General features: G+C 35.8%; 1 protein-coding gene and 1 long non-coding RNA gene across 2 annotated transcripts; both read right to left on the bottom strand.

Annotated features, from left to right (window-relative positions):
* Positions 1-62,631: 62,631 nt before the first annotated feature.
* LOC102008163 lies at positions 62,632-97,844 on the bottom strand. The gene is made up of 5 exons (XR_262458.1): positions 97,827-97,844; positions 92,398-92,573; positions 85,394-85,553; positions 65,058-65,171; positions 62,632-63,093 (listed from the first exon to the last, which is right to left on the bottom strand). It is a non-coding gene; the product is annotated as an uncharacterized LOC102008163 (long non-coding RNA).
* A 21,023-nt stretch (positions 97,845-118,867) lies between these two features.
* Sucnr1 (succinate receptor 1) lies at positions 118,868-127,270 on the bottom strand. Its single transcript, XM_005393040.2, has 3 exons — positions 127,221-127,270; positions 121,094-121,159; positions 118,868-120,141 (listed from the first exon to the last, which is right to left on the bottom strand). Exons 1-3 carry the CDS (start codon positions 127,221-127,223, stop codon positions 119,188-119,190), a joined length of 1,023 nt encoding a protein of 340 aa, XP_005393097.1. The 5' UTR covers positions 127,224-127,270; the 3' UTR covers positions 118,868-119,187.
* Between the last annotated feature and the right edge of the window lie 16,909 nt (positions 127,271-144,179).

Below are 144,179 nucleotides of genomic sequence, written 5' to 3'. Positions count from 1 at the left end.
TTGTCAAATGCTTTTTCTTCACCTATTGAGATGATCACATGAGTTTTGTATTTGGCTTTGATAATATTTGTATTACATTTATTGATTTGCATATGTTGAATCAGCCCTGTATTCCAAGGATGAATCCCACTTAGTCAAAGATACAATTTCATTCATGATATATAATCTTCTTCATGATTTGCTTTTCCTTTCATTCCTCATTGCATGTATCTCAGTTTTTTCTTTCCTTTTTTTGATAAGGTTGGTAGGGGTTTACCTATTTTATTTATGCTTTCAAAGAACCAACTCTTGGATTCATGAATTCTTTGTATTTTTTTCCTCCACTGTGTTAATTTATGCCCTGAGCTTTATAATTTCCTGTACTCTTCGATCTTTGGGTTTGACTTGCTCTTCCTTTTCTAGAAGATTGAGGTGCAGCATAAAGTTGTTTATTTGTGCTCGGTCTGTTTTTCTCAGGTGGGAATTCACTGCTATAAATTCGCCAAGGACTGTTTTCATTGCTTCCACAGGTTCCTGTAAGTTTTATCTACATTTTTGTCTGATTGTAAATAGTGTTTAATTTTTACTTTGATTTCATCTGTGACTCATTGTTTGTTCAGGATGGTGTTATTTAATTTCCATGTATTTATGGAAATTTTGTGATTTCTTTTGTCATTAATTTCCAATTTCATTGCACTATGGTCTGATAGTATGCATGAGATAATTTCAGTTCCTTTGTATTTACTTAAGCATGTTCTGTGTGCTAGCATATGGTCTGTTTTAGAGAATATCCCATGTGAAGTTGAGAAGAATATATTCTGATGCTGTTGGACGGAATACTCTGTAAAGGTCTACTAAGTCCATTTTTTCACAAGTTTGGTTAAGTTCTGTTATTTCTTCATTGGTTTTTTTATTGTTTATCTATCTCTTGTGAAAATGGTATGTTAAAGTCCCCTGTTATGATTGTATTGCTGCTTATTTCATTTTTGATATTTGCTCAAATCTGTCCTATGTAGTTGGATGCTCCTGAATTTGTGCATAGATGTTTATGATTGGCATCTTTTCCTCTTGAAGTTTTCCCCTCACAAGTATGTAATGACCTTCTTTATCTCTTTTGATTGTTCTTGGTTTGAAGTTCTCATTGTCAATAAACTGAATAGCAGCACCTGCTTTTTTTTGGATCCCTGTCACATGGAGTATTGTTTCCCATCCTTTAATTTTCAGTCGATGAATTTCCTTTTGAGTTAAATGTATTTCTTGTATACAGTGTATAGTTGGATTTTGTTTCTTTATCCACTTTACCAGTCTACTTCTTTTGGTTGGTGCATTGAGACTGTTTACATTGATGGTTGTAACTGATATGTATTGGCTTATCTTTGTAATGTTATTTTCCTGGTGTTGTATCCTCCTTTTCCCCTCTGTTTAATTGCTTGCTCTGCTTAGTGGTTCCTTTCTGTTGTTTTTGAAATTGTTATTCTCTTTCTAGTATATGTTTTAGTACTCTTTGTAAGATTGGTTGGTGCTCCTGAATTTCTTCACTTGCTCTTTATCATGGAAATATTTATTTCTCCATTAAATTTGAAGGATAGTTTTGCAGGGTACATCAATCTTGGTTGGAAGTTGTTTTCTTTCAGGACCTGAAATACTTCACTCCAAGCTCTTCTTGACTTGATGGTTTGTGTTGAGAAATCTGCCATGTTTGTGATGGGCTTTCCTTTATAGGTGGTCAGTTTCTTTTCTCTAATAGCTTTTAATAGTATGATCTTTGTTTATTTTGTGATCTTGATCACTATATGTCTGCTTGTAGATTTATTTTGGTATGGTAAACTGGCGTTCTATATGCTTCACTTCTCTGTATGTACAATTCTTTTCTCATGCCTGGGAAATTTTCTGCTATTATTGCTGCAAATACTCTTTTTATGTCATTTTTGTTGACACCTGCTCTTTCCTTGATATCTATTAATCTTACATCATTTTTTGTTACTTTGTCTTGCAGTTGTTGAATTTTATTTCCTGGTTCCTTTTTCTTTTTAAGAGATTTTTCCTTTCATGGGCATTAGTGGCAGTGCTATTTTGAAAGTCTGAAAACTTCTGAAAGTCTATCTTCAGCTTCATTCCAGCGGTTTTGCCAGCTTTTGATGGGATTTTTAATTTTCTGGATATCTGAATCTGTTTCATACATTCTAGTTCTTTTCTGTATTGTTCACTCAAGGTTTCCATGAATTTTCTATGCTCCTATATTTTTTTGTCAATGTTTTCTTTGCACATGCTATTCTTTCATTATTCTTATCATTCCTTTTTTTTTTTTTACCTGAGAAATTATTTCCGGTCTTCTATGGCCTGATGGAGTTGTTTATTTAGTGCAGTTGTTATCATTTCAGAAATTTCAGGTGTATGACTTCCAAGTTTTTCTGTGTTGATGTCTTCTGAACTTGTTCTGTGTGGTATAGAGGTATCATACTGCATTTTGTTTCTTCATTTTGTCATTTTTGAAGATCTAGAGATTCCCTGGAGCTCAGCCTCACTCCCACATTGTGTGCGAGTGGTGGGGTGATCGTCTACAGATCCTCAGTGTGGCTCCTGTGTTGGTGTGTGTTGGCAAAGTGGGGTCCCAGAAACTTTCTGGGCCACAAAACTTTCTCAGATTGAGTTGGTTCCCAGGCCAGTGGTGGAGGGGTGGTGGGGGGCATCATTGTAATTCCTAAAGCTGTCTGGGCTTCAACCTGGCTTTCAGAAGGGTGGGAGGGATGCAAGTCATGGTCACTAATGCTTCAGATGTGGCCCAGGACCCAGCCTGTTTCCCCTGCCATCAGGGGAAAGTTGAGGATGTAGTCCCTGAGGCTGCTGACTCTGTTGGGATTTCAGCTGGGCTCCCGTGGGGGTGTGGGTCATGCTGCGAATGGCCACTGAGGCACCAGAGTATTTCCAGGGCTCCACTTACCTCATACACTAGTGGGAGAGGGGTGTGGGTGGCTCTCCGGGGTTCCTGAAGATGTTTGTGGTTCAGCCCAGCTCCTGCAGGGATTTGGAGGTGCAGGGAGTGGCCACCAAGGTCCTAGAAGGTACTCAGGGCTCCATCTGCCTCACAAGCTGGTCAGAGAGGCCCAGTGGTGGCTCACCAGTGTTCCTGAAGATGTCAGGGTTTAGTCCAGTACCCACAGGCATGTTAGGGGTGCATGGAGTGGCCACCTGGGTTTCTGTGGCTCCGCTTGCCTCCCACACTGCTCAGAGAGGCACATTGGTGGCTCACTGGGGTTCCTAAAGACGTCTGGGGTTCAGCCCAAAGCCCGCAGGCTCACTAGGGGTACTTCTAAATTTCTTATAAACTCATCAGTGACTTGTCAGGGTCTGGGCTTTTCTGTGTTAGTAGGCTTTTCAATACATCTTCAATTTAATTAACTTATATTTGATTATTTATAATTGTATATCTTCTTGATTCAACTTTGGTAATTAATACCTATTTAGGAATCTGTCCATTTCTTCTGTGTTTTCAATCTTATCACAAGACAGGTTTTAGAAGTAGTTATTGATGCTTTCCTGAATTTCTGCAGGATCTGTTGTGATTTCACATTTTTCATTCCTAATTGAATGAGTTTGTATCTTTTCTTTCCTTTTTTGATAAGTTTGGATAAGGGTTTGACAATTTTATTTAATCTTTCAAAGAAGGAACTCTTCAATTCATTGATTCTTTGTATGGTTTTCTTAGTCTCCATTGCATTAATTCTTTCTCTGATCTTTATAATTTCCTCACTCATAGGAGTTTTGGGCTTGATGTGATCTTTTTCTAGAAGATTGAGGTTCCATATTAAGTTTATTTGAGCTCTCTTTGTTTTCTTAATATGCATATCTACTGTTATAACTTTCCTTTACAGAACTGCTTTCATTGTGTCTCAGAAGCCCCTGTATGTTGCATTCATATTACTATTTAATTGCAGAAACTACATAACTTCTTCTTTAATTTTATCTGTGACTCATTGTTGTTTTGGAAGGTGCTATTTAATTTCCACAAGTTTATGAAGTTTTTACAGTTTCTTTTGCCATTGATTTCCAATTTCACTGCACTATGGTCTGATAATATCCATGGGATAATTTCATTTCCTTTACATTTACTTAAGCATGTTTTATGAGCTAGTATGCTGTCTATTTTGAAGACCATACTGAGTGCAGCAGAGAAGAATATGTATTCTGATGTTGTGGGGTGGAAGTCTCTGTAGATGTCTATTAAGTCCATTTGTTAAAAAGTTTGGTTCAATTCTAATATTTCATTGTTGATTTTTCATGCAGCTGGTCTATTTGAGTCAGTAGGGCATTGAGGTCTCCCATTACAATTGTATTTGTGCTTATTTGATTTTTCATGTCTATTTAAACTTGTTTTATATGGTTATGTGCACTAGTGCTTGGTGCACATATATTTATGATTATTATCTATTTGTCTTGGAATGTTCCCTTCACAATTATGTAATGACCTTCTTTGTCTTTCTTTATCAGTCTTTTTTTTTTTTTTTTTTTTTTTGGTTTTTCTCCGGTACCAGGAACCGAACTCACGACCTTGCGCTTGCCAGGCAGGCGCTTTGCCGCTGAGCTAAATCCCCAGCCCCTCTTTATCAGTCTTGACTTGAAATTCACTTTGTCTGCAAATGGAATAGCTATCCTTGCTTTTTTTCCAGGTTCCAGTCACATGGAGTATTTTCTTCCATCTTTGACTTTTGTTCTATGAATTTCATTTTGAGTTAAGTGCATTTTTTGCATGGAACATATTGTTGCGTCTTGCTTCTTGAACCATTATGCCAGTCTGTTTCTTTTTATTGGTGAATCAAGACCATTAACATTAATGATTATAACTGATATGTTTTTACTTATCCTTGTGATATTATTTTCCTATTGTTGGCTGTCCTCCTGCTCCATTTAATTGCTTGCCTTGTCTGGTGGATTCATTCTGTTGGGTATCATGGAGTTATAGCCCTTGTTATCTCCTTCTAGAATGTCCTTCAGAACATTTTGTGGTGCTGATTGGGTGTTTATGAATTTCCTCAGGTTTTCTTTGCCGTGGAAGTATCTTATTTCTCTGCCAAGTTTGAAAGACAGATTTGTGTGGTGCTTCGATCTGGGTTGGAGGTTATTTTCTTTTAGAGCTTGAAATACTTCACTCCAAACTCTCCTTAACTAGGCTGCCTGTTGGCTCAAACTTGCCTCCCTGGCCTCCTGCTGACTTGAACGTGGCTCACTGATCCCCACTCTAGGAGCTGCTAGATGGAGCCAGCAGTTGCTCTCAGTTTCCAGCTCAGTTGATTCCCTGCCTAGATTGTTCCTAGTGCATCACCCTCTCCCACAGGAGATCTGAACCTGGAGAACTCACCAGCCACTGCATCCTGCTGCATCCACTGCTGTGTTCTACCTCTGTGTATCTCTGTGGAGGCCTCTGGGGTTGCCAGTAATCACTGTATACCCTTCCCATGCAATGAGTCTGGGCTCAGAGAGAAACTGCTACTGCTGCCTACCTCCACCGTTTTTGTTGAAGCTTCTCTCTTTACTCTCCACGTGGGCTTCAATTGTTGCTTCAGATCCTCCCTGGGTCCTAGGGACCCAGTTCTCTCCTCCTCTTTCTTATGTTCTTATATTCCAGTGCCTGGATATCAAATTTTGGAGCAGCGTTTTTTCTGCTGCTCACCACTACACTATCTTCCTGGAAGCCTTTTATTCTTGTACTGAATAAATTTAATAAAATTATTATTTTTATATTTTCCATTATATTATCTTGTAAGAATTAATAGAACAATGCAATTTTTGGTCATCTTGTATTTAAATAATTGAACTGGTAAGTGGTTAACAGTAATCACCAATTTCTCTTTGCTTGACCACACTTTGATAATCTCATGTCTTGCTAGTGCCTGCTTAACTTTCTGAAATTTCTGTCTAGCTATTGGCACCTCTCTTTCCTGATAAAGTTGTATGCAATTTCCCTTCTACTTAGACTCCTATTTCTTAGGCTCCTATTGCTGATGTCTCTTGCCATTCATGCTCTGCCTGACACTTAGAAAAAGCGTGGCACTGACTTCATTCAATTCAGGGTAAGTTTCTAATTCTCATAATATAAAAAAATCATCTCTGAAAAAAATCTGGCTTTCCTTCCTTTTTATTAGCAACATCATTAAAAGGAAAACTCTTAAAAGCAAGATGGACAATTAAACCTAATTAATACACAAAATAAAAAAAAACTAATGAAAGAGTATTGCATTAATATTATCCCTTAGTTATTGCATACTGATCAGGCCTGCAATCTCCCATAACAAAAGCTAAATAAAAGTGACAAATAGAATGATTTCAGGGCTTTAGGAGGCTAGAAATCTTCTAACAGAATTCCAGATCCTCTGAGAGCTAAAACAAAGATCTTCTCTGTGTGGCTCATATTTATTTAGTTACCAAAACATGGTGGGAAATACTGAAGAAAGGCAAGACAGAGCTATTCAAGGACCATGGAAGTCCACTCAAGGGCTTTTTCAGGTAAGATATTAGGTTAATTTAAGAGAACTATGTTATCTCCAGGAAGGTCTCCACCCAGGAATGGGATGCCTGCAGCTACAATCTTTTATCTAGTTAACTAAGTTTGGAGCCAGATGTCCTTAGCTGTGGCCTCCTTTGGGGCTTCAAGGCTTCACACACCATTACAGGCCACATTCAGGACCAGTGACTCACAGAGGATCATTTGCTGTGAGTCCACTGTCCAACTCTAGACAAGTGGTGTAGGCCTTGGACAAACTCACAAGTAAACACAAAAAACCAATTGGTTAATAGTAAATCCTGCTCAGAGCCACTTTGAGTTTTCCATCAAAAGAGTGAAATTTAATTTTTGCTCTAATATAAATTTCTTTTCAGACAAGGTATTTAAAAAGAACATAACTACCCAAGACTTTGTCTTTCTGCCACATTTTTTTCTCTAGACAATTTAAAACATATTTCTTATATGAGGGGACAAAAATGGTCAGGATAGAAATATCTCACAAAAGACATTTTTCTTTATAAGATTCATTTATTTGTCTGTCAATGTCATGAATATTTGTAGATACATTGCCCATGGTAGGAAAATAATCTTTAAGATTTCTACTTTCAACCAATATAATTCTATACTTACAGTGCACTAGGTACTGAAGTTGGTATATGAGGGGTGGGAGACAAAAGCAAAAAAGAGAGAGTTCTTACACTCTGGGTTAATATCCCACTGGAGGATATATATTGCCTGTTAATGGGGAGTGTTCAAGAAAGCTTAGATGAAAATCATTATACAGTGACAATCTAAACAAAAAATATTGCCACTTTCCAATGCTTCCTAAGTGTACATCAGGTTATAATGGCAATCAATTGTGATTATTTGTTTATGTGACATTTTTTTCATTGAAAAATTAATTTTCAGGCTTTAAAAATATCAGTGGGTGTTGCGAACTTGTTTGTAAGTTCTAACAATGCAGAGAGCTAGTTGTACAACCTTGATGGAAGAGCAGTCCTCTTCTATGGAGGAAGGTCATCCTTTTAACCAAGTACGCAGCTTTGGAGGGATGTACATGAAGGGATGAGGGAGGAAGGGAACACCCACCTAACTAACCAGATCAGTCAGACCAATCCTGGCAAGGAACTGGGTGACAAATGTTGCAGCAAGATCCCCTCACATCCAAAAGGAGGCAAAGTAAAGCACAGCACAGCACACAAAGCAAAGCAAAGCAAAGCAAATCAGTGGAATGCTGTATATTTGTTCACAGAAGTTCTTCACAATGAACAGATAAAAGTGAAACCATTTGAATTGAAAAGGAAGAGCCTTACGTCACAGTCAACCTGGCCAACTGAAAAATGATCTTTATGTGACCCTCCAGCACTACACTGGAGCAAGATGCAAAACATCATTGCTGAAGATGTTGTGATCAGAAAATGTAATTTACCAGAGGCAGCAAAGTGTTGATGAGTTCAAATGCTTATTGAGTGAATAGGTGGAATGTATAGTACTGTGATTATATGATACGCTAATGTATTCTACACGATTTTACAAAAGACGTGAGATTCAGTCTGCCATTTGGGATTAAATAGCCTTAGTTTGATGGAACAAAGGAGAGTGAGGTTGTCTTGAAAAGGTGTGAACTAAAAAGAACAGGGAATATGGGCAGAAAAGATAACTGTGCTTCAGGCTAGAGAGAGGAGAGAACCGTTTGGAAAATTGTGCATTGATACCTTGTAGATCATGAACAATGGATAATTACACATTAAACAGGAGGATATAAAATTGCCCAGAGATTGAACAACTTCCCTAAATTTAATCTCCAAATATGTGCTTTCCTATCATGACTATTTAAATGTATTTAAACTATAAAGTATATGCACAATTTACTAAGCAATCTGAGGTCATTTTACAGTACTCTGCAGTGTACATTCAGACAGTTTCCTCTGAGGAGCACTGAGCTATGGTCAAGATCTCTTCTAATTTAAAAGAGTGATCATTTTTAAGATTGAAATTGAATAATCCTTGCTGTACATGTATTTATTCCTAGTTAAAATAAAAATAAAAGTTTATGCAATCATTTTTATTTTGACAGGTTCTATTCAAATGATAAAACTTAATTTATCTTTTAAAAATAGAATTGCATTAACAATGTTCAATAGTACTTCCACTCTATTTGAGAAGCCATAACTCATCAGGAAAATGGACTTCAAGAAGCACTTAGAGAGGGATAGTACAGCAATATAAATTGTATACATGTCCGCCTGGAAAAGCAGTTATGTTTAAAATGCTTACAAATCATGGTTTATAGTAGTTGTTTTAGAACAAGAGAAGCGTATATTACTGTACATATATTTTTATGGCTTCATAAAGCTAAGAATGGCTTAAATGTATAAAGGGGTCATTATGTCAACTAAATGACTTTTCTTCCCCCAGAATAGGTTTTGAGTATCTGAGCTTGGTAAACATTGCCTAGCTTGTCCTTATCCTGAGTTTAGAGAGATAATTTTGGAAGAAATATTTTACCATTTGATCAACAATAATTAAGAGAAAAATTAAGTATACTCTTCTTCTTCTTTTGGCACCAGTAATTTGAGCTTCACATAAATGTAAAAATAAACTCTTCAGAACCTGAGCAATTCTCCAAGTAGCAGTGAGGAATTGAGCACCTGGTAATGCATTCAATCGATCTGCTATGATTTGTCTACTACTAAAAATCCTTTATAATACACTTAAAAGATATCATCTGCCAAGTTGGTAACTTAATGATTATCTGGGAAGATTCTTATTAACGTCTCTTCCAAACTACTCAGCAGGTTTATTCAAAGCTTCTGAGTGTTAATTTAGTTTCACTGAGTTTAACAAGTATTTTTGAGAACAACTACTCCACGTTGCTGTAACTGGGGAGATGACAAAGATGTGTTATGTCTTTTTATTCCCTCAGAGAGCTCCAGTGGAAACAGGGTAAAGATATAGCTAAATGGCTAGCCAGAATCTGGGCCAGAAAAAATTGTTGGGGAGAACCCAAGGGAAAATACACAGTGGCCCCCTTACTGTTGGGTGAGGCTTTCACAATTTGCCCTGCAGCCAGTGTCCAGTGGGAGGAGGACCATAACCTCTGCAGCCAGGTAGACTTCGGCTCAGATTCAAGCTGGGCAGTCATTACTTCAGTGACCTTGGAACGACTATATACTATTTTGAACTCTGGTTTCTTATCTGTGCTACACTAACGGCAATTGTCTTAAAGTTCAATTGAGAAAACTGAATTTTAGAAACTCCATAAACCATTACTACTTGGAAAAATCTACAAAAGGATATGTGACATTGTACAGAAATAAGCACACATACATATATAGTGAAAGCAAAACTGAAGAAATTTAAATATAATCTGTGAATTGCATGGATACCAACATTTTGCTTAGGATGCTACACTCTTGTTCTGTAAGATTTTACCATTGGGGAAACACGATAACTGCTACACAAATGTATGTAAATCTACATTATCTTTAAACAGAAAACAAACAAAAACAAACTCTGTTCACCATCTATTAGTTTACTAGGGATGCCCTAATAAATACCAGGAGCTAAATGGATTAAACAACAAAAAATTATTCCCTTACAGTTCCAGAAGCTAGAGATTCAAGGTTAGATAGTCGGTGGGCTCTAGTGAGTCTTCTCCTTAGTTTGCAGATGGCTTCCCTCTTCACAGATTCTCACACTGTCCTCCTTCTGTACAAGTTCATCTTTGTGTTTAAGTTTCTCTTTTTATAAAGATATCAGTCATACTAAATCAGAGGCTAAAGATTTCATTTTAACTGTACTTTTTAAAAGACTTTGTATACAAATACAATTATATTCTGAGGGACTAAGAGGTAAAACTTCAACATATGGATTTAAGGGAGACACAGTCCAGATCATGACAGAACTAAAAGCAGTTCATTCATGACACTGGATTTGACAATGATTTCTTGGAAAGGACATCAGAAATATAAGCAATGAACCAAAAAGCACAAATTGGACATTATCAAAACAAGACTTCTGTACACCGAAAAAGCAGAGTAATAAAAGTAATTCATAGATTGGGGAAAACATTTCCATATCATGAATCTCATAAATGGTTAATAGCCAGAATATATAGAATTCCTATAGTTTAACAACTGCAATCTGATTTAAGATTCGTAAAAGGACTTAAATAGACACTTGTTCAACAAAGACATACAAATTACCAACAAGCACTTGAAAAAAATTTTGACATAACTGATCACTAAAGAAAAGCAATAAAAACCACAGATACTCCTTCATACATATTAGGGCTGACTATTAACAAAAACATGATAAATGAAAAGTGAAGATCAAGATGTGCATAAATTGGAAATTTGCATCTTGTTAGTGGGAATGCAAAAGACTCCTGATACTAGGAAATTTGGAACAATGTTTCCAAAACATTATATGTACAATTATAATATGATCAAGCAACTCCACGTCTATGTAAATACATCTTAAAGTATGAAAAAGCAGTGACTCACAAAGATACATACTGACAAAATGCAGTGTAATTCACAATAGTCAAACTGTGGAAGCAATATAGATGTTTATTGATAGATGAATCAAAACATAAATATCATATATATGTACAATGGCATGTTGCTGAACCTTAGAAAGGAAAACTTGACATTTTCTACAACATGGATAAACCTTGAGGATAGTATCTGAAGTAAAATAGGTCAATCACAAAAGGATATATATTACATGATTCCACATGTATGAGAAACTTAATTTTTCAAATTCTTAGGGAAAGGGTGATGACTGTCAGGTTTTGAGAAAGAATTCAATGTGGAATTTATTAATAGGTAAAGAGTTTCAGTTCTTCTAGAGTGAAAATATTTCATTGGTGCATGTTGGGTGATAATAATATGACCATGTGAATTTATTTACTGCTTCTGAATTGTGTATTTAAACATGGTATCAAACCCAGGGCCTTGAACATGTTAACTATGCTCTATACCACTGAGCTCTATCTCCAGCCCAACATTCTTTCATTGTGTGTCTTACCTGAGAAGTACATTAGAGTCCATTTAATATTTTTTACTAGTTAAGTATAAGAACATTGTTTCTTGGTATTCGTTCTTCTCTTTTTATATGACAGCAAATTTAAACATCCAAGTATGATGAGATAATGTGTTCCCCTCTTGTTGCTTGGATACACCTCCATTAATATTCTTGAGGTAATGAAAAATGGAAGCAAGTTATTTCTCTTCACATAGTAAGAATTTCATCTAAGGGAGAATTTTGCTTCTTATTACTTCAATGTAAAATACATTTAGATCCCTTAAGAAGAGTTAATATATAACTTTTCTTTAGGAACTACTGTGCATACATATTAGACCGCATATCTTAATAGACACAAGGTCATCATTCTTTACTTTTAAATTTCTTGAAGAATCTCTTGAAGGATGCCAATATATAGTTATATCACTATATTGTTAAATTAATTTTGGATATATTGGGTAAACTGTGTTAAGCATTTACTTAGGACCAAACTTCCCAGATACCTTATGCAAAAATTTGTACTTTTTCTCCTCAAGTAGATGATGCAAAAGTGAAAATTCTCAAATTGAATTGATCGTTCTGAAATGCTTCTTTTTAAAAGCTGGATCGTCTGAGGATTGTGAAAACACCCTTTGGAACATAGTACAATTTGGAAGTGGGGTGGGTAAAGTTGAGTCATTCTGCCAATGGAGAAACCAGGAAAATCTCTGTGTTAGTATTTCCCCCAAAGAAGTGAGCAAGGGAAATGTTGACTTTTACTTTTTTAATAAAAATCTGAGTGTCCTGGGATTTTCCCTGGGAAAATTTGAACATGTTAACATGAGGAGGTGGGGAGTAGCATGCAACAAGTTCCCACTGAGCATCAAAGGCTTTGCCTTCGAGAAGGACTACAGGATGGGGAGAAAATAGAACTGCACAGGACTGTGGAATCAAGGAGAGACAAGAAGGTGTGATTAAAGTAGTCAGGGGGTGTAATCTAAAATTATTTTTTAATACTAACAATGTTTAAAATAAGTAAAGCTAAGCAAATAAGACACATGAATACTTTTTATGGAAAAGCATAAAGCTTTAATGAACAACTTTTAAAAAAAAACCTAAATTACTGTTCAAATCTTCTGTGTTCTAGTGTATAAAGCACAATATTGTAAAGATGACCATTTCCCAAAATGAACTTGAAGATCCTATGCAATTCCTGGTAAAATCACATCAGGGACAGTTTTGAAACTTAACAATGTGATTCTAAGTTGTATATGGAAGATAAAAGCTGAAAAATTGCCAAAATGCTTTTGAAGAAGAAAAATAGGAAGACTTGTTTTACCTGATGTAAATACTTGTAATGAAGTTTTGGTAATAAAAATCATAGTGTTGATGCAGGAATAGACAAATAAATCCACAGAACTTAGAAAACAATCCAAGAATAAATGGAATTTGATATATGAAGGTGATGATATAGTAGATTATTTGGGAAAAGAGGAACTATAAAATAACAACTGAAATAACTGGATTAGTCATATGGAGGTGAAAATGGCTATAACTCATGACATACAACATAAAAGTCAACTCCATGTGTATTAAGATAAAAAACTAAAAGCTTTTGGAAGACATTATGGTCTAAAGTGTTTCTGGCTTTGAATAGGACAGGATTCTTGAGAGAGGATAAAAAATTGCTAATTAGGATAAAGGATCTGGTAAATTATCATACATTGTTATATATTAATATCAAGTTTTGTTCACCAAAAGAGCCCTTAAAGAAAATAAAAAGTCAATATCGATTAGCAAAAATATTTGTAACATATTCAACAACCTCAAGAAAATTGAAATCAAGAATAAGAATGTCCAAAAAATAAAGTCTTGCATTGCTAAGAGGTAGAAAGGAAGGAATCGATATAATCTCTAAAGTATAGTGGAAGTGCATACAGACAAAGCTTTTTAAGGAAAACACTGGAAATTGTCTATTAAGCTTAACATTTTTATATTATGTGACTTAGTTGTTCTGCACGTAGTGTAATCCTAGAGGCAGTCAGATCTGTACAAGAATGCTAACAGCAGTACTTTGTGCCACAGGAAAACAACTAATTTAGGAACATTTCAAATGTTTTTGATGAAAGTATGAGCAAATTGTGATATACTATCACAGTAGAATATTACATAGCAATGAAAAATAGTGAACTACATTAAATTTAATAGTAGATAGGGACCTTAGTATGCCAAATTTGAATTTATAAAAAGCATTTTAGAAGACTGAAATGATGTACATAAAGTTCACAGTATAGTCTTAAAATGTACACATTTATGACATATATTTAACATAAAGTAAAAATTAAAAGAGCACAAGATTTTCAAGAAATAGTTTGTACAGGATGAAGGTAAGTTTTAGTAATAATGTGATACCTGGGTTAGGTATTATATGTTTCATTTTTTCCCAACAAATAAACTGAGTATTTGTGGATGATTTATGTATTGTTAATAACTAATTGAATTTTGCATATGTGATTTCTATAACAAAAATAAAAAATGTAATCAAATCTTTAATGCTGAGATGGTTCCATAGTCTTCATGGAAAACATTTTGAGAGGGGCTGGGGATTTAGCTCAGCGGCAAAGCGCCTGCCTGGCAAGTGCAAGGTCGTGAGTTCGGTTCCTGGTACCGGAGAAAAACCAAAAAAAAAAAAAAAAAAAAAAAAGAAAACATTTTGAGAACAGAAGTCTACTCACTTTCAAACAGTTCTAGTTTCCACTGCTGAGCGCATTAGCTAGTTTGCTCTCATTGCTTTGACAAAATACCCAACACTGACAATTAAGGAAGAAAAGGTTTATTTATCTCACAATTTGTGAAGATTTCCGTCCATACTTGGCTGGCTCCAAGGCAGAGTGGCACATAGCAGAGGGCAACAGTTCATGGAGGCAGAAAACAGCAAAAGTAGCAAGAGCAAGAAGGGAGGAGCAGCAGAGAGCAAGCCTCTTTCCCTTCTGTATATGGGATGCAGGCTTCCTGCCCCAGGGTGAGTGTAGCACTCACACCCATAATTCCAACATTGCACCATGGACAAATCAAATACTCTAGGAGTCTGCCCTCATGACTGCATGAGGCTTTTGGAGGGACATCCACACACAAACCATAACACTAAGAAAGACGTTTCTTTTGCTTCTACCATACAGAAAAGCAAGAGATCTTCGAGTACCCCCAGGGAAGTTGTAGTATCAGTAACCCTTAATATGTGTAAAAAATACAATAATATTTTTTCTAACTAGCACAGCAAGCCCTTCCTGATTGTCTTTTGGGGGATATGAATGTTACTAAAATATCTTTTCTTTACATTTCTTTTTTTCTTTTTCTTGTACCGGGAATCAAACTCACAACCTCACACTTGCCAGGCAGGCGCTATGCCGCTCAGCTAAATCCCTGGCCCTATACCTTCTCTTTAAGAAAGCTTATTTGTATGGCAATCATATCCTACATTGAAACCTGTCACTCACACATCTAATGTCTCCATTTTTCAGAGGAAGAAGCCCAAACTCAGGAAAGTAGGATTGCCACCTGCAATAATCATGTCACAGAAATGAAAGCTAACTAAAATAGGTCAATCTTATCTTTAGCCCTGTGGAACCTGTGAGTTCCTGAACCGGGTGAGTACTTCATTCATCTAAAACAGCAGCAGTAGCTGAAAAAGTCAACTGAATTGTGATTTTCATGAGTCATGGGTGTTCATCACGACTGCTTTCCAGCTAAACTATAGCGGCACGTCTAGCTTCAGTGGAATTCATTACAGCATTCCCTCTTCTGGCAATGTGTGTGCTTGCTTTCCTGTACAGTTAACTCTCCACTGGGAATTTTCCTTGGGTTACTGTTTTAAAAGCTACCTTCCTCAGCCAGGAAGCTGAGGGAGCTTAAACTACCTTTCATTCAGACTGGCAAGTGGAGGTTTTTTGGGGGCTACAATCACCAAGATAATTGAGGGAAACATCTCAGAAACAGAAGGATGAAGAGAATAGCTAAAGAAAAAAATTGAGAGATGATTTGTAGTCTACATTTTAGTTTCCAGTGACCTTAAAATAAAAATCAAAGGTCAATTTTGGTTTCATATTAAACTTACGATCTTTACAGTCCTAGCTCAGTGGCTAGGAGTGCCACTTAATTTAACAAAACAAAATCCCAGCACCATAGAGACTAGATGAGATGGTGCCTCAGAACATTCAGCTTGAAGAAGAAGAGAATCATTTTGCATTACTTTGCTTATTCTTTCAATTCATCCATTCATTCACTCATTCATTACCAGACACTTTCTGTTTACAAGACAACAGGTATTTATTCAAATCTATTTGAAACAAGGCCTTTTGTCCATTTTTTAAATAATAAAAATTATTCTCTTATGTTAAAAATAAATCAATGCTTTAATCTTTCAGTAAACCACTGAATATATTTTTGATAGTCAACATAAAATTGAATTTTGATCATCACACTATTTTTTTTTTTTTTTTTTTTTTTTTGGTTTTTCTCCGGTACCGGGAACCAAACTCACGACCTTGCGCTTGCCAGGAAGGCGCTTTTGCCGCTGAGCTAAATCCCCAGACCCAGATCATCACACTATTATGAGAAATAAAATTAAACATATCCTTTTCTTTAGGGCTTTAAACGTGTGCTTAAAATTATGTCTATAAATCATACTTCAGAGCATTACTAAAGAATGTTTCAGAGCATTGCTAAAGAAATGAAACCTAGAATATCTGTGTGCATTGGCAGTACTGAAATATGCTTCTAATATTTCTCACATATCCAAGATCACTTTAGACTGTGAAGTACTTTTAAGGCCATTAAACTATTCAAATTAAAATAATATGTTTTGGAGAAAGAAGGGACATAAGTAGGTCCCATTATAAATATGATTCCAATTTTATTCTCAGAGAGGATCATATCTTTATAAAGCCCCATAGGCCATGTGCAGATCACCGTGACATTTCATTGTAAGTCATATTTGTCTTCTGTTAATTAGTAGTATATTTCTTTAAAAATTTCTTGAAAACCTTATTACTAATGAGGATTACAGTCATAGTATGTGAAAATAAGTAAAATACAAAATATTTATAAAGTCAAAAATATTATATAACACTCATTTCCTTTGTAAGGTTTTTACTTCTTGTTTTAATTATTTTAAGATAATTTTAAAAATTTTTAATAAGAACTACAATAAACATTTATTGATATACTAAGCAGGACTAATGAGACAGACTCATCAGTGGATGCTGAATGTTGTGGCAAAATGTTATACAGAGAAGATCAAATATTTAAGTTAAGAAGCTTAAGAAATAGGACTTTAGCAATATATTTTGGGCTTCTCACTTTATTTTCTTTATATTTATCTTTAAGTATTACACTCAGACTTTGAATTCATAAAGAGTGCTATGTGATGAAAGAAATGAAGGAGAGCAAGTAACAAAACCAATTTCCCACAGAAACATGAAATCCCCCCAAAAGTAACTCAATACACACAGAAAATCCGTTCGTTCATTGAACACATATTGATGGACTGTTTCGTGTTCGGTGTGCTATATTCAGTGCTGCACTGGAATATAAACATGATACACTAAAAACTTCTATTTTCTCAATGTGTAATTCTTGGAGAGTTACGTAAATGCACAGATGTAAAGCTAGATTATACTGTGTTGTCACGCCTCTTAAAATTTGAATAAATATTTGGGCACCTAAAATGTTTTCTCAGCCAGTTTATAAAATTTTAACTTATGTGTTGCAGTTTGTACTTACTTATCAACTTGGGTGATTTTCTTTTAAATGTCTAGTACCCCTAGGAGGCCATCAGTTTTGAAAAGAATCATCCCTATTTTGTTGGGTTGTGTTTTCTCAGCACCTAGCAGGGTATATAGTGGATGAAAATATGAGTAAATGCCCTTTAGTGAATGATCCAATAAATTAATACTATGGAAATAATGATACTACATTGATTTCAAAAAGTACTACATAGTTTTAAAAATGGTAATAATGAGTATGTTGAAAATGTTCATGTCATTATATTTAGAGGAAAAGTCAAATATTGATGCAAAATTGCATGTAAAAAATAATCCTCAATTAGCCATTAGTAAAATTAGAGTTTTTTTTTTTTAAAGAAATAGATAAAATGTTTTGGTTGAATATAAATTAATTTCATTGTCTTTGGTCACATTCTTTTCTATATTTTCTTTTTTAAAAGAAGTTTTGGGTTTTCCATTTCAGAAAATTAGTAATAAAACAATACACTAAAGTTTGAAACAGGTCTGTTATAAATTTTTGGGGAAGTTTTAATGAGATTATAAAAGATCAAGAGAGATTACAGGTAAAGAGATGATGATTAGTATGTGAGCTCTCCCCCTTAGGAGAAATGTCTGAGTTTGGTCCTTAGCATACATAATATTAGGACTTTCAGTGTTAGGGTTTATAATCATTAAAAAAAGAGATTTTGGAAATTAACTAGTCCATTTTATTTAGTAAATTCTAACTCAAAGAAAATTAGGCTTAGTTCATAAGCCACTTAATTGTGGTATGTTTAACAGTCATTTAAATTTTTCATCAAATACATAATGAAATAATTATAAATAGTAGTAAGAAATAGTTCATATATGAAAATTACCACTTCCATTTTCTTATACCCACTGTCTTTGTTTTCTGAGAAATCTTTCAAATATACCACAAAGTTGAAAGCCTTTTAGAGCAAACATCTATACACTTTAAATTGTTTGCTATTAACTTTTGATTTATTGCATATATATGCAGTTATGCTAAAATTCACCAAACACATCTAATTTTGTAATGCACTTTAAAATAAATTGCACACTCTTCTTTAGTATTTCAGCACATGTTGTTAACCAAAGTTGAATATTTATTTACAGTATTTTCACATAAAGCTTGCATATAGTGAAATGGGCATATCTCAAGTTTTTGTTCATTGAGTTCATTTGTTCAGTTAATGACAAATGAATGCATCTGAGTAACCCATAGTTCTGTTAACATTTGAAAGGTTGCTAAAACTTCATACAGTTCCCTTCTGTCCTTTTCAAGTTAATTAATACCTCTCTTCATTCTCTGAAACAGCCACTGTTTGGATTTCTGTATACATCATATTAGTTTTCCCTGTCCTAGAATTTTATATAAGTAGAATTAAGTAGTTTGAACTCTTTTGGGGGGAGGTTTCACTCACTCAGAATAATGACTTTCAAGTTGGACCATACTTTTGCATGTGTCCACAATTTATACTTCTTTATTCCCTGAGTGTATCCCACTGTGTAATTAGACCACAGGCTGTTGATTGATTCAGTGTTCTGTACCTGGATCTGGGACATTTCTAGTTTATGGCTATTATGAATGAAGTTAGAATAGGAGGGCCTTCCTTGGAGTTGTCCAAGTGACTTACTAACACAGTGAACTTTGGTCATTTCCTTTGCCAGCAGAACACATGAGACCGAAGGAGTAATATCCAGTAATATAAAGGCAGGAATTGCGTAGAGAGGTACAGATGTTCCTGGGGAAAGACTCCTTGTGAGATAACACAGGTCAAGGAAGTTTCTGAACCCATAAATCTAAATTTTCCCAGCCACCATTTTTTTTTTTTTTTTTTTTTTTTTGTATTTTTGAGACAGAGTCTTGCTATGCAGTTCAGGCTGGCCTTGAGCTCACATTGTAGCCCAAGCTGGTCACGAACTTGCAAGGATCCTCCTGCCTCAGCCTCCCAAGCACTGGAATTACATGCGTGTACCACCAGTATGCCTGGCTTCCAGCCACCACTTATCTCTTGGGAGAACTTTGCTAGGAAAAACAAACCTAAACAAAAGAAAAAAGCAAGCAAGCAAGCAAAGAAGGACACAGAGAGCAAGATGCTGGCGAGCATTTGAAACGGCGGAGCTAAAAGTGTATGTAGGACACATTCCACTCAGCTCTGACTTCAGAGGGAATCTGCTGTCGAGTCCTGGAAAGTTTCGCACCCGTGACGGGCTTACTGGCAGGGGAACGCTCAGTATTACAGGCTTTCAGCAGGATTTTATCAACTGGCTAACATAAAGCCCGAAGAGGCGTGGCCACTTAACTGTTCGGGAACTTTGAAGCCATATTCATATCTGCTTTGAGCAAGCCAAACAGAAATTCACACAAAGATAAAAACATTCATGGCACTAAGAAGTCTATTAATAGATTAAAGGTTCACAGTTGATTCAATGACAAAGTCTCTCAAAACATATTTCTTTCTCCTGTAAACATTCAGTCATCCTGTGTAAATACGGAGAGACAATTACACCAGTAGAAAGGAAATCAGAGTTTATGACTTGCAGGCATATGAAATAGACTAAGGTGAAATAAAATCCCAGTACCATAGGAAACAGGTAGATGCTTTGTCAGAATAAATTTATTTCCCTGAATACTTTTTACAAAATTTTTTAAAAATCAAGTAATTTTCCTGTAAGTTTTTTATTTTGTTCATGGCCTAGGAATTATTTACTCCTGAGATCATGGTCCCTGATTTTCATTTCTTTCTCTTAGCTGTAATCAAGATTTTCTTTGAAAAGAAAATTTAAGTATTCCCTCAATTTCTAGAATGGAAGTGTGGCAACAGAAGTGTCTCAAGAAAGGTCTAGGCCGTAGTCACTAATTTAAGTAATGTAGGTAATTTTTGAGACTAAATTAACATTAGGGATATGCTCAGAAAACTGAGAAAGGTGGAATAAGGAGAACTGAAATGTGATAAGGCATCAAATTTAAGTACAATAACTCAACAATAGGTATGGTCATACGACAGTCAGACCCAAGGACTTGGTCAGATTTGACAAACTGAGTAAAATGAGAAAGAGAGGGGTAGACAGGTGGGGAGGGAGGGGAGCGGGGAGATTAGGAGACATCAGTCAGTAGAGATTTCCAGAATATTTCCTATTGCTTTTGTGTACTCAGGAGATTAAATGTTAAAACAGGTGCAACGTATTCATTTGCAGGGATTACTGGGTAGTTTATTAACCTGGATATTTTCTTTGCTCTTTGTACTATAAGTCAACATAGAGCTTTACAGCCTTTAAATAATTAAGCAATACTTATTTCTGAGTCACCGTCAGCACTCTGTGAATGGTACTTTGTGATTTTTTGTGAAACGCATGTGTGGAAATTTGGACCTTGCTTACTAACTATGCTCCTGATGTAGAAATATTTTTTCTCTCTTAAATGTTTCTTAATAAAAAATTCAGAATTATGTTTTTTTCCCCTCAAATGACTGCATGGATACCTTGAAAATTGTTATCTGAGTTCATCCTCAATGTTTTCCTTGTATTTTATTAAAAAGGAAAATAATGAAGTAAAAAAAGAAGGAGAAGAAAAATCAAACTCTTTTGGAACAAATGTGAGTCTTTAAATTTGTTTTGTGTTGTTTGTGAGCACAGTTCATGAAATAAGTAACTAAATATGATCAAATATGAATCTTTACAGTCCTTAAAAATTTTATTTTCCTTTTAGAATTTACATCTTTGGTTGCTGTTGTTGTGTGCTGAGGCAGTGCTAAAATGACAAAAATTTCAGGAAGAAGCATATGATTATTATTCTTTAAAATTTCAGTTTATCAGAGGTTCATTACTGGTGTACAGCAACTCTGTTGATTTTTGGGTTGTTTTGTATCCTGCTACACTGATGAATTTGGTTATTAATTCAAGAAGTCCTTTGGTGGAATTTTTTGGGTATTCTAAGTAAAGGATCATTGTGTCTTCAAAGAAGCATAAAAGATAAAATATTATTAATAAGAAACAGGGAGATAAATCTTTTGCAAAAGGGAAATAAATTAAGAGATGGAGGCAGGAGGGAAGGGGAAGGGGATGGAGACATAAAAAGAATTAAGATGTAAGAGGTACATGTATCAAATACCTACAATGAACATAGTCATTATATAGTATGAACATGTACTAATAAAATATTCACTTTTTTCTGAGACAGGGTCTCACCATGTAGTCCAGACTGGCCTTGAACTCACTTATGTAACTCAGTCTGACCTCTATCTCATGGTGATCTTCCTGCCTCAGCCTCTTGAGTGCTGGGATTACAGGCATGTGCCACTATGCCCAAACAAAAATTCAGTTTTGATTTCTAATGATATTAATATGCAAGAAGAAACAACATGTATAAAACTGTATTGAAAAGGAGATTGCAAGTTAAAATAAATATAATTGGAAAAGGTAAATCTTTTATTCACTCTGTTCTTCCCAAGGCTAGGTTCTACTTCTAAGTCCTTTTGTTGATTTCAGGAGCTTAGGTAATATAACTGGATCTTAGCTTTAATCTGAGAAATGAAAATGTTTATATTACATGATTCCTATACTTCCTTTCAGTGTTGATAACTTATTTTTAGTGATCATCTGAATTATTTTATAATCTCTCTACAATGAAAAATAATCAAATTCATGAAATCATGAAGTTTCATGAAAAATCAAATGAACTGATAATTATTTTATTTTTTTCCCACTTTTGTTCTAATTATAATCATGAGCTCCAAATTGTGTTATTGGTATATTTGAATTTCTTTATATTAATATTAAAATTTGTTAGCATGGACAATAAAACCTTATTGTATGACTTACTTGAAGTGAAATTTCCCTTAAATTTCCCTCATGTTAATTGATCTTTTCATTTTGGAGGGGAAAAAAAAATCACCATTTCAGCATATTCCCACCACTATTTTTTCAAGGGCAAAAATCATTATATCTTTTATTGTCTCTTACTTCTAATGTCTATAGAATCAAAGTTTCAAGGGAATATGTATTACAGAAAATAAAACACAAAGAGTCATGCTGAAATCTTTTAAAATTATACAATATCTTCTTGGAAGGACCAGAATTTCTATATAGTTTTTTCCCAAATGTTAACAATCTAAGACAGAAATGGAAGTTTCCTGCACCCAATTCAATGTAGAGTTACATTTTATTTGAATTCTATGGTGTACAGGGTGATGTGTCATCAAAGTTGCTACTCAGAAATGAAACACTAACTGTTTAAAGTGTTACTAGAAGATGCCACCTAATGATCTATGCTCACTGAAATATCCTGTGCTTGAGAAAAGTAATTTGGCCTTCCAGGGGCAGCTGCAGATAGACAAATGTTTGCCTTCCTCACTCCAACTCTGGTGCTTCTGAAGGGCCATCGCCACCCAAAGTTCAGCAAGACTTGAGACAAAACCTTCCAAGAGGTTGCGACAGGGCTCAATTCCTGCCGCTTGCTTTCTTTCCCTGTCTTACACAGATGTGGACTCTGTCTACTTAACGTGCTACCTGACAACGTTAACCTCAGTGCCTGTTCTTTGTAAACCCAACATTAAACAGGTAATAAGGTGACACAAGAAAGCAAACGCATGTGTGATTTAAGAGCAGCCTAGCCATCAACAGGGCCTCTGCTTTTGTTCAAACAGGGAGTGTGGATAGTCTCTGGATCAAGGTCACAGTGAGATTATTCACCATTGATGAAGTGGGATTTTTTCTGTTAATGGAGAATATATTAGCTGGTGTGCTATATCAAATGCCTAAAAAATATGAAAAAGTAGCATCTGTGAGGACAATGGAATTAAATTGCTGTTGTGAAACTCTTTTAAAGTTCTTGGAAAAGAAAACAAAAATTTGAGCCATTAATCAGCAACCCAATTTTAGTAATTTAAAAGCCAGAGCGTGTATCCTGTACTAAAAAAGTAAAAGCATGGTGAAGTACAGGGTCAATTCTTAATACTAAGGGCGGCCCAGTTCCAAGAAAGGCTCAAGTTTCAGACAAAGTCTGTTGGCTAAAGCAGTGTGTAGTGCCCTGTTTAGAGGTGAAAGAATTCCTTTACATGGGATGGGGACATCTGTGTTGACGCATACAAATATCTTGAATACTTCAGATTCTGCTGAACACTCTGAGCCTGTAGAAATGCTACCACTCCCCATTACTTGATACACTTCAAGGACCTCTGCCTGGAAAGACATTTCACTACCCCACAAGACCATGGGTCAAAAACCTTCCCCAGCCTTTCTTCCTGGCTGGTAGTCAAGTACCTATAATTATGCCACAGAACAACCAGGATATTCAGTGTCTGGTAAGAAAGAAAAGGATATTTTCCTGAGAGAACTTTGGTACCTGGTCTTGTATATTGTATAAACAAGGGAATTTGCAATGGTCTGAATTCCAAGGCACTCTCTCTTTCTCTTCCTCTCTGCTTCCCTCTCTCTTTGTCTTTTCCTCCCTCTCTTCTTTTTCTCTCCCTTTTGTCTTGCTCAGCATTAACTAGATGAACAGAACCAATAGAAAACGTATGAATGATAATGTATGGTACAACTGTCAACATATGGGTAAGTGCAATTATCACAGGGAAGAGTAATGTTAAAGTAGCAATGAAGGAAGTCTGTCTTTCAAGCTTAAGAAGATGGTTACAGGTGTGTGGGGGTACCCCCACCTCCAGTATAACAGTGCCTTGTTCTAGGCAGGAGAAAGAGGAGTCAACAGCCAGAGGTAAGTGATCCTGATAGGCAGATGTAGGGAAACCTGCGTGACCCACCTAGGCATTTCTTAGCACTCTCTTTCTCAGCTTTGAGCATTGATAGAGAAGTTCAGCAATGCTTCCTGGCAGAGGCTACAGAGACAATGGGTTCAGTCACTTTAGGGGTCAGGGTAGAGAAGCCTAGAAAGGAAATTTAGTTTAAATAATTGATAAGACTGACCAGGAGCGCATTAGAGCTGATGCAAGAACACTACAGAGCACCTGAAAAGAAGCTGAATCCACGAAAGTCACAAATTCTGACCAAGAGACTATTGGGAAAAGGAAAAGTCTCGACTCTTGCTGGAAGCACTCTTCTTTCTTCTCTTTTACACAAGTGTTTCTGTTAATCCACTTATTCCTAGACGAAGATTAAGCAGAAAATTTGTTTAATCAAGTCCACATCCCATCCTATTCTAAAAGCATGGAAAAAAGATGTCTTTCCAAAATAAACCTCTAAAGTATTTTGAATTTAAAAATTTGTATTAAGTTTTGTGCAAGTTGCTGTCTTATACTATTTTAACTTCCCAGGCCCTGCTAAGGAAAAACAAAATAAGGTATTTCTCATACCACTATTCATGATACGTAAAATTCCTGTCTCTTACTGTATATTTTACCTTGTACATTTCTAAAAAACCCTTAGGTTTAAGTTTAAATGTCTTTTTAGGGATTGAGTGTTATTACTTTCCCTGATGCAATTCTGATCACATCAAACAACCTCAGTCTAATTCCACTAAGAGCTTGCTTCAAAAGGATACATGCATATAGTCAGTTAGAGTTGTCAATGCAATTTTATTTTTTGTCTGGAAGATTGAAAGAATGGAATTTTAATTTCCAAAGTTTTTAAAAAGGGTCTGGGCTCCGTGAATGCCCTGCCTAAAAATGGAACTAGTACTAAGATGGCAAAGCTGAAATGTATAGTCCACCTGAACTTTTGATAATGCCTCATCTAGATGCATTTTTAAATTGTTCATGTCCTTGAATCAATTACTTTCTTGTTTCCTTTTTGTTAAAGCACTAGATAGTGTTTTCTGTTGCTTATAAGTTCCAGTATTAGTGTATTAGAAATTTACACTAAGCTTTGGAGAATTGTCACTAAGTGTGGACCACCATCCAGACTTGTGTGCACAGGGTGAATAATATATGGATGTTACTTTCTAGATTGCTTTTCAGGACTGAGGGCTTTATAATTTCTTACCTGAACATCCTCAAGTTCACCTTCCATAGGCCTCTTCCTTAGGTCTGTCCTTCACAGGCCTGATAGCATCACTGGAATATATTACCCCAAGTTATGAAAAGGATAAGTCTGCTAAGGGATAATTGTTAAAAGGACGTGGAGGGAGGTCACATGTGGAGGCTGGGCTGTCTATATCTATGGAAGTCCCCACACAGTACTAGTGAAGTATGTACTAAGCATGTTGGAAAAGGAGGAGGTTGACCATGTGTTCTTTTATGTGTTTATCCTAAATTTATCCTGCCATAAGCTTTTCTTAGACCAATCCAAATATGTATTTATCTGATTGCCCGTTAGTGGCTGTGAATGTTTGATGGAGCAAGTCACAGAGTTATCCAGCTTGTGCCAATATTTGTTTAGTATTTTCCCCCTCATCTAGCTCCTCATTGCTGCTGGGATAACCTTCCCCCCTTTGTACGCCAGCCCTCGTTAACACTGCAGCAATAAATCCCCAAACGTTCTATACCATCTGTCTCCTTATTCTCCACAGATGACCTCATTTTTATTTTCAGCCTGAAGAGAGGTCAGTTTGTTTGATTTCCTTTCTTACCACACTTATTATATATTATACATTGTTTTTACCTCCCATTTCAGAGAACAGAGTGGTTTAAAATCGTTTTTAAGACTATGCAATGATATTATGTAGACTCGTTTGATTCCTTGTTCTGACAATTATTGTGTGACCTTTGATAGGTAACTCAAATTTTCTTTTTAAAATTATATTTATTCTTAACTTTAAACATGGAAATGATGTGTATTAATGGACAACATCTATTTCAATATGTGTTTATAATGTGAAATCAGGTTAATATTTGTCTCCTTCAACATTTATCACTTCCGTATGGTAAAACCATTCAAAACCCTCTTTTGTAGCTTTTGGAGATATATATTACAATCACGCTCTATCTAGTCACTGTACTGCACATCAGCACAGCCGAACTTCCCTCTCCTGGCTAACTTAGTACTCACTGACCAACCTTTCCCTCGCCCAGCCTTAGGCCTTGCTTTTCTCACCTCGTAACCACCAGTCCACTCTCAGATTCTGTTACCAACATTTTAGATTGGCCTCAGGAATGAATTTACGGGGTCCCTGTACTTCTGTGCCTGCTTTATTTTTCTGAGTGCAGTGGTCTCCACTTCCATCCGTGCTGTTTTGAATGACATGATTTCTTCTTTGTTTTATATGGAATAACATTCTGTGGTGTGCATGTGCCGTATTTTTTTTATCCACACACTGCTTGATGGACACCCAGACTGTTTCCATTTCATGGCCATTGTGACTAGCGCTGTAATAAATATGGGGATTATGACATCTCTTTAACGTACTGATTTCATTTCCTTTGGGATCAAAATATATAGCAATTATTTAAATTTTAAATATATCTTGTGGTAAAAGACACATTGCCCTTAATCCCCTTCAAAATGCTCCACCTGGCCACAAACACACTTATCCCATTGTTCTTGCCACTTTCTGAAGTGGTTCTGGAAGTCTTATTTTATGAGTGTCTTTACGAGGTGTGACAAAACCATCGTGAATGCCAATTATCATACATTGGAAAAGCAGGCTAGAAAAACATTACAGTTTGTCCTGTTACACCTCATTCACCAGATCTGGCACTGTACTGTATCTGGCTCTTCCCCAAACTCAAAATGACTATAACAGGTAAAAGTTTTGAATCAGTTCAGGACATCAAGGCATCCATGACAGCATGACTAAAGACCTTCATGAAAGAGGGCTTCAAGAATTATTTCAGAAAGTGCCAAGAATGATGGGATGTGTTTGAAAAAAAGGGTTACTATTTTGAGAAGAATAATGAAAATGTGTCTTTTAATGTAATGAGCTTTAAAATATTTAAACATTCACTGTAGTTTTCCTATTTAAAACTTTTATTAGTGCATTATATAGTACATAATGATCTCATTTGTGATGGGGAATGGGTACATATGCACAACACACCTTAATTATTTTTTAAACTTCTTTCCCTTTCCTTCCACCTTCCTCTCTCATCTCATGGTCCATTTCCATTTTTCAAAAGCTGTACCTCCCTGTTTCCTATGGTCTTTCATTTTGCTCTTTAACTTATTTATACTTTGGGTTTCTTTTATATGAGAAGTGATATAATATTTAAACTTGTGTGTCTGATTTATTTCACTTAAAATCATTTTAAATTACAACCATTTTCCTACAAATATCTCCAGGTCATCCTTCTTTCGAGCAGTGTACTACTCCATTGTGTATAAATACCACATTTGCCCATTTTTGTGCTGATGGACATGCAGTCTGCTCCCAAGACTGATTATCATGAACTGTGCTGCTATAAATATGGGTGTGCACGTATCATTGTAATATGATGTTTTCAGCTTCCAAGAGGATACCTAGAAAGGGAATAGCTGAGTTGAATGGAATTTTTAGCTTCATTTGTTGATGAATCTCCATGCTGATTTCCTTAGTGGTTGTGCTGGTTCACATTCCAAACAATGATGTAGAAGTGTTCTTGTCCTCTACAGCCTCAACAGCTCTGCTATTTTTTGATTTCTTGAATACTGCCATCCTCTCTGCAGTAAGACCAAATCTTTTATTTTGGGGTGTCTAATTTTTTAAGTTATTGACATGTTCTTGATATCAGTTCTCTGAGGAATAGCAGGCAAAAACCATTTTTCCATTTTATATATTGTGTTTTCACTGTTGATTGCTATTTTTGCTGTGAAGATGCTTTTTTAACTTGATAGGATCCATTGTATTTTCATGTTATTTCTTGTACAATCTGTTCAGTAAGTCCTTGGCAATACCTGTCTTCAAGCATTTTACCTATTTCACCTTCCAGCAGCTTAAGTATTTCTGTTGTGATATTTAGATCTTTGATCCATTTTTGTTTTAGCTTAGTATATGGCGAGAGATATATGTCTAGGTTCTATTTTCTGCACATGTGTAGTCAATATTCCCAGCAGCATTTACTGCAGAGCCTGTCCTACCAGTATATGTTTTTATCGCCGTAGATAAGGATCAGGTAGCTGAATGTACCTGAAGTTGTTTCTGCGTTCTTTATTATGTTCCACTGATACACATTGGTTCTTGTGCCAGTTTATTTTTTTAATCATGATAACCTTGCAATATAACTTAAAATCTGTGATTGTAATGCCACTTGCTTTGTTCTTTTTATCCACAATTGCTTTTACTATTCCAGGTTTCTTGTGGTTTCAAATGAAATTCAGTATTATTTTCTCTATTTATGCAAGGAATACTATTGATAATTTTTATTTGAATTGTACTAAATCTGTATATCATCTTCAAAAGTATGGCCATTTTGACAATGTGTTTCTGTCCATCCAGGAACTGAGATTTTCATTCCATTTTCTGATGTCCTTTTACAGCTCTTAGAGCTCTTAGAGCTCTTAGAGCTCCTTTTTCAAAGTACTGTAGCTTTCATTGTAGAATGTTTCACTTCCTTGGTTAGGTTGATTTCTAAGTATTTTGTTAATGCTATTGTAAATGACATTGTTTTCCTAATTTCAATATGGTTGAGTTTATTATTGATTATTATTGCTTTTTGTATATTATTGTAATTGTATATTATTTGTTATATCATTTGTAATATTATTGCTTTTTGTATCCTGCTATACTATTCAATATTTCTAGGAATCCTTGGTGGAGATTTTTGGATCTTCTATGTAAAGGATAATTTCATCTGTAATGAATGATAGGTTGACTTCTTCCTTTCCTATGCACTTCACTTTTATTTCTTTCTCTTGCTTAATTGCTCTTTCTAGTATTTTGAGTACTGTATTGAAAAGAAGTGGTGATAATGAGCACTCATCTTCTTGATTTTAGAGGGAAAGTTTTCACTTTTTCTCCATTTAATATATTTTGACAGTAGGTTGGTCATAAATAGCTTTTGTTAGATAGATATAGGACCTTATATATCTATTTTTTTCAGGGATTTTATCACAAATGGATGTTGGATATTGCTAAAGACTTTTCTGGGTATGAGATGACTATGTGATTTTTTTTCTTGCCTCTGTTAATGTGATATGTTACATTTATTGATTTATACATGTTGAACCATCCTTGCATTCCTGGAATGAAGCTTACCTGGGTGTGATGTATGATCTTTTAATTAGATGAATTCAGTTTTCTGGTATTTTGTTGAGGATTTTTGCACCTGTGTTAATTAAAGAGATTAGCTTGTAGCTTTATTTTTTAGTTTGGTTTTGGAAATAGGGAAATATTAGCTCCAGGAATGTCTGTGGGAAGGCTCCTTCTCTTTTAATTTTTTTAAAGAGTTTGAGGAGTATTTATGTGAAATGTTCCCTGAAATTCTTGTGAAATTCAGTGGTGAATCCATTGAGTCCTGCTCTTTTCTTAGTCATTAAGTTTTTTATTACTGCTTCAATTTCATTGTGAATTAGATTTTTCAAGGTTTTCATATTTTCTTTGTTAAGTATTGGTAATTCATATGTATGTAGGAATCCACTTCTTCTAGATTCTCCAATTTATTAGAGTACAGGCTTTTTTTTTTTTTTTTTTTGGTTTTTCTCTGGTACCGGGAACCGAACTCACGACCTTGCACTTGCCAGGCAGGCGCTTTTGCCACTGAGCTAAATCCCCAGCCCCGAGTACAGGCTTTTGAAGCAGTTGCTAATAATCTTTTGGATTTTGGCAGTGTCCACTGTGATTTTCTGTTTTCATTTCTGATTTTATTATCTGTGTCTTTTCTTTCCTTTCTTTGTTTAATGTTGGCTAAGTGTCTATTCTTTTGAAGAAACAGCCCTTCAATATGTTATTTGTTTTGCATTTTGGTCTCAACTTCATTAATCTGCACTCTGATCTTTAGGATTTTCCTCCTCAAATAGTTTGGGTTTAGACTGTTCTTGTTTTTCTATTATCCCGAGGTGCATCATTAGGTAATTTGCTGTTTTTCTAATGTGAGCGTTGACAGCAGTAAACTTCTCTAGGACTGCTTTCATTATATTCCATAGGTTCTGATGTATTCTACTGGCATTATGGTATGATTCTAGGAATATCTTATTTTTTCTTGATTTCTTTTATGACCCACTGATTATTCAAGAGTACGTAGTTTAAGTCCATGTGATTGTATAATTTCTGTTGTTTCTTTTGCTGTTGACTCACAGTCTCATTTTCCTATGATCTGATAATATGCAATGGAATGATTTTGATTTTGTGTTTACTTAACTGTGTGGCTCTATAATTTTCAGTCATGTAACTGTATAAACAGTTGTACAATTACTAAATTACATGTAATTTTATTTGATTTTTTAAAATCTCTGTACCATTTCATATTATGGCTACCCTAAATTGTTCCCACCAACTGTGTACAGGTATTCCTTTTATGCTACATCCCCTCCATTTTTTTTGTTACATCTTATCTTATTGATACTACTCTTGAAGTGATAGGTCATTGTGATTTTGCATTGTATTCCTTCGATGATTAGTGCTGTGAAACATTTTTCACTTTGGATATTTATATAACTTATTTTATTTTTGTACTGGGAGCCGAACTCATGACCTTACACTTGCCAGGCAGGCACTTGTGCCACTGAGCTATATCCCCAGCCCTATAGAACTTATTTTGAGAAACATCTATTTAGATATTTTCCTCCTTTTAAATCAGTTTTTGCCTTTGAGATTTTTAGCTCCTGATGTATTCTGTTGATTAACCCTTGTCAAATTTGTAGTTTGCCAAATATTTTTTCCCAGTGTGTAGGTTGTCTTTTCACTCTGATGATTATTTCCATTATTGTGTGGAAACTTTTCAGCTTCACATAATGGCCTCTGTCACTGCTTGCTTTTTAGCCCTCTGTTTTTTGAGTCTTTTAAAGTTTGTTTACTTTATAAAGTCACTCACCTGACAGAGTTAATAATAATTGCCACTTGAGACTATTAGTAAATTTAAAGACAGAATATATCAGAGACTGTTAACAAAATGCTTAAAATGTTTGTAATGCTTAATAGCTGCTGGTTTTATGAAGATTCCATCTTTTAACCACAATATAAGAAATTCTAAAGAAATATCTTATATATACCCTAAATTAGCAACACTGCATTTTCTAAGTTCCTGTTTAGTGGCTCAGCCTTGTCAGAGCCTGCAATAGAGTTGAGTGAGGTACTCCAAAACTAGACTAATATTTTGATTTCTCCCCTTTGAAATACTTTCTTTATGAGGTTACTCAAATACCCTAGTAAGCTGTAAGAGTCCTGTCTGTAGTTCAAGAGGGTGTCCTGTGGCCACATTCCTCCTACTGGCCGGTGCAGTCCTCCTGCCGTGGGATCATGTAAGGTTGATATTCCAGGGCTGTGCTGACATACTTATTTTGGGTGACTCCCATTTATGTTAGAAACAGGATCAGTTTAGACTTGGTTATAGAGAGTTCACATTTTTTTATTTTTGACTTATATAAAAACATAAAAATTGTGCATGATAATGGAATCCATTTTTGACCTTTAGGTTTGAGCCACGTGTGTGGGTTGGACCATTATTTCTCATGCATCTGTTTCTCAAGTGCTGCTCTGGTCTACACTCCTCCAGGGAAGTGACCAGGCTCCTTTGCTATGTGTGTACACCCAGGAAAATCATCTGTCCTTCCGCAGGATCTGAGTTCCACGGGTCACATAGAACTCTGAAAGTAACTAGCTGCACCTTCTCCTCCAAGAACATCTGATACTGCCCCCTGCAGGGCCAATGGCCTCTTCTGGTTGGTGTCTCCTTTTGTATCTGATTCACATGTTAACACTGTTCTCTACAGGGTTACTCTCACCCTGTATTTTGTGAAAAATGATGATTCTTTGAGTAAAGGGTCTGCTTTTCTTATTCCATGCACAGTCCCTTGGTTCAGCTGTTGGTGGTACCTAAAAGCAGGGATCCAGTCAGTCGTTGAAGATATAATACTTCAGAAATGCAGAGATTACAGCCCAAGGGGCTGAAAAGAAGGCACAATTGGAAGATATGTTGTTCAGTGTTCATCCTATAAACTTCTGAATGATGAATTGAACGTGATCAGCAGACAAGTTATAACTCACAGTTCAGTATGAGCTGACATGGTTTGCATTTTTCAGTTGTCACTACAGAATAATAATCAATAGACCCCAATAGTCTCAGGTGACACAATGACTGAAGCAGCACTACACGTAAAGATGTAACTAGCATTTTTAAAATGGTATTGAAGAACAAGAACAAGAATGGGACTGAGGGAGTAAAACATGTCTGTATTTTAATATAGAAAGATTCAGAAGAACATGGCTATAGGAGTAACAACAGCATTGCTGTCTTTTTTTCATGGCGGGAGACATGAAATTAGCTGTAAATCACACATTTGATATTAATGACTGAATTTGACAAACACATCTCCAGATCTGATCAGAAGATGGTGCTGGTTGCTGGCAAGAATTATTAGTACCCGAACTGGACATCGATTAAAATTGTACGCAGCTATTCCCTGCTGTCGGTTCTTCTTCATGGATAAATCATTGCATAGCCACGCAGTCCTTCAATTTTATAGTATATTTTAATTGCAGCTCATGAAGAAATATTCACAACAACCCCCGCGTAGGTTGGGGGCAGCTCTGCACTTGACTTTCCCCAGTCTGTAGGTTGTGTACATACGATGACTAAGGGTTCCTTTTCACAGATTTCAAATATGTTACTAACATTTTGGGCGATGGAATCTGACTCCATCTTTTAAGGCCTTGTCTGTCAATCTTGCTCTTCAACAATTTCCTCTCAATCTTAATATTGTTATTCCCATTTAACTCTTAATTCCCATAAAATTCCCATAATTCCCATAAAATCTTTTGCCTTAATTTGTAAATATTCTAAAAGAACATAAGCCTGTTTTCCTTTAAGTTCCCTAACAGAATTACCTTAAAAGCTCAGCAAGTCAACCTCAGCCATAATTTTAAAGCACATCTGATTGTGTTCATTTTTCTTATTAATGCACAGAGTCAGCTGATCATCTGTATGTCTCTTCCAAATTCTCACCTTCGTACAGAGGACAATATTGCCCTCAAAAAAATTTTATAACACTTTTCCAAATTCTCCAAAGATTTCATGAAAACTTTGGGGCCCTTATCATTATTGTGTATAAGGCTTTTAACAACCTCATGCAAACATTCACTTCTTGTTTAACTTTGAAATGCTACTGCTTTTCCAATGGTTGTCCTCTAAATATAAAATTGACCTTAAGTAGTCTGTATATGCTGCTCTTTCTTCCTAGAACACCTTTCTTTGCATTGAATTTGTGATAAGCTCAACTAATCTTGAAAACTGCAGCAGAGTACATTACTTGTTTGTAAAATTTTGTGAGGTCTTTCTGGACTAATTCAGTAGATCTCTCCAAAAATATTAAGCATTTGTCACACCGCACACAGAACTACCTGTTGTATGTCTGTTGTGCTAGACTATGAGCTTCCTGAAACCTGAGACCCTATTTATTCATATTTACATTTCCAAAGCAAGAGGAATGGCTGCTCCTTAAACGTGTATGAATGGGTAAATAAATCCATCATGATTCTTACATGCATTTTTATAATTCATTTTGCAGAAGTGTTGTTTTCCATTCAAACTGAAATGTAATTACAAATGTACTAGGGACAAAACTCATTATTTGCACAAGTACTAAAGAAATAATTACTAATGTACAATTAAGGAAATATACAAAGGAAAGAAAGTTGAAGAAAATAAAATGACTGATTTTGTATTTTACAAAATTATTTAAACCAAGTACTTTTTTTATTCTGGCTACTCCTAAACATTAGCCTCCTGTCATTGAGCCTTCTTACTGGGTCCTCCTCATAAAAGGAAGTGGGAGATTTGAGAGAAGTGGTGGTACAATATCTGCCAGCAGAAGAAAAACTTGAATTTTCAACAAAAAATACAATTGAAATTCCAGGGTGAAAAAGTATGAAAGGCTTCTCATAACTCAATGAAGATCATAAGAAAAATCAGTGCTCACATGAAAACTAATGCTTGAATCATGCAGTGATTTAGAAACCAGAAATACAGCTAAGCCTGTACAGCAGAGCCCTAACATGGATTCAAGAATTCAGGGATCATTGGGTCAAAAGGAGGAGAATAAAGTAGAGAAGACCACAAATTCAAGGCTTCAAAGCTCACGAGGCCTAGTTTTTAAGAAAGTCTCAGGTAGAGATAAATGAAAATATAGTTGAGTGGGTGCAATGACAAGAAAGATGAATTTGTTAAGATGGGCCTGAGGTAGACTTAGTAAAAGGAAAGAAGTCATTTGCTTTCTAAAATTTTTAAACTTCCAGTAAGGAGAAACAAAATGTTCACAGTTTATTATACTCAAATTATTATGCTCAAATATGCTATGCTGCATCAAACGTGCAGTAAAAATAGGCAAAGATATTATTACTAAGTTTTACACAACATAAAAATATATGAGAATATAAAAGTCATAAAGGAGAAAACTGAGTGGGGAAGAATAATGTATCTGCTTACTTTGGGAACCTTAATCAGGTAATGGCAGCTGAATGAGAATTTTCTAGAATGGTGGTAATATAAGCACCATGAGAAGTAGTGGTCTGAAACCACAGTCCCTTGAGAACTACAGGATACGAGAAAGGGACTCTTTTACTGATAGAAGGTGAAGGAAAGGAAGGTATGCTTGTAGCTCTGGCTTGTAGAGAGCTGAGAGTAGGAAGCTAAGAAACTGCTGATCCATCCTCATAATCAGTCACTGAGCCAAGGCTGAGCGACAGCTACAGGTCGCCCAGGGTCAGTAGCATGAGCAGCTGTTTTAAGACCTGATTCTGGACTAAGAACCTTTGATTTGAGCCTCTACATATCTGCTAGCTAGTAACAAATGTGCAGAAGGGTGAGAATAGAACATAAATCTGAAAATAAAACCTAAATATCCTAATAAATTCCTGCACAAAATGAAGTTACAGAATAAACATTATGAAATACAACGGAAAATCTAATGATAAGAAGGAAAGCCATCACATTTGTTAGTATGATAAGCATTAAAAACTAGACAGAAATAACACATGTTAGCAAAGATAGGGAGAAACTGGAATACTTCTGCATGACTGCTAGGAAATATCTGGTGTGACTGCTGCAGAAAGTGGCATGTGGTTTCTTCATAAAAGAGAAAGAGAGAAGAGAAAGAACAAAAAAAAGAAAGATAAGAAAGAGATAAGAAAAGAAAGAAAGAAAGAAAAAGAAAGAAAGAAAAAAGAAAGAAAGACAAGCACTACACAGTTACCACATAAGGTAGAAATTATACTTCTGAATGTGTACATTGAAAGTAATTGAAAAAGCCCTCAAACAGACATTTGTAAACCTATATTTGTTGAAGCATTCTTCACAATAACCCAAATTGTGAAGTAACCTACGTGTCCATTGATGAATAAATAAATAAACACAGTGGGGCTTATGTATGTAGAATATTATAATATATATAAAATATAATATATAAAATATTATTAATTTCAAAAAAGGAAGGAAATTCTGACATATGCTATGACCTAAGTGAACCTTGAAGACATACTAAGTTAGCCACAAAGGAACAGATATTCATTCTTGCACTTATGAATCACTGGAGCTCTCAAATGCACAGAGATGGGAAGTAGGGTCATGCTTGCTAGAACTGAAAGGAGAGAAGAACAGAGAGCTGGTGTTCAATGCAGGCAGTTTTAGTCTGAGGAGAAAATGATTTGGAGGTAGACAGCAATGATGGTTGCACAACAATGTGAAGTACTTAGTACCATCATGCTGAACACTTGGCAGTTATTAACGTACTACCTATCATTTATGTATGCTTCATAGTAACATTGACAAAAAAGGTGACATATGTTATTAAATACGATAATAGGTTACTTCAGACAAACTAATAAGTATGTGTTTTGTAAAGTCTAAAACTAGTATAAGAAACGTCACAAACATCATATAGAAATGTACCTGGATACTGGAGAATCTGAGTAGGACCCGGGCTCTTACTAGTTTCCTTTCCCGTATGTACATCATTTCATGGCCACAAAAGAGCTGCCACGTTTCTAGAATCATTTTTACATTGAAGGCATGGAGAAGACTGGAAGAAGTTACTCACTTTGTTGATGAGATTTTCTAATTTAATCAGGAAGAGAAGGCATCCTTAAATGATATCCTGACACTCTTTGCTTTCCATTAGCACTATGAGTGCCCAATTTTAGACTAATCATCAGGCATGGAGATGAAATCACATGAACCGGCGCATATCAATCCTGCTTTGTCACGTGGAGATGAAGAGATAGCTGGCTGTATCCCCACCTTTCCCCTATTTTCTCGACATTAAAATTTACGTTAGCATTTAAAAAATAAAGGACAGTGAGCTGGATGTGGTGGTGCATGCGAGTAATCTTACCACTCTCAAGGCTGAGGCAGGAGGATCACTGCAGTTTAGAGGACAATAAGGGCTACATAGTGATTTCAAGGTCAGTCTGAACTAAACCCAGACTACTGGATGTATGGAACTGAATAGAAGATGCAGATACAACTCTAGGCACATGCAGCTATGCTGTGTTTGACACAGGGACAGATTCCTTTCACTGGCAGAATGATAGGCTCTTTAACAAATGGTGCTGGGAAAACTGGCCAGCCATATGCTGAAAGTTGCATTTAGACCCATGTCTCTCACCATGCACTAAACTAAAATCAAAATAGATCAAAGATTAAACATTAGAACAGAAACAATCTGCTAGAAGACAAAATAGATAAAACTCTAGAAGACACAGGTACAGGCAAAAACTTTTTGAACAATATTCCCATTATACAAGAAATAATTCCAAGAATCAACAAATGGTATCACATCAAATTAAAAAGCTTCTACACAGGAAAAGAAAACCAAGGAAATGAAACCACTAGCAGAGTGAAGAGACAATCTTTAGAATGGGAAAAAAAAATTTGCCAGTTACTCCTCAGACAAAAGACTAGTATCTAGAATACATAAAGAACTAAAAAAAGTTAGACCCTTCAAATTTAAAGACTCCATTAAAATGGACATCTGAAATGAGTAGACACTTCTTAGATGAAAGCATACAAATGGCCAATAAATACCTGGAAATATCTCTGGGTATGATCGTGCTCACCTGTGATCCCAGAACTTGGGAGGCTGAGGCAGGACAATCACTGTGAGTTTGAGAGCAGCTTGGGCTCCACAGTAAATTCAAGACAAGCCTGAACTGCAGAGCAAGACCCTATTTTAGAAAAAGAATTCAATATCACTGGACATTCAAGAAATGAAAATTTAAAGAACATTGATAATAATCACTATGGAAACCAGTATGGAGATTCCTCAAAAAACTAAAACTAGAAGTTCCTTTTGACCCAGATATCCCCCTTCTAGGTATCTTCTGAAAAGAGGTAAAGACAGCATAAGACAGTGATGTACGCACACCTGTATTTATAGCAGCACAGCTCATAACCGCTAAATCTTGAAGCCAGTCTATAAATCCATCAACAGATGAATGGATTAAAAATGTATTTACACACTATGGAATACTACTTGCCATAAAAAGGAATGAACTAGTCATTTAGGAGAATGGATGCACCTTCAGATCATAATGCTAAGGGGGCAACTCAGACAAACAAGTTTAAAGAGTACATGGATTTTCTTCTATGCAAAACTCAATATATAACAAAATAAAAGTCAGGTAGTAGGAAAAAGGTAAAAATGTATTTTCATCCAGTGAAAACAACGTACCTAAAAGTGTACCTTGACTTAGGACAATTGTCTTACATGTCTTATATGTTTTTTGGCTCATTAGTCTGGTTTTCAATCTGTACATATGATAATGAACTTTATAAGGTCTTATGAATAAATGAATCTGATGCTCGAAAAGTAAAAGTGGGTGGAGGGAAGAGAGAAAGAAAGGAAATGAACTGCACTATGTACATGTATCAATTGCCTACAATGAATGTAATCATTGTGCATTGCAAAGATGTACTTGTAAAAGTATAAACAAGCAAACACACATACACAAAAATAAAAAGCAACAGAAAAGAGAAAAATAGAAGAGGAGAAATGACTTTTGGGCAAATAATAAAAGAAAATCTGTCCCACTGAACTGGAATAAAAATGAGCCCAAAATTAAGTTTTGTGATAAAAATAACAATGGTGAATAAAGACTTTGATAAATTGTACTGGTACACTTAAATTTTTGTTATAAAAATCTATTAAGATTTTGTGTTTAATATATAAATAAATGAAATAATTGAATTACTTTAAAATAATAGAATGCTTACTAAGTGATAATTAGGGTGTGGTAGTGTCCTATCCTTTTTATGCTCAGGAGGAAGATCAAAGTAATGAAGAGCAAAGATTGTGTTAGAAAAAATACGTAGTTATTAACTGTTGAGAATTTAAAAGCAAATAAGCTAAAGAAATAGAGTGATGGTACATTTACAAAGGTTTGTCTTTCCAAAGAAGAATTTTCAAAAACCAAGAAATTTACCAATAAAAAAAAGACCTTTTTCCCTTTCACAATATCTATTGTACCTTTCAGATTTTATTTACTCTTTCAGGTTCTTACACTAGGGAGACAATTCCTATCATCTTGTTTTTTGAAATTCTGTATTGTTTCCAATGTTTTTTAAAATTATTTTTTATTCTGTATAAAAGAAAAAAAAGAAATTTTCATTTAGATATCAGAAAAATCCGGTTATAAATGTAAGAGAGAGAAAGTTAATAAAAGAAAGAATGAAAACACATTTGTTTTTTAACTTCCAGCCAAGAACGTTAAGTATCATTGATAGAACTGAAGACTTTTGGTGAGCTTTGCCCTGGTTGCTGCCTACCCTCTCTACTCACTCTCTTTGCCAGCTTCTTCAACCCCATCTTTTTCCATGGTCTTCTAGGCTATGTCTATATTCCTAAACGATATGTTTGCAATTTTCATATCTTTAAACTTCATCTGAATGAGGCTTAGTATCTAATTTTCTGTGATATTTTTATCAGCATACATTTCTAACATTTATTTACATGGCTCTATTTTTTTCAGTTTTGGGGATTGAACTCGTGATCTTCACACTGAGCTCCAATCCCATCTCTTTTTTTGTGTTGTATTTTGAAGCAGGATCTTGCTAAATAAATAAATTTCCCAGGCTGGGCTTGAACTTGACAGTCTTCTGCCTCAGATTCTCAAAGTGCTAAGATTACAAGCATGTGTTATTATGGTTGGCCCCATGTAGCATTTTTAAATTGTCACTGACTAATAGTATTCTTTTGTTTCAATAAACCAGTTTTCATGTTGGACATATATGTTTTCTCCCCCATGGTTTTGTTTTCAAAAGCAATATTTCTGCTTACTTTTAAAAATCTCCTTGCCACATATGTAAACAATGCCTTGATACACTTGACAATTAGTGAAATTTCTGGGCTGTGAGAGATGTATGTATATGTCTAACTTCACTACACTTCATTGACTTGTACTCCTATGTAGATTTCCTTGACTGTATGTATTTCCACCACCAGTAGTGCAACTTGCCATTCATTTGCATCCTTTGTGGTCTTCAATATTTCCAGACAGTTTGATTTTTACCAGCCTTATTCATGTGAAATAATTTCTGATTGTCATGTTAATTTGCATTTTCCTGCATTTGAGATACATTCATGTCAAAAAAAGTTTGGAATGTATAAAGAAGTAGATACGGATGTGGATGCCCTTGCTTATTGTCTATTATCTTACAGGAGTTCAGTGGGAAGGAAGATCCAGGCTACAAAAAAGAGCAGAAAATTACATAAAGAATACTTAAACTCCTGCCATCAAAAAGTCTTTATCAGAAAGAGGTAGAGAAAGAGGGCTTTGAGTTGTGTATGTGATTCCAAATGTGCTCAAAGAGGAAATCGTATTTCATGCTTAATAGAGCCTGGAGCGAAAGAAAAATCAGATGTGTATTCTACTGATATGCTACTGTAAAGCCAAGGTCACTTTGTTAGTAGTCAAGTAGCTAATTTTAAGTACTGGGACTTCAACTTAGTTTTATAGAGTTTAATCAACTTAAACCTAACTTTTCATAACCCATCAGGTTTGTGCACTAGGAGCCCAGGATAAAAGAAAAACTGACAAGGATGATGCTGATTTGGAAATAAAGCCTCTGGAAGGACAGGGGAGGAGGTTTGGGGAAGAGGAGCTGGAAATCCCTACTTTTCATTGGAAAGAAGTGCATATTAAGAGTTATGGAGAATGTAATTTAAAGTTGTGAATCTTTAGAAAGATGCAGTAATCTTTAGAGTGATCTATAGTACACTATTTAGGAATGTTATCTATTATGCAGATCTGTAGGTTCACCTTACTTTCTCCTCATATTGTGTGTCTGTTATATTTCAATGCTTGGAATTAATTTTAAAATGCAGAAAAGAAACAGAAGTTGAGTGTAGACATTTGGAAGGCAATTTTGTAAGGAATTCAGGAAGAATGATGCAGCAGGAAAAAAATACTGCCCCAGAAGAATGTGTTAGGAACTGAAATTGTTTTCTTAATTGGCCTGGAGAACTCTCTTAGGCCCTAAAAGAACCCTGTGAAAGTGGAGATGGAAGAAGTTTAGTTCTATCACTGCACCTTTGAGGACACATTTGATGAGATGATAATAGCCAGAGGGAGGAAAGAGATTGTTTTATGTAAAATAAACTAAAATGAGGATAAATAGCAAACTAACTTTCAGGATGTAAATGCTTAATCATACTGAAAAAAATTCCTCTTGAAAGAAAATTGATGAAGATCTACATGTGTGAATCTCTGGAAACATTTGGGTTATGAAATGATGTGATAAATTAATGTCTTGGACAATAAAGTAATAATTTACTAATCCTTTGATGGAGTTAAATTTTTCATAAACAGAAATGAAGCCAGATTTAAATGAATAAGAGTTATTCAGTGACTTGGGCACCATATCATAAGCATGAGTGATAACTGTAAGGAATGCAAGAGGCAGAGACCAGCTGAGACTACCAGGCTTGTGTGAAGACAACATGGCGTGGAATTAATTGTGCCTGGGTACAGGCAGACAGAGGGTGAAAAGGCTGTCTGTCTGGAACAAAGGGAAGCGAGCCCCTTTTATATGGACAGAGAGAAGGCAAGGGACACTAGCTGGGAAGATTTTAATAAACATCTGTGGTGAAAACTTTCGGGCAGTCTTGCACCTCAGTGGCCAGAGTCCTTGAAGTCTCCAGATGTCCAGGGACCTGCAAAATTCCTTGTCCCATTTTATCTCCATTATGTCGTCCTGTGTTTGCCAATGGTAGAATCAGTGCTGACCTGAGTTCCCTGCTGAGAATAGTGTCTCTGCTGGCAATCATGTTGGGGACTGGGAGAGTCATATCCAATTTGAGCCTTATAATAATTTCAATGAAACGTAAAGAAAATGAACAGAATAATGAATGACAAATGTAAATGTTTATGACTCTGAATAAACCAAAAGTTGACTTTGGAATTCTGTGGTTTTGTCTGACTGATTTTAAGATTCATTCAGCTAAAGAAATGAAACAAGATGGCAGCTGAGCAAGCCCCACTGATGATTATTTCCATGCAGGTGCACCAGATGAACAGCTATGTACTCATCAAACTACCACGATAAGGAATAAGTGAGGAAGGTAAGAGACTGCAGTGTCTGAGTACAACAAAGTGAAAGATATATTAAAAGAGACAAGAGGACCTGCTTACATTACCCCCTTCCTAACTTTAAGCAGCCCAGTGTAGACAGAGATGCCTCCTGCTTGGAAAGGGAAAGACAAGACGAAGTCTTAGACTTAACCCAGAAGAGGCCTGCCATAGAGACTCCAATGCTGGGAAAAGTCCCACAATCCCTACTGTTCAGACAGTATCTACAGACTGGCAGCCTGAGCTGTGTTTGGCCAGTTGGCTATCTGCTTCTAAGACTTTTCCTCCAAACATGGGCTACTACCTAGTGGAGAACAAGACTCTACCTACAGGGGGTATGATACAAAAAATAACACAGGACAATGGCTTAGAGCTCAATATCAGCTCTGCAACAGGGAGACCAAGTGCCCTGAGGAACTGAAGACATTGCACATGGTTAAGTGCTCACAGTCAGAGCCTCTAGATACATGTCCATGCCAGCAGAAATCTGACCACACTGAATTATTTCATTTCTTGGAGTGGGCTTCAGCACACTTGCCCTCCTCTCAAAACTGTGCAAGTCTCAGCAGTTGTGAGACTCAAGTATGACTCAGATTGGAATTAACCTAGCACCCAAATGACTGTCTCTATCTCCAACCCTGCAGGAAGTATAGCTTCGAGCCATACCAGTACTCACAGACAGGGATCCTGAAAAGCATAGCACCGAGGAAAATGTTGTGGTCCAGTGGGTGGACTTGTGCTTTGGCCTATATCTCTGCCAGCTACACCATGAATCTCAGTGCATCTCTAAGACTTGTAGTTGTTTGGGTTTTGAGACTCAGGTGAGAAACAGTTTGACATCTAACTAGAAGGCTAAGAGTTGGCCTTTATCAACAGTATTCCAAGCTCAGGAAGCATAATGACGCATAACACAGTAAGTAAAAGACTTTTCCATGTAATTTATTGCTGATCTGATAAAACCTAAAGCTGAGCAAATAACTGACTACTCTCATCCTGAGGCTTATATGATTAGATTAATTTGCAATCGTTTCAAAATAGTTTGTTATCGTAAGCTTCAGGGTATTCACAAAGCAAAAGCTATAAAAATTAACCACAAATAAGAAAGCAATCAAAACACACTGTACTAGAATAAATCACTTAACCCAAAGGTTTACTGTAAGAGAGAGAAAGGAACTGCAAAAGGTTGGAAAACAAATTTTAAAATAGCTATAGTGAGACTCTACCTATCAGTAATTACTTTAAATGTAAATGGATTAAATTCTTGAATAAAAGTCATAGAGTGACTGAATAGATAAAATAAACCAGAGCAATTATATGTTGCTTACAAGAACCTGACTTCACCTCCAGTGACACAAATAGAATAAGAGTCAAGGAATGGAGAGGATAGTCTATGCTAATGGAATGCAAACAAATGCCAGAGTAAATGTATTGATATCAGATAAAATAGACTAAGTCAAAGGCAGTAAAGAGACAAGTGAGGTCATTATATAATGATTAAGGGTTCAATTCAGCAAAATAAAATATTTCTAAATATAAATACAGCATCAGGGTAGTCAAATCTATAAAATAAACACAAATAGTTATAAACCTTAAAGGACAGATGGTCCCCAAGACATTAATAGCAGGAAACTCTAACATTCCACATTAGCAATGGACAAACCAGACAGGATAGCAACAAAAACAGTATAGAGTTAAACTGCATACTAGGCTAAATGGAACTAATAGATGTCTACAGAATATTCCATCCAACATGAATCTTCTCTGGGACAGAGAAGATGTATGATAGGACACAAAGAAGAAGTATGATAGGACACAAAACAACTCTCCAGGCATTAAAAATTGAAATCATGTCAATAATCTTCTTGACTCAAAGCAATAAATTTATAAATCTATAATAAGAAAAATTTTGAAAACTACGCAACTACATTCAAGTTAAACAATTTATCTCTGAACAACCAATAAATCAAGGAGGAAGTAAAGAAGGAAATTTAAAAAAAGAACTTAAAACAAATGAAAAGGGAGACATGGTAGACCAAAACCTATGGGATACAAGAATAGCAGTACTAAGAAGGAAATTTATAACAGTCAATGCCTAGATCAATAAAATACAAAGGGGCTGGTGATTTAGCTCAGTGGCACAGTGCCTGCCTGCAAGTGAGAAGTGGTGAGTTAGATTCCCAGTACCAGAAAAAACAAACAAACAAAAACAACAAAAAAACCCCAAAATATAAAATACAGAGATCTCACATGAACAAAGTTTTGTTGCAAAATACAAGGATCTAAATCCAAAATTGGTAGAAGGAAAGCAATAATAAATGACAGAGTAAAAATAAATGGAGATTAAAACAGCAAAAATGATCAATTAAACATAGAGCTGATTATTTGAAAATATAAACAAAGTAAATAAACCTGTAGCTAAACTTAGAAAAGGAAAGAGAAAACTCGTATACAATCAGAGATAAAAAAGGAGGCACTGCAGTTGACCACAAAAATATGAAGGACAATTAAAAATCTTTAAGAGCAATTATATGCAAACAAATTTGATAGCCTAGGTAAAATGGACAAATTTCTAGACAAATATATATTATTATAACTAAGTCATGGTGAAATAAAAAACCTGAAAATACACAAGTAACAAAAAATAAGAATAAATTAGTAATAAAATCTTCCATCAAGTAAAAACCCAGGAAAAGATAGCTTCACTGCTAAATTGCACCAAACATCTAAAAAAAGTAATGATTCTTCTAATTCATTCTAAGAAATAAAAATGAAGAGATTCTTCCAAATACATTCTTTCAGCCTACATAGCCTGATAGTAAAATCAGATAAGGACATAGCAAAGAAGGAAAATTGCAGCCAATTGTCTTTGATGAACACAGAAGCAAAAGTGCTCCACAAGTGCTCACAAACAAAATCCAACAACACATTAAAAAGGTCATTCACCATGATCAAGTGGGATTTATTTCAAGGTTGCAGGGATGATTCAATATAAGCAAATCAATAAATGAGATACGCTAAGTCAACAGAATGAGGACAAACTCCACATGATATTTTAAGAGATATGAAAAAGAGTTTTGGTACAATGCCAGGTCACTTCATATTAAAAAGTTTTGGCAAAATGCCAGGTTAAACAAATTAGCAATACGGAGCATACCTCAACATATAAAGACTATTTATCTAAAGCCTATCAGTATAGTTGACATTATACTGAACAGAGGAAAATGAACGATCTTCTCTCTCATATCTGAAATAAGGAAACAGAGATTCCTGCTTTCCCCATTTCTATTCAGCATAATGCTCCAAGACAAGCTAGCTAAGATAATTGTACTATTAATTTCTATTAGTTCATTGAAAAGAACAGTTAATGTGTAATTGTTTCATCAATCTTACATGCCTATATCTGGTTATCTGAGTAACTACTTTGAAGATAACAATATGTAATATAACAACCATTGTCAATTTCCTATCACTTTGTTTTGAAATTCTGCATCATTTTTATTTCTTATGTTGTTTTCTTTATGCCTTTGTTTTTATTAATTTGTTTTTGATGTTTTCTTTTTAAAATTAAATAAAGAAAAAAAATATATGTACAAGGATAGCTGAGATAAGTGCATTGCTGATGTCTATTGGTTTACTTAAAGGAAGAGTTAATGCTAAAATTTGTTTTCCTCTTGAACAATTTTATATGCTTATATATAATAATTGCAACAACTAATTTGAAGACAACAATATGCAATATAACAACCATTACTGAATTCTTACCATCTTGTTTAATGAAGCTCTGTATCATTTCTAATTTTTTATTACTTGGTATTGTCTTTAATTGTTGGATCAATCTTGCATTCTTATATCTGGTAGTCTGAGCAATTTTGTTGAATATAATAATATGTAATATAACAACCATTACTAATTCCTACCATCTCGTTTTCAAATCCTGTATTGCTTTTATTGTTATTGCATTGGTTTGTTATTGTCTTTATTGTTGTTTATTATTGTTTTTTCTGTTTAAAATAAAGAAAAAGAAAAAGGAACCAAGGCCATCTGAACTGGCAAAGAAGTCAGATCACTATTTAAAGATGACATGATTTTACATAAGGAAAATCCCCCAAACTCTTCCAAAACCCATTAGAAACAATAGATAAATTCAGTGAGGTTTCAGGATACAGAATTGGCACACAAAAATCATTATGACAATAGCAGATTTTCTGAATTAGAAATTAAGAGAGCAATCTAATTTATAATAGCTATAAAATACAAATCTTACAAATAAATTAACTAAAGAGGCAAAAGAAGTGTAGAATGAAAATTTATAAAAAAAAAAAACTGGTGAAAGAAACTAAAGAGGACCCCAACAGTGGAAAGACATCCTGTGTTCATATATTGGAGGAATCAATATTGTGAAAATGTTCATACTGCACAAAACTATCTACAGACTGAGTGTAACTACTATCAAATAGCAAAGACATTCTTCATAGAACTAGAAAAACAACTAACATTTATATGGTACTAAAAAAAGATAAAATAATTTAAACACCCAAACTGACCTGAGCAAAAAAATGAAAATAGAGGCAATACAGCATGGGAAATCAAACATACCACAAAACAGTAGTGTTCAGAACAGCATGGTATTAGCATAAAAACTGTCCCATAGACCAATGGCACAGAATGAAGAACCTACAACTGTTTCTCTAGCAAACTGACTTTCTACAAGGTTTCATTGCCCATGGAATGAAGAAATAAGCTTTTTCAATAAGTGATGTTGAAAAGTGGACATCCACATGCAGAAGAATGAAATTCAACCCCTACCTCTTCTGAGTTACACACATGCACAAACACAAATCTACTCAAAATGTATCAAATACTTAAACATAAGACCTGAAATGATGGAACTATTGGATAAAAAGTAGAGGAGTAATGTTTAGGACTGTGCAGAGGAAAGAGGCACTGTATGGGAGCTGTCTACACTTGCATAGGAATGTGAAAGACTATTCTAGAGAAGACCCCAATAGGGAAACAAAAGTGAACAAAATTTCAGTGTATCAAACTGAAAAGCTCAGCACTGCAAAATAAACAGCAGAGTGCACAGATAATCTACAGAATACGAGAAAATGTTTTTAAACTAAGTCACGGGCTTGATATCCAGAATATATAAAGAACTTCAAAAACTATTTCACATCAAAAATTCAAACATATTTTAGTAATAGGCAAAAGACCTAAATAGAGATTTTTCTCAAAGAAAATACACAAATAGTCTACAGGTATAGGAGGAAAATGTTCAGAATTATTAATCATCAGAGAACTACAAATCAAAACCACAATGAGTTTGCGTGGGGGAGGCCCACCTGAACATTCTTGCCAGCAGCATAAGAGGCAGAACTGGAGAAGAAGAAGTAAGGCCATTGGGAGCAGAGAAAGGCTGTTGGGAGCTGGTAGAAGGTATAAGGAGCTGTTGGTTCTGTTGGAGGAGCTCCTCATGGGGGCTTTCCTGATGAACTTGGCTGTTTTCATCCTCCAAGGAGCTCAGGGCCTTCTTGGCATTGAGAATAGCTTCATTTCATTTTGGGGGAGCTCTGGTCCTCACTTTGAGCGTTGCTTCCTGGCTCCGGAGGGGAAGACGTTGCACTGCTCAGTGTCCTGGAGAAGCTTGTCGCATTGGCTTTCCTGATGGGAACTCGGCTTTCCTCATTATCAGAGGAGCTCGGGACCTCACCGTTGCTGCGGATGGCTGCGGTACCCTTCAGGGGAGTTCTGGTTTTTACTCTGCGCATTGCTTCCTGGCTCCAGTGCCGATCCCTCAGCCTGCTAGCACAAATCCTTCAAACCACTGGCACGGACTTTCTAGATTCCACCACTGACCTTTGGGCCTTCCCAGCACAGATCCCTGAAACAGGCCAGCATGAGATATGGTTATAGGCTCTAGGCCTCCAATTGGACTCATGGGGGGCACTGTTATGAGCTCTACATCTTCAGCTGGACTCATGCAGGGCAATTTCATGGGATTCAGGCCCTTGGCTAGATTCCTTGGTCTTAGTGTGAGGACAGATCTCCTGCACTCTCTTGAATATCATTCTTTGGGTGACTATTATAAATAATCTTATAAAATGTGTGTCCTGTATTATATTGTCTCCTTACAATATTCCCCAAACCATAACAGGGTATTACTCTGCTGGAGTGCTTGCCTGCTAAAATTCTGTGTTTAATCCCCAGAACTGAAAAAGAATTGAGATACCACTCCAGCCCAATAACAGTGGCTATTATAAAAAAGGCTAAGGATAACAAGGGCCAACAGTGATATGGAGAAAAGGGATTCCTTGCAGTCTGTTGATGGTAATAAAAAGTTCTATGTTATGAAAGTTCCTCAAAAGTTTAAAACAGGATTACAACATAATGCAGCACTCCTATTGCTGGGTGATATGAAAAAGAAATGAAATCATCATGTCAAAGAAATGTTTACACTCGTGTTCAGTATAAGAGTAGTCACAATAGCTAAGGAACAGAAACAATGAGGAATTGTAGTGCATGTACACAATGGAACACTGTTCAACCATAAAAAGAATGAAATTCTGTCGTGTGTGACAACCAGATTAAACTGGATATAATTAGGTCAATTGAAATAGGAGTATAACCAAAAAAACCCTGCAGGTTTTGACCCATAGGTAGAATCTACATTATGCTAATTGTATCAATACTAATTTAAATATAATAAGTATTTCACAGGAGTGCAAGACACTCAATAGGGAAAACTGTGTAGAGAATGAGGAAATGTATGGAAACTGTCTACACTTGCTGCTCAACTTTTATGTAGAACTAAAACTTCTCTGAAGACTAAAGCCTATGAAAAATTTAAAAGAGGGTGGGGAAAGCTTAAAGTACAGGGCCAAAAACAATAAAATGAAAACTATACCTCATGGCCTAAAATATCGGAGAGCTTGAGAAATGTATCAAACTCTGAAATCAAGATTGTTTCAGCTGTAAAAACTCAAACAAAACCCAGGTTTCCCTATCATTGTTTCCTGGAGTAGCCTCTGGTAAGTTTGGTTTGCTTTTTAAGGAAACACATTTATCTGTCAAATATTCCACGGACATAAAGGCCAAGCTCGTAAAAGTGGAGTGCAGAACTGTGGCTGAGAAAGAATGGAAAGCGCTGGTGTGGGAGAGGGGTGGAGAGGCGTGGATCGGCGGGTGTGGGCGACAAGAAGTTCCGGTGTGATCTTGTAACGTAGGAGGAGAAAAGATAACAATAATGTGTGCTACATTCCGAAAAACTAGCGGAAAGTATTTTAAAAGTTTTCCTCATGAATATATAAAAATATTTGGGAGATAGTTATGCTTTACCTGCTTGAAACACTATGCGATGTATTCAAATACTGAAATATTACATGGCACCCATTAATATGCATTTCAAAAAGATTTGAAAAATTACAAAACAGTTGGATAAACTGCAAAAAATGATTTATATAACTTACAGTCATTCTCTGCATGTGGAGTTAAAACATCTCTCCATGTTTATACACAACATATTCTACAAGAGAAATGTGTAAGTGTTTCGGCTCATGATGAGTAGAAGGAAGTCGCTGATTTCAGAAAACAATAACTGCTTACACGTATGCAGGTAATACTTGCAAAACATTCTATGAGATAGGCAGATTGGATTTATTTATTAACCGAAGTATTTCACATGTCAAGGAAACCCATTTGCAACTATTACTAAAATATATTTTCTCATTTTAATGTTTGAAAAATTAAAATCTATTAAAATGAGCCCTTGCTTCAAATTGTGCTTCAGCTGAGTACAACACATTTTTCAAATATCAAATAACTGAAAATAGAGGAACTAACTAAAAGTAACATTTTTTCCTTAAGAAAACTGAAAGTAACAATTTTTCCTTAAGAAGAAACCTCACACATCTGGAATAACGCTCTATATTCTCAAACTAGATATGTCTTGGTTTATAGATATATGTTCTATTAAACTTCAGTTTAATTAGGTGTGACTTATGGACTCTGCTTTCTTATTTTTATCATTAAAATTAAATATATTACAATGAAATATTATATTAATCAATGAAGTTTTATTATTTTAGATAAGGAACAATTTAGGAAATTATATATTAGGAAATCACAGTAATTTTGAAATTATCACAGCATCAATTTACTACTTTCAAAAAGTTAATCAGCTACAAATAATTGCCATTAATGAGATAAGAATAACCACATTAATTGTTCCATATTCTAGCAATCATTGTTCAGAATTTTCAGTGTTGGTTTTGGTTTTTGGTTTTTGATTTTTTTTCCGGTACTGGGAATCAAACTTATGTGTTAATATGACATGCCTCTTTGGTACATGAGTAAAAGTTATTTTATTGATAAATTTTAAGCCCTTTATCATTAAAAAGGGACTGGAACATGAAAAATGTTGAATACTCCACGCTTGATATTGATCACGGCAGTATTTATCTTTACCACCTACAAAGTAGTTTAGTTAGAATCACTTACCTTTGGTGCCTCTTCTTGACAATTTTTTGTGCATAACTTCCTTAGTCTGCCTATGAATCCTCAGCTGTTTTTGCTGTATTTAAACTTGAACCTAATCTCTATGGTGCATTGCAATGGTTTTTAGTATCCTTACTGATCTCATGAGTGGTAGAATAATTTTTAACACCTTAAAGTTATAACAAGTAGCTTAACTTTCTGTTGGTTTGGAGTTAGCATTCTCATTATTCATATTACCTGAACAAATTACGAAGTCAAGAATTTAAGTGGCCACAAATTGTTTCTACACTTACACAACTACCAGAAACAAAGAGAGACCCTCAAAGGAACAATCTACCTCTATCTAAGGCTTCAGAGTATTTCTAACAAATGGGATTGCGGAGAAACCAAAAAATTTAGAAGCAAACCACAGTAAGAGGGAAGTGGTAGCAACAACAGACAACACACAGAAAAAGAATTTATGTATTGGAGGTCCTGAAAACTGAGCACCATCCTTATATGTCCCACACTGGGAATGCTGCATCACCGTTTCCCAGCTCCTGCTGCATTAGCTTCGAATGTACTGATCTCCCTCTCCCCACTGGCACTGCAGCCAATCCAAGGAACTTACATTTTAGGAGATGTTCTCAAGGTATTTGGAACCAATTTAAACTAATGATGGTTATTTCAGATACTATGATTTATATTTTACATAGAGGTATTTCCAGACCATTCAAGTTCTTTGATACCCAAATCAAGGGGATCCTAAAATTTATTAAATTATGTTAGGGGATAGCACAGATAGTAGAGTATTACTGGGTAAAAATGATGCTTTTCCTTGATTTTATTTCATGGTTGTACACAATTTCCAATAAAATGTTAGAATGAGCAAAAAGAAAGTGCTTATATATTGAAATTAGTCAAAAAATGCAAAACAAAAATGTCTATAATTATTAAAATAAATATCTTGAAACATTTTTCAAGAAATAAGAAATTATGAAGAATTAAATGGCTTTCTGATTCTGGGTGAGATGGAACAGTCAAACTTTAACTTTTCTCACTGCCCACGGTTTTGAAGCTGGGACTGAACACTTAGATTAACTACTTGTAGACAGAACATTTTCTAAGGTAGCCAGGTTGGAGAATTCAAAATAACGCTGACTAGACAGTGAGCGTGTCACTCCTCTCGTCCAGAACCCCTACTCCATGCGATTCAGTGGCGACAAAAGTGAGCACCGTGGTGCAGAGCAAGCGAGCTGCAGAGGGCTACTCCCAAGACTAGAAACAGGAAGTACTGAGAGAAAATACAAGAAACTCATCTGTTTTCTTTTTGCTACATTTTACTGTGTTTATTTTGTGCAATCAGGAGATTCTTTTGCTAAGATAGAGAGAGCAGCTATTGGAAAACTCAAAAGCCAAAACTCTCAGGGAAGGACTTCTTCCTTTTTGTGCAACTGTAGTTTCAAAACAGTGGAGCAGATGTCAGTGGTGTTTTATTTTATTTTATTGTTTTTAATCTTGCTTCTCTTGCTCTAGTAGGGCAAGCATATTACAGAGTAGGGCTTTCACAGAGAGCCCAGCAAAAAATAGAAACTCAGAAAGTCAAAATACTGAGAAGACCACGGAGAGACAGGAGTTCAGAAAAGTCACTCAAGAGTGTTAGGACCTACAGGAGTTAATCTTAACCTATGTGTATATATATAGATTTGATCTTAATTAGCAACCAGAGATTTTGAGAATGGAAAAGATAGTCTAGGTCTCAGACTTACCACCGTATGATGCAGACCCAGGAGAGAACAAACAACAAAATCAAGGTTTGGAATATTGAATATTCCAGTTCAATATTTGGAATATTAAACTGATGCTGGAACCACAGTCCACAGAAGAGCGTTAGAACATGCGATATGAACTCACTGAAACAGAAATATTAACATTTTTCAATAGAACTAAATGACTCCAAGTCTCTCAAAATGTATAAAGTGACTTGTAATAGAAATGATCCTACACATTCCATTCACTTGGGTGTTATGTCTTATGTCTGGGTGTCCCCCCAAAGCCTCATGAGGCCATCGGTCAGGCTTTTAAAGTTTGATTGATTAGGGGTGTGAGAGCTTCACCCACCCTGGGGTGGATAGTTTGCATATGTAAGGGAGAGGAAAAGGGTGCTTGAGGCGATTCCTCCCCCATTCCTCCCTGGTGTGTGTGGTTGTTGCTTTTGCCGTGTTCTGCTGCCATGAGATGTAGCCTTCTGCCATGTGCCACTCTGCCTTATAATCTGCCAAGTACGGACGGAAACCTCCATGAAGTGTAAGCGAAATAAACCTTTCCTTCCTTAATTTTGGGCGTCAGGTATTTTTGTCCCAGCAATGAGAAAAAAGTAACCAAGACAATGGGAAAACAACATTAGCAGACATCAATGCTGAGGTAATATTAGATGTTAGAATTACCTGGCAAAGACCTGAAAGTAACTACCATACAAACACTCTCAGAAGCAATAGAGAATACACTTGCAACAATTGGTAAAATGAAAAGATCTTCAGTAAAGAAATAGAAGATATCAAGAAAAAAAATCTGAAATTTTACTATGGAAACATACAACACTCTACTCCAAAAAAATACCATACTTATTGAATGAGTTCAATAGCATGATGGAGTTAACAGAGAATAAATTTAAAGATCAATCTGTAAAAGATATTTAAATTGAACAATGGGAGAAAAATTACTGAAAAATAATGAATGAAATCTGAAGGGCCATTAAAATGTAGGAAGGCTAAGTATGCAGTTACAACCCTCTCCAAAGATAGGATAGTAACAAAGAAATAGAAAAATAATGGCTAAAAATACTCAATCTTTAGTAACAAAAGAACAATACTCCTACAGGTTTAAGAAACAAAACAAACCAAAACCAGATTAAACCGAAAGAAATTCATGCCTTGACACACCATAATTAACCTTTTGGGGAGGTAATACTAGAGACTGAATCTTTTGCACCACGCAACATCCCCAATCCTTTTTCTTATTTTAAGACAGGGATTGTATAAGTTACTAAATTATCTAGGCTTCCCTTGAACACGTGAAGCTTCTGCCTCAGCCTCCCAGAGACAGGCATACACCAAGATACACAGCTAGAATTAAACTTCTGAAAACTAAAGATGAAGAAGAAATACTGAAAGCAGTAAAAAACAACATAAATTGCACATTCACTGTATCCCAGTAAGTATTTAGAAGACTTTAAAATTTCTCATGGAAGACAGAAGGAAATGGTGCAACATTTTAAAAATTATGGTGGAAAAATCAGTCACCAACCTAGAAATTTCACACCCAAACATAATATCCTTTAAGAACAAAATCAAATTAAGATATCCTCAGATGAAGAAACAAGAAAACTTGTATCGAACAACCATGCTGTACAAGATTTCTAAAGGCAGCGTTTTTGATAGATGGGAAATGATTTTGAAAAACAAAAACCACTTTGGTGGGACTCCATGAATGAAGGAAGAGAAGAAGAAAGAATAAATATCTGAGGAAATGGAAATGTCAGGAATACCACATACTGAGGAGGTTTATAAACAATGAAATTCATTCTTCAGAGTTCTGGAGGCAGGGAAACCCAAGATTAAAAGGTCTGCAAATGTGGTATATGGCAAGGATTCACTTCTTGGCTCCTAAGGGGCACCTTTCTGTGTCATTACATGGTGGAAGGGGAAATCAGCTTTTTTCCATCTCTTTTGTAAGGGCACTAATCCATTCATGGAGGCCGCTTCTTATACTCTAATTCCCTTCCCCAAGCCCCATCCCTCTATACTCTTGCCTTGGAGATAAGAAGTTCAACATGTCAGTTTATTCACTATAGAATCATTTAGACTAAAATAAATGTAATAGATTAATCTCCTTACCTTGAGTTCTTTCATCCAGAAGAACTTTGAAAATGGGAGAGTCACATAAAACAAAGGGAACAAACAGAAAAGAAAACAGATAATAATGCGAACATCCTCTATTTCAATCCATTAATCATTTCACTAAGTGTAAATCATCTGAATGCCAGTTAAAAGACAGAAAGGTTGGAATGTATTTTAAAAATAACATATCCTGTAGAAAATAAAATCACTTAAAGCATACCATATAGACATGTTAAAAGTAAAATTACAGAAAACGACTACTACAAAAATACTAATAAATAAAGCTAGAGTGGCTATGTTAATATCATAAATATCGTGACTCTGGGTTGGACAAGCCTTTGTTAAAATAAAAACATATTAAAAAGGAAGTTTATATTCTGTATTTTATGTGTGGCCCATGACAATTTCTCTTCCCCTAGTGTGATACAAGTAAGCTAGGCATGTCCAGCACATGAGCTGTCAGTGGACATGCCTGTGAGATCAAAGATTACTAGGAATAAAAAATTATTACACACTGGAAAGCAGCTCAATTTACCAAGACATAATGATTCTTAAGGTGTGTAAACTAAACAACAGATGTTCAAAATAGATGATGTGAAAACTTAAAAGAAAGCCAGGCATATCCACAGATGTAATTGGTGGTTTCAGGTTTTTAATGGATCTTGTTGATAGAGAGCCAACAAGGCTACAGAACAAAATGATACTATCAACCAGCTTCATCACTTTTGATTTGTAGAACTGCTCTGAGCAATAGCCAAATGCACCTTTTTTCCATGGGCAGTTGGATGACATATTAAGAAAAATGGTATGTGAATCATATTATACCCACATTAACAAAGATATAATAGTTGTAGTCATACGAAGTATGGTTTCTGCCCAGAATGGAATTATGTTAGGAAAAAGAAGGAAACAAGAAAATTGCCAAACACTTGAAAATTAAAGCTCATGATTCAATATAATATATAAGTAAAAAAAGTTTCAGGAAAAATTAGAAAATATTTTTAATTGAACAAAACATGAAAATAGAATATAACAAACAGCAGAATTCAATAAAAGCAATGGCTAAAGGACAATATGTAAATGTTTATTTTATAAAGGAGGAAAATCTCAGTAATCTACAATTGCAGTTTTATAGTTTATAAAACCATAAAAACAAGGATAAAATAAACTCAAAGAGAAGAGGAGGAATTTATAAAGATAACATCACAAATAAATAAACTTAAAGAAAAAATATAGAGCATCAAAGAAAAAAAATCAAGCCTCTTAAATGAGATTAATAAACTTGATAAATCTCTAGAAAGATTTGCAAAGTAAAAAAAAGACCTAAATTACCAATATCAGGAAAGAAAGCAAAACTTTCACTACAAAATCCACAGATATTAAAAGAATAGTAAGGGAGAATTCCAAAATAGATAGGCTGAGTTACCTCTTATTAAAGAAATTGAATTTACACTTAACGGCCTAGGAAAATGAAATCTCCAGAATAAGAAAAGATAAAGGGAAAAGGAAAAAAGGAAAAGAAGGAAGGAAAAGATAAAGATTATAATGTTTCACAATTCAAAAGAAACACAAAACCCTTGATATTCAAATCCACCCTTCTAATTCACTTATGATCTCTTTTTTCTTCTAAAGTAAAATCTCCTGAAATATGTGTTTGCACATATACTTCTGTCTCCTCATTCTTTTTAAAACCAATTTGCCTTTATCACTCCATCCAATTGCCCTGTTGAAATTACAATTAACTTCAAAGTGCAAGATCTTCAAACTTCCTGACTTTCCAAGGTCTTCTAAGCATTTTCCTTAAGTATTTTCCAGGATACAACATGTATGTAGATTTCCTCCTACCTCACTGACTACTCCTTCACTGTCTCTGTTGGTTACTTTTCATCTCCCCAGCTTCCTTAAGTTGGACGTCCAGGCACAATGTCTTGGAGTACTCTTGTTAGATATCTGTACAGTCTGTTCTGGCACCAACTTCAAGAGTTTGATCAGATGTAAGACTTTGAATCCTCTTTTAATTACATAATTTAAATCCCCAAATCACCTACACAATGCCAACACTCCTTACTTTGAACCTGCTCTTTAATATTTCTTCATCGTATTACATAATACTATGTATTACAATATATTACACCATATGTTCAATTAACTTGTATATTTTATTTGTTGCTATATTCACAGCATCTATAACAGGTCCTGTAACAGATCATAGATTATCATTGCTTATCTGATAAGTGAATGAATGATACAGTACACTATAGAAAAGAGCATACAAGTAAATTATAAAAGTTCAGAAGAATATTTAACAAGTGGATGAGATATCAGTTTCTCTGCTCAGGTAACAAACAATATAGGAAATTTAATTGAAATTCATTTACCATGAGGTAAGAATTTGCATTACGTAGGTTTAAGCCTAACAAAATGTGTGACAGATTTTATGCACAGAATTATTAAAGTTAAGTGATAGAAACTTGTTGTATTTAAATATTTAAGATTTCATTATGTCAAAGATGTCAGTGCTCATCAAATTAATCAATAATTTAAAAAATCCCAATTATATTGTCATGTGAATGTACTTGGCATGCAGTTTATAATTTTATTTGATAGACTGCAGCAAGGATACCCAAAAAAATCTTGATGAAAACCAAAATGAAAGGGGTTCAGAGCAGAAAATCATCATAGTTGTAGACGGTATGGTATGTGCACCATCTGACACCAGATACAAAACCTAGAATGCCGTTTGTATTTGATATAATGATGGCCTCACATATGACAATTCCAAAGTATCTTTCTATGGAGGATACTTTAAATATGTATAAAAATTGAATCCTGAGCTCATTGCGCATATATATATATATATATATATATATATTCAAGTATACTAAAGACCTAATTGTGAAATGCCAAAATAATAATATTTTTAGAAGAAAATTCTTGAAATTATCCTAAATAATTTGAGTTAAGGGTATTGTACACAAAATTTGAAAGATTTTTAGAATGTATAAATCCTACAGAAAATTTAAAATATTCACCTCCATTAAAATTTGAAAGTTATGTTCATCAAACCACCAAGAAGAAAATAAAAAAACTCAGAGAAGGTAATTTTTAGTGTTTATAATCAATGAAAAAGTAATCTCATGTTTTGTAAACTTCTCACAGAAATTACTAATAGAAAATGAAATAAAAGCCCTAAATTGCATATCTTCAAATGAAAATTAGCTAATAAACATGCAAAAAGATGTTCAGTTTTATTAGCAACACAGAAAGCAACTAAAACTATAACGACAACCATGCCACGATTAACTTGCAGGCAAAATATTTAAAATCTGACTGTTATGGTTTGTGAACGCACGTCCCTCAAATCCTCATGCAGTCATGGGGCAGGCTTCTAGATTTTTGATTGATGAGTGCTACACTTGCTCTGGGTGGGGTAGTTTTGCATATAATGTAAGGGAGGGAAAGAGTCTGTTTGCCACTGCTGCTCCTCCCTTTTCATCTTGTTGCTTTTGCTGTCTTCCTCTGCCTGGAACCGTTGTCCTCTGCCACGTGCAACTCTGCCTTTGAGCCAGCTGAGTGTGGACTAAAACCTCCACAAACTGTGAGCTAAATAAACCTTTCCTTCCTTGATTCTGGGTGTCAGGTATTTTTTCTCAGCAACAAGAGAAAAGTAGTTGAGACACTGACACTAGCACATATTAACGTATATGTGAAGCATTAGGAACTTCTGTTCATTGATGGCATTCCAGGCACTTTTAGAATTAGATTGCTGTTTCGAGGGAAAGCTGAATATACAAGTAACGTTAGCTGTAGGGATTTCTTTCTTAGAGTGAATGTATAGCATATAAAAACACAAATTACAGAAATAACCAAAGTGCCCATTAGTGGTCAAATGGGAATTACATTGTACAATAATCCTAAACTGGTACACTCTTCAACAGGGAAACTAGGCAAAGGGCAGCTACACGCAAACTTCACTTAAGAAGTCTGCCCAAACATCATATTGAAAAAAAACATTAAATGCAAAGAAAAGAAGTGTTACACTAGGTATTTAAACCCCAAAAGCTCAAAAATAGAAGATATATATTCATAGGTGATAAAATTATTCAAAAACAAAGGGAAAGGGAATGATTACAATATCACTTTACAAGAAGGATGATAAAAAATGTCTGGGTGAAGGGTAAAAGTGTTATATAATTGGGGAGGACTACAGGGGACTTTGGAAAAATTGGCTGGTCTTATTTTTAACCTAAGCGGTAGACACATGGGTGTATGTATTACTAAAATACTTTAAGCTATCATATATTTTATACATTCTTTTGTGTAGATAACTTTAATAAAACAGATGGAAATTGCATTATTAAAGGAATCACTTATGAATTTCCAAAACTGAACACTGTGCTTGTCCAAAAGCTGCATACAAATAGGAGGTATTTGCTTATAATTTCTCTCATTTTAATACATTCCAGTTTTGAACTCTTGACTCTTCAAAATGCCAAATGTAATTATAATGTGGTATTTCATTTGAGCATGTGCAATAAAAAGGGCGCCATTGAATTGTGGTAGTATGTAATGTTTTCCAACTGCGAGACATGGAGAGTATACTTTTATGGTGTATTTGCTCCTATGGAAGGCTCTATATTTTACAGGTTTATAATGTTCATTGCACAAACATTTACATGTTCAATATAAATTACAATTTGGGACAGAAGTCAAAAGAGTGATTTCAGAATGCTGTCCCTTCACTCTAGAAAATGCTACCCAGGTATAAATTAGTTTTTGAAGCCAGAATTGCCAGTACACTATTGCTGTTTTTGTATGGTTTTGTAGATGTTAAGGGTGTATTTGAGATATTCCAAGATGAAAGGGATCCCTGTCCAAGTGATTAGAATGTGTATATTAGTACATGGAGAAAGTTCATAGAAACAACTTATCATTCCACTTATTTTTTGCTAGATTGTCTTTAATAGAAAATGCTTTAGCTCAACATATTTCCTATATCAATTTTTTTCTTTCTCTGATCCCTAAGACTTTATTCTATTTATTACAACTAGCAGTATAACTTTGAATTTTCTCCCTGGAAAGCTAACTTATACAAGCTTACAAGATTAGGCACAGATTATAGAATTAAACAGTTCTTAGAAATTTGCTTCTCATGCAACATCTGAAACAATATACTCTCCTTACTGGATTCTGTATCGGCATATTGGTCCGAAGATTTAAATTAATAGTTTGCATAATATACTAGCAGCAAATGGACTCTTATTTTGACACTGACTAGGGCTACTGAATTCTAGCTCTATTCTCTTTAAGAGATTGAAGTGTTTTCAGCCTATTTTGGAGTGAATATAAAAGCAGCAGCAATTTCATCATATAATACAATAGTTACAGTGTTCACTGAAAAGCCGTACTCTGTGCAATTAACTTAACCTGGCCAACAATTTCACTCCTTCTATGGAGGATATTTAAATATGTATAAAAATTTGCATAGGAAAATATGTTTGCAGAGCTCTTAGAGCTAGAGTGTAAAACATGCAATCTAACCTGTATTAACTTCTCTGTAAATATTATGCAGAAATTAAAAATTTTTAGAGCAGAACTGTAACAATTTTTGCATAGATACACACAAACTTATGAAGGTATATGTATGTACATGTGTTTTTATTGACTTATTTTTCTTTTTCTCAAATTTACCTAGATGAATTGAAATAAAACCCATCTGATTCTCAGAGAAAACCAGAAATATGACACAACTGATCTGTGAATGTAGGTCCTGGAAACCTCTACCTAATTAAAACCTCTATGTCTTATTGTAGCAGTATTTGGTCATGATATTTCACATCAAATAATTTTATTTTTCATTCATGTTTTTTGAACAAAATAAAGAATATTATATGTAGTTTTATACAATGTATAATGCAAGTATATTTAGATGTATGCACATATAAATGCACAGATCATTGATATATAGTTTAATAAATTTTCATGAAATAAACACTCTTGTACAACCAGTACCTGTATTTAGAAACAAAAGAATATCATATCCTAGAAGTTTTCTTTATTTCTCCTTCCATTTACCACTCTGTCCCAAAAAGAACCATGACTATCTGAATTTTAATACCACATATTAATTTAGTGTGTTTTGAATTTTATTTAAATTAAATCATAAAACACATCCGTGTAACTTTTTTCCAATCAATATAATTTTTGTTAGATTTATTCATGCTGTTTTAAAAATTCATATTACCAATATTTTGCTCACATATATTGCTGTTTTATATGTGATTTAAAAATATGATCTGTAATGTCTACACACTATGATACATAAATATTATTTAAAATGATACTTTAAGATTCATTGACTCAAATCTAGTAGCCCAATAAGGCATAAAGAGGTAGAAGGAACTGCAGGAAAGTTAATTATAGCAGTTCTTATTAACTCTCCCATGCTATATGAAAAAAAACCCAACTTGTATTCTCAGCTCAAATTGTCAACCTCTATTATGAAGATATTGGCATTCACTAACTTAGCACTTGGTTTTCTATCTCTCACTAAAAGGATAAATGTAAGTGTAGAGTCATGACTCTCTTCTGCACTTATACCTACCTCATCTTATGTTCAGATGTGATTCCTAGAGCTTCAGCAGCCCCTTTGAGATCATAGAGTATGAAAATAATGGTAGCACATTACAGTGGTCAAGCCCATATATTATGATGATCTGAAGCTTTGATTATACCATTGTGACGCTAATCTAACTTTTAGACTCAGTAGAAATAGAAACTTCATTATGATTTAATATCAAATTTGGATTTTTCTCCTAATGTAGCCAAAAAGTATATATGAAAAACACTTCATCTTCTTAATTAAAATAGCAATGATGTACCCTTCAGTCTTGTTTGGAATTATGCTGTATTTCCATTGATATTTTGAAAATCAATAACAATTCTGCCAGATGTTTGGTTTCTTTAAAGAATACTCTGAAGTTCTTGCTATTGTAGTATAATTTAAGAAAATATTCAATGGAGTATGCTTCTATCATGCCCCACACCAACAACGGGACAATCCTAGTGGTAGGTGCTGACTAAGCTTCTGGAAGACATCTTTAGAAGTCAGGGGACATCAAGCATGATTGTTACACTGGTAATAACAGAAAGTAGACCTTTATATCTTCATTCAAAGAGGGAGTCTACTGTAATCATAGTTTGGGAATGATTTAATGTTTCATTAAATTAACAATTTCCCACAGACTTTTGGTCTCTAGATTTGGGTTAGGATTATGGGGAAGTGGGGAGCCCAAAAGCATTTAAAAGGCCTTCACTCTGATTACTCTTTTATTTATAGGGAATAATTCTTTTTTGTATCAAATATTCCTCTTTCTGTAGCTGCTTTTATAACTAATAAGTTTGAATTTAGCCTAAATTTTCTTGTAAATTAAAGCAACTCAGATACCTTCAAATTAGACTGAAGTATCTCAGTGGATATTGCATAAGCCTTTAGAATCATGAATGTAACAGAATATCTTACTAGTAACAACTTATATTTCTTAAGTGTGTGATGAGATTATATGCTATTTTGACTTTGTTTAAACATTGCTACCAGAAAAGCAATCTTCGAGTTTCATTACTGGTAATATTTTAGTACAGAAGTGGAAGAATCACAAAAAAAGCTAAAATTGTTGTTTTGCTTCCTTGGAGAAGCACTTGAGTTATACAATTAAGTCCCCAATTAATGAATTTTCTTTTTTGTGTTTTACATTTTGTAGAAAGAAAATCAGGCCTTTCAGAGGCTAAAAGAAAAACTGTATGTAATTTGTGAGTCTGAAAATAATCTCTGGATACTTAAACCTGCTTTTGATTAGTCTAGACTACTTTAATGGACCTCATTCACAAACTAAAAGTCACATTGTGGCATGAAAAAGGATGATAATGAATATTTCCCAGAAAAGCCCCAAAATGGCAAATTATGAATATTTATTCTTATAAACCACTAATTGTAAACGGAGGGAAAATACCAAAGAAATTCAGACTGATCTTTTTATGTACATATTCACTATTTTTTTTTTTTTTTTTTTTTTTTTTTTATTTTTTTGGTTTTTCTCCGGTACCAGGAACCGAACTCATGACCTTGCACTTGCCAGGCAGGCGCTTTGCCACTGAGCTAAATCCCCAGCCCCATATTCACTATTAAAACAATATTTTAACAAAATTAGGGAGATGAACAGCAAAATAAAACCTTTTATAAAAGTAAGTATGTAAAAATACACATATCTCCCAAACGATAAATTATGATATTCCAAGGACCCATAGACACACAGTGTCATTTACCAGACTCTATCCCAGCAGAGTGTAGAAGAAAGCACTTATGTAGCAGGCAGCCAGCCTTCACCATCCTTGGCACTTAAACAGGAGTCATATTTGTGGAGGCACAAATTTGTTTTGAACAATGAGTCAAATGTCTTCGGCACAGATAGGGTTTTATGTAACCCCATGGGCATGTCTTTCTCTACTTACATTTCCTGGAAAATAAGTACATACTTTATAACCAGTCTATGAATAATGAAATACCTTCTCATGAATGGCAGACTTAGAAGGTTCAGAATTTCTACCTGGATAAACAAGTATGTACTTGTAAGTCTGTCTGGGGTTATGTGTACTTTTGCTCCGTTCCATAAACCATCGCACAAAAAGGTTTCTGAAGCAGTCTCCTGACTTTGACCCCCCACATTTTGTGAAGTGGTGTGTCTGTGGAGGAGGATAGCTCTTTACAGAAGGAATCTGATTAAGTGTTTCTGTCTTGAGACCAACCCTAGGGAGCTTAAGGAAGTAAAGCGAGGAGTTTTTCGTAATGCTCCATAAATCAGCAACATTCTGTTGGAAGAAGAAAGAAGAGTGCTTTTAGTTCATCAGAAAGATAATGGACACTTCTTGACAGCAGAAAAAGCCCAAAAAAACATTGACTTTTGTGAACTAAATGAGCAAGGAGACTTTAAGGTTAATTAACAGGAGAAAAGAAAGGTGGAGATGAATTGTGCAAGGTGTGTGACCAGTCAGGTAGGGAAGGTGATCGGCCATGAGTGTCTGACCTCTGGGAGCCAGTGTCCCTTGTTTCATTCACTTTGTTAATGCTTTCAGTTATGCCCAATGCAACAGAATTAAAACTGTGAAACCCTCCACACCCACCTCATACACAGCTGAGGTGAGCAAAGAAATCTATCAGGGCACCTTTCTTAGACTCAGAAGATACCGTGTGTTTGCAGATGGCCACCAAGGTGATCTTGGCATAATTCTAATTTTCAGCTTCTGAGGTTTTCAGAAACTGAATGAGATTGAAAATATGGAAATAATCAGAAAAGCATTTATATCAAGAAAATTATACAAAATAATCATAATGTATATGGCACTTAATATTTAGAAATTTAGATGTGCGTCTGTTGAGTTTTGGTATACTAAACATATTTTGGGTTTCACTGTTCTCTTAAGTAATCTGCCTTCAGTTAGGTATCAGTCAACAATGGCTTACTTATGGTGCCTTGTTATGGCACCCTTGGCTGAGTAGAATATGAATTATGCAAATTAAAAAGATCACAAATCAAAACCAAGAGTTGTGTCCTACTCATACTTACAATTGAACAAAAAAGAAAACAAAATCTGAAAAAGTGGACTGTGGTTACTCTTTATGTTCTTAGACATTTATGAACTTTTATTACAAAATAATTTCAAAGTCTGTGTTAATCGATTTTAAAACATTACTTGTTTGAAAATGACAGTGGGTTGTAAAATGTGTTGGTGCCTGAAAGCATCATCACTGTAGCTGTGAAACAGAAATACTACCTATGTTCTTGGATTTTGCAAGTGTTAAGCAAAAGTCATAAAAAACACATCTATCGTGTAAAATGCAACCACTCTGTAATTATACATTCATTGTAAAATATTCTGACAATCTAAACATATAAAGTTGAATGTGAACATCATTGACTAATCATGAAGGAATACAAATATTGTCTTTAAAATTTTTGTAAAGTTTATTAGAATAATGGAGCAAAATACTGACTTGTACTTCTTTGCCATCTGATATAAAATGCTAGTAATATTGGCATCAGTTAAGTATTTCAATGCTTAATTATTAAAGCTCCATAACTACTGCATATTTAGATTGGACATTATCCTTGTTTCCATCATTAGGTTTTTAGGGAACACAACTCTTGGGCCACCATCAACCACTTATGACTCCTCTTTTCATCCTCTCGTTCTCCTAAACACAAAGCACTTTCTATTATACTTCCAGAATATACCTCAAATTCACCCAGGTTCCTTATCTCAGGTGACTCTGCTAATCCTCTGGGGTACTGTACCGGGACTAAAGCAAAATCGTCCTGAATAATCTCGCTCCTACTTTTGCTTTTCTAAAATTGCCTCTTAATCAGTACTGAACAGTATTTGTTAGTCAGTGATTGATTTCACCACCCAGTCACTTGGTGCATTGAATTTACTCAGACTGGAACTTTTCAAGGCACAATAAATATATCAGAGAACAAAATTGGCCCTTTTCTCATGTAGAATCTTGCAGATCCTGTAACTCCTCAGGCGTTCTCCTGTTGGGCTATTCATCCTCTCCTGAATGTATCTTCCCTCATTTCTTTGCCTGATTTGCACCAGTTCCGCAAGATTCAACAAGATGGTTACATCTTTAAGGAAGACTTCTGTGGTACTCACCCTCCTCTCTACCCCGTCTCATCCTTTCCTCCCCCAAGGCTGGGTGAAGTGCACATTTTTCTGCTTTCAGAGCTTCCCGTGCATTCCTGTCTTTCAGCACATATTTCAGAGTTAATTACCTTACTTTACTCGTTCATTAGACTATCGACACTCCCATAGAAGGACCTGTGTTTCCACTCTTGGTGGTGGTGCTATGCCATGACTCCCTGGAGTAGCTCTCCGTAACTGGAATCCTGTTAAGAAGAGGGTCCAGAGAAATTAAATTCAGCACATGTTACAAGGTGGCAGATACAAAAATAGAGACTCAAGATCAGAAATTCATTCCTGAAAGGGTTTTACAGTATGATTGCTTGTGAATGACCTTAATTAAGGAAGGGATTAGGTAAAAAGGAATAGATTGGTGGAGATAGAGTATCAAGCCATTTTAAACCCATTACCTAAACATGAGACTAATTTGCTGTTATTATCACAGTAGTAGGTATCTGGGTCATGAACTCATTGATTTTCCTCCAGGCAGATTGAAATATGGTGTGATGATAATAGTGAATTGCACATATGAAGTGTGAACTCTCAGTTGAAGTGGTTCCCCCCTTAATAATCTTGTGATTTTGTTTTTACAGATTCAGTTACTCCTGTTCAGCAGAAGACTGAAACTATTAAATGAAAAATTCAGGGAAAAAAACAGTTTATACAATTTAAATAACATTTGTTATAGTATATTGTGATTTGTTGTATTGTATTATTACATGTTGCTTTTAATTCTTCGCTGCTCACAGTTTGTATATTTACTTCACATAGGTATGTAGGAATTGGAATAAGCAGTATAGACAAGGTTAGGTACTATCTGTGGTTTTCTGCAGTCACTGGGCCTCTTGGAATATATCCCTTCTGATAATAGGAGGAATGCTATATCTCACTCACTGTTAAATTTTGAGTATAGACATCTGTGGCTGAAGTCTGCACCTATCCTTTAAGCCTTCCTTTCTGCATCTCTATTTCTCCAGCCATAGGGCTGTGGTAGGTTGTATGAGGCAGTGGTTTACTGTCAAACATAATTAGTCTGATCTCCCAGAGAATATGTTTTTCTGATAGTCTGTCTGCGGAAAGAACATTAAATCCACATGTGTTGCTTTCTCTTGTTGCCACTGACATCCAGCCATCACCATCTGGTCTGGTTTTAGTTTTAAATTTTTTCTTTCATTTTGTTTTAATGTGGCTTTTCTATTTTTCTAAACTTCCCTCAAATGCCAAGACTGCCTAAATCCTAAGCTTTTTCTCAGGGCTTTATTTTGTAGTGTTAATGGACCAGTGAGGGATTATTATCACTTTCCACTGTAAAATAGAAGATGATAATCCTTATTTATGTTCTTTTAGGCTTTTTTGAGGATGAACTGGTTGTTTAAACAAGTGTTTTAAAGTTGAATTTTATATTTTGCACATTAAATGGGTATTTTTAAAAATAATTTTTAAAAATTGGCATAATACATCAGAGCAACACCATAATAGATTCTTCATCTTATGCCGGGATGAATTGACTTGATTTCTCAAAGACTAAGGGATTCATTCTGCTGTTGGTCATCTTTTTAATCTTTTTTGGAATAGACAATATTGTGTGTGTAATGGAAGTTGGAGAACCAAGGACATACTTTGAGATTTATTAGAAGGAATAAAACACTTACACTAAGACTTTCTTTGGAGTGACTCACAGATTTAATAGTGTTCACATTCCAAAATAAAATGACCTTATGATTTTGGGAAAAAATAAAAGATTAGTAGAGGTTCTGATTATCCCTAGTTTCAACTATAAAGGAACTAAAATTCCATGTTTAACCTTAACTCATGTGAACTTCTCACATGTCAGTTGATTTTATTTTATAGCTGAAAAGTACCCAGACCACCCTAGAAAAGATGATAATTTTATCATTAAGTAAAGGTTGATTAAATAAACATTCATTTCCAAGAGAAAAGCTCAAGCCACAGATGTCTATACTCAATAATTACCTAATTTAATCTGAATGCCAAACAAGAACAGAAAAAAAATAGGAAAAAGAACTGCAGCTTGTATCCACAATTTGATGGGTATATAAAATACGGTACTATAACCAAATATTGATTGCCTTGAGCTTAGATTGACAATGCTTTACCTTTTTTGTTTTAAATATCCAATGTATTTTAATTAAAATGTTTGAAATATAAAGTACTATTCAAATAATTTTCCCTCATGTTCCTGTCCCATTTCCTATGGATAATGATTGAAAATTCATGGTCATTTTCACTAAAATATCATTTGAAGCTAGTTAGTATTGTTATTCAAGGAATAGCATGAATAATGCTGACCATTCAGACACCTTTTTTTAATCATCTTTCATTAAAAACATTTAACATGAGAAGATACAAGCTGAGATATAACATGACCTGTAGTGTTCATATTTCAAGTTGATCTCTTTCTTTTCAAATGTTTTGGTGTTAATACGAAAAACTAAATAATTGGCTATCACTAATTTATGTCATTATATTCCAGGATTTTCTGTTATGATCTTGATTTGTGTGCGCATTACTATAATATTGGTTATTTACCTTGTTTTGGACACATGCGATCTAGTATGTGGTAACTGATTGCTTCAATTTGCAAATATCATATATGGGGAAATAGAGTAAAAATAAAGTGTTTTCTCAGTAAAACACATATTCAAAGATAGCATATGTATGTTATTGCCCAGAAGTCAGCTTTATAAATGCTGTAGATATATAAAGTTATTTCCTTTACTCCCTAAAGATGAAGGACCCCTCAGTAACTGTGAGATTTATTAACATTTTAAAGAATTAAGAGGTAAATATCATCACCAAAGGCTAACTTCAATTTTCTCACTTTGTTTACCCCACAGTAAATAGTCTTTTAAAGAAAATTCTACTCAGCATTTGAGGCAATGATGTAATTGAGTCTAGCCTTAGAAATTGTATTGTTTCTATGGAAATGTAGAGTGACAGGATTCCAGAGCAGATGTTTTTACATGTCAGAATTCATGTAGTAAACAATAAGAAAGAATAGAGATTAGATCTCAGAAAAGTAAAAGTAATCCTTTTAGTATTATATCATAACCAGGTACTCTGATAGCTAAAGATGAAACAAAATGTCTTCTTTAAAAACAGTGTCAGATTAGAGGAAGTAGCTAGCAAGTTAGAAATCAAAGCCAGATAAAGGCAGTGTCAAGGAATGCGACAATAGTAATGTTCTTAAAGATGCAGAAACAAATGCATTCCTGGTTTACAAGGTACTCTTGTACCCTTTTGCTTCACCAGAACACATTTTCACTTGTGCATCCGGGTTGGCCACACCGATTGCCTTTCCACTTGCCTTAGTGCGTGACATCCTGCTTTCTAGTTGGCAATGTTTTAATTCTTGAGGTACAGTGTTAATCTTTACTTTTTCTAGATCAAAGCATGAATGATGCAATAAAAACTGGTTTTCCTTTCTTATCTTTCTGCACAAACTTGCTTTCAACCTCATGATTGTCTTTTTAAAATTGTGATGTGATTGACAAGGCCACAAGACTAAGTCACCCGCCTGCCTTGATCTGCTCATGTTTGATTAGAGAGTATTGCATGAAGAAGAGACTTTAAGATCAATTTGTTCCAACTTCCTGATAGATAAGACGCGGTGCTGAGCAGTAAATGCACTGGCTCAAGGTAACACAGCTATGGACTCGTATGGTTGGGTTAGACTGGAGAGGGAAGAATCTCTGTTATATATTGTTATCAAGTTATATCGTAAAGTTATATGTTATTAAGCTTCTGTTCTTTATTATTTAACTGGTATGCAGATATTACCTAGAAGAGGCTCTTTCTCCACTCTTAACTGAATAATTCAAACAATATTTATGAGACTGATATCCTTGGTGATTTTGGCTGCTTTTCATGTGCACTTGCTTCTTTTCTGGGGCTAGGAATTGGGTGGGCAATGTCCACAAAGATAACACATGCTCGGTGTTCCAGATTTTGCACCAACAGGCTAACGGTCTATAACCTTGACCCTGCCAGCGCCCTTCTGAAGTAACGATGGATGCAAAGATGCAGGAACAGAGGAAATTTTTCTGATGCAAGTAGCAGAGACAACAGTTCCAGTGTCAGCCCTGGTAGCAGTGCTGGCGTGGCAGGGGCTGTGCGTGGCCCCCTGTGGCCGTGGCTGCTCAGTGCGTGTCCTTGTTTCTGGAGGCGTGATTCTGCCTGTGCTCTTAGCACACAGCTTTCCCTGTTCCTCCGTTTTCTCAGCCTCATATTTCAGCTTTTCTGGAAACGCTGCACAGCTGATAATTTTTTTTCAGATTTCTTTTTTTCAGAAAAACTTTTGAGATAATTTTGGTTGCTTCAAATGAAAAAATTTCATAGTAGTTGTATGGAATAGAGAAAGTAGGCTTAGCTTTCTGGGCCTGGGGATATCCAGTGAGTATAGTCACTTCGGTATAGGCGTCACTATTGGGGAGATATACCTAGGGCTAGCGTAATCTATCAGTTGTACAGAGCCCTGGGTTCTCATTCTAGCTGCTGCGGAGCTTTTCGTATATAATCAGCAAAATTCAAGCGTACAACATACTTCGATTTCTCTTATTTTTCTTATTTTTTCAGATGATAAACTCAGTCCTTCCTCCTGTATGTAAGCTTCCCAAAGACTGTAGTACGGAACTTTCTGCAGCAGATAAAGTATTTTGAAATTTACTGAGATTTTATTCTTTTCCTATTCTCCCTCCTGCCCAAAGCACTAGATCAGAAGTTTATTTTTCAGGAACAGAGGAACAGAATTCTGGAGAACATAGATCTGAGTGCTGCTTCTTTTCTCACTGAATTTGCAAATTATAATTCTGGGCATAAATTTTTCATGCAATATGAAGTAAAGGAAAAATGGGAAAATCTCCCCTGTTCTTTGCTCCTCAACCCATAAAAATAAGCATGATTATCTGTTTTTTTCAACAAACTACAAGGAAAAAAGGGGCAATAAAAAGCAGAAAAACCTAAGCTCTTGCTTTTTAAAAAATTGTTCATGAAATATAGGCATTCCGTTTTAGTTTTCTGTAGCTGTATACAGAGTATTAGTTTATCTTAATCATTGCCTAAAGAACTTAGATGTTCATAACATCACAACTGATAGTAGCAAAGTCTTGGAAACAACCTATATTTCCTGCAATAGATGAATGGGTAAAGAAAATGCGATATTTGCCCATCGTAGAGTACTACCCTGCCATAAAGAAAAATGAACTTGAATCACTTGTAGGAAAATGTACGCACCTTGAGACCACAATGTTAAATGAAATAATTCAGATGCTTGAGCTTAAATACTGCATAGTTTCCCTTGTATGAGAAATCTAAAGTATGAAGAACAAAATATATGTAAAAGGAATATATTTCTTCTACAAAGTGGAAAGAGATCAAAAGATGGAAGAAGGGGTGAAGGAGTAGAGAGGAAGGGGATTAAAAGTAGGATTAAGATGTGTTGTGTACGTGTACCAAACCCCACAAGGAATGAAGTCATTATGTACTGCAAACATATACTAATATAAAATAAAAAATAAACAAGTGAAGTGTACATAATTCCAACCATTTAAAGAATTCCATTCATTAAAATAAAGGCAGGAGCCATACACAAGTAGAGAGATATTTTTATGAAGCATTAGAGTTGTAATTTGCCAACATCTGTACAGAGTTAATAAACAGACATTATGATCACTTTAGTTGCTCTGAAAATAACAATATATGAGTAATGCTTAGGCACTTTATGAGTCCTATAAAATCATCAAAAAGGTTTTCAAAAGTGTTTGCAGTAGGAAAAACATCTCTTTCTCTCTCTTTTTAATAACCTCTCAGTGAAGCCAAGACTGTAACTAATAGGCGCATAGTTTATTTTTAGAGACTGGGTTCCTATTAGTACATAGTTGGGCACATTTTGGTCTGAGTCAAATGCACAAAAAAATCCTTTCCTAATCAGTTATAGAGAAAGGTTTCCGTCTCTACCCTATGCAGAATATAAAATGTAAACATTCTAATAGGGTCATGCTTAAAAACACATTGATGGCTGCTTTCTCTTTTAACGCCATTAATTTGCCCCAAGCAGTATCTCCTTAATGAAATCTTAAATTGTCAGGAATTAGTAGGTGGAATTTGCCCTAACTTTACCATGTAACAGTGGAAGACACTGTTCTCTTCAGCTATTTAAGTTTACTTTGGTCCCTTGCCCCCTTAGAACTAGTAAACAGGCTTCCAGCTGTCTGCCTCCTCCCTAAGCAGACTGGTATGATACCACATGATTCTTCCTTTTGTTGTAAGCTGACGAGGTACTAATGAAAACTGCTGGCAAACAGCTATAATTAAGAAATTTAAGCTTGGGCGTATTAGGAAGAGACAGCTTATTTCCTCGTTACCCTGGAGTATTTTTAGAAGACATCAGATACTTTTTCCCTCTAAATAATATCAGGGAAAGCACTGAATAAAAGCCAGCCTTTTCTATGAAAAGGGAGGTGGGTATTTGAACAGGCTTCATTCCCAGCAGTTACTTCACTAAGATCATAACTTCTCAAACTTCTTTAGGAAGGGACAATTCATTTCATTCCACTTTTCAAACCAAGAAGTAAAATAGTCCTGTCTCTACGAGGCGCCACACCCGTTTGGAGTCACGTTAGGGTGTACACCACTGATTCCTATTGCTTTCTGAAAGCAGGTCGGGATAGGAAGAAAAAGGGTAAGAAGAAAAGCATATCAAAAGTTTTTAAATTGTTGGGAGTGAGGTAGGAAGAGAAATTCAACCATAAGGAAACAAGGGGGAGGTAGGTACGTAGGAAAGAGTAGTTAGCTGGCTTGAGATTTATAAACTAGGCCTGTAGAAGCGGGGAGGTAATTTTTGCTTCAGTGTAGCCTCCTTGGTCAGGCCTGGCTTGATATATCAGGCAAATGTTAGCAATAGATATCCTAGTAGGACTGCTGTCTATTGTCTGCACTTACCTCTGATACATGAACTCTTTGTGGGTAGAGGATCTGTTTTGTTTTCTATTGGATCCTAACATGGTAAGGACTCCAAAAAACCTTTTTTAGGGAGGCAGGAAGGCAGGAAGGCAGGAAGGCAGGAAGGCAGGAAGGCAGGAAGGCAGGAAAGAAAGAAAGAAAGAGAGAAAGAAAGAAAGAAAGAAAGAAAGAAAGAAAGAAAGAAAGAAAGAAAGAAAGAAAGAAAGAAAGAAAAGAAGAGAGGAGTAAAGTCCCATTGAAATTACTCAGTGGGCGGAAATCTCAGGTGTGCAATTTTCAGTAATGCACTGTGAATGTTTTTAAGGAAGTGACATATGGTGTGTACAGAGTCATAGAAAACCCAGGGGTATCATTACATGATTGCTGAAGTAACAGTTCCTTGGTTGACAGTTTGTCACACTCAATATGCTCACTTCCCAGGGCACTATCAGACTTACCTCCCACCATTTAATCGTCCCCTTTTGGAGTATCTATATATGTCTGAATTACCTTATTAGCTATCCTTAGACTTGTGTGTAGCTTCTGGTCCTCCGCTAGGTTGCTACATTTTTTCAGTCCCCCACATCACTTGCCTTCAGATGTCACATCTGCGTAATATCTGTGACTACCCAAGTGATTGTCACTGTGCATCAAAGGTTCCTATTCTTTGCTCAGCCTTCTAAAGTCCTGTATTGATGTTGTAGATTGGATCAAAAATGTCTTCAAAAATTCAAGAGCTAAAGATATTGACTATATCATGGGTGTGAATTAATTCATTGAAATGTGAATTCATTTGAATGTGCTGTCAGGACTTGAGGCCTGCTTAGGGGTAATAGGCCACTGGCTGCAAAATCTTCAAGGAGGTATCCTGTCTCCAGTCCTTTCTTCTCTTCCTCACTCTCTTTTACTCTCTGTTTCTGGCTGCCAGCAGGTGAGCAGGTTTTCTCTTTCCTGATCCTTTACCATGATGTTTCAGCCTCAAACTCAGATGACCATAGACTGCAACCTCTGAAACCACAAGTCAAAATAAACCCTTCCTTCTTTAAAATGTGTATGTCTGGAATTTGTTCATTGTGACAAAAAACTAACTAATAGAGTTCACAGTGTGGTTAAAACCTGGAGCAGAATTAAGTCTTCAGATGAGGGGACTGAAAGTTTTCTTAAACCATGAGGTAGTTTTTATTTGACTGGTATGAATAAAATGAACAATTTTTTTCTACATCTCTGGAATATTTTGCCCTGAAACAAAGATCTAATCTATTGCAAAAGTAAAGTAACACATGGTATATTTTAAAACTTTATTTTAAGAATAATATTTCCTAGCTAGGTATGATAGTACATGCCTGTAATACCAGTTACTTAGGAGGCAGAGACAGGAGAATGGCAAGTTTGAGGCCAAACTGGGCAAGTTAGTGAAACCTTGTTTTGCTTATTTATTTAATTCATTTTTTATACATTTTTAGATATACACAGTGATAACCTTTACCATAGGGAATTTGTACCTGTACATGATAGATCTTGATTCTTTTTCTTCCCCTTCCTTCAACCCCTCTTCCCCTCCTTATTTATGAAAGCTTTTTTTCCATTTTTCCTATTCTCTCTTTGTCTTTTTTCTTTTCCCCCTCCTCTTTCCCTTTTTCTCCTTCCCATTTGAATATTTTCTTCCCATTTCCCATATCTATTGTACATTTTAGTCCTTATTTACACTTTTGGTTTCTCACAACAAAGAAACATTGAAAGGGGTACAGGAATGAAAATATACTTTAAAATCTGGCCCTATATTTGTCCTGTCTAGAAAACTTCTTATACCAGCCTATAAAACATTGAGAGATGCCCAAATGTGCAAGCAGATCAGTTTTAGTAATTTCTCAATGAAGGGATTATCCTATAATTCTCTGTGGACCTTCTGTTTTGTAAGCTCAAAAGGAAAAACTGTTCTAGAGATCTCTTGCTGCTTATCCTAACCTTAGCCAGTGGTAAGGCCCTTGCCTTTAAGTCCCTGCTGATTCTCATTTGATGCACAATGAGAATCACTTGGGTAGTCTCAGATTTTATGCCTCTTGTCATCACCCATAAATTATGTTCAGAATAATGCTATCCTCATAAATTACAAGTGGGATTAAGTGAATCATGTCCAGCATGATTAGGACAGTGAATGGTATATAGCAAGCATCTAAATAATGTTAGGAATGGTATTCAGTGATGATAAGAGATGACAATGATAATGATTATGTTGATAACACGTCTCTGGCTGTGATGGATCAAAAGAAGTACTATTACCTAAAAGCTGCTAATCCAGAACCTGCATGGCGTGACTGTCAGTTGTCCTGTAATTTCTGTGGTTTGATTCCAAAGGTGAGATAAGCCAATCACAGAATTTTCTCAGTAATCAACCCATGGTGAGTGATAAATGCCATAGACTAGGACGGTATTGTGTGGCAATGGGAAGACTAAAGTTTGCAAATAAAAAGTAACTGACAAAAGAATATATAGAAAAACTGACAGTGTAAGAAATCCACTAAGAATCAGACACTTTATAACAGAAGGAAGAAATGAATCCAGTGTGCCCGGTCATTGCCTGCCTTTAAATTCTGCTATTCTCACTCTTGTTTTGTCAAATGCTTCCCATAGTCAGGTCTTCACATGTAGCTTTTAGTTTTAAATTTATCTACAGTTAACTGTTCTTTATGTTTTTTGAGCATAAGAATCTTCTGGATTTTAAAAGTACTTTTTTTTTCTTTTTTTGTCTTTTGAGACAGGGTTTCCCTGTGCAGTTCCAGCTGGTCTTCAGCTCACTTTGTAGCCCAGACTGGCCTCAAACTTGCAACAATCCTCCTGCCTCAGCCTCCCGAGTTCTGGGATTACAGGTGTGCACCACCATGCCTGCCTTAAAAGTACTTTTTAATAGTACAATTAATCAAACTACAAAGAAAATGAGCTGATTTCATCTGGCTGCAGGACTTCCTTTCAAATATAGCTTTAAAATTTTAGAGCATAGGCAGTGGCACAGCACCTGCTTGGCAAGCACAAGGTCGTGAGTTCGATTCCCAGTACTGGAAAAAAAAAATTAAAGCATACCAATTATTCCTACCACCTACAGATGGGTTCAGCTGTCTAAGCAGTGAAATTTCTACGGTTAGGCCATCCTGTACATTTCCATCTTCTTGACTACTACTAAAAGAGAGCTGGTTGTCAAAGGCCTGTGCGAAGGCAGCAGAATAGTGTGCGCATGTGTACCAATACCGCAAGAGGGATGAATGCACAGGTTAGGGGTAATGTCATTGAGAGTGCCGAGAATTCTACGAAACTGTACATGTCCCATCCTTCTGCCCCTCCTGCCTCCCACTGTAAGAATTTCTCTTAAGATCAGAGTTCCCTTGAATTATGTGAAGAAATATATTCCCAGTTAAGATAATCTAGAAATACACACTATTAATATTTAAAAACTTCTGATCTTTAAATGTTAGAAAATAACAATTAGAAAAAAGAGACACGGCCCAAAGAAAATGTTTCTCCAGATTACACTTTATCTAAATTTGCCATTGTTTCCAATCTGATACGACCGCAGGGAGAATGAACTCGGGAAAACCAGATGACTCAGAGTTTATCGCAATTCCTAAATCCACATTCAGTTCTGAAGTTATTCTGTAAAAAGAGAAGAGGGGAGCAGCTTCACTTAGAAGGCTTTTGCCAGAAGAAAGTGAAAATGACCCATGGACAATTATCTAAAAGATTAAGTAAAGAACATGACTGCCACTGAGTTCTGGATCGTGGTGATTAATCTTGCATTTACCATGGGAACGAAATCACACTGATATGCCTAAGACACTTGTGGCTCATTGTGCAGTTGTCTTCCTCACATCTACATTTCAGCAACAATGTCTAGGAAACATATTGTGTGGGCAATTTTCAGAACTTTCCAGGAATTCCAGGTGGACTAGTATTACATCCTTGGCTTTTATAGTTATATTTAAACACATTCTTTGATTATGGAAAGGAAGTAATTTAAATGATATATACATATATTTTAATTTTCTTAGGAGAGTGTGCTATATATTTTTTAATCTTAAAATTTTTAAGAATGACCTAGTTAATTGACATGCAATTACATATGTTTTGGATTTTCTAGTTTGGTGTAAAAAGTATTTTTTAAAGAAATTTAACAGATTATAATGGTAGTCTTCTGTTATTTGCTTCAATAGCCTGGCATATTTGACTTGGGCACGTCTAGAAGTAGAATCATTTCTCTAATATAAGAGACTCCAAATAAAAATAATAATAAGAGTAAAATAAAAGAAAGGTGAATATATAATAGGGACATAGGCTCTGTGGAGATGGGAATGGGGTTTAGGGACAGAGGGAGAGGGAAGAGTGGAATGAGAAAAGGAATAAAAATGATCAAGATATTGCATATGTGTTTAAATTTCTCAAGACAAATGAAATTAATATGCATCTCAAATATATGTTAGCAAAATTTTTAAAAATAAGATTAAATTTTAAAAATCCTATTACATTCTGTCCTTAGTTCTAAATTGTCAAAGTATTTTGAATAGAGAGTTTACCTTCCTTCCGTATTTTCTCCTGCAACACTTGTCTAATGCTGGAGACAAATCCAATTACTGCTGTTTATAAACTCTAGAGCTAGTATGAAAAAAACTCTAGATCTAGTATGAAAAAATACTCACTTCTTCTGGTATTAGCCCCACAAGTAAAGAGCTTACAGTAATTCTCTGTCTTTATGGTAAAAAAGCTGAATAAATTGAAGATCAACATCTACTGTTAGGCTCACCAGAGAACAGAGTTGTAGGGAAAACTGCAAATGAAAACAAGACAGCTGGGGTTAAGCAGAGTAATGTTCCCTAAAGAAGTCCAGATCCCAATTCCTAGAATATGTGGTTCTATACACCAAAAGTGAATTAAGGTAGAAGATGGAATTATGCTCCCTAATCAACTGGCATTTAAGTAGAAAGATTATTCCGGATTATAATTTATGTCCAGTATAATCATGAGGGTCCTCAAAACTAGAAGAGTGAGGCAAAAGAGAAACATGTAGATAATAGCGTGAGAAGGTAAGAGGTTGAAAGTTAAAGGATTGGGTCCAGCATTTAAACTCCCCCCCCCCCCGTACCAGGAATCGAACTCACGACCTTGCGGTTGCCAGGCAGGCGCTGTGCCACTGAGCTAAATCCCCAGCCCTGGGTCCAGCATTTAAAGAAGGCAAGTAGCCTCTAGAAAGTGGGGGAAAACAAATACAAAAACAAAAAACAAGGAACTGTTTGTTGGCTGAGAGCATTCAGGCAGAATACAATTGTGCTGACTCATTGGTTTTAGCTCAGTGTGATGCATGTCAGAATTCTGACTATCAAGTTTGTGTTGTCTTAAGATACCAAGTTTATGATAGTTTTCTAACAAAATGTTATTTTGACCACCTTGCTGGTGGCTAAGTGCACATAGGTTAAGAGGGAACAAGTCCAAGGGCCAGTCTTAGAGAAAGTCCATGGGTTTTATCTTTATGAACCCCTTTGGGCTCTCAAGTGAAAAACCGAGCATTATCATCTGTGACTAGGGTAGGGGAAGGGAAGACTATTCAGTGAGAAATTCATCCACCCTGGTGTTCTCCATAAGAAAAGACTACTCTCCAGAGAAAAAGACTTCTGCTGAGCCTTATCCCAGCTGGAGAGCAATTCCTTTCCCTCTAGCTTCTTTTGCCTTTCAGTCTCAATGTAAAAGGTAAAAAATTTGTACCACTGGAAAACACTTGTGATGGTCATAGCCCAGAGATGCAAGCTGACAAAAAGACTGAGACTTAGTCATAAATTTTCAAACCTCCCCTCACCCAACCTTGTGAGCTCAGTAACAAGATTCCAATGTAGCAACAGTGGATCACATCTGAAAGAGCTGCAGAGTGCAGGCTCTCTGTGAGCAGATATCCTTAAGGAGCTGAAGTTGAGGAGGACACATTTAAGGAAACCAGAGAAATATCGAACCTTTAGCACCTACAGCAGAGAGTAAATACAACCACTAGATTGACATCAATCCTCGCAGTCAGAGACTATTCATCTAAGTTGCAATTGCTCAACATGATATTTCACCAAAAATTATAGGGTATAGAAAAGACAAAAGAGAACCAAATACTGCTCCCATCTTTAATATATACTCATCTCCAGTATGAAGACAGAAAATCAGTGCAAGAATCAGATTCAGGTATGACACAAATGTCTGAATTTCAGACGGAGAATTTTAAAGAAATATGTTAAATATATTATGGGCTCTGTCTTAGTTTCCTGTGGTTCCTCACCATTCTGAAGGATAGAAGACCAAGATTAAGATGTTGCAGGTTTTGATTCTCCTGAGGCATGGCTCCCTTCCTCGACCTGCAGATGGCCACCTTCTTACCAAGTCCTTCATGATTTTTCTCTGTATGCATCCATCCCTAACATCTCTGTCTAAATGGCCTCATCTTATAAGAACATCAATCAAATTCATTAAGACATATCCCTAAAGGGCTCATTTTAATAACCATGTCATTAAATACCCTGTCTCCAAATCTACTCACAATCTGAGTTATTGGTGGTCATGGCTTCACTGTATGAACTTGAGGCCAGGTCAGAATCCAGCCTATAAGAGGTTATGATAAGAGGTAACATGTGAAAACATATCAGCCATGTACGCATAAACATGGAAACTCTGAGAAGAATAAAAAAGATGCTTTGGAAACTAAAATCACTGGAAGCATGAAGAATACCCATGATGGCTTATTGGTAGGTAAGACATGCCTGACAAAAGCATTGTTAATTTTGAAGATTGGTCATGTGAAAGTTCTCAACCCAAAGTACAAACATAAAGAGAGTAAAGAGATATGGAACAAAATGACAAAAAACTTTGGGTCTATTTCTCATTTAGAAAGGGTAGCATATGTGAATAACACCAGAAGAAGGGGCAATGTAGCAAAACAAAATAAAAAACAAGCAAACAAAAAAACCTTTTAAAGGTAATAATGGCTAACAACTTTACAAAAATAATTATAGACATCAAATTCACTTCAAGGAAGCCAATGAAGTGTCAAACAGTACTAAAAGAACCATTCAAACAACCAGTGAGCCAATCAAGCAAGAAATACTAGAAAATACTTTTCCAAATCATCTTTAAGTAGCAGGAAACAAAAGATAGAAAATATTAAAATAAGATATGAATATTTTAATTGTAGAAGAATGAGTAAAGAAAGACACCAAACTTCTCATCAGAAGCCACATAATCAAGAAGAAGAGGGCTTAAATATTTAGTGCGGAAAGAGAGAAAAAAAATAAACACTTACCAATAATTCTGTGTACAGCTAGTTTATCTTCAAGAGTAAATGAGAAATATTTTTCCCAAACAAAACCTGCATTTATCACCAGTAGATCTGCCCTAAAAGAAATGCTTAATGATTTTCCTGAAGGACTCTTAAAGGTTCTTAAAGAGGATCTTAAAGGGTAATAATTTAGATCATAAATTCACATCTGTGTAAGCAAAGGAAATACATCAAAGAAGGAATAAATGAAGTTAAAATACACATTATATATTTATAATTTATATAAGTGGCAGTTTAAAATAATTATGACAATAATTAATCAGATGATTGTATCATCCAGAATCTAAAATGAAGAAATCAGTTTCAGAAGGGACTGGAAGGAAGGTTAGGAATATGTCTTATAAGGTGCCTGTGTTAAATGGAAAGTATTAAAGTTTTATTTAGAGGTAGATTTAACATAAAGATTGATATTAGAAAACCAAAGAAAATAACTAACAAAGTTTTGGAAATAAGTACAAATGATATAAAGAGAGAACATATGGAATCACATAAAGTGTTCAGCAGAAACCAAAGAAAACAGAGAAAAAGAAAGCAAATGTAATGAATGACAAACAGTTTTAAATGTGGTAGATAATAATTCACCAACTCTTTAAATGTGAAAAGTCTAATTATACAAATTAAAAGTAAGAGACAAAGTGGGCAGCACACACACATACACGCACATACATACATGAATATATATACACACACATACACAAGACTTGGTCTCATGTTGTCTATAAAATACCCACTTTAAATACGAAGATTGATGAATTAAAGGTAAGGGCATGGAGAAAGACATACCATACTATGCAGCACAAAATGGGGTTAACTATCTTAATTTCAGACAATGCTGAGTTTAAAATGAAGAAAATTTTCAGAAATAAGGAAAAGCTCAGCTACATTAGACATTGCCAAATGCCATAACAAAATTCCAATTTTGGTAGCTTAAATAATGGGAATTTTTCTTTTCCCAGTTCTAAAGGCTGAGAAGTCTAAGATGAAAGGGTTCAAGGTATCCACCAATTCACTGGCTGATGAAGGTCCTCTTCCTAGTCTGTCTCCACTGTTTTTGATGTTGGGGAGAGCTTTCCCTCACTCCCATCCCTGTCCCTTCCCTCTCCATCTCTCCATCTTTCACTCTTCCTCTCTCCTCTTTCTCTTGTCTCTTTTCCCTTCTGCTTTCCTTTCTTCCTCTTTCTTAAAGTATGATTGAATTTAGGCCCCATTCTTATGGCCTCATCTTACCTTATGATTTCCTAGAGATTTTATGTCCAGATGTGGCCACATTGTGTTAGGGCTTCACCATGAAGTTTTAGAAACACAATTCAGTCCAGAACAATTACTGAATAGAAAAGGACTCTATGCTCCAAGAGGATATAGCAACCCATAATGTGTCTGCACCTACTAGCAAGTGTCAAAAACAAGAGACAAAAACTGAATGAACTGAAAGGAAAAGCAAACACATTCTACTGAGACTCCAACATTATTATTTCAGTAGTTGATAAAAGCAGAAAAGTATTAAGGATATTGTTGAATTTAATAGTACTAACAATCAAGTTGATAAGTATAATTTTTATAAAAAGTGTAACAAAGAACAGTAGAACTCAGTCTTTTCAAATTCACCCACAATGTTTACCAGATAGACCACATCATGGGCTATTAAACACATGGGCGAGCCCAGGTTAACACTGTGGAGGAGAGTTGCTCCCTCTCCCACCACTAAGGAGCACAGGTGAATACTATGGAGGATAGCAGCCCCTCCCACCACTTTCTGCCACTATGTTGTAGTCCAGCCGAAACCCAGCTGAACAGTGTGGAAGAAGATATCCCCTCCCACCACCTCTCCTCCACTGAGACCCAGGTGAACCACACCCAAAGGCCCTAATCATGGCTTCCCCCTTCACTACTGCGACAACCGAGGCGAACTGCTTGGGAAGGCCCAGAGACCAAGAGGAACACCAGTGACACAGTAAGGTCTCAACCAGGGCACACAGGAAGGATGCGCAAGACTAGTGGCAAGAAAAATTCAAAGTAACAATAATAGTTCAAAGTAATAACAATTCTAACCATCAGGTGACTGAGGCTTCTGAGGGACCTGTAACCAACTCAGGAAGAACCTAGGACTCAGTAACCAGCCCTTTATTTTATATTTCTTATTGTTTAATTTTTTATTTTTTCTCTTTCTTTCTTTTCCCTTTTCTTTCTTTTTCTTCTTCTTCCTTTTTTTCTCTATTTTCTGAATGGCTGGGGAGAATTCTAGCCACAGAAAGCTAATCTTATCCCCCAAACCCAGAGACCAAATTCACACAATCTGTCTAATACTCCTTCCTTTTCTTTCTAACCCCTTCTTCAGTTTCCCAAACCTTGTACAATCATCCTTTTTCCTCCAGCCTTGCTTCTACTTCCTTTGCAGTTTCTTTGTTTTACACACTATGCTCCCTAAATTTCCCCACTTCAGGGTAAAACCATTCTAACAAGGGGAAACACTTTGCATACAAACTTCTAATTTACAATTGGTTTTATTATATACTATAGATCTACTGCTATGGACTAAAGTACAAAATCAATAATTACCACTGGTTGTCAATTTCTAAATGTTTGATGCTATTGTTATTGCTAATTTTAATATTTTAGCTAGGATGTGATATCAGTTCTAATTAGTGGTTCTCCCTTCTGAAAAACATGGGAAGCTCTAGGGTAGCAACCTCATCACAATCCTACAACAAAGGACTGTGGGCTGAGCCAGATACCAACATCCCATTATTAATTAATTGAGAAGATAGGATCTTGGAACAGACACAAACCAAGAATCTACTACACACAGAAGATATCCCTGAAGAATAGACTTTCCCCAGAGAAGCCTGTATACTGGTGATACAGCTACTCACTAAAAACTCACAAGGATCATCACAGAAAACAGGTAAATTTTTTTTGAAATAGAAAATAAGACAAAAATCAAAATTCAATCTCAAACCTCCAGCTCACCAAGAACAAGTCTAGGAGAAATCAATACAGAGGAAACCAGAAGAAAGGCCCCTGACATCTCTGAAATGATAGTAACTGAAGTAAGAAACAAATCCATGAGGCCACAGGGGAAATCAGATCAGAAACAATCTCAGGTAAAAATAAGAAATATCAATATTTATAAAACAAATACTCAGCAAATCTAGAATAGGGATAGAGAAAACAATAGATGATAATAGGAAGAGAATGGAAATGGTGAATGATCAATATAGGAAAGAAATATAATGCAAGAAATGGTTCAAACAGAAAATCCAAGAAATTAAAAACTCTTTTGAAAGCTGGCAAAATCACTTGAATTAAACTGAAGGCAGACTTTCAGATCATGAAGGTAGGATTTTAGCTAGTAATAATGAAAGAAAAGATCTCTTGAAAAAAAACAGAAGATTAGGAAATAACAATTCAACAGCTGCAAGATGCTGCAAAGAAAAATAATATAAGAATAGTTGGTGTCAATGAAGAAGCAAGAGTCAACACAAATGATAGAAAAACACTATTTGCAGAGGTAATGGCAGAAATTTCCCAAGCATAGGCAAAGAATCTGACAAACAGTAAGGGAGGAATACAGAAGTCCAAATAGACATACCCAAAATAAATCTACATTTAGATATATAATAATTAAGATCCAAGAAATTCACCACAAGAACATAATATTAAAATCTGTCAGAGAAAAGGGAAAAAAAACACTTATAAAGGTAGGCCCACCAGAATCATGGCAGACTTCTCAACATAAACCATCAAGTCAAGAAGAGCTTGAAGTATTTCGAGACCTGAAAGAAAACAACTTCCATCATAGATTGATGTGCCCTGCAAAACTGTCTTTCAAAATCAATGGAAGAATAAGATACTTCCATGGCAAAGGGCAACTGAAGAAATTCATGACCAAAATCAACACTACAAAAGGTATTGAAAGATATTCTAGACAGAGACAAAAATTCCAAGAACAGCCACAGAAAGAAACCACCAAGCCAGGGAAACAATTAAACAGAGAGGAAAAGTAGAGAAACAACAGCGGGAGAATGCCATGACAAAGACAAGCCAATGCATATCAGTTACAACCATAAATATAAATGGTCTTAATTTACCAACCAAAAGAAGTAGACTGGCAGAACGGATCAAGAAACAAGATCCAGCAATATGCTCTATACAAGAAACACATTAAACACAAAAATATTCATAGATCAAGAGTCAAAGGATAGAAGACAATATTCCATGCAACAGGAACCCAGAAAAAAGCAGGAGTAGCTGTTTTGTTTGCAGACAAAATGAACTTCAAACATAATAATATATAGTTCTTTGTTTAGAGTATGCTCATGAAATTGAATTAATAATTAGTAACCTTCTAAAAAGAAAAACATCAAACCTAAATTGTTTATCTGGTGAATTCCACCAAACACTGAAGAAGTGATGTAAATTCTGAAAATCTCTTCTAGAAAATAGCAATACAGGGTCCACTTCCCAACTCATTCTGTGAGACTAGCACTTACCTTCATAGCAAAACCAGAGAAAGATGTAACAAAAAGTAAAATTGCAGAAATTACATTCTGTGGTATTTACTCAACTTTTATAATTACAAAAATGTATACGTGATTATTCATGAAAGAACAAGTTGTCATTCTATTTTACTTTCTACATCAGATTGAAATTTGAACCTTCTACCTTTAACCAGAGTGTATAGTTTTAACAAGTAGCACTGCTATGTATAGTTATCCAGGATATTCCCTGCCCAACACAAATGGGTGTCACTTATATGATTATATTAGGAACAGTGATGTGATTTAAATGAAAACTTCCTACTGAATTTTCTATTCTTGGACTTCCTATTGGGGTAAAATTCCTCAGAGGGATAAAGTCAATATAATGTCTGATAGGAATGATACAATAGGGAAAAGAGAGAAAAAAATCATTTTGTTTCTACACTTCAGAGTATGAGAACAAGATAGAAGGAAAGCTACATATCACTTTTTAGTGCCTTTACAACAATTTGTCTGTCTTTTTTATTGAGGCTCAAATTCAAGAGGGGATTGGGTAGATCCAACAGAAGAGGCTGAGTGCATGTTATCAGAATATAATATCTGCCTCTGGGACATGATAGAGAGCTGATGTTTTAAGGCCTGCCCCTCTCCCCTACACTGTGAATATGCTCAGCTGTGCCAGGAGATGCTGCTTCCTGTACCTCAGGGCAGGTATGCATCTCCTAGCAAATCTGGAGCCTGGAGAAACTATTCCCTGCAGCAATGAGCAGAGTTCTGCAGGCTCCTCTGGGGCAATGAGCTCAGGCTGTCTTCTACTTGGGTATGTACTCCAGCAACTGATATGGATACACCTCCCGTTGTGCATAGATGGTCTCTACATCTGCCAAGAGACTCTGTATGCTGGTTTCCCAAGGGGCAGAATACAAAGCTAAATGGTGGTGGTGGGGATACTGAGACATGGCAGGCGTCTGGTGTCATCCTGGTGATGTCTTTGATTTCTACCTGGATTAAGTAAACAGCACCTGGGCTTTTGCAGCTGATATCCTTTTTCCCTATCATCCCAATTGGATGAGAGCTAACTACATTAATGATGTATGAGCATCCTTACTCCAGAACATTTGATACAAAAATTACACTGGGTTTCAAATTCGTTTCTATTACCACAAAAACTTCCCAGTTAAACAAGAGAAAAGCCATTAAAAGTGTCATATAAACTTTCAGTTGTGTTAGATATTTAAATTGCTGTAAAATTTGGAATCCCTTACACTTGGGAATAAAATTGTTGAAGTTAACTATCAAGATCTTGAAGTTTTAATCAGGAACGTTTTAGGTGTTTCAAATATAAAACTTGATAGTTATGAGTCCTAGCATCAAAGCCATTTATCAAGATAGTTGAGAATATTTTACATTACATAAAAGTTATCATTGATAATAGTTAATTTAAATCACTCTAACTTTTTTATGTTTTAGTCATAATTATATATTGTAAAGAAAGTTTAATGAACGTTTTCACCAACTTTCATTTCGACACCCCTGAGTCTCCTTAGTTTACTCCTGGAGTTTTGCAAACCTAATCCCAAAGGAAACACTGTGGGGGGGTGTCTTTCAGAAGTGAGAGATGTTACACATGACTTAATACCTTTACATAGTTGTGGGGTCCTACTAAAAGGATGAACTTGGCTCCCTTGCTCTGTCTCTGTTGTGTGATTTCTTGTTCTTCTGCTTTGAACAGGGGGCGATGAATAAGAAAGCCTTCACCAATTATGGCCCCTCAAGCTTGAGTTTCCCAGTCTACAGAACTGAAAGAAAACAAAAATGAACAAAATCAAATTTAAAAAATTTCTCCAGTCTCCAGAACACTGATTTTTTAATATCAGCATAAAACAGAGCAAGACACCTTCGGTCAACACAGGCTATCTGTTTGCAAAGTCAAGTAGACATTTCTTTGTGCTTCTGGAGCCTGGTCAGAAGGAGACCTATGAGAACCAACAGGTGGGCCAAATAGCTAGTAGCAAAGCTTCAATGCATATGGCGCATTGTGGATAGACAGTGCATCCCACATCTCTTAACATGTGTGTGATATGCGCTGTTTTTAATCGGTTTATTTGGAAGATAACGCTACCCTTCATCCTTATTGATGCTCACACACTGACCAGTTGACTTCGGCTCATGAAGAAGTTACAGGTAAATTTATCAAAGAGACACTAAAAAACGTGAAAGCTGCCTCAGGATTTAAGGACACATTCACCTTTGGTCAGAGATGTTGCAGTGACACATTACAACCACACGAGGGCAGTAAACTCACACTGTTGTCTACAAATGGCAGTTTAGCTATAAACTCCAAAAGTATTTGGCTAGAACATTTATTTTGAACTTTTACATTATCGACAGTTATTATCCTCCATTTCCCTGATTTGTATTCTAAGAGAGTTTTTCCAATGAATGTAATAAAAATAAATCTTAACACACATATTCTTTTGGCTTCTTTTGCCAGTAGTATTTGTGCTGTGGCTCACAAATGTAATTCTGAAACAATTGCTCAATTAAGTCAGTTTCTTCACCTCAAATGATCTTTTAGGTCCATAGAAGTATAGTCCAACATCCATTCATGCATGTGGCAAGATGTTTGAGTGTGTATACATGTGTTTACCCTGGAAACTTTAAGTAAATTAAATTAGCTGTAGCTATTACAATTAACAAGCAGACTTGTTTTGGACACATTCACAAACTTCCTTTACTTTTTCCCATTACAGTCCTGCAAACCTTCTATGTTGTCTTCTTTCTCATGAACACTTTGAGTCCTGTGGCTTTCTTGAAATTTTTAATAATTTTTGTCCAAGAAGCCCTACTTTAGCAATTTTCTATGGGCCCCACCAATGACATAGTGAATGCTGACTGCACCCCTTCAGCTGCAGCTCTATGACATGGCCACGGTGCTCCTGAAGCTGACAGTTTGTTATCTCCTATCAGCCTCTTTCTGGTTCTTTGGCAGGGTACGTTAAATATAGAGGAAAATCAATTTCTTAGGTTTTTGTGCCCCAGAAAAGGAGGCACTTGTTGAGAATAAAGCTACCATAGTTGTGTGTGTGGAGTCACAGGCCACTACTGCCTCTTTCCCTGGACTTTGGAGAATTCTGTGGTGTCAAATTCAGCACCTCCTTTTACTCCCCAAGTCTCTCATCAGGCATGAGTAAAGAATGATTCACTTCTTGCCCAGATGACTGACAGCAAATGAATTCTTTCCCCAGTCCCTGAATCTTCAACCTCACCTTGTTTATAACCACAGGATGAGGAGCTTGTGTTTAGTTCCTCCCATTCAAGTTCCGCATGGGGTTTTAGCCTCACTTTGGAAGTTGCAAGTTCTTGGTCCTCTCATCCTTCACAGAACTCAATAGAAACAGACAAATAGATGGGCGGGGAGCGCCGGTCTTTGGACCGGCGGCTCACTGCCTGCTTTGTAGGCCCCTGGAAGAAGGCCTTCTGGCGCACAGGGAGCCACGGGTGGGGAGTGCAGGTCTTCCGGCTGGCTAGCTTCCTGCCTCGTAGGCCCCCGGAGGGAGGGCCCCTGGCGCATGTGGAGCCATGTGGCAGCGAGTGCTGTTGCGCGCCGGCCCTTAGGCCGGCCGCCACTCAGTTGAGATCTCTCATGACACAGAGAAACAATGACACAATTGGCCCACCATACACCGACTGCAGTTGCCCACCCAGGACGTGTGTGAATCAATCAAACTTTGAACAACCCCTGGGAATGCATGCCATACAACGGGCCACTCTTGCTCCTGCCATTGAGAACCAGAAAGGTCCAGAGCCAGTGGAGGAGTAGCTGCTGAACAAGGACTCAGAGAACATGAGAATGCAGACTAAGCCCACAGAGTCAGAGGTCCTGTGGACTGGGGTCATGAGAGCCACTCAGAAGCTGTAAACCAGGAAGACCTTACACAATACCTGCAGAGACTCATTGGAAGCCATTCTTCCCCTGACAGTACAGGCTGTGGTCGAGCTCCAGAGAAGTCTGCAGCAGGATTCCTTCCGCCTGTGCTGACAGTTGGGGAGAGGACAGTAACTGGTTGTGGGGTCCCTATGTGATGGGAGGCTGGAGAGAAAATGCTACAAAAAATGGCTTTCACCCCAGATGACTCACTTGATTTTTGACAACTCTTAGGCTGTAACTACTTGTTAGATCCTTCTTGTGTATCTCTGTCTTCCTGAGAAACCACTTTGAAGATACCACCATGTATTACAGCAGTCACTGATATTTTCCTACTAATCTATCCATAACTCTGTAATGTTTGTATTGTTCCTATCCTATCATAAATGGATCCATGTTTATTATTATGTGTTACCTACAACAACCATTGAGAATTATTGAATGATTATTCAGTAGGTCACTCATGTATAGTTCTATTTATATTCTTTAGAAGCCACTTTGAAGATACCTAAATATAGTACAACAACTATTGATAATCTCCTACCTCTTTTGTCTGTAACTCACTATCATTTGTCTATTTGTTTTCCTGAGAAACTATCTTGTAGATAACAATATGTAAAACAATAACCATTGATAATTTCCTACCACTGTGTCTGTAATTTAGTAAGCACCCATCATTATTATGTTATCCTTCTTTTACTCTTTAAAATAAAAAAATTTTAAAAAAAGAAACAGACAAATAGTCTCAGTGTAACACCCATCCACATCATTTATATTCACATTAGAGATTTAAAATTATTTTACATTAGAGATTTATAATTTTAAATTATAAATTTAGAATTTTATAGTATAAAGATATGATACCACTCTTATCTGAGAAGTATTTTAAGTAATCTCAATTTTACTAAGGTATTACTGTCTTCATCAATAGGAAAGGTGGATTCTGCTCAATTTCTTTTAAAGAAATCTGGAAGAGATCCAAAACGGTTAAATAAAAGGTGAGTCATGTCTGAGAGACCTAGAGATCAACTAAAACACAGGTCATTGGAAAAGGGGGAGAGATATAAAACTTAATATGAAAAAAAAAAAAAACAATTTGAAAGAAGAGACTTTAGATCAAACAAAACATATGAATAGGAGTTAAGAAGAGGGGAAACAGCCCAAGAAGGTTATAGTTCCTCCTCAAATGAGGACCACCATTTTGAGAACTTCCTAAATAATGGCTGGGTTCAAGGAACACAGTACAGTCTAACCTCACAGGGTAGACTTGGGAGTATATGAGACCTACAACTCACATCTCTTTTCTAAATGCTGAAAAGGTTGCAGCCTGGCAGAGTTTTCACTGGTGCACCCCAGGAGCAAGTGATCCATGGCAGCAGAGGTTCCCTCTTCACTTGCCCAACCTCAGACTCTGAGAGGATAAAGATACTTGAGAAATATCAACAAATCAGCCCCAGCTCAAACTGAGAGAAAAGAGTGGCAATCAACGAAGTTGAGACTAAATAAATAGTACGAAAAAATCAATGAATCAAAGAGCTGGTTCTTTGAAAGTATAAATAAAATGATTAAGGCCTTCACCAGACTTACTAAGAGAAACAATGAAAAGATTCACATCAATGCAATTAGAAATGAAAAAGTTGAAATCACAACAGACACTGTCAAAACCCAGAGGATAGTAACTTATTTTGAAAAAGCAAAATTAGCAAAATTTAAAGAAATGGTCAGATTCCTAAATTCATACAAATTACCCCAGCTAACCCAAGAAGACAGAACTATGGTTAATAACCCAAAAAGCAGCATGATAAAAACTCAGAAGAAAACAGGTTAGAAGGGTCAAACCTCAGTTGATAAAAGCTATTTCTGATGAACCAAGAGGCAGCATCATATTAAATTGGGAAAGCTAGCAGCAGTCTCCATAAAATCAGGAACAAGACAATGATGCCCATTATTACCACTTCTACTCATCACAATATTTGAAACAGTAGCCAGAGCAATCAGGCAAGAGGAAGAAACAAAAGGGTTACATGTAGGAAAGGAAGAACTCAAATTACCATTACTTGCAGATGACATGGTACTCTACATAAAAGATCCATGGAACTCCACTGAAAAACTGTGAGAACCAATAACCAACTTCAACAACATAGCAGGATACAAGGTAAACATACATAAATCATCAGCATTTGTGTACACCAATAATGAATTCGATGAAAAGGAAATTAGGGAAACATTACCATTCACAACAGCTTTAAGAAAAATGAAATGTCTAGGAATTAACCTAACCAGGGAAGTGAAAGATTTCTACAAAGAAAACTGCAGTACTTTCAAAAAGGAGATTGAAAAAGAATGAGAAAATGTAAAGTTCTTCCCTGCTTCTCGATAGGCAGAACCATATTCTAAAAGGCCATGCTCCCAAACCTGTTATACAGAGTCAATACAGTCCCAATAAAAATACAAGCAGCATACTTCAGGGACTAGAACAGAATGAACCCAGAATAGCAAAAGCAAATTTGGGCAACAAGAGTAAAACAGGAGGCCTCACAATACCACACTTCAAGCTATTCTACAAAGTAATAGTGATAAAGATGGCATGGCACTAGAACAAAAACAGAGATGTGGATCAATGGGATAGAATAGGGCAGCAATGATGAACATTTTAGAGCTTGCAATGATACAAACCGCCTGCTGTGGCATGCATGCCATAGGTTTGCCACCACTGGAAGCGAGGATACAGAAACATCCCCAGATACATCTACCCATTAGGTCTTTGACAAAGGGGCCAAAAGCAGACATTGGAGGACAAGTAGTCTATTCAACAAGGGGTGCTGAGAAAACTGATTATTGGTTTGCAGAAGATTGAAACTGAACCCATGTCATCATGCATTAAATTAAAATAAAAATATATGAAAGACCTAGACATTAAACAGAAACAGTACACTTACTGGAAGATAAAATACATAAAACCTTGAAGACACAGATGTAGGAAGGGATTTTCTAGACAGAACCTCAATTGCACAAGAAATACTGTGATAACAAGAATCAGCAAATGGGATTGCATCAGACTAAAGCACTTCCATACAGTAAAAGAATAAACTAGTAGAGTTAAGAGACAACCTACAAAATGGAAAAATATAGTTGCAGGCTAGCTCAGACAGAGGACTGATATCTAAAATATGTAAAGAACTCAAACCATTTTGATCACCTACAATTAAAGACCTAGTCAAAAAATGGGGAAGTGACATGAACAGACACTTCACAGAATAGGAAGGACAAATGGCCAACAAATACATGAAGAAATTCTCAACATCCCTGGCCATTAGACAGATGCAAATTAAAAACAAAGCTAAGATTCCATCTTACTACAGAACAAATGGCAACCATCAAGAAGTAACAAATGCTGGGGTATCTGCGGTGAAAAAGGAACTCTCCTTCATGTCTGGTGGAAATGTAAACTAGTACAACCATTATGGAAATCAGTATGGCGAGTTCTCAAAGAAAGGTAGGCTTTCTGTGGAATCATGCTGGGGAAGAATGCAAAACAGCCATGCCTGCTGAAGAGTTAGAGAATGTGTCAAAGACAGGAGGTCGGTGCAGGGTTTGGAGCAGGCTCATGCTGAAGACAAAGGGTTTGCATTAGAAGGCTGAAGAGCTCGTGTGGGAAGATGGAACTGAGATGAATGCCAAAGGCAATGGTGATGACTGGAGCTCTTCTGAAGAATAAGAAAAAAGGACTTCCTTCTTCATTCCCTTTGTGTTTTGTCTAGGCTCTAGGCCTATTGATTAATGTCACTCACATCTGGGGTGGATCACTCCTTCTCTTAGTCTATATATCAATCATCCACAGACGCAATGAGTGGTTTACTAATCTACTAAGTGGTTCTTGATCAAGCTGACATCTCACAATTAATGCTCACACCTTTTGCAACTGTGCACTTCATGGGCCACAGGGCCAAGTCCTCTGGCAGACCCACAGTGAGGCTTGCTGCTACATGTATGTGTTTTCCAGCAGACTTTTCTCAACCACTGTGGAGCATCAATATGCGTATAGGATTATGCTGTCTAGATGATGTCTCCCTGGACTACGGACTAATAATATGATTCAACCCAATGTCCTTTGACTGATTAGAGGCTCACAAATTTTTGCCAGGCCAACAGAGGTTACCCTTTATTGCTTTTCTCATTTCTTGCTGATATGCGCTTGTCCAGTGAGACTATGATCTTTTAAATCCTCTGAGTAAGAAACAAAAGTTTGAGTGATTGTATTTATGTATACAGCCAAATGTCCAAGGGTGTATATTTGGTTGCCTAAGCATCTCTTTATTGTGCTCTGTCTCTTAAATAGACATTCCCTTCTTTGCTACAAAACCCCTGGGGCATAATACCAATTTTGTATACCATACATAATATACCATAATACCAATTAAAAGAGGATTGTAGTGGGTGTATAATACCCATATTTATTCTTTAGAATATTTCTTTTGATGAACTATTAATTTTATGAGTTTTAAGAGTACTTAACAGGAAAAATGTAAAAAGCATAAAGTATTGAATTTTTAACATTTATTTTGTGTTTATAAAAACATGAAAATTTTCAATATTAACTGTGTTTTGGTTTATAAAGTCTAAAAACTAACAACAGAAATAAACTCTATATGACCTACAATGAAAATACCAACATAACTCCACAGGAAAACTAATCTTTACTTCAAATATCCCACCTAAGGTAGTCTTGACGCATGAAATCAGCATATTCCATATACATGTATTGCTTGCACTGACAGCACATGTGTTTTGCTTTCCAGGCCTTTTTGTACCACATACTTGACATCTCATTGGACTTGCTGTTTTTTCAGGAGGTTCTTATCGTAATACACAATGTGGACAGGAACATAAACTATCAATAAGATAAAGTATTAAATTCTTAACATGTATTGCACATTTAGAATAAATATCAACATTTTTACATTAGCTGTGTACTTGCTTACAAAACCTGAAAGACTATATCAGAAATAAATTCCAATATGAACGACCATGAAAATACTAATATAACCCTACAACAAAAGTGATATTTGCTTCAGCATTAACAGCCAAGGCAGTCTTCACACACCTGCCTCGCTCACTGACAGCAGGTGCACTTAGCTTTCCTGTCCTAGGTGGCAGACCATTCTTTTCACCTCTCTTATCTTCCTCTTTTGTCAGGAGCTTCTTACTCTATTGTACAATGTGTATCTAGCAAGAAAATATGATATTAGTAAAATGAAATATCAAATATATAATGAGTGCTTGGAATAGACATTAACCTTTTTACATCAGCTACTTGCTCACAGAGCCTAATAGATAACATCAGACATAAAAACCTACGTGAACTACAATGTAAATACAAACAAAAGCCTACCACAGAAATACTCTTTGCCTCAAATGTCACACCCAAGGCAGTCTTCACACATGAAAACCTTATGTTCAATGCGCAAGTATTGCTTACACCGATAGCACATATGTTTTATTTTTCTGTCCTTTTTTGTAGGGCACAGTTGACATCTGCTTTGTGTTTCTGTGGTTGTGGTAGGTCTTTGTGATGTTGCATCTATCTATTCATTTCAGCTCATCTGTGTGCTACACAATTTCTTTGCATAGTTCTCTGAGCAGAAGCATTTTGTTCTTCCTTTGCTGTGAATAATCTCTTATGAGTTCCAGTCCAAATCTGCTAAGAAAATTTCCCCATGATATTTTGCACTTGTTATTTTCTTTGTAAATTATTGAACTATTTATGCCACACATGTTTAGGATCCAGTAAAACACATCATAGTTGAGTAACATCATAATTGCTTCATAACTCATCATTAACATCTGCTCCACCTTTGGTTTTGTTGTACAAAGTTTCCATCTCAGACTTCCATTCTGTTAGGGTTTTAGTACAGTTAGCAACAAAGGAGCTGAGTCACTCCCTTCCCTTCTCTTCAGCTGTAAACACTACAGCATGCTAATGATTATCCAGGCTCCCATAATCATAAAACAGGGAAGTTGTGTGAGCCAGGTCTCTTCTCTCCGACACCATCCTTGTGATCATTCAGATTAAAGCTTAGGAGGCCATGCTGGTTGCAGACCTCAGTATAAAGAGACAGTGCACCATTTTGACCCGCTGAATTATAAAACAGTCTCTCTGCCAAATTCTCTCTCATGGTGCAATGATGACATCAATAGTACAGTTTGTTTTCCTTTGTCATACATGAGGCCAAAGTTATATCTTTCTGAAATTCAGAGAGTGTATTATACAATTCTCTGTTTTGAAATTGCAACATTTCATTGGGAATTTTTGCCCTATTCTTGTGTAGAGTTCCTAGGCTGGTCAGCTTGTGCTCTGTTAACATATGTTCCATCAGTCCAAAATTGGTAAACCGATCATTAAATGTCATCTTCTGATTAGTTTGGGAGATGAGAACAGCAAGTTTGTTCACAATATCATTCAGTTCATTACTATATGAATAAAGACTTGTGACTGAATTCCTGGACAAAATTCTAAATTGAAAGTATAATATGTCTTCACGTCTACCTAGGTATATATTTTATACTGTATTTTGAAGGCTCTGTTTGCATATACTGCCTAGAGCTTCAGTGACCACCAAATGCTGTAGGATGTTTATTAATTGTCCTGTGTTCAGATGGTGTGTAACTTCCCTGAGATTTTGAAACAAAACTCTCAAACAATCAGCAGATAGCAGCCGGGTTATGAATTTTCTTTCTTGGTGGTGGCTGTGTCTATTTAAACTGCTATAAAATATTTTAGATTCAGAAATTTATATAAACTATAAATTTATGGCTTATAGTTTTAGATGCCGAGGAGCCCAAATAAGAGTGTTGGGAGATTTGACATTTGGGAAGGACTTGTTCTACATAGATGATGCCTTGCTCCTGCATACTCATTTAGAAGAGGCAAAAAGTTGCCTTGGGTATCTTTTATGCAGACTAATTCCATTCAGGGGAGAATAGTCCTCATAAAGACTGTATCTCTTAGTATCATATTGCAAACTAGGTTCAACATGAATTTTGAGGGGACACTAAAATTCAGACCTTAGCTTAGAGGCTATGCTCACTTAGGACTTTCTCTTGTAGCAGTCTCTAATCATAGGGATTTGGGAGGTTTATTTGCGTTATCGGGATAGAATACAAAGGGATGGTTTCACAACGATTCTACTTCCAAAATGTAATTCTCAAAGGTATAGATAACAAGAGTAGGATAGAAGAGCTCAGATTTGGGGATATATTGAAGAGATTGGATTTTAATAATCTGTCATTATAAATTCTTAGCTGGCCTCACTAACACATCTAATGAAATTTTACTTTTATAAACACACTAATTAGATTTTTGAATGTGAAAATAAGAAAACTGAGAGCAGAAGTTTCTTGCACTACTTCATATCTGCATAGCCAGTTACAAAAATTATCCTGTTGATTTTATTTCAGATTATATGTTGAAAAAAATAGACTCTATGCACTTCTGATAAATTTCCTTATTTTGCCAATGATAATTTATGTGAGCCTCAGTTGCTTCCAACCAGATGAACCAAGGCTAACACATTCAGTACTAGAGTCCTAAGTGAATCTTCAGACAGTCTCATCATACTTTTTATGGCCAAAATCTGATGGAAATAGATCAAGAATTCTCTGTGGTAATGGGGCCAGGCTCAAAAGATTATAAAAGAATTTCAAAAGGTCATCATGCAGGAAAAATGCAAGGTTTGGCTATTAACTCCATCATGCTCAGAGAAAATAGGATAAAACTGTTAACTCAGCTGTACTGGATGTTAGCAACATTCTAAAGCAGTTAGTAATATATGGGGAGAATGTCTTACTTTCGCTCATATATTATTGCTATTATATGCCTTACAGCCCTTAGAATATATTTTGTAATTTTTATGAGATTCTGAAGCTCCAAGGAAATAGTTTTAAACTCCTCTCCATAGCTTTTTATCAGTCCCAGTGAGATCCTTAGTATTTAGTACATGATCAACACATGTCTTAAATTTCCTTTCCTCATCACTGAGACAAAATACCCAACCCTCAAAACTGAAAGGAGGAGAGGTTTTCTTTGGATCATGGGTTTTTAGAGCTTTTAATCCTTAGTTGGCTGGTTCCAAGGCACAAAGGGTTTAGTGGAAGGGCCTGAGTCGAGGATAGCTGCTAATTTCATGGCAACCATGAAGCAGAAAAAGAGAGGGGAGAAATAAGAAGGCAGCTATACTTTTGGTTGAACCCCCAGTGACCCACCTTTAACAAAGTCCACCTCCCAGCAGCACAGTTAGCAACTTATGTCTCAAGAACTTTCCCAAAGCCCCACCTCTTCACATATGAGGCATTTGAGAGACCTTCTTGATCTAAATCATAATATTCTACCCTGATACCTAAAGTTGCAAGTTCATTTCATCACACAAAATCCATTAGTCAATCTTTAAAAGTCACCGAAGTTTTAAGAGTTCTTTTCTTTTCTTTTTTCTGAACCAGGAATCAAACTCAGGACCTCACACTTGCCAGGTGGGTGCCATGATACTGAGTTATACCCCTAGCCCCAAGAGTTCTAGCATTACTGAAATGACCAATTCTAGAGGTCGGGGATTTAGCTTAATGATGTAAGCATTCCCATTCCACAAAGGGAGAAATAGGTGGATAGGAAAGTATTGCAGCATATAAAGACCAAAACCCAGCATTGCAATTATTGTCATGTCCACTATTTGGATCAAGTTATTACCATAGCTTGATATAAGCTGTAAAGAGCTTATCAGCCCCGTCCCTAAGGAATTGGAAGTTGGGGTTTCATTTCCTTTCTCTTGGGGTATCTCTTTTTACTCTTGTGCTTTCCTCAGCAGAGGATCCATGTTCCTCACTTTTCCAACTTCCTTGGTTCCTCTCTGAACTTTTAGCTACACTTTCACTTCTTCACACACTGCCCTGTCAATGACACACTGCCTGACTCCCAAGCCTTGATGTGAAATCTGATGGAAGCCTTCCTGATCCCACAATTCTTGCATTCTACTTGCTAGAAAACCAGCACCATGTGGATGATGCTAAGGTCTGTTACCAGTCAAGGAGGAGCCTGGTGCCCTTGCATTAAGGCTGCAGAGACCTCTGAGTGCCTGGGTGGCCCTGAATGAGCAGGGATCTCAGGTACTTTTCCAACGATATCCGCATTTTTGAAGCCTTGAACCTGTGAGGGGTGAGGTCTTGCCTATCCTGAGTGTTCTTAAAACCATCTTTCCTACTGTCTTTGTACAAAGCACTGGGCTTATTTTTCATGTGAATTTTTTTAGCAATCATACTCTCCAAAGCCTCAGCTTTGCAGGTGCAGTGCTTTCTTTCTAGAAAAACTGGAAACTTTCTATATTTCTTGGCTCTGCCCTTTGTTCTTGATTTTTGCTATAAATCTGGCTAAAGACAGCAAGGAGTATCCAATACACAGTCCAAATATTGGGACTTGAAATTGCTTTCACCAGATTAATAATTCCACGACCTTTAATCTCAGTTCCTCACAAAGTCTCAGGACATTGGCAAAATGAAGACGAATTTTCTGCCAGAGCATCGCACACTTTCACTGTGGTCCAACTGCCAGTAGAACCCTGCTTCCCAAATAAAACCTCTTGAGCCTGGTTTTTGCTATTCAACATTCTATGAGTGTTCTAATCTTCGGAGCTCCAGCCAGACTTCCCTGTAAACCTTGTGTTATAGCATTCTAGGACTTATTTATCTGGCATCTTGAAAATAAAACCATTCTAAAGTCTCCCCTCAAATCATTTCTAAAGGCTTCTAAACCCCACAGTCAGGAATAGTAACAGCAACAACCACACTTCCCTGGTATCGGTTCCTGTCTTAGTTAATTTTCTTGTCGCTGGCACAAAACATCCAATACCCAAAACTTCACGGAAGAGAGGTTTACTTTACTTCACAATATTTAGAGGTTTCAGTCTTTAGTTGGTTGTCATTAAGGCAGAAAGGACATGGGAGACGCGCCTGGGCAGAGGAGACCTGGTCTTGGTAGCCAGGAAGCAAAGAGAGAGGATGGGCCAAAGAGAGAAATATAACCTTCCAAGTTATAACCCCAGTGACTCACTTCCAGTCAGTCCCTAACCCTAACAGTACACTTATCTACTGGACTCACTCATGGATGATCCCTTTGATGAGTATAGTGTCTCTATGATCTAATAACATTCCAAGGTCCCCACTTCTGAAAATGAGCCTCTGAGAGAAGTTCTAGTTCTAAACCATAACAATAGGTATTCGTTGAATAAATTAAAAGGACTGCAGAGTAAGATTAACCAATTCCTATTGAGAATACTGACATCCAGGGAGCACTTACTTGAGGAAAAAAAGCTATTATACATTAAAGGAAGAGACTCTCTGCAATAGCATCTTACAGTTAGATTAGTGGTTCTTCATCAGGACAAGTCAGTCTCCCAGCACACACATTTACCAGGTAGGAATATTTGCAGTGCCTGGAGACATATTTTGGTTGTGTCAACTTGGGAACAGTACACTCCTGGCATTCTGTGTGTGGAGTCCAGGATGCTGCTAAATATCTACTGTGCACAAAATATCTCCCAGTTCACCAGTGAAGAATGATCTGACCCTAAATATCACCTGTTTCAAGGTTGATAGGCACTGAGCTAGAGTTTCCTGTGTTGAAAGATTTTTTTCTTACCTAGTGAAACAAGGTAAAAACTTCTAAATGTTAGTTACTAATACTAACAGCTGGTACTAGAGATTATCTGTCATAATATAATTCTCCCTTTACTTCTTTGAAAATTATTAAAAGATAATTAGCATCTTGCATTTTAGCTGAGGTCTTACGTACCAATTTGAGATAATATATTTCTTCTTTTGTAGCTAGAATTGATAATGAGATTAAATTCTAGCACACAGAAAAGAATGGAACTGAGGACTGCTTTGGGTTCTTAAAAGAATCTCTTAATACTATTTGACCCTTCCTGAAAGTTGAACATGGATGTGAGGGTGTTCATAATGTTTGTCCTGGTAGGTTCACATAACATTACAGGAGACAGTGGAGCAATGGGATAGAAGGAATCTATCCTTGTATGACCTCACATGGAACAGCTACCTGTATATGTTGTCTTGCCAGTTTCTTTCTGGACTTTAATATCAAAAAAAGTAAACTTCTTTGAACCACAGCATTTTCTGGAAATTTTGTCATGCAGCTTGGCTTCTAGACTAATGTAAACCAGTTAATGTAATGTAAACAGTTTTACTGTTCTGGATGATGACTGTGAGCATTGTACTACGAGAGATCACCACACTCAGATGATTCAGAATGCTAGAGACAGAAATAATAGAAACTGAACAGGTCAAGATGTTTCAAAACAGAAGGCAGCAGACCACAACCCAAAGACCACATTATGCACATGCAATAGACTCTGTAGCACTCAGCGTACTCAAGGGTCACACAAGCTAGGAAACATGGTAGATCTTGAAAATATTGTGATTTTCCAATTGTAGAATTTAGGATATATATAGTTTTTTTTCCTGTATAGATATTGTTTTTAAAAATTTGTTTATAAACTTAGGAATTGTGGTTAGAGTATATAGCCACCTAGTGAGAAAAGGTATTCCCGGTTTTCTGAGAGAATAGTCTATAGGAAAGAGAGAGCTTAAGAATGATGCAGATGTCTTATTTACAACTTTGACTAAATTTTGGCAAAATGAAAGCTCCTTTTGTAGCTGCAAAGTGCCTGACACTCAGTTTGTTGCTTCTTAAATCTACACCTGTCTAGTAAGTGGTATTCTGTGGAGGACTACCTAGACAACTCTCTTTGGAAGAAAAGCAATTGTCTTCCTTGTGGCTATACCTGGCCCTACCTCCATGTGCTAATATGTACAGAGCTGGTCAGGACATTTCCTTATCCTCTCAATTGGCTTTAAGCAATGCAAATGAGTCTAGCTGAGGTGCTGGTGTGGAGTGTTTCAAGCAATGCACAGGTCAGTGATGCCCGCCTGCAGCTTCCAGGTAATATGTGTGAGTTAGACTGAGTGATGCCGTGCTGTAGGCTGAGAATGAGCCCCAAGAAAAGAGGCTATGACTTCTCAGCACATGGCTTACACATCAACACTGAAGCACTGCTCCCAAACACCAGATAGTGCCCCAATCTGTGATATGCAGACTACTCTTTCACATCTCTCTCTCTCTCTGTATATTGCAGAGGTGCTATGACACCTCCTACCTAGTCCAGCTCACAGCACTCATGTACTTCCTGCCATTCTCATAGTCACTCATCTCCAAGCCACTCCCTTCTTCATGGATTAATAAAACCTGGCTTTGGCCCTGGGTCAAGGCCTTTGTTCCAGTTAGCCATTATTCTGCTTGGACTTAGGACCCCTTTGGCTCCCCACAATTACAATATGCCTTAGTGTCTTTATTCTTACCATGTGTTGCACTGGAAATAGTAGATTGGAATTAATTTATTAGAGTTCCTATAACTCTTCCATGGGATTACAAATGTGGATTCTTCTGGACCTCAATGAGGTCCAGAAGGGCTGTCTATAGCTTTTATTCTCTTCAAGGAGGCAAATGAAGCTGCAAAAGAGGAAATCATTTTATTTCCTGAAGAGATATGTTAAAACTCACACGAGCCAAATATGAGGCCAAGCGTTATAAGAGCCAAGTTTTTTGAGATCACAAAGTATTTGTGAGTTATAAAAGGCTAAGCCTCAGGAGACTGCTAAAAATAGAGTCTTGAGGATAATGTTGAAGGAAAATGCACGTTGAGATAAGGCTATTTTCCCACACAAAAGGAGATAAAATCTAATAAATGAGAGGTGAGAATATTATTAGAGGGAAATGGCTAGAATTTAGAAATGATTGTAGCAGAGAGAGCATGCTATATCCTACCCTTACCTGCAGCCATGCCCTAAATGGTAATATTTAAAGTCTAGAGAGATTTAGCAGGGGTCTTGAAACAGAGTGGCCAGTTTAGTATGAAGTTGAGGGATTCCAATCCTTAAAGGTAAATGTCAGTATGCATGTGCCCCAGCAAAGCCATTATAATTTAGCAATAGAATAGTAGAATCAGAAATCTATTCAGAAATGGCCATAAATTCCTATGCCAAATTCCTCAAACTTCGGAGGTAGCACTTCATTAGTAGACGATCATTATAAAACTGTCTTTGTTTCTGAGACAGACACAAGAAAGTTGGTTGAGAATTTGGGGTGGGAGATGAATTTTAAAGTTAGGATGAGTGGATGCAGAGTAACCTGCTTAGAGGTAAAGAGGAATGTGGGAGTTATGGCCCTGGACACAACTGAGCTAGAAGCTGATGCTACCAAGTAGACAGCACAGGGTGGAGAGAAAGTGAGGAAAAGGAGTAGAAACATCTTTAGATCAATGTGTACCCATGGAAATGGAATCCTCTCCTCCCAAATTAACTCATGTTACTCCTTTTGAAAAAACAAAGAGTGAACGGTGTGACAGCAATCTGGAATTGTTTATTTACACAGAAGTAACAACTTTCTGAGCAACTGAGCTTAGTTTCATTCGGTCAAATTTATATTCATAACTTGAAGCAGAAATGAGAACAGGCAGAAAAAAGAAAAAAACTGTGAGTGAACTTACGACTCACTAGAAATTATAAAATTCCATTTTATAGCCCTGAAAATACAAACTCTGTATGTGTGCAATTTGATCAGAATATCATAGATTCCTCACATTATGTATACCTTTGATGTGTTTTACAATTTGCTTAGGGCAGATTTACTTTTGGAAATAAAACCTCCTGGGAAAAAGTAGAGGGACAGAAGTTGGTTTTAATGTGCACAGAATGGAATCTGAATGCTAGATAAATTAGAACTTTTAAAAGCATGAGACCACAAACCCTGGCTGTAGTATCTCTAGTCATAAGGGCAGTCAAACAGAGTGGAGTAGTGTCCCGTGGTATTTGGAGATATGTTCCATGACCCCCACTGCATGCGTGAAACCATTCATAAAATAAACTATGTGTGCACAAAATTTTTTCTATACAAAAGTACTTATGATATAGTTTAACTTTTAAATCATGCAGAGTATATATTACTAATAACTCATAAATAGAACAGTTATACAGTATACTATAATAGAATTGCATGAGTATGATATCTTTGTCTCAAAATATTTTATTGTACTATGCGGACTCTTCTTGTAACACCATGAAAGGATTTGATGGTACCATGATGAGAGGAAGTAAGGAGAATGACACAGACATTGTGAATTGTTATGTAGCATTAAGATACTATGTAAGGGCTACTTCAGCACAGGCACTATGATGATGTGGTGGTTGACCTGATATTCCAGACTGATCTTAAGTGACTCATGGGTGGGTAGTTGTATGCAGGATGGATACATTAGACACAAGGACGAGTCACATCGCAGGCAAAATGCAATGGGATTTCATTATTCAGAAACATAAATTTAAAGATTATGAGTTATTGAATCCTGTTACCATTTAAAACTTTTGGTCTGGAGTTGCCCTCAGGAAACTGAAACATTAAAAGCAACACTGTCCATAAAAGGGTTCTATTGTATAGGAGAAAGTGTCATACTGAGACCTCAGAAGGAAATGAAAGGTAAATGATATTGCTTTTTTTTTTTACTGTTCTTTTTTTATTTAAAAATTTAAAACACTGACAAAACAGCAATGGAGACAAAAATCAAAACAACAGAAAAACAACAAAAATGATACATGACCTCAAAATAAAATGATAGAAATTTACAATGGTTGCTATATTATGCAATGTTATCTTCAGTGAGGTTGCTCAAGAGCCCAGCCCAGACACCCCGAGATTGGAATGACATAGGGAAGAGTTTGGGTACCGCAATGGGATAAAATGGGTCTTCTACATAAACACAGTGACCACCAGTAAAGAGAAATGAGAAATCTTCCCACCATTCCACACAACCATGTGTAGTTACAGGAATATTCTGAAGAAATGAATTCTGAACAAGGACAACAATTTTAAATTCTAAGAAAAAGAATGAATTACAGTAAATGTTTCCAAAGAGGGCATCTGCGGAAAGAGAGCTGGGCCTGAGATCTGTAACCACCCATCGCCTTCCCAGAAGGTTTTTGCGCTAATTACGGAGTCTCGCTAATGTTTGCCTTAGAAAAGAAGTGAGTAACAGAAGTCGTTTGTTTAAGACACATGGTTAAAGAAATTCTTATGGAAGAAAGAGAATATTGAAAGACAAAACATCCTAGAGGAAATCCAGCATTAGGACAAATGTAGTATATTTAGGACTCAATTCCTAAAATGGGAAGGCCACAGACCTTTGAGTTAAACAGTACAAGATGAAGAAAATATGTTTTAAGGATAGCTTAATCAGTCAAAAGAGTGAAGTTCAAGCAGAGGTTAGGGGTAGGAGTATCTCGGGACATATGTGTGTCGTGTGTGTGTGTGTGATGTGTGTGTGCGTGCGTGTGTGTGTGTGTGTGTGTGTGTGTCTAAGGACTGGAGCATGCAACCTCCCTCCCTGTTGCATGGATCCCATAACCCCATACAATAAATAACAGAAAGGAATCAGAGCTCCAGGATGGAATAAACCATATACTGATGTCTGGATTCACAGAAATAGCCACTGGGATAGTCTGGGGAGCATACTATAGAATATTAAAACAACTGAGATTAAAGGCAACTATGAAGTTTTCACATGTGGGAAAGCATACATTGAACAAGGGGACACTGCCAAACCTTACCAAAAATTAAGACTTTGCCTTATTTTACTAGATTTTTAAAAATTAAATATACATAATTGAACTATGCCTCTACTCTACTCCACACCGTCTCACTCCTCTCCCAGAAAGAGATTTATTTATCTGTGCATGGATGCACGTCCTGGGTAGCAGTGCAGGAAGAGACCTGAGACCAGGATTTCTTCTGTGAAGCCTGTGCCTTGGTTCTGGCCTAGCCTGAGTGGACGTGAGGCTAGGGCTGTAGTTTTGATGGGCACAAGTTGGGCCTGAGACAGTAAGTGTTCTTCGGTAGGAAGTCAGGGCGACTGCCCCTGCCTTGAGGAAGCCTTGTTCCTGATCAAGTGGGCAGACAACAGGCTTCTTATCTCATATTGAACTTTCAGTGACTTTTTTCCTACCACAAACCATTACCCCTTTCAATTGTAGACTTCCCTTTAAATTCAGAAACTCAGTATCTGAATTAAAGTAAATGTTTATCAAGAGAGAAGGAGAGTGAAGTTATAGTTTTAGTTTTGGCAGAGCAGAGAAGCAAAGATTACTTTGCATTTACAAAAGAAATAGTGTGTGTGTGTGTTTTGTTTTTTTGTTTTCTGTTTTTTTCAAAACAGGGTCTCACTGTGCATTTCAGGCTGGCCTTGAGCTGACTTTGTAGCCCAGGCTGGTCTCGAACTCGCAATGAGCCTCCTGCTGCCTCAGCCTCCCAAGTACTGGGATTACAGGCGTGTGCCACCACACCTGGCATAAAAAAGTAGTTTTTTAAAGATATTTTGAAGTATTAAAAATTTTTGTTAGCCTGAGTTCATAATATTTAAAGCAATAATTTATAATGTAAAACAGTATTACTTTTGGTTGCTATTTACATTGCTTTTGAAATTAAAATTTTGTGAATGTGGTTATAGAAAACTGGATCCTATTTTGTGGACATCCACATTAAGAGACCTTGCAATAGATATTTCAGTTTCATCTTTTTCTTCAGTCGGACTTTAAATGTGTTGGTTAGCTCTTAAAACTTTAATTTTGACATTAGCTTTACTACACAGAATTGCAATCAGTTCTTCAACTACATGGAACAGCATGTGGAATAGACAGTTCCACTCTGTAAGCAGCCACTTCCTGCAGGGGGCCGAACTCTGCCATCCACCCACCAGCTCTGACTACTGGACAGTTCTTTGAGAAGAACAACCTGTCCTCAGCAACTCAGATTTTTTCAGTTGAGCAAAAGCCTAGAAGTTAGGAAAATATCCCTTGCTAAAATGCTGGAGTATGAATTACAATCCTCCTTTGAACCCATTTTGTTGTTATAGTTTCTCCGATGTGTCTGACAGCTGAGACATCTTTTCACCTAATTTTCACAGTGACCTGCAAAGGCACTTTATTTTCCCTAATAGTATCAGAAAGAGGCTTAATACTTGCTTATGGCCGGGTAAACGCATCTGACAGAGGCAGGATTTAAAGTTCACATCCTCTAACCCTGTAATAGAAAGCTGTTGACCTCGCTTCCTGACGGCCGCAGTTCTTGGAGGAGACACGCTGTTCTCCGAGAAAATCTAGGGCCTGCCTTTTGGTTTTTAGCACTTGTTAGGTTCCCCTGTTCCTAGCTCTTCTTTTTATTTATTTGCTTATTTCCTACATTTTTCCTAGCTCTTCTTAAATACTGCTCTGTGATTGAGCTCTTTGTGGCTTGAAACTGAACCTCACACTTGTGATTCACTGCTGACCACTCTCTTGATGTGCTGCCTGAAGTTCAAGTTTTTAATGTCTACAAAATTGCTTTCACCTGGATCTGATGCGAGTTATGGTATATAATATATTAATTAAGAAGAACTACTGAGCAGCTCTTTACTTTCAATATAAATGTATGTGTTCAAGATAAATTACAAATTTTGAGTCATCTAGCATATATGATTCTGCTTTTGCTACTGTGTTTTTTTAAAAAGGCAAATTAATTTTAATGTTAAGGTATTTGCAAGGCAGGAAAATCTGTTGTTAAACATCATATAATTCAAATTTCATTTGTGTTTCATTTGACTAGCACTGGCGCTCTGTGACATAACTTCATCTAGTAGCACAAACAGTAGAAATGCATTTATATAGTTACATTTTTAACACTCTTAGTCATCTAGACCCTGAATTTTTGGCTCTGTCAACTGACATAATTTCAGTTATTGAGATGTTAAGATATGTATAGAAATGACCTGTTCACTTCCTCTGAGTAAACAAGTCCAGGAAGTTTAGGGTCATGAGAAAGTGATTAGTCATGACCTTAAAGAGTTAATATAGCAAAGAAATTCAGGAAGAAAAATTTTGTTGACAACATGACATTGCTCACAGCAATTTTTGGTAAGAGACCAATATTACAAACAAAACAAAAGCCTTATCAAAGTTATTTCTTAATCTTGTAATTAACATGGTTGATGTGTTGATAAAGGTCACCCTTGCATTGGACTATCTGTGGGACTGTACACATTCTTCAAGGAGTTATCTATGCTCTTACCACCAGAAATGCCCACAGAAACCACTGAGAACTCACTTTTATCATTATTTTTCAATAAATGCAACATGTGGACAGTAAACTATTAAATTAGCTTCATTAACCATTGATGATTAAAAATAGTGCTAATGAATGATAAAAATACAAAGGAGTGAAGACATCTAATAAGTAGCATCAATTCTTATTAAAGTAGCAGTGCAAAATTACTGTCAGAGTTATATTTGCATATAACAAATTGTCTAAATGTTATTTTGTTATAAATTTTGTGTATTCTGAAAATAAAGTAAGACATTAATTTCTGTCTAAAATATCACACCATCTTCGCTCCACCATCAAGTAAGACTTTTGCACTCTGATAAATACAGATAACTCTTCTCAGAAGATGTGCCATAAATTCCTATCTTACTCACTAAAGATGCCTAGAAAAGAAACAAAAATGGTGTCAGTGAGCCAGGGAGTGAGTGACCTCTCAGATCTACACGTGTGGATTTGCTTGAGTCCACCAAAGTTCACCGTCCTATCAGTCTGCTGCTAACTGTATTAGCTCTATCAGCCTTGCAGGCTATTTAGACTCTGAGGACTTTCACAAAAGCCCTCAGCTATAAAATCTATAAAACTGGGAAATGATATTTACCTTATGATTTGTTATGAGTATACAATGATTTAATATCAGACTTAATTCTCTTAGCACCATTAGATCCTCAATAAATGTTAGATGATATTCCACCAGTGTAATTTTAAGTGGTACAAATGAGATCTGAATAGATCACCACCAATGTGAATAGAAATATTTTTTTTCCTTTTTGTTAGCTGTCCAGATTGATCTCAGGCACATGAGTACTGAGATCAGTTTCTGCACAAGTGTGAAGAAACTCAAACTTGGAGAAGTGTGTTCAGTCATAGGGTCTCCATGTAGAAAGGAAACCAGTCCTCATCCAGGTCCATCTATGATATGCCCTCTCCTTACCATGTCTGTAGAAAACACTGCTTTTGGAACAGCCCATTCAATTTTCTGACAATCATTAGGATTGATAGCTTATTGTTTTCTAGAGGCGAATATGACCTTAATTCCCTCCACCCCTGGAAAAGTTCTGTCCAGAAAACAACACAAACTCAATTTAATTCCTCTTCTTAAAGAAAATCATTCAAATATTTTAAAATAGTATCTTAGTCCATTCCAGATGCTATAAGAAACTACCATATACTGTGTGGCTTATAAATAGCAGAAATTTATTTCTCACAATTTTTGAGGCTGAGAAATCCAAGATGAAAGTAGTGATGTGCAATGTCTGATGAGTGCCTGCTTCCTTGTTCTTAGGTGGCCATTTTCTTGCTGGGCCCACCCACAGTGAAAGGGATGAGAGAGCTCTCTGAGGGCACTGTTGATAAGGGCACTAAGCTCTTTCAAGAGACCTTTACTGTCATGATTTTCTCACTCTCAATAGTCTCACATCCTAAATCCTCACTGAGTAATTTGTAAGAACTGGGAGTTAGTTAACAATGTGTGAATTTGGGGAGGACCTAAACAGTTCATAGCAATAGCATCCATATTTCCTCCTCTCTCTAATATGTCAGAGTGAGCTTTTTGAAAGATTTTTCCCTTTTATTTGTTGCTCATGTAAAAGCAGTATGTAGTCTTAGAAAGAGCCTAGCTTTTGGAATCAAACTGAGCGGCTATCGCAATTCCAGGTGCTTCACTTTCACAGGTGAGCGGACACCCTGGCGCTGCTTCAGCTGAGTGTGGACTGGACATACCGTACCTAACTTGACAGGTTGCTTTAGATTTGAAGCATTAGACGCAAAATAGGTAGGCTTCTCTTTTTTCTCCAAAGTAGTTAAAAATTCAAATTGTGTGAAAAAAGTAGTTAAAAATTCAGTGTTCCTTTGACACTATTTATAATCTTATAAGCAAATATTTGCTGAACCTTCTTAGGTGTACACATAAATTCTTAAATACTATGTCTAAGAAAGGGATTCCTTAAAAAGGAGGTAATTATTTAATTATGAAAGACTTGATGAGAAACAAAATGCGTGTATTTTTGGAGTGAACTTTGTGTAACAGATGCTAAATGTGACATTCCCCAAAACAATAAACTATCAATCCCAAGTTCTATCATGAAAATAATTACATAAACACCAACCTGGTGATCATTCAGTGACTTGACAGGATGAGTATTCTTTGGTTGTTTCAGTGTATCAAAAGTGAAATGAAAAATAAATTTCTATTTCCCTTTCTCTCCAAACTTTACATAATCAAATTGTTGCCTTCTTTACAAACTCCATCTTATTCCCTAGATAACTAGATAAAGATATCTAAAAGATTTTGTAAATAGCATTTATCTTAATTTTGAAACATATATAGAAATGATTCCTTTTTAACTCACTAAATATGGACATTTCCTTAACGAATAATAAAAATGGTTATAAAAATAATACAATACTTTAAAAACAGCTAAAAAACAATACAATACTTTTAAAAATTGAAATATTTAATGTCAATAATATTTTTCATATTCAAAATTATTTGAATAATGTTAATTTAACATAAACACTTGACTCATACACAGTTCCATACATGGTTTGAGCATGAACAGCCTTGCTCAGATGACTTATGGATAACAGGACACAATTTTGGTCACATTTACAAATTACACATCACGGAAATGGTGTGCCCTGAAACTGAACTTAAAAGTGAGTCATGACTCAGACAGTTCCTTTTGAACTTATCTACTACTGATAGGGAAGGAAAATTTAATAACCCCTGTGTCTCATTTCCCTTCTGTTTGGGGGAATGCAGAAGTACCTAGGAAAGAGAAACTTGAATGATGACCTGACCTAACTATAAAAATGGTAACTGGACAGCCCAGCAAATAAGTTAATGGTACTTGTTAAAGGATTCTTATGTATGGAATATTTTTAGCACAATTTCCATGGTTTGCTATTGATGGACAGATAGAAAGGCTGTACTCTTGCTTTATGAAGCCTGGTTTCCTAGAAACTGTCTGAGCCATAAAACCTCAATTTGTATTCAGCTAAATGCTCACTTGTCCCGAAGACTTCCTTGGATACTTTGTTATTTAGGGCCAGAGATTAGGAAGAGAGAAGGCCTGATCTGGGAAACTCTGGACATGAGAGAAGTCTCCCAGCTTTGCCTATTCCTCTTCACGGTTCATAACCTTGAAAATACTAGCAAACCTTGGTATTACATGAGACCTTTTTTTTGAGTTAGGATGATTTAATAGCATTTAAAAATATTTAGACGCTAAGTCATAGTATTTCCAAATACCAAATCTTAACTATGCTATTCAGAAAGACTACTGGTGGCTATGGTTCTGAGCAGTTACAAGACCAGAACAAATAGACTTCTTTTGTATGAATAGGTATAAAGATGATGAGTAAAAACACTAATAACTACTCTTCAACACCACACATTTTACTGATAATTATATCTGTACTAATGAAATACATGCCATATATTGAATATTTCATCTATTATAGTATCGCATCCATGTTTCAAGACTTCAGTTAAAGTAACCAGACTGTTTCCTGTAGTCCCTCGTGAGGTTTATATTTCTATATTTTGACATTTGGCATTTGAAGGTTACATACTGAGAGACTTTTGAAAATGCATAGGTGTTCAAAGTGATTCACCTAGAAAAGAAATGAAACTGTTCAGGAACTGAAAACGAAAAGCTAGAGATTTTCAGGTGACCTCAAGGCCTTTTCACATGCCTTCAGACCCCGCCCCCACTCAACAACTGCGTCTCATCATTCTACTTCATTGATGTAATTTTTTGAGGCCATATGTCAGGATTTAAGATGTGGCTGCATTTGGCAGAGCACTCAAGCAAAGAGCAGGACAAAGTCTATAAAATTAGTCACTAAACTACAGCAGATTTAATTTTGTGTCTTTCCTTAAACCTTTGTTAAAAGCAGAAATGGAAGCAAAAGAAAACAACAGGAAAAATCTTTGGGAAAAGTCCTACTTTGACATCTTTTGGATGGCTCCATGTAAGTTGAACATCTGTTCATACATGCACTGGTTCTCCGCTACCAGGGAGACACTACTGGTCAGCTCATCTGAAAACTCAGACTGACACAAGAATGCCGTGTCATTGGGTTTGCCTGAAGGTGCTGTCCTGCCCTGCATCTACAGCACTGTTATACCTCCATTTCCCTTTCTGATTTGTGCTGTCCCCAAACCATTACTCAGAACTGTCATCACTTCCAAATCATTCTCTACCGTAGTGAGTCCTTCCTTGTACTTTGATCGAACTGAGCACATCTCTGTATTTGTTCACACCACATGGTGTGTGTGTGTGTGTGTCTACTCTTGGGGACTGGGCAGTGTAAGGGTTAATATGCTGATCTAAGAGCCACAGTCTTAATGTCTTTGCTGTCTTGCTTCTAGAATAGAAAATCATGTGAACAGCTATGTGTTTTCAGGGTGTGTGTGGGAAATCTCATAAGTACAGTGCTGTCAGGGCAAGACAATTCCTGCTGAGGACAATAAAAGAAAGCTAGCCTTCCATGAACCTGTGCAGTGATCTGGGTATGGAGAAGGGCTTGCCCCCTTTATAGCTTTACCTCTTCTAAAGTTTCAACTGTTTCTTATTTTTCAAAATCTCCTTCAACCATGTCACAAAAGACACATGATCCCATCCTCCTGTGCTTCTTCCTGGCTAATAAAGATAAGTTAAACATAAACACAGAGGTTGCTGAGTTTGTCCACTAGAATCAAACCTCCTTTATATCTTAAAATTTTGTCTCTGTCTTTCTTCCATCCTTGTCGGATCCCCGACAAATATCCAAGGGTCTGATCCGCCTCTGGCACTGTACATGTCTGATCCCCTTTAAAGATCCTGATTTAATTGAAGGCAGGCAGGATTTGTTGTCGATACTTCAACCAACAGCAAAATTTTTGGCATATACTAGGCACCCAAAGAATACTTTCTGAATAAGTAGACTTGTTATGATGTGGCAGGATGCCACTTACTTACATAAGATGGTTTCATTTTTATTTTGAATATATTTAGAACCCAAGGCCTTTCCAGAAATATAATACAGCTCACTAGTACCTCATAGAGCCCAGTGTGCAAACATGACAGGAGTGAAATGATTGTGACTGATAAAAGGAGACCTTTTCTAGATCCACCAGTTTGTGAACAAAAATAGAGCCACTGAATATCATTGTTTTTTTCTGGCCTATACCTTTCCAGCCCAACATCTCTAAAATGTCCAAATGTATGTTTATATGAGGCCACTAAGACGCATCTCATTTACATGTGTAAATAATATTGTTTCCTTCTCTACTTCTGTTCTAGGTTCCTTTCCTTGGCATTCTTTTAGAACTTTCTCACAGAAGTTCTGATGGACCACTTTATTTCTGATGACTACTTCCACCTTGACCTGTCATCAGAATTCTCGTGGATGCCCCCACCTTGCCCAGTGTTGAATGTTATATATGCCTTCTGGTTTCAAAGCAGCTTAATGCTCCATGATAAGTATTGAGGAATTTTTCTTTTTGTATTTCATTACATACAGGACTGGGAAATGTGTTGGGATTCTCCATAAAGCTATGGTGTTTATACGTCAATGTTTTTCACAGTATAACACTGTGTTTAATAAAACAACTGATCTTGAATTAGCTCATACCTGTTCTTCTCCACAGAACTCAGATATTAATCTTGGAGGACTGAGATGGGATAAAAATCTAAGTGGGCCACATTATTTTGCAATCCCAAAGTCCATTTCCTGTAGGGTCTTGGCCCTGCAAGAGATTGAACTGAATGTACCTGCCTGACTCTACTTATTTATTTTGAAGAATGGTCTCACTATGTAGTGCAGGCTGGCCTTGAGTTCACTTTGGAACCCAGGCTGGTCTTAAACTAGCAGTGTTCCTCTGTCTCAGCCTCCCAATTGCAGAGATCATAGGCGTGTACCATTATGCTCAGCTTTACTCCATCTTTGAATGTGGTAAGTCCTTCACCTGGAGAACAAATCGCCTGCTGCTCTGCCTCATGGATAAGCCAGCCTAGGGCTTTACCTGGCCAGTGGACACAATATATGCTAAAGTTGAAATAGTAATCTGTTATGTATACATATAAGCCTTGTAGAATATACCAAATTTCTTATAGGGCAAATTCTCAGATTTATATCCATTAAAAAACACAGGAAGTGTGTGTAATGTGGACTGAGATGCCAGATACTTCAGCTACTATTAATTCTAAGAATGCCTCCCATCATCCACTTACCTGAAGGTTAATAATTGGTGTAAATGAATTTAAATGAAAACTTTAAAAACATGTAATTTTGTATATTTTATCTTAGCACAAATTGGATAGGAAATTCTGAAGTTGGCATTTATTAAATTAATTTCAATTTCTCTGCTTTGTCAAGTTAAAACCTAAATGAAGAAAACAATTTAAAAACTTCTTGTTCTCATATGAGATGATCTCCATTGAAGCTGATGTTCCATAATGGGTTGTCAACAGAGTTGTTTATATCTTAGTGGTTTAAAGAGTTTGGTGGTCACCTGAACATCATTTCAAAATAAATTCTCATGGAATATTCATGTTTTGGAGTCAGATTTATGATTCAAATTCCACTGTGACACTTTTCTTGAAAATTACTTTACTGTATCTCCTCTTCATCAGCAAATGGGTGGTAATAATACAACTAATGTGGCAAAGCTCTTGGAAAGGCTATTGAATTTATTTTAACAAGGTTGAAAATTTTGTTCAGCACAATCTTTAAGCTTTTCTTCTTGTGAATTATTGTCACTCATCAATGTAGCATCTTATTTTTTAAATATTGGTCTCCATAGACTTAAATGTGACATTAAAATATAATGATTTGCCATCTTTGGAATCTAATGAAGTCATTATTTTGACAACTAGAATTAACAAGCCTAGCAAATTTTGTATTTAAATGTAGTTTAACATTTTATATAAAGTTTTAAAGGACCAAACTTTTTAATTAAGTATTCTCCACATAATCATTTTGACAAAATGTACCTATAACTCATTCTGTCTGGAAATTATACTGTAACATGGAGGTATCTTTGTCATAGAACTTACTAGTGCATTTTATCAAAGACGCTGAATTTCTGTAAATGTATACGAGGTCGTTATTTGGAAAAGTTTCCACTGAGATAATATATTCATAGGTTCATTGTGTTTTGTGAGTGCATTATTCATGGATTCCATAACGTTGCACAACACTCAATTTATAAAAGAGTTTAACCTCTTGCGTGTGTGGACAGAATGTGACTGACTCAGGAACCTGTTCTGAGACTCCTTCCCTCACCTTCTTGGAGTTGTCATCAAAGGAACTTTACCACTAAGTCATCAAATGTGATTGAATCATCCAGTGAACTATGGAGTAAATCTTCTTAAATAGGAAAAACCCTGGCCTTCAGGTATATCAGCCTCCAGCAATATGGTTCACTGTGTGTTATGAACATGGTCTCTAAAATTTTGCCTTATCACCTTGACTAGGCCACTAAACATCCGAAGCAGTCATTTCTTCTTCACCTGTAACCTTCATAGATTTCGATGAGTTGAATGAGGTAAACTATACAAAATGTGAGAGCAGCTGAGCTCTTCTAAAGTTCTAACCCGTTACAATTATTTGTGTTAAAGGTTAAGGTGAGACTCAGTGCCTGAATCCTGAGCAATCATATTTCTTTCCCTCTAGCACGCTAACAAGTAGTTTTCCTGCAAATTTCTGTAGAAAATGGGAATCAAAATGCCTTATTTGTCACTGATAGTTGACTTGAATCAAAAAGTGGGGATTCTTCACAAGTTTGAACATGTAGTTGTAGTCAGAGACATGACAACTGTTTAACCGAAGTCCTCTGCTACATTTATACATATTAAATTTGTAAATATGTATGTACATAAATATAAATGTATGTGTATTTTATAATTTCAAATTGTATATACTGTTTTATACATGCATAATGTATAAAATGTACCTATATTTTATTTCATTTCCTTTCCTGACATATTAAATTATCAGTTAAATACCTTATTCCTAATTGACTGAACAGGTGATTTAATGATGACATTTGCTAGAAGAGGGTGCTACAAAGAAGTGAAAGAGAACTGTTCTGTTCTCACGTCACCATCTTTATAAATGAAATGACACATGTACATGCATACACATCACCCAAGTGGCCTAAACATTTGATTTTCACCACTCACACTTTTAGTATGTTTACTCAACCTCTTTCCTCACCTTTTTATAGTAACGAACTAGAAAACATTTTAAAGCTTTTTGATTAATACATGAGAAGTGTGTCTATGAAAGGGAGACATCCTTTTAGACTTTATGTCAGAAATTCACTTGTTAAGAAAATTACTTGAAAGGTCTTGAGGGGAAGCAAACATAACTGATACAATGTGAGACAAAATTATTCTTCCTGCCTTAGCCTGAGGAAGGGGTAGAAATAGTTAAGAGGCAGTGAACCATGTGTGTCTTCAATGATAGAGAGAGAGAAAGAAAGAGACAGAGAAAGAGAGAGTTTGTGTGTGCTGCTGAGACCTAAACCTGTCTTTATACATTCTAACCATACATTTTTCAAATGAACTACATCCCTAAGACAAGTAAAAATTTTAGTTGGGTTTTTTATTGTTCTTGGAAACCATGATAGAGGCTGAGTTTAAAGCTGGTAAAAAAGAGAAGAGAAGCAGTATGAATAAACACAGAAACTAAAGATGAAGAGAGATGATATTGAATAAGCAAGAGGGTAAGAATTTTTCAAAACACTGAGTGGAAATTTAGACTATTATAGGGCATGAATTACATTATCTACTTAAGCGCATTGAGTTCTAAAGGGAAAGAGTTTCTACTTCTGGTCATATCTTGGCGATTCCTGTTTCCTGCAAGTGACACCCTCACAGCTGAACGGCAGCAACAAAAACTGTGTTTCATCACGTCGCTTTTACCGTTTGTTCTCTTTAAAACAAGTCCACAAATAAACTGAACTTTCTTTTTCTTTATTTTAATTTATTTTAAAAATAAAAGAAGGAAAACATATTAACAAACAGACATCCATTTACAAAATAGCATAAGAACAATTCAAACAATACAGAGTTACAGACAAAGTGGTAGGAAATTAACATGATTGTTGTATTACATATTGATAACTTCAAAGTGGTTTCTCATGGAAACAGATAGAGACATGCAAGATTGATTGAATAAGTAATCATTAACTGTTCCTTTCTGTAGAGCAATAGAGGTCAGTAGTACAACTGCATTACCTATCCTGTATACACATACATACATACATACATACATACATAATTTCCCCTTCTTTCTTTTCTCTTTTCCCTCAACCCAGTTGCTCTTTTCTTTTGAACATTTTCTTTTCGTTTCACAATGTCTATCATACCTCCTAATTTTTATTCATTCTTTCTGGTTCTTACACTAGTGAGACAATATGTTGCTTACACATGGAGTTCTGGTTTATTTCACGTATGAGTATGGTCTCTAGTTGTGACCATTTACCTGTAAAATCTGAGTTTATCTTTCTTTGCAGCTGAGTAATATTCCATTATATAAAGTACCACAATTTTTTTATCCATTCCTCAGTGGATGGACCTTTGTGTTGCTTCCACAATTCAGCAATTGAAAATTCAGCTGCTATGAACATGGGTGCACATATGGCACTGAGATATGATGTTTTCAGATCTTCTGGGAAAATACCCAGAAGGGGTATAGCTGGGTTGAATGGGACCTCTAGTCCTAGTTTTCTGAGGAATCTCCAAACTGATTGCCACAGTGATTTCACCAATCTGCATTCCCACCAGCAGTGGAAAAGTGTTCCTATTTCTCCACAGCCTTACCCGCATTTGTTATTGGTTTATTTCTTTTTTTTTTTTTTTTTTTTTGGTTTTTCTCCGGTACTAGGAACCGAACTCACGACCTTGCGCTTGCAAGGCAGGCGCTTTTGCCGCTGAGCTAAATCCCCAGCCCCTGTTATTGGTTTATTTCTTAATGTTAGCCTTTCTTACTTGGGTGAGATGAAATCTCAAGGTTGTTTTAATTTGCATTTCTCAAATGACTAATGTTGTTGAACATTTTCTCATGTATTTAGTTGCCATTTATATTTCTTTATCTGAGAAGTGCGTATTCATCTCAGCTGCCCATTTTAGGACTGGGTCTTTGAATTTGGGGGGGCTGATTTTTTAAAATTCTTTATATGTTCTAGATAGGAGACCTTTGTCAGAGAGACAGCCAGGTAAAATATTTTCCCAATTTGTGGGTTTTCTTTTTACTGTGCTAGTGAGTTCTGGAGGCATTGGCAAGAGAAATTAGACAAGAGAGAGAAATAAGGATAGGAAAGAAAGAAGTAAAATTATCACTATTTGCAGATGACATGATACTTTACATGGGAAACCCCAAAAACTCCACAAGAAGACTCTTTGAATTTATTAACAAATTCCACAGTGTAGCTGGATACAAAGTCAACACTCAAAAATCAATAGCATTCCTATACACAAACAACAAACAGACTGAGAGAGAAATTAAGAAAAACATAACTTTCACAATAGCATCCAAGAAATTGAAATATTTAGGAATCAATCTAGCAAAAGAAGCAAAGATCTATTCAATGAAAGCTACAGTACACTGAGAAAAAAGATCGAGGAGGATTTCAATAAATGGAAAAATATTCCTTGCTCATGGAGAGGAAAAGGCAACATTGTGAACATGACCACACTCCCAAAATTGCTGTACAGATTCAATGCAATTCCCATTAAACTACCGTTGGTACACCTCACGAATCTAGAGAGAACAGTCCTTAAATTCAGCTGGAACTAGAAGAGACCCAGAAGAGCAAAAGCAATCCTGGGCAACAAAGACAAGTCAGATGGAATCACAATCCCTGACCTGAAATTATACTACAAAGCTGCTGTCATAAAATCAACCTGCTACTGGCTAAAAAGCAGACCAGCAGATCAGTGGAACAGACTGGAGGACACAGACACAGACACAGACACAAGCACAAACACACTCAACCACCTAATCTTTGATAAAGGGGCCAAACAAACTCACTGGAAGAACGATAGCCTCTTTAATAAATGGTGCTGGAAAAATTGTCTTGCCACTTGCAAAAGACTAAAAATAGACCCAAATCTATCACCATGAACCAAACTAAAGTCAGAGTGGGTCACAGACCTCAATATTAAAACAGAAACACTAAATCTATTGGAAGAGAAAGTAGGTAAAAATCTTGAAGACATAGGGGTAGGCAGAGAGTTTATGAATAAAAACCAAACTGCAAGTGAAATACTTCAAAGAATCAACAAGTGGGATCTCATCCTACTGAAAAGTTTCTGCTCATAGAAACTGAGCTTTTAAAAAAATTCTGGGAGGAGTTTAAAAAAAAACAAAAGAATATAGATAGAGGAAAAAGAAAAATAGTCAAAAGAAGCAAAAAAAAATTTAGTAATATTCTTATTTATTTTTGAAATAGCTGGATGCTGGTCCCTGTGGGGCTTGGAAGAGATGTTCAATCTTTGGTCTCTCTATCATGGCAAAACAAAGGGTGAGTTATGGTGAGCTCAGCAGCAGAAAAGAAGAGAGAACATCCTGGAAAAGAGAGAGCCACAGGAAGACCAGCCCACATCTTGCATTTAAACTCTGCTTGGGTAGCTAGCTGCACTCAGAATTACCAGTGTGCTGGACAAATTACAAGCAAACTAGTTAAGACCTAAACAACTGAACTGAAAGTTAAGCATTTGAAATTGACTTTATTTGTGAAGCAAAATATCGATATTCCTTAGTGAGATATAAAAGAATCAGAGCTCTTTTAACACATCATGTACAGTCTAGAGTAAAAGCTGAATTTACCAGATATAAGGAGGGGCAGGAAATTTTCCTTGAATTTGCAGAGAAAAAGGCCATCGATGGAGATGAGTCACAGTTTCAGAAGACTCAGTCCATGGTCAGTGGAATGCAAAGTGGAGAAGTGGCAAATTAGCATGGTGGAGTAAAACCGCTTAGATCCTGGAGCTGGATGCAAAGCAGGGGAACAGGGTCATAGAGGAAAAGATAAGAGAACAGATACCCAAGATAAGATAAGAAGAACAGTAAGGAAAAGATAAGAGAACAGTACCCAAGCTCATGCCTGCTGGACCCACTCAGACACACCTAGAAGTATGCTTTGCTAATTCTCTGGGAAGCTGACCAGCTAATGAAGTTGACAAGGTTGCCCATCTCAATAATCAAAACAATGTACTCTATTTTGTTGTGTTTTATTTTGCCTTGGATATCTTAATCAATATTTTGTCTTCTGTAACTTTGAAATTTTTCTGACTATGCCATCCATGCCTTTAGTATTTTGCTAAAATTCTATCCAATTATTTAAGAAATATTTTAGAAATTGTTTAAGGAATTTAGCATTTTTTCTTAAATCACTTAGATTTTCTATAGCTGAATGAAAATATGTTATCTCCCTTTGTTGATTTATCTCCTCATGTTCTATTAACCTAAATTATGATTCTTTCCAGTAAAGCACATACAATAAAGAACAACTGAAAAATTGCAAACTGATCTCAATTCATGACCAAAATGAAGAAATAAATGGTCATCCTTGAACTCATCACATTGTTTTCTTACTCATAGTTATTACTTAAATTTTCTTAAGTACACATTATCTGAAACAAAATTAAATAAAATATATGTAATTTTCTACTATTCAGTTCTCACATGAAGCTTTAGGACTGAATGAATAATATAGGGATGAGGGCAAAATATTTTTTTGTCTAGCCGAAAATGTGGCACACATGTAATTTGCTGCTTTATCTTTTATTCTTCTGCAGTTTTATTTCTACCAGGAATCGAACTCAGGACCTTGCACTTGCCAGGCAGGTGCTGTACCACTGAGCTATATCCCTAAAATCTTTTTTTTCTTTTTGTTACAGGGAATCAAACTCAGGACCTTGTACTTGCCAGGCAGGTGCTAAACTATATTCCTGGCTCTTTTATTCTTTTTCACTGCCTGAGAAGGTCTTCATAAAACTGAATTTTTACTTATTCACCTAAACATTAGTGTTAGTCCAACTCCTTTGATTCTTAGGTAAACAACAATAAAATCTCTTCCCCTTCCCCCACACTTTGTATGCAAGCTGTTGTTAACCATAGTCATATCATACCTATATTCTTCTCTGATTTATATCTATGTGTTAAAATCAACTCCAACTGGCTTGAAGTTGCAGGCATAGAACAATCTGCTTCACAAGCAATTCACTTTTCACTAAATGAAAGTATGAGTTCATAAAGTATGAGTTCATTTTCTGAAGAATGTAAGGGATTTAAAGTAGTGTCTCAGTTTACTTAGCAGCATTTCCCTGAAGTGGTCACCCATCAGAAAGTAGAACACACAGTTGATAGCACTGTTCAGAAAGGCTACTGGCCGGGTCACAGTGTATAAGAACTTGACGATGACTTCGGTGCATTCGTTCTTCTTCCAGTTGTCCAGGCGCGAAGCAATCCTCACATTCCGCATAACGTGGTAGGGTGTAAAGAGCACGGAGAAGATCACCACTGCCATGATAACTAAAAGGAGAGGTTTTTCAAGGGGCAAAGCGGTAGTAAGCTGTCTGCTTCTCTGCTTTAGGAAAACAGCAATCTTGTAATAGAAGAAGCACATTACGGAAAGTGGAATAAGGAATCCTAACAAGGTTAGGCACATGCTGTAAATGAGGTTGTATCCAGGGTCTCCAGAACTTGCATAATCAAGACAGTCGGTGCCTAGTTCAGTTGTAATGGTATTTAAAAGTGGAAGCATGGGTAGCAATTCTAAGGTTACTAAAACCCAAATAGCCAAAGAGATTAAAATAGCAAACTCTTTCTTTTGCAAAAAGTGTTCTCGAAAAGGATACTTCATGAGCATGTATCTGTCGATGCTGATGAAAGTGAGAAAAAGGATGCTGGTGTAGAGGTTAGCGTGGAGCACATACCGGTTGATGATGCACAACACGTCTCCGTATATCCAGTTATGTTTGGCATAGCTTCTCATCAGCATTGGAAGCGTGCACAAAAAAGCTAAGTCACTGATGGAGAGGTTAAAGAGATAGATGTTGCTGCTATTCCAGTTCTTCAGACAGAAGAGGTAGCCAAAAACAACCGTGGTATTCCCAAGAATTCCTACAATGAACTCAATCCCATAAAAAATGGGAAGGTAGTACTGTTGCAAAGCAAATTGTGCTGCCACCCAGTTTCCACAAGTTGAATTCCATGCCTAACAAAAGAGAGAAAATAGATGAAACACTAGAATGTGATTCAGAACAAAGCTGTGCAGATTATAGCTTAAAAGTAGCATTGATAGCCGAACAGTGGAGAATGTTTTACATTGCAGAGGAATGGACATATGCATAAACATATATAAGTATATGTTAGCTTACATATATGGGAAAAGAATATTTCTAAAATCATTTATTGAATATTTTGAATTATAAACTAAAAACTGGATTAGTAGCAGTAGGCAAAACCAAGTTCCTAATCTGAAACAATGTACAGTGGTGTCTCGGTACAGAAAGATAATTTGCTCCATGATTCTGGAACAGATGGCCACATTCATGTTCTTGTGGGAAAGATGGCTGTGCTCCTGTTCATCACCTGGTGCAGAGTTCACAAACAAATTATGCCAAGTGGTTTTGTTTGCAAAGCAAATTATCTGCAAACAGAAGCATTGATGAACCAAGGTACCACTATATACTGTTTTTGGAAGAATTAAAAAGTAAACGATGCTATAGAATGGAAGAAGCTATGAATGAAAAAAAATGAGTACATGTTAAAAGGGTTTTGGAGAGAAGTGGGCAATGAGCTATTTTTTTACATGGTGACCAGGCACAAGGTTTTCCACTAGATGGTATTGAAATGGAAACTTTGGGCTGGGGATTTAGCTCGGCGGCAAAAGCGCCTGCCTGGCAAGCGCAAGGTCATGAGTTCAATTCCTGGTACCGGAAGAAAAACAAACAAAAAAAGAACAAATATAAATGGAAACTTCATTGAAAACAGGGAAAGAGACATATCCACATCTGGAAGAAGCATACTCCAGACCTAGGTAGAATGTGTGCAGTCCCTTTGGGTAAAAACACACAAGGTTTGACAAATAGCAAGTGGCCCATAAGAAAGTGTGGAAAGTGGATGCGGAGGAGAGTCTGACTTACTGTTGTGTCTCCATAACTTACCATAGTCTCCTGTATATTGTAGCTGTTCAATAAATTCTGCTGGGTTAAACTGAATTGAAGTGTAACCTACAAGACAGAGAGACTGTTAGAATTCCAATCTTGCTATTTTTTTTTTTTTTTTTTTGGTTTTTCTCCGGTACCGGGAACTGAACTCATGACCTTGCGCTTGCCAGGCAGGCACTTTTGCCGCTGAGCTAAATCCCCAGCCCCCAATCTCGCTATTTTAATAGCTTTTACTTGTTTCCACATTATATACATTTGCTTTTTTATTAAATTTAGGAAATATAGCTTCCATTTTAAAATATAATCTTTTAAAATGTGAACTACAAAAATGAAATTCTTCAGCATCTACTACTTCTTGAAAGTTGGTAGTGTACGAGCTCTGTGCTTACCTCTTTCCAGGGAATATTCATTTAATATGTATAAGCAGCATAGTGACGTGGGGAAATTATTATTTTTACTCAGCATATGACTCCCCTAAAGCTTGGAAAATTAAATATCTTGCTAGTTTAGTCTATTTCAGCTACTATAGCTGTATTCCTTACACTGGCTAATTTATACACAGTAGAAATGTTTTCATGATTCTGCAGGCTTGGAAGTCCAAGATCATGGAGCCAGCAGATTCAGTTTTGGGTGAGGGGTGACCGCCTTTTGCTCCAGAATGGTGCCTCTTGCTTCATTCTCATAACAGTACTGGAAGGGACAAAGAAGCTTCCTTCAATCTCTTTTATAAGGGTGCTAATCCCAGCTGAAAGGCAAAGCCCTTATAACTTAATCACTTTCCCAAAGGCTTTATTGTTGAATTCTATTAGGTTCCAACATAAGGATTTTGGGGGTGGAAAGGACACCCATATTTAGACTGTAGCCTAGTAAAAGACCTTAGTAGTAGTACTCGGGGAATATGACCATGGAAATAGGCAGTGTGTTTCGTCCTGGTGTCGAATATCTTGATAAATTGTCATTTTTTTTCTCTTGTCAAGAGGCCAGATTGTAGTTTGAATATGGTATTTTCAGAACTTGAATTATCTAAAAATGCAGGATTACCATTTTTAAACATCAAATCCTACTTATAATGAGGAAAACAAGGTTAAAAATAAACTTTTCTGAAAATCATCTTATCAAACAAACTTCTAAGCATTAGTTGCCATCAGTGATTCTTTCCATATTGTATTTTGGTGGGTGGAGCAAAATCAGAACAAAGACACTGAAGCTGCTTTTCACTGAGAGACATGCCAATGCTCAGTAGTTTTCTATGGTAAAGGAATTTCAAAACTTCCATCTCATTTTGTGAATCCAGTGACTTCCTTAAGTAAACAATTACTAGTATTTTGAGAGTGTTTTACTCATGAAAACATGTCATGAAATTGTAGAAAACTCAATATTTTATTGTTTTTAATTACTATGGAACATTTTAAATTCCTCTGAAGTCTTAAGTCTTTGAATGGAAGCCAGCCACTAAGTCCAGCAGTAAATGACAGTAGGTGAGATGTCCCTCAGCCAGAAGGTGCACAACTGTTGCTGAAGAACTGAGCAGACTGGCTTCTCTCTATCTTTGAAGTTACTAGTCTCTACTGCCCTCTTACATTGTGAGAAATTTATTCCATTTTAAAATTTTATATTTTTCCCAGGTCTTATCAAATTTCTTCCACTTATTTGGTCTTACTCATTGTCACAGATCGCTAGCGGATGGCTTTGCCTTCTAGCTCACTGAATTAGAGACTAATCATTGAGATTACTCCAGATCCTATTCATTCTCAAGTTCTTAAGGATCCTAGGTTGTTAATGTTGTCTGTTTCTTCTGTCTCTTCAGCTAACTTCTCCAACTCAATTGCATCTTTCCCATCACTATTTGGGCACTGTTGACTTAGCAGTCTTACACAGGAGCACTTGCAAACAACCCTTCCTGGTTTCACATATTTCCTCTTTGTAGCTTAATTTCAGAAAAGAGGAGTCTCACTGAGTGTTTTGACATCCTGACATCACATTGTTGCCAACTTATTGGAATTTGGCTTCTGACCTACCATCCCACTAAAACAGTCTCCACATTGCTCAACCCAATGGTCATTTTTCACATCTTCAATTCTCAGCTAGTTTTAATATCATGACACACTGTCTTCTGTGTTATGATATTGTCCTAGTTTTCCTTCTTTCATTTTGGGTCTGCTTTGCAGGTTCTTTTGTAGCTTAAGTACAAAATGTTGAGGTCCTCAAAACGTGGTCCTGGATTTTCTCAATATTCTTCCTGGATGATCTTATCCACTTTTGAGATTATAATTCCCATATTTCCAGTGCCATCTGGACATATCTTAACAGCTCTAACTGTTTATATTTGCTGCTATTGATTAATTTCTCACAGGCATAAACTCTCCAACTTCTTTACCAGGCATGTAGCACAGCAACCTGTCTCAGTGAAGTGACTGATTCCGTCTGCCCACTTAGTACAGAAATCCAAACAAAGCCCTTTTCTAATTCACCTTCAATAATGAACAAACTGCCAAGACTTTATGACTATAATTTATGGATGTTTCTCCAACCTAGTACTGTTGCTCCCAATCTTTCAGCTAGGCCAGGCCATCATCTCCCCATTGGACTACATAACATTCTCCAGTTATCTCCTTATAAAACCTGTACATGACTTTCTACAGTCGAAATCCATCAAGGAGACACACACTGCTCCATTATCAGAACTTTGTACTCCACTTCCTCCTCACTTCGGGTGATACTTTTCCACACTCACCCTTCTCTTGTTCTGTGAGTACACAGGAAGACATCTCAATGTACAAGCCCCCCTTTCTGAAGCTGTATTTTCTCTTGCAACTTCTGACCCATCACGTACGTTGTCTTAAATCTATATTTCTTTCAGGCCTCAGCTCAAGCGAGTAGTTTCCAAAATATATACTCTGGACTACCCATCAATCTGAGGTCCTCGCATTCATGCTTCAATTGTATATTGAACTTGTTGGCATTTCTCAAAAATTTTGTTTGACTCACCATTGACCTTTTACATCTGGCACAGTAGCTGGAAGTTAATAGCTGGTTTGAAGAACTGTGTTAAGTAAGGAGATGGTGATAAACACCTGACTATTCACAAAGCAGTTTTATAAATATTTTGTCCTAGTTTAGGTGAGTAGCACGTCTACCAAGTCAAGCCCATCACTCTATTTTGCTAAAAAAGCTGACACTATATGATAGACGTTCAAAACTGATGAAGTGTTAGTGAGAGCTCTTATGTAAAATACACTTGTATAAAGTAAAATTTAATATTATATATAGTCTAGGATCAATTTAAAAAATTGAAGCATTTAACTAAAAATTTACAACATTTAATTAAAAAACATAAAAGTCTACAAAGACATGTACCGAAGTGGAATAGTTTTGTCCCTACCAATCAGATTCCTAATAGCTTTTTTTCTGCCTTTTCAGTTGTGGGTTACCTGGACTTTCTATCTTTTCTTTTCGTTTCTTTTCTTTTTTTTTTTTTAACTAAAGCAATATACATATGATAATACTAAGTTTTAAATTCTGAGAAATGTTCCAAAAGGGTAGCTGGCTTTTTCAAAAGTTAACATACTTTATTTTTTTAGATAAATAGCCTTTTTTCACTATTACCATCTACTGTTCCCTGCAGCATCAGTCCTATGCCTTCTGGAAGACCTCTCTCTCTCTCTCTCTCTCTCTCTCTCTCTCTCTCTCTCTCTCTCTCTCTCTCTTCTGTGGTGTGCCAGTCTACTCATCTCTGTCCTTCCTCCATTTGCAGCCTGTTTTGTGGCTGATCTGTTGCTCAAGCTTTAAATGTGAAATTCCTCAAAGCTCACTTGTGGACCCTTTGGTCACTTTACAGGTACATAAAAAGCTAGTGTATACACGCAAGTGAAAGCTAAGAACTTCATTGACTTCATTTTTAAAAATTCTCTTTTTTTTCCTGTCATAGCCAAGTCTTATTCCTGCCACTAAAGGCTGAATTTTGGCAGTAGTGTATGCAGCGTATGGGAAGCAGAAAGGTTTGGTTGCCAGAAATGAAAAATATATCTATGAAAACTTATACAACTTGCAGCCAGGTTACCAAAAACTACTGTAACTCAGACAAGTTAGGGACCGCACTCAAGAGATGGAGGGCTGCTTTCTGGTATTCCAAGGGGGTTGGAGATAAGGATAGGGACTATCAGGGCTGAAATAAGGAAAATGAATGACTGAATTTATTTATTCCTTTCTTTCATTCACTCATACCCTTGTCTTGCTTCTTAAAATCTGGTGCTTCATTCTTTTTAAAACAATTTTTCAAAACTTATGTACAAAGTACATATTAATTGTGTAATACCCACAGGATGCAAACAGGCAAAAATAAGAAAAAATTTTCACACCAACCACTCTTAGTATCTCAGTACCCTTCTAAACTTTAATATTCATTTGTATTTATAAATATGACATTAATCTTTTCACTATTTTATAGTCCATTTCTTTGATGCATTTATTCATGCTTAACGTTTTTTCTAAGTTTATAATATTTATAAATTATGATTTTATAAAGGTAGGCTGTTCAACGCTTGCAGGCTTATTTAACTTTACTAGGAGCCATAATTTTATTTATTATTTATTTTTTTTGGTTTTTCTCTGGTATCGGGAACCGAACTCACGACCTTGCGCTTGCCAGGCAGGCGCTTTTGCCGCTGAGCTAAATCCCCAGCCCCATAGGAGCCATAATTTTAAGCACATTTTATAACAAGATTATCTGTGGAGTGTTTCCAATGTGGGTATGCAAATTGGGTTGTGCAAACTGGTTGTGCAAATTGGGGAACTAAGTGTTCCTTTAAAGAGAAAAACGTTTCATGAAAAATCAACAGTTTCTCTTCCACTTTTCAGTAGTTTTTATAGGAAATGCAAGTAGGGTTAAAATTATTTAAAACTGATTTAGATAAATTATTTCTAAGAGTTTTGTTAAAAAGTATTGGCAATGAAAGGGAAATTATTAGTTCCCAGTCCAAAACTTTATCTAACCCTGTGAGAATTAATAAGCTAGAAGCAGTATCTAAATTAGTCACGTAAACAGATTACCAGTACTCATCTTAAATTTGAGAATGTTTCTTTCACTTGAAATACATTCATCATCTTAAAAATGTACATTTTTTGCACACTGGATTTTGAAAGTAATACATTTGATCTTTTTCAGAATTTAATTTTTTACAACCATCAAATATTGTGGAATATTTTATTATAAAACAAAGCAAACACAATAAAAATAACACAGGGTTTCAAAACAAAATGATACGTGGGTTTCTATTTTTGTTTTTTTTTTTTTGGTACTGTGAGTCGAACTCAGGGCTTATGCTTGCCAGGCAGGCACTGTGTCTCTACACTATATCCCTGGCCCTGGAATTTTTATTTTTAACTGCTACTGTAATGCAGATTTGCAAATTATCTTTCTCATTACTAAACTACATAAATAAAAATATTCATATTTGAAAAGATACAATAATTTAATATTGATATCTTCATTTTATACACACCATAAATCACTCTAAAAATAAGTTAATTAAAAGTCATTATGTGACATCAAATTTTATGTTTAATAATTTCCTTTAAGAATACTTTACAAATTTTAAGACACTAAATGGTAGAATAACAGTTTCTGTAATTTTCTACTTTCTCTCTTAAACTTAATCCTTGAATCTTCTCTTTTTATGACACATAAAATGCTAAATATAATATTTAGGGCACTTTCAAATATCCTGTAACACACTATTCTGTACACATGAAATGTACATGATAGCTTGTTTTATATTATTGTAGATCTTTTTCTGTAAATAGTTATGTGTATTCAAGTAAAAACAAGTTATTAGTTTTGGTGAAAGATGTATTTCTGAGACATTAGCAAATATGCTAGTCTTGTTTAAATAAAATATATTTAGTATTGACAATTAGGAGAAAACATCTAATTTTGAAAAACAAGAGTAAAGGTAAAAATTATGACTTCCTTTTATTGTTTTTTGTTGCTTTACATCTACTTAAGAGTAGTTTACTGACACATAAACATTTACTGCCCGAAGACCACTTTTAAGACCCCAGTCCCCAGCCAGCAGCCTGGAAGTACATTTGTTATCTGAGAGACATGAGCCCCAGCACAGCTTACCATTCTGTTGGAACGCCTCTCCCGTGAAAGAACCTCTGCCAGCAACTGGATACAGCTTCTGACCCAGTGCTGGTGCTGCTGGACATGGTTAATACAGTCTGATTTGCATATCATGCAACCAACATTAATAATTCAGAAGACCAGGGATAATTTATTCAAACATCCAACTCAGAGATATTCACGTAGAAGAACTTCTGTGGAGTCACAAAACAAATGGTTCCTTTTGCAGAGAACACGTTTAAGAGAGTTTGAGTTTGAGAACACTACATTTGAAATAATTTTATCCACTACCAAAGCAACAGAGAAGCATTCTTCATTTTCATATTTATTTGCATGTTTAAATAACAAAAAACAGTAAACACTTTATGTTGGTTGTACAGTTGCATCAGTTTTTCTTCATTTTTGAAAAATTTGGTAAATCTGTAATGGGCAATCAGTAAATAAACTGTTAGCAGACAATTTTGAAGTAACTATAAAACTGAAAATCTGGGGAGAAACCTGAATCTAAACCCTGTAAATATTCAAGTGAAGGGATCCTAAAGCTTTAGTTTTTCTTTTCTTTTTTTTTTCATTTTACTTTCTGTGATTAAATTCAAGCCACACATAAAAAATACATCAGATGGCTATGGATTAGGGAGAAAGGTGTTGACTAAGAAGGTAAACTTGGGAGATGGCAATTTATGCATCCTATTCGATGCTCCGAGCTGGGTCTGCAAGCACATTATCTCCATTTCAGACAGGAAACACATCTGGCTTTTCTGAGAATTGTGTTAGTTTCATATTCAAGTAAACACTCTGTCTGCTTGACGTGGAGCACGAGGACTGCATTGAGGAAATCCCTATCTTGTACAGACAGTAGCATTTCAATTCAAATGCCATATAAGTTGAATATAAAGTTAGCAATAGTAAACAGAACTTCAGAAGAACTATTTATTATAGTAAGCCAAACATTGACTCCTACTCCTGTCTCAGACCTTAAAACTCAGAAACTTCAAAATATATCACATAAATATAGTATAATTATAAATGATATTCAAGATTATATATATGACAGATAAATGTATATATGTGTAAGCATCTATGTGAAATACATCTATTCATATAAAATATTATCTTTTTAATTTGCTGAGCTTTTGTGATATGCCAAGTACTGCAGTAAAACCCTTTATCCGTTGAATCCTTACAGTAATTCTCTATGTTTTTCTTACTTTTTAAAAAATTTTACAGATTAAAAACTTGAGTCTCAGGGAGATTAATTAACTTTTGTAAACATGGCATCAGTAGAGGGAGATTGGAATTTAAGCCTATATAAGTCCATTTGGAAAGCACTTGATTTGATTCTTGTCCACCTAAAAGATCGACTGATAGCAGTCTCTACATCCACAGCCTTTCAGACTGGAAAATCAGTGACAGATATTTTCTACTTTTAAAGGAAGAGAAGCTAAAAATAGTATTTTGGTCTATAATTTTAAGGGGCAAACAACATTTGAATAACCACTGTCAGTTTTGTTGATTTTACACATAAATTAACCCAGAACACTCCAAGAACGAAAGGCACAGTTTCTGTCATCGTTTTATAGGATACAGGTGATTTCCCCTGTGTGCGGTGGGGGAGTTCCCCCAAGCTCCCTCTTCTCACTTCCCATAACAGAAGTGGTATATACTTCTCCTTACTTATCAGGCAAACAGTCTGGACTACAACTTGATAGCCTGGCTTCCCTGGTGAGTTCCATTTTGCCAAAGTCCCTACTGCCTTGGTGTGCTTTCCACTGACAACTCGCATGATTCTGGGAGCAGATACAAGGATCTCACTCCTCCACTTCTGTTCTGTTCATGCCATGAAGCTGTTGGCAGGTCCACAGAAGAGCAGCTAAACTAAGCAAGCCTGGCTTCAGAGCAGTGGGTCCCATGAAGGTCCTGGGCACACGGGTGGTGCAGTCTCAAAGCTGCTCACATCCAGTGAGGCCGTACCTCTGACATAATGCTTCACCAGCCCATTCGTATTTGAAATTCTCAATAGTTTACAACAATTCTCAGTAGTTCAAGACCTCACATATTCCTCTTACCTTGGACTCTGCAAAGTATGTTGCCAGGTTTGCCTGCGAAAGTACAAACCTATTCAACATATAAAATTTTAGTGTGGGAATGTTTTAGCTTTTCTTTTTTAAGAAAAATATGGTATGTTGAAGTTTACTGCTTGGAGACCAGTGGAAGTTTGAAAGGCAGTAAAGTTTGCAGTAACATTTGCTAAGACAAACTGACATTTCTGTACAGTGGCCAAGAACACAGGCTCTGGGGCAAACTTCCTTTCAAATCTCCACTTCACCAGTTACTAGCTGGCAGCATTCTTATTTGTAAAGAGAGGATATGAGTGACAATCTGAGAGAGCTGCCCTGTATGTAGTAGAAATATATAATATGTGCTAGGCTACATGGTGTGAAATACATCTTAATTGCTAAATAAATGTTGACCATTATGGAAATTCATAACAAATGAGAAGACTTTCTTCTAAGTGATAATTTTATTTCCAAACCATCAATGTTATAATGTTTTCTAGAACTTTCACCTTATAAAATCTATCATGATGAAGATTAATGAATCCTTTTCCTGACTTTGCCTTTTACTAGCCATGTAATCTTAACAGAAAAAATGATATAAACTGATCTTCTTTATGGAAGAAGGGGATAAAGATTCCTACTCCATAAAACTCATAGTAATCATAATATCAAATGAAATAATATTTGATCATGCAACAGATTGAGAATGAAAGAGCAGCTCATGGAAAGCAAGACTACAAATTAGAAAATTCAAGGAACAAATGTGAAAGACAATCAAAGTATCAGTTGTATCTTACATTAATAATAATTTCCACTAAATCTGTTGAACATTTACCTTATGCACTAATATTCACAGGAATTTAATGAAGTGTATGATACTGATATCTTAATTTTTGATGAAAACTTCAGCATAATAAAGAATAAATAAATTATTGATCACTAGACAGCTAATAAATAGGCAATAACTTGAGGCTTGCCTCTTTGATTTCTTAACCTAAGTTTTTGAGTTTTACTCTGCTTCCCTCATGATACAGGAGAAAATTGCTGACATTGAATAATTTTACTTTCAATATGGCAATTTATGTGATTCAATCTAATAAATATAAGTTTAAAATTAATATTAAATTTAAGTATTGGTGACAAGATTTATGGTCATCAAATTTAATTATTTAAATCTTCCATCTAAAAGGAACAGAACATTTTGGATATGAAGCCAGGCTTGAAAATAAATCATAAAAACATTTATGAGAAAGTTCTGCTGGTAACATCTCTGGGCATGTTTATAAGCCATATTTCTTTCTGCAATATAAGTAGTCTCTGTGGAAAACAAACTGGCCCAAGAGTCACACTAGTCTTCAAGGAATCACAGCGGAGAAAGAGGAGGACAATTAATTAATTCAAGGAATTTCCTCTACATTCTTAAAGGGGCATAGTACTAACAGCCCAAAGGGATTGAATCAAACTAACACTATTGAGAAGGATATTTTTATGTGAAGTTAGGTGGATATAAGCAAAACTGTATGATTATTTCTCTACTCAAAGAACGATTTGTGTTTAAAAAAATAAGAAGGCACAAAGAAGACACAGTAGATGATGTTAGTGCTTGTGAGTTAAATCTCCAGATTCTAGAAATCAAGCAAACTCTATTAGCAAAAAAATTTACTTTACTACCAAAGAATAACCTGTTCAAGGTGGGCATTGAACTGGAGGCAAAATGTATCCTCTGTGCACGCAAGCATTGTCATATCAAAGTTCCATGTGGTGCACATTACTTTACATCAGTGTTTTTCATATTCTCCCACTATTGAGAGAAATGTGTCATTATCTATTAATCCTGGGCATGACTGAAAAATAATTCTGCCGGGTTAAAACACATCCTTATAGCCTCAACTACTTGGAAGGCAGAGGCAAGAAGGTGGCAAGCTAGAGGCCAGCCCGGGCAATTTAGTGAGATCCTATCTCAAAAGAAAAAATTGCTGCAGATGCAGCTCAGCGGTGACACTGCTGGGCTCAGTCTCCAGTGCCACAATGTAAAGATGAAAATAAAAATGAGAACATAAAAGTACATTAGCTGTACTATACCTGCAACAGTCTAAGCTCCCTGAAGTACTAATCAGTAACCTAGAAATAGTAAATCTACCCTTTGTCTTTCACTTTATATTCAACTTCCAACAGTGAAATTATTTTTCCACAATTATATTTAATATATATTATTTTGCATTTATATAGCACCTTAAGAACCTCAAGTATTTTTTTTTTTTTTTTTTTTTTTTTTCCGGTACGGGGAACCAAACTCACGACCTTGCGCTTGCTGAGCTAAATCCCCAGCCCCCAAACCTGAAATATTTTATAGACATTATTTCTAATCAATTCCCACAACAACCTCGAGAGACAGGTATTACTGCCAACTATTTTTAATGGCTTATACACCTTAATCACATATTTCTCCACAAAAACAATGTTGTCTTTCTTCCTTGATAGAAGTAAAGATATATCAAAATCAAGCATTTGTGTGACATACAAAATCAAATTTCATTTTTATCCTCTGCTCAAGGTATGAGTTTTTGACTAGCTAGAGCCTTTCTTAAACATTGAAATAACTATCCAATCTTTTCCACTTCAAATTTATTGTATTTTGTATGAATTTGTATGTATTTGTATATGAATTTGTATGAATTGCCTTGTATGAATTTGTATGAATTTGTATGAATTTGCCTTATTCTTATAAAGTTTTGTATTATATATTAAAACAAAAGGAGGTAGTTCATTGCTCTGATGTACATGCTGAACAGATACTTTTGTCTATCAAAGACTTATTCCCCATCTTGCTTGCTCTGACATATAATTGGTCCTTGTATAAATGAATAAGAGATAAGACTTGGGTCTCCCTGACATTTTAGTAATTGACTTGAGAGTTTCTCAGAATTCCTGGGAGTAAAGGCATTGTGCCATGTTACAAATTAAATACTTGTAGCCCTTAAAAATATGTAGTGGCATGGTTTTCTTGTGGTAGTAGTTTTACCTCTACAATATAATAATAATGACACCATTATTATACTTAAATTGATACTTAAAGTATGTACACTGGTATAGTACAACAAAAGTAATAAAAGTTTTCTTTACTGTAGGCTGATATTTAATGAATTCAGTGAAGAATTTTCAAGTCATGGGAATTCTGACAATTATAATCAAACAGTGTAAAGTATGAAAATACTTTAATTGCTGGCTCTTAAATTTCTTCCCTATCCTGTAGAGGTTATACATCAGTGTGTATATATACGTCTGTAAAGTATTACTCTAACTTTAAATTCTAATACCACTTGTATCATTTGAAGGAATTATTGCTGATGGAAACTGCTAGCTTGGGCGTTGGATCTGGACAGACTCATAGAACTTATTACATTGAGTTCTCCCATCTTCAGGACCATCTGAGTTCAAGCAGTTAGTGAGAATACTACTGGTGAAGCTTAACTTTGAGGAGGAGGAAAGAGGTTTTGGGAACAGCTCAGATGCAAGGGCCCCGGTTGGGGGAGAAGAGTATCGCGCCGCCCTGCAGGGATCAGTATGTGCATAACTTTTCTGGCAAGAAGAGGAATTATGCCATCATCCTTCCTCAGGCTACGCCTATGAACAAACAAGGAAAGAAAAGCAACAGCAAGTTTGAGAGGGAGGATCCCCAGCCTGACTCCCAGCATGCGCTCATCTTCAGGAGAGGGATCCAACAAACCCGGAGCTCGCCAGAAAGTCTCGCTGCCAAACAGCCTCGTAACAACAGAACTTGCGCCAAAAGACCTTTCACTCTGAAGAAAACTTTGTTTGTTCAGTGTGGCCACAATAAAGCTCTACAGCCGAATCAATTTCTTTTACCACTGAGACAGCTTGTAACTCCCAAACTTCTTGCAAACTTTTGGAATAAAAAGGATCCATTCTCTTTGTTCTGCTTCTTTGACTCCACATCTTTTCAAAGAGACAGGCATATATCAGTCAGAAATTGGAAACGGTAAAATTTGTAACAGAAGTTAGAACACTGGGAAGTGAGCGAATTAAATACTTTCAATATTAGGTTTCTAATTAGTGAATGTCAAGCACAGTGAGAGAAAAAAACAGAAGTTAGAAAAGCCTTTCACTAAGCAATATCGGATACTATTCTTCTTTCCTAATTTATACTCCATCCCCCAAATTTAGACACTAACATTTCATTATTTAATTCATATCCTATTTTCTTTCCAATAAGTAACTGGAAATATGTTTTAATCATCTACTATGTTCTAGTCCTATGGGAAATAAAAGAATGAAAAGGCGTAAATCCTGAACCCAAGGAATGTATGGCCTTTTAATACTCAATTATTTTCATAATTCTCCAAAATCTCTTATAATACATAAATTTTCTGTTTCTATTCTGGATCGCTCCAGTTAGTCTGAAATGAGATGCTATTGACAGTTTGAATCCTAGAAGACAGATTTTATATTGTACTCTACTAATGAATCTCTAGCTTTTCTATCATCCCCAATTGACAGAATCTCCTTTTTGATTTGCTAAATCAAATGTAATTTAGTCCAGTACATTGAAAATTTCCAAAAATTTTTGGGAAAAATTTATATCACTATGTGAGCCTTCAGTTTCACATGCACGGAGCAAATTGGTAGTCTGAGTTATGGATGGCAGATGAGAGATTTAGAAGGCAGCCTTTCTCCATGCGCGAACCTATGGCAGATGTTACTGTGAAGCGTGCTATTGTTTTGCTGTGCCCACACTTAACCTCAGAACATTTCTCACTGTGGTGCTCTGACACTAAGGATCAGTTAAAAATATCACCGTCACTCTTTCTATACTTTACCTTGACTATGTAAGGAGATTTCATTTAAGTATAAATTATCTGTATCTACCATATGAAAATTTCCTCTTCAAGAGATAGTTCCAAAAACTTTTCCCCTCAATTTTTTCAGACCTTTCATCATTGCTTATTTTTCCTGTACTTCCTCAAAACTCCTGGTTGGGAGTTTATCCACACTTGACACAATGTAGTTCAGTGGTTTTATTAAGTCTGAAAATTTTTTTCATAAACTCCCTTAAATTAATTTTGCAATATATTAGGGTCTCAATAACCTGTGAATCAATGTTTCAATAATTATTCTTAATACAACCTCTGTAATCTCACTTCAGATGCATATGGCATCATTTTAAACTTAGAGTTGTCCAGGGTATTGCTCTGCAGGCTGATTTAGAATCCAATGTACAGAGCTTGAAATAATCACATTTCATTTTTGTAAGTATATGGATTTCTGAATAATTGAAGAACCTTGTCAATCTTTGCTTGTTATGTAACCCTCCTTTTAAACAGCAGGAAGAATTGTGCATACAGAACAAGGGAAAAGAACAAGTTTCAAAATATTGTCCCCTAGAGGAGTAAAAACCTATCTGTGGAGAAGGTAATGCAGAGAAGAGTGTTCTATCAGTATAATGTCATGGTTTGTGAAATTGGGAAGAAATGGAGAAGAAAGATAAATCATAGAAAGGGACTGAGGAGGAAATCTTTTCAGAATCCAGGACATCAAAAGTGCTGACAGAAGAGGAGTGTTTGAAAGCACAGCTATGTCTATGTCAAGGTCAAATAAGAATTAATGGAAGAGCAAGTATTTTACCTCTAGTAAGCGACAAATGCTGATGGTAAAAATTAATAAATTTCAAGAAATCAGCTTAGTTTTCTTCTAACCAAACCAGTTGTGTATTTACTTTAATTAAAACAATATGCTGCATCTATTAACTTTATAATTAATCACTTTTATTTACACAGATGGGAAAGATTTTACTGAAATTTATATATTTTTGTTACTGTAGTTTGACTAACATGCCTTTAAAAAGTTGCTCATGTTTTCCAATCATAATTTCTAAAGCTGTTTTGTAGGAATTCTATAATACAAAAGTTTAAAATTTCCGATAAAATTTTATTTGATATTAAAAGCAAAAATAATAAAATTAATTTTTAGGACAAAATAATTACTGTAACATCTAGCATTAAACTGAGTAGTAAAGGAAAAGAATAAAGAATCAGTTGTACAGCCTGTAATAAGGGCCAAAGAATACTACATGTGTACAGCAAATACAAATATGAATCAATAAAAGAGTTTCCACACAAGGCATGAAATAAATAATATGAATAATGTTTAAAAATTTTTTTCATATTTATGTCAGAGTATTTGTATTTCACACTTTGTAGTTCAGTCTTATTTTTGCTTAAGTATTTTGTTTAAGGTAGTTATATAGTTACTTGTAATAATAGGATATAGAGAGGTCTGCATGGTCTTCATTTAGTTTCCCCCAAGGGCAAAATATTGCAAAATTACATTATTATATCACAATGAGATTAACGTTGATTTCTAGAATTTCCATCTGCACAATTGTTCCTCATGTTGCTCTTCCATCTTGTACTCACTTCTACCCACCCTCTTTCTTAAATTCTGGTAATCCCTCATCTGTTCTCTTTTTCTATAAATTTATCACCTTGAAAATGTTACATAACTACAAGCATGAAGCATACAGTCTCCTACAAAAGCCTTTCCAGTCTTCATAATTCTCTGGATTTTCATCCAGGTTGTTGCATGTGCCGATTGTTTGTTACTTTTTATTGTCAGCGAATATTCACGGTATGAATAAATCACAGTTCACATAACTATTCAATAGTTAAAGGATACTGGTGTTATTTGTGATTTAGTCCCTTAGGAATAAAGTTTCTCTGTTGTCCATGTATAGATTTTTGTGTAAGTTTTCATTTCTATGATGTAAACTGACTAGGTTATAGGATGGTTGCTTGATTAGTGTTTTAAGAAATGTCAAACTTTTTCCAGTGTGGCAGCATCATTTTATATTGCTGTCAGCAATGGATTCGTGAGGAATCTGTTTGTGTCTTCACCAGCATGTACTGTTGCTATGATATTATTTCAACTGTTCTGATAGGCACCTAGTGATATCTCATGGTAGATTGAATTGTACTTCCCTTGTAGTACTGAATATAATTCATATGCTTATTTTCCATCTGTGTATCTTTCTCAGTGAAGTGACTGCTCATGTAGCTTTCTAATTTTCTAATTGGACTTTTTAATAGCCTGGACTTCCATAGTCTGGATCGTATTCCTTTGTCAAATACGTATTGTGAGTGCTTCCTTTCAGTCTGGAACAATAATTCATTGTTGTTTCTTTCAAGAGGTCTTGAAGAAGGCGCTGTAATGGTGATAGTGTTGATTTTGCAATGTAGTCTTCTCCTGAACCACTCCAGCAGGAAGCGGGTGAGGGACCTTGGTACTACCTCTTAGGAATGGAGGCTCTGACTTCCTGCTTGATCTTCTCTGATGTCACGATGGCAAGGATGTTGCAGAGTGCTTCCCTAGAGCTGGCCAGCATTGAAGTTTAGATGCCCCACTCAGGGTGGAAATGGGTCAGTCATTTCTTGCTGTGTTTAGTTCAGTTAGAGTAGTTGTTGTCTACGGTTTCTGTCTTGCTTGGCTGCCTCTTTTCTGTCCTTTCTGCTAGAATAGGTTTATACTGGAGATTGTTTTTGTTTGTTTGTTTGTTTGTTTCTGTGCTCACTGATTTTTCTGGGTTATCAGTTTCTTTTGTTTCTAGTTCAGACACACTGAGGTAAAAAGTAAACCAAAACAAGTCACCACTGTCTCTTTCCTTGGGTACCAAAGTCTCCAGCTTGCTCTCTCCTCTATATTTCAGTGTCATTTTATCTTCATTTTACATACATGTCTGAGGCTTTTAGTTGCAATTAACAGGAGGACTAGGAAAATCTATGTTACACTAGCTTTCCAGAAACAAGGTCTCTCAATGCTATAATTTACATGAAAAAATATACATCAATAAATTATCTTTAAAAACAGAGTTTTTGGTCAGAGTGTTATCTTCTACATCTTATTTCCATGCTGCAGGTATATGTAGTGGCTACCTCACTCTTAGAAACAAAAATATTTCTTTGATTGTGTTATCAATTTGCAGATATAAAACTGAGCAGGAATGCAGATGATGGGAGAAATCATTTTTAAATAACTTGGAATAGCTTCAGCTCTCAGATTAAGTAGTTTACACCATGGCATTTTATTTACCCCCAAATTAGCTTTTAAGTCTCCCTGAAAAGTACATTAAAAATGTTGAACACATACTGCACAGATATTACAAAAAGTTCTTCTGGATATGAGAAAGCACAAATTTTTTTTTACCTTTAATTATGAAATTTTGTGAGAAGTTATTTGAAGGAAAAATAAAGGAGTTAGAAAGTGAGTTATTGATGAAGCTAAAAAAGGGAATAATACTTTTTTATTTTTGTGGTACCGGGAATCGAACTCACGACTTTGCCCTTGCCAGGCAGGCACTGTGCCGCTGAGCTAAATCCCCAGCCCAAATAAAAAGGGAATAATACTTACATTTTAAATAGTGAAACAAACTGTGTCTTTAACACAACACAATTTTTTTTACAAATCATAGAAATTTCTAAGCAAAATGCTTATAGGTGGAGTCATAATTCATACATACATGTATTCCAGTGGAAATTTTAAAACGCAGTAGTGTTTTAATGATAGCTTTGCTTTACTAGTTGTATTAAACTAATACAGGACACAAGCAAGGTGCCTATGGTTTACAGAGGTATAATTTGATCCATTATATTATGATATAGTTTACAGAAAGGAGATGGCTATTCAAAATTATGCTAATGGATGGAGAAATTAAAAAGTTCTTCAGAGGTTTCAGAAAACATTTTCACATTGACACATTGAATTCTATCTACACACATTCATAAACAAATACTTGAATGTATAGCTATTGATATGTTGCATCTCATATCAGAAGAATCTACTAAATTTTCAGGAATTTTTAGACTCGTTGATGCCAAGTTTAGTCTCACTTTCTTGTGAGAACAGTCTCACTGTGGAAATAGACACTTTAAAAAACACCTTCCTTCCTCCCACCTCTACTTTACAGAGAGCTGGTCACCAAACATTTACCGTCACACCACTCCATAAATCCTTGTATTTACCATCTACTAAATTATGAACTGGCACTGACACACATGTATGACAAATATGCACATGGCAATAACACATTGTGTGTGTGTGTGTGTGTGTGTGTGTGTGTGTGTGTGTGTATTCATGGCCAAAGATTATCTATCATCTATTTATCTGTCTATCATCTATCATCTTTCCATCTCTCTACCGATCTATCTATCATCTATCTATGTACTAATCTATCAGTAGAATCAAAGATTGCTTTTCAACCACTATGCATTTTAAAAACTACTCTTTGTCAGAATCTTTCCTAGGTACATTAGAGAATAAAACAGTGACTTAAAGATTACCCTGTCTTAACTACATGGAAGCATCTCATTTGAAAATTAACATCAAAACAATACTACCATCTCCTCACTTATCCCTTTGAGTTGTGAAACAAATATTACCTGAAAATGGATGATAAGCAAATATTTACTGAAATGATCACTGGAAAGTTCCTTAGACCCTTTGGTGAATACATCAGATTCTTTCCCTGAGGAAAGTTTTAATAATATAACTGTGATATGAAATAGTATAAGATACGTTGCAAGCGTATCTAGAAGCCTCCCTTTTATGCAAATTTGTACTCAGAAGAAAGAGGAAGGATAAGGATGCCCTTCTGGTTGGATGCAGCTGACAGGCAAGGGAGGGACTATGGCTATGGACACTGGAAGTCATACTAAGAGTTTAAGGCTCTTTAAAAAGAACTCTGCCTCCTTTCCTCTCTATAGTGCCTTAGCTAGGCACACTCTATAATCTTTCTTCATGGCGTCACTTTTAAGACAGGGAATCATTCTCTAACTTCTGTGAGAAGACATCCCACCTCCTCATGCCTGACTGCAATAGTGTAATTTTAAAAATTCTTAATACAAAGAGACTTAGGGAGACTTAGGCCTGAAGGGAGAGAAACCTGTATGAAATAGATGTTTGGTGTTGATTTAATTTGTTCTTTATTTCATTCAGACATTTATCAGTTAAAGATAAAAATATCTTTACAAGGAGAACAGATGATTCATGATTAGCAGCATTAAATTTGAAGTGATAATGAATCTATTTGAATATCTTATTATTTCCTTTAAGAAACAAATGAAAATGACTTCAAACTATGAGATCCATATAAATCACAAAATTTATGCGGTAACATAAATAATACACAACACTCTTAGGGGAAATTTTGATGTACATCTAGATTTACACCTGTTCTAATTATGTTTAAAGTTACCTGTTACCTTTAGATGTAGTCATAATAAACCATGAGATATTCTTTTGATAGTCTTTATTGTACTGAGTATTATTTATATGGCTATGTTCTCAAATTTCTGCCAGCTTAATGAATTTCATTTCTAACTGTGCAAGTGTTGTAAAGGAAGAAAAGGAATGTAAACGATTTGTCTTGATAACTGTGGCAATAAAAGTTTTGTGAGTGCTGTGCAGAGCTGAATAAATTAGGAAAAGATAGTGCATTGTCGTGCTTTGTTGTTGCTCAGCGAGGAGGAAAAATGTCACTCAGAAATGTCAGGACCAAGAGACAAGAGTGTTCTACTTTGAAGAGTTAACACCCGTTTTGTTGGAGGACATTAAGTCTGTGCATAAATTAAGAGTCCTCTAAATGAGAGCAATTCTACTACTTTGCAATTTCTTGTTGCAGATATTCTTTACCACAAACAGGAAATAAATGCTTTGGACTTTTTAATTCCCATTTTCCATGTGGCTTGGGCCAGGCATGGGAGAATGGGTGATAGGAAAATGGAACCCCTGTCCACCATGAGTCTCAGTTGCCCTACAAAATAATGTTCATTCCCATTAAATTATAAAATAGAAGCTTCTTCAGACCTACAATAAATCAACACATTTCAAAGCAGCTCCTCTCTCCTCTAAAATAATGTCTGCATGTGTACACAGAGGTCACTGCATGGTTTCTGTGTACTGAGAGGCAAGCTTTCCATGGGGAGATCAGTGGGCTTAGTGCTTTTCGAGTTTCTGCACTAGAGCTAATTACACTGAAAATAATGATCTTAACTATAATGTGCCCTTTGGACCTGCTTATTTCCTGTGAGATTTAAAAATCCCTGAGAGATAATGCAACAGGATAAAATTGCAACTTTTCATAAGATCCACGATAAAGACTCATTAAGGAATATAATTTGAGTGGACTTATTATATTGCTACTGACAGAATGTCTTTTTTCTTAATAACGTCACTCATGTAGCAAAATCATCCATCAGCAGTTGAAACTTTAGATGAAAGTTTCAAAGATAGTATTCGTGTGCATTTTCAAGTTGTCTCTCTGTTTCCCTGTTGGTTTATTTCCTGTGTTCACAGTTGCTATGCCTCCATGTCCTAACAGAGCCTGTTTCTTGACCTCTTTCTTGAATCTTTCAATTCCCAGAGCTCACAACTCAGTGATCCTGTTTCCCAGGACATGAAATCTGTGTCTCCTTTTGCCTCCTCAAATCTGAGTTCCAGGGAGGGCAAGCTTGCTTGCACGTGTGAATTAAAGTTGTTTTAACTTGCTTATACATGTGAATTAAAGAGGTTTGAAGTGTGGACTACCTGTACTTGACTAGTAAATTCTTGCACATAAGATGATTTTAAAAAGACACTGTCTTTTCTACAATGAATTATAGCACATTTCACACCACCTCCCATAAATTGGTAAATTGAGAGGTGCCATTTTCCACATATATTTGGTCACTAATTGATGAACTAATGATATATTTACATTATCCCTGTTATGGTTGAAGACTATGTCAGTTATAGGAGAAGGAAAGTCTCCCAATTAAAACAAAGATGCCGTCTTAAAATTTTTACTTTATAATATATTTGAAACTCACAGGCACCACCCAGGAAGCACAGAAGAGTTGACATGAGGATGAAGCTTGACTACTAAGAGATTTCACCTCTCCTGCCTTTCTGCAAAGACCGCTTGACATGTGAAATATTAAATATGGGTCTTAGAAAATTATGAAATCATCATGAGAGTTATGATTGCCAACCACATTTTATAATCTTTCATGTGGTGTTCTGTTTAAACTTTAGACACCATTGTGTTACAGATGCTTGCAGAGCAAAAGTAGAAATATCTGCTAAAGGATCCAGCTCTTTACCTATGTCTGAGATCCATCATATGTGACAGAATTTCTTAAACCTTATAATAAACTTGATTCTTCATTTTATATCATATCTGAAATGAAGAACACACATATAAGTTCAAAGTTCATGATTGTGATATGAATTTCTTTGCAATAACATCACCATAAGCTTGTTGAAATAAGTCATTTGTGATCTTTATTGACAATCTGTTTGGGGATTACGTAAAAACACGAGCTAGACTGATGAATTTATAATAATCAGTAATAAGCAGTAATATAATCAAGGCATATCTAACTGCAAAAGAATCTATTGTAAGGATGAAAGTGAAGATAAAATGTAAAGGAAACTATATTAGGCATCATTGAGAAAGTGGTATTTAAAACATGAACAATTAATGAATGAAAGCAGGTCTTTTTCTATCCCTGCCTACTTGCATCTATCTATCTATCTATCTATCATTTATCTGTCTGTATCTACATATTGTCAAGGTAAATTTAGTTACAGAAAGCATGACTCTCCAAAACAAAGAATTTATTCAAAATATGAGGAGGCTGCAGTCTGGGATACATGTACTGTGAGGATCATAAGTGTATCTGAAAAGATCAGGGAAAGGGAAAACTTTTAAAAAGAGAGAGAGAAAAGGAAATGGAGGGGGAGGCAGAGGGGAAAACAGAAATTTTTGAAATATCCACATGACCTATCTTTGAACAAAGATCACTGGTTAAGAAGCTTATTCTAGGTTGATGTTAGGTTACACATAGACAGCAGTTGTTAAGCAAACATCCTTCTAAAAGTGGCATATCTGGAAATTTTACAGTTTCAGAAAGTCTGTGTAGTTTTTATCATTGGTATAAATACGCATAAGGGTCTACCTTGGTGGCCTCTTGGCTCTATTTTAGTTTAGTTTTACACAAATACTCCATTTTGGTGAAGAACACTCTCTGTCTACACATCTATCTGGAATTGATCTGTCATCTCAAAATTTGCTCCACCATTTCATTTTCGTTAATATTTTTCTCAGCTGACTCATTTCTCTAAGGCTTCAAAAGGATTTCTTAACCAGCCACCAGTATGGCTTAGACCTTTAACATTGCTCACTAGCCTAATAACATAGTTCACAATTTCTGAATGAGTCCTTTAATTGATTAAGCCCACATTTTTCATCCAGGTCTATTTTGGGTCTTCTATAAATTGAAGGTGGGGTACACCATCATACACTACAAGTTCGATGCTATTATCATCAGAAAAGAATATAGACTGGGAACTCGGTAAAAGGTACCCCTTGTAAGTAGACACCTTAGCCACACATTCCCCAAACCAGAAACATGTTCCTTTTCTCCGTTCCTTTCCTCTACCTATCTTTATGCCATATCTGTCCTCTTTGTACCCCCATCTTCATGAATGACACCACATTCATCACGTTGTCTAATCAATAGGAAAGGAGACAGATTGATTTCTCTTCTCTACCAACTTAATATCCAATCATTTTTTGAATACTGATGATTTGTTGATTTTATGGTTTCTGTACAACTCACTTGTACTCTTTTTTAAAAAGAGAATGCAGATTTAACGTTGTGTCCCTATTTTATAGGTGGAGAAGCAGAGGCTTAGAATGGTGAAGAAAGCTACTTAAGGTGACCTAAATTGAAAAAAACAGAATTTTTTATTGCACGCACTTTGATTTTGCAAATCCCACTACAACTGCAGTCCTCCTAGTTTAACCTGAAGGGAAACTAGGATATTTGTAACTAGGAGAATCAGGGAAAACTGGACTTGCTCTAGTGATTTTATTTCTAATGCTAATTCTTTAATGTCTAAGTCACTAATTTCTATTTTAATCAACTTTAAGAAAGATAGGTAGATAATGACAAATAAATGCTACTTTTTCATATGTGTGATTTTTCTCCTCCATTTCTTTCTCCAACTCAAATTCCTTTAAACTTCTCTTACCCGTAATGCTTGAGTAGGGTGAGTGCTTGTATTTCTATACATGTAGAGGCATGAAAACACATATTTATATATATGTGATATTTTCTTAGCAAATTTAAGGTTTCTACCACCTCAGCATAATATATGGAGGAACAAGTGACACAATTTTTAAATCATTCAGTATTTTAAATAAAATGTGTGGATAGGACAGGGAATTTAACCTATTCTTTCCATTCAAAACATCACTTTGCTTCTTTCAGTTGATATCTTTTCCTACTCAATTTGAGCTCAGTTTCAGATTTGTTCATTGTTATCTCCTCTTCCTTTAAATGTGGAAAAATATTTAGTCTCTGTAAATATTTGTTCATGTTAATTATTCGCCCAAGTCTTCATATGTGGGTTTGTATAACAGATGTGTGGGCAAGAAAGAGTATAAAATGTGTCCCTGGGGTAGGAGTTGTTAATGAACTTGATTAATAAGCATATAATTGTTATATGTTTGTTCTTATGACATGGATGGCTGAAGCTATAATTGATCTAATGTTGATTCTTCATGTAGAAATCAATTAATTATTTTATAATGACCCATTTCCTTATTTTATACCAATATTTTTAAAGACACAGATGAGGATTGTTTATTACAAAATACTTTCTACTCAGTATTATAGGCCCTTTATTCATGATCTCTATTACTTATTTTCTAGCCACAATATAATATCTCATTGACTATTATTTTACTATGATTTTTAATTGGTACATTTTAGAAGTATGAAGTGATAGTATTCATCATAGGAATTTTTTCCTGTGCATAATATATCTTGCTTCTTTTTTCCCATTA

The sequence above is a fragment of the Chinchilla lanigera genome, unplaced genomic scaffold (genome assembly GCF_000276665.1).
Source record: "Chinchilla lanigera isolate Chin_1 unplaced genomic scaffold, ChiLan1.0 scaffold00047, whole genome shotgun sequence".
NCBI lineage: Eukaryota > Metazoa > Chordata > Mammalia > Rodentia > Chinchillidae > Chinchilla > Chinchilla lanigera.
The sequence above is the reverse complement of the archived record's forward strand: the minus strand, read 5'-3'. Positions and strand labels throughout refer to the sequence as shown.

Coding starts and splice junctions, on each gene's coding strand:
- Sucnr1 (XM_005393040.2), bottom strand. Junction 120,142..121,093: donor ACAATATACAGGAGACTATG/GTAAGTTATGGA, acceptor CTCTTTTGTTAG/GCATGGAATTCAACTTGTGG.